Below are 142,535 nucleotides of genomic sequence, written 5' to 3' on the forward strand. Positions count from 1 at the left end.
CTCAGCTCAGAGCAGGCACAACCCAGATATCTCTTTCAATGCACATGGATCCTTGATACCCCATCTGCTGCGAAGGTGTGCTGATGCCAGTGAAGTTGTCAGGGTTAATATCGAAAGGACTTTTTTTTGCAAAAAACTCCATACTGTAGACAGGGTAGAAAGTTTTAGCCTCTTGTGGTCAAGGCTGGCTGATCCTGGTACCTGCATTCAGGGCTGCCTCAACAAGTGCAGGGCTGTTTAATTATTGACAAAGAAAAAAAGTCCTCTAACCAAGCCATGCTTCATTTTAGGAAGAAAAAACAACTCTACCCAGACTGACTGTGCTCAAAAGTTTTGCTTCTTTTTATTTTTAACAGCACTGCACATAAAGAAAATATAAGGCTCAGCCTGAATCATAGCAATGAGTGCTTAATATTCTTTTTGCATAACTCTAACAAATCAGTGCATAATTTAAAAATGTCACTGCACATCTGTGTTTGGTGTGTGGCGCTGCAAAGTGCGGCAGGAGAAGAGCAGAGATCCTGCAAGCTATTTACCTCTCTGATGAATAATTTCCCAGCACTTGCTGTAAAGCAGGGATGAACACTGAACTTCTGCACGGGCAGGACAGTGCCACTGCAGGAAGGCTCCAGGTCCTGCTGCAGCACTTGGCCTCTGAGAAAGCATTGCTTCCAGGAGCTGGTGAGGCTGCCCATAACCTCTGCTGCTTCTCCTGCAGATAACATCTGTGGGATCTTGCCTTTCTGCAGGTTTACAACAGTAAAAGCTAAGCTTTGCAGTGAAGTGTTCTCAGAATTAATCTTCTAATCCTTCTTTTGGTGGCAAAAGAGAAGCTCCAGGGTTTTTTCCAGCAAATCTACTGCATTTATTGCTTTAATGAGGAAGCATTGGGCCTGCTCCCTCCATACATCCCCAGATGACAATTCATAGCCCCTCAAGCAGCACTTGCAAAGATCATAATTGACTTTGGATGAGACCTGGCTTGCCTGAAAAGACAGGAGCAGAGGCAGCTTCACACCCACCGAATCACCCACAGTTGTTTTTGTGGGGAGTCCCTCTGGGGCTTCCCCAGCTGCTCCCATGAGCAACCTGACTGTTGCTGTTCCAGGCACTGAACAAACACTCAGAGGGTTGAACAGAAAGTCCCATCCTCTCATGGTGACGGGCCACCATGTTCCTTTCAAAATGTTAGCGGAGAGACGTTCTGGAGGAATGTGTACTGCTTGTGCTGTCCAGCTCTAGAGATAAATAGAGGACAAGTCTCCATGGCTGCCAGTCTGGCACCTTTTGTGGGTAACAAAATATGCTCAATGCTTTTCAAGCTTTTCTACAAATAATCAGAACTGTTTGTCACTATGTTGAAGGAATTAGGGGTTTTAGACACTGCTGGAATGATTAAATAGAGGCCTTTCTTTCAGAAGGGCATGAAATTTAGCTGAAAAGCAGGGTTTGTGAGTGTTCTGCTGGGCAGACAAAGTAGCCAGGACAAACCAGCAGGAACAAAGGCAGGATCTCCAAGGGAGTGGATTTCCCCAGGGCGTGTAGGACCACAAAGCCCAGTGACCTTGAGCATGGTGGCTGCTCCTAATGCTGCCCATGTCTCTGTGTGGGATGAAGGGGACAGAGAAGACACATTCCTGCGAGCCAGTCACCCTCTGGGACATGTAGGAGGGCTGTCACAACTTCCATGGCAACATGCAAGAAAGGAGAGGACTGAGGGCCAGCCTGGAAAGAGACAATTCTTGGAGGAAGGGGGAGAAGAGACATAATGGAGAAGGTGCTGCAGGAGCTGTTGTAGAATGGTCTGCGTAATGCTGAGGAAATAGATCTGTGAGTTCAGCACAAAAACAGTCACTGAAGTGGGCAACAGGATAGAGATATCCTGGGGACAAAGTGAGGAGTGAGGAGAGAGACTAAGGCAACGTCCTAAGGAAGTCTGATAGTAGGGAAAGCATGGAAAGAAGACAATGCAAGGACACTTAGAGAGGTAGGATGAAAACCAGGAGCACGAAAGGCTCTGGACCACCTCAGGAAGAGAGCTTTTCAATAAAGGAGGAATGATTCACATCAAAGGCAGGCAACAGACTGGGAAGGAGGCTTCAGAGTGTGCCAGGAATAACAACTGTGCCTCAGTTCATGTTGTGTTCCCTCTCCGCCTGCAGTACCGTACTCGTCGCATTTCATCTGCAAACTCTTCAGGGCAGGGACCTGGTCCTCCTCCCCATCTAGCAGTTCAAGAAATCATTCCCATTTGTACCAAGAATATTAACTGGATGAAAGGGCATGTGCTTTAACATGCAAGAGGTGATATATCCCTGATATATCTGCTGTTGATTTACTGACTGTACTGCCACCTCACAAGCTCAAATCCCTGCATCAGATCCCTGTCCTCCCTCACCTTTATCAAAATTAGGAGGCTGTATCAGACAAGAAAAGGATACATCATGGGAGAAAAGAGGCCATTGGTTTGGCTTCTACATTTTCATTTCCCAGGATCACTCCCATATTCAACCTCAAACACACATAAAATGCACTTGTAATTCTGCAGACCCTGGCTACCTCTCTTGCCTCACTTTTGCTCTCCTGCTGCCCCAGAAAGCCCCATTTCCATGATGACTGCTCGCCTCCAGCACCTGCCATGCACCTCAACTTGCAATGGCAACTTGCAACTCCCAATTCTTCCAGCCCCATCTATGTAGTAAGAGCTGTGTTCAACCCAGAGAGCCTTTAAATTTATTCTTACATGTTTATACTGTAGTTAGCAGAGATCCAGGAAGGAATTTAAGTGTCTCTTTGTGTGTCTCTAGCTCCAGTGGCACTCAAAGCATGTACATAAGGGCTTTGCTAAACGGGAGTGGGCCTTAATGCACACTTAATCACCTTGCAGCCTGGCCCCAAATGTTTGCCTATATTGCAGTGATCAAGCTCTGTCTCTTGATTTCCTGTCTGCAGTACAGGGATAAAGAGAACAGACGATGATGTGTGATGGAGACTCCACTGGTCTGACCTCGGGTTTGCTGAATAACTCATGACTGGCAAAAATATAGATTGATTTCAGTGGGATTTCATGAGGCATGGAGCTGGAAATACTTGATTTTTTTCTCCCTCCTCATTACATGGCAATGACTAGCCTAGCCATGGCTCCTCATCTTGCATTCAATATTTCCCATGTCTGATGGATGCCAAGTACTTCCTTTTGTTCCTAGTGTCCTGGTTTTTAACTTCCTTGGCTTGTTGGGCCTGTATATCTTCTAAAGCAGAAGTAACCCCTTCTGGAAATTTAGTAGCCACGGGGCTACCTTACAGGTGCATGGGCTGCCAAGCACTGCCCCTGGCTGCTGCAGAGGCCTTGTCTGCTCCCAGTTTCAAGTGACACTAATGACCACCAGTATGTGAAAAGTAATGTTTGGATTTAGACTGGGGCAAAGTCCCCGTAAACCAAAACTCCTTATCATTTTTTCTTCTCTTTTTAAGTGGACCTATTCTCTGCTCTCAGTAAATTCAAATTTTAATGGTACAGATTTTCTGCAATGGAGCACTGCCTTGATAACCATTTAATATGTAGACGAGGAAGCCATTAATAGCGAGCAACAAAGAGGAAGGACGATTACTACCTTTTAATCTTTCGTTTATTCTGTGGGTAGCTAATAATTACTTAGACATTATGGCCAGTTACTGTTACTTTTTCTATAATCTTTAAAAACAGTAAAGGAGACAACATATCTAACAGAAAGAAGTCATTTCTGAGGGTAAAGTCACAGAAATCCTAGACCAGATAGTAAAGGCTTTTAGGTACCTGCTGCTCAGTAAAACCAATGAAAAGTAGACACTATTCATGCCCTTCCTAATCTAGATCCTCATGAGTACACTACTTGCTGTTGAGTGGTATGATGGTAGAAACCTGAGATGAAATTAAAGCTTCCATCTACTCACAAGGGGCATAAAATGTTTCTGTCTTGTTGTTTTTATTTTTAATCCAGAACCGCAGGACAAGCCTTTTCTTCCCATTGCTGCAGTGTTAATCGAAGCCATATTTTCAGCTCTGATAACAGTAGGAAGAAAGAAAAGAAAAAAAAGAAGTGTGGCAAACCAGTTGCTACTTACTTGCTCGGTATCAAAACCCACGGAATCAACCATGGCACATCTGTACCTTCACTGCCATTTCAGGAAGCAATCCTCTCCTTCTGCCAGCCAGCAAGAGGGGCCACAACAGCAAACTGGTGTGTACAGTCAGAGCTGGACTGAAGGCGAGAGCTGGTTGCTGTGCCCCAGCAGCCCAGGCAGTTTCTGGCTCTGCTACAGACTGGGTGAGCACGAGTGAGCTGCTCACAGCAGCAGAGCCCAAAGTCTTTGCTGGCACAAATCACCTTCTTTACATTCTGCAAGGGGTTTGCTGTGGGTTTTCACTGCAGGTGGTGCCCAGTCCTCCTGTGGGCTCTGCAGGTTTAGCTTGAACAAGCTGGGCATGCAGGTCAGTCCAGAAGAGCTCAGACCTGCTGGTCTGCCAGGTAAGCTGCAAAATCTGCCCCTTATCCCTGGCTTTCAGCAAGGGAGAGAAAATGCAAGAGTAGTGATTGGCAGGAGGAAAACTGCTGCTGGGTGAGAGCTTTATGTCATTGTCTCTTTTAATTTCACCATCACTAGCTATGTCAGAGAGTTTAAATATGAGCAGTGGTGTTGCTCAGTATCGTCAAGGGCATGCAGAGCCCCAGCCCAGTATCTAAATGAAATCCTCTGAAAAATGACTAAACAGGATTAGCACGGCCTGAGTGCAGATACAACACACCTGCATGCTCATGAATCATCCTACACCCGTGTGCAGAGGTGCAGCGGCCCCCACCAGAGACAGCAGAACAAACTGGTGTTGGCAGAGCAGGATCGAGCCCTTCCTCCAGGCAGGGCATCATCCGCAGCCCCCTGCAAGGGCAAACACAGCCCTGGAAGGGTGCTCCCACCCCAGGCAGCTCCTTCCACACAACTGAGCAAGCTGGGGTGCGTGGCAGGGCTTGTGTGGGGCAGGGGGCTGACCCTCCATCCGCTCCCCCCTGCTGCAGCCACTTGGCTGGGGTTGGTTGCTGGGGGCTCCTGCGCCTCAAAGCAATCCCGCAGTGTGGATGAAATCCCTCTCCGTGACAACACCTGGAAGCCAAGGAGGAAAGGAGGGGAGCTCTCCCCACCTCATGGTCCTGCTGCAGGCAGCTGCCTGCGATGTGGCTGCCTCAAGCTGCAGGCAGAGATCTGGTGTCACAGGGAGCTGGTGTCAAAGGCAGAGCCGCTCGTACAGGAGCGGGGCCTCCTCGGGGGAGGGCCCCAAATTCTGCCATTTGTTTCCCTTTTCAATCTGACAGGGCAGAGACAGATTGTATTGAGCTGCTGAGCAACTCGTGAGGCCTCTCTACTCACCGAGGCTTTTCTGAGAACGTGGGTTGAGAGGTTTATTGGATCTGGGGATAATTTAGTATCCATTTCTCACAGCATGTCCATTCATATTAACCCTCCCTTGCAGTCTGTTTCCCTCCCTGCCACCCCTGCACAGTGGAGGGACGGGAGAGGAAGGAGTGCCCTGTCTTTGGCTGTTCACCTGCGGTGGGACACCAGTGTCCCCAGGATCACAGCGCTCATGGGGCATGGGCAGGAGTGTGGGGCTGGGTCACCTTATGGCACCACAGCTGCCTTTCATCAGAGTGGGAGGAAAGAGGCCCCAGTGAGATCTGTCAGCCCACAGCCCAAATGCCCCTCTGCTGCCTTGCACCAGATCCTCCCAGCAGAGATGAGGGGGCATCTCTAGAAGACACATTAACTGTAAGAGAGCCCATCCCTCCCAGACAGAACCTGTCCACTCCACCAGGAGGCACAGGAACATGCCTCTCCTGCCTGGCTTCTGAGGACAACCCACAAGCAGGAGACAGGCAGGTCCCTGGCAGAGCTGCTCCAAGCTCTGGGTGCACCAGGTTTTCCTGCAGGACAGCTTTCACAGCTGCACATCTGATGCTTTAGACAAGGGAACAAATTCTCCCCAGGGGTCACTTGAAGCAGCACCCTACTGCATCTGCCCACCTCAGGCTGGGACTAGAAGCCCAGCCCTTGGAATGTGATGAGGGTTCCCCACAGCTACCTGTGATCCAAAACTCATCTAGAGTTGTCACTTGGAGGGAACATCAAGGATGACAAGAAGAGCTTCTGCCACTACAGTAGCAAAAAAGGCAAAACAGAGAAATGTAGGCCCACTGCTGAACAGGGAAAGTGATTTAATGAAGGCTGAGGTACTCAGTGCCTTCTCTATCTCACTCTTCATCAATGATGTCTTTCAGGGCTCTGGGCACAGAGGAAAACTACTGGCAAGAAGAGTGGTGTTGACTCAAGGATTGCCTGAGAGATCTTGGTCTCTTCAAGTCCATGAGACTCAACAGTTGCATCCAAGAGTGCCACGAGAGCTGGCCCATGTCCTTGCACCGTCACTCTCTAACATTTTCCAGAGACTGGGGAGGTTCAGGGATTTCCCTGACAACTAAAGGCAAAGGTGCCCCCCCCCACCCCCATACCTACAGAAAGTCATCAAGAAAAGGGAGTTGGGAACTTCACTGGTCTGTGTGGCAGGAAAACTACAGACACCAGGCATAAATTGAAGCAAGAGAGATCAGATTAGATGCAAGGGGGAAAAAATTGCCATGAGGATGGTCTAGCAGTGGAGCAGGCAGCCCAGGAGGCTGTGCAGGCTCCATCCTGGGAGGCTTCAGCCTGGTCTGGTCTAAGGATGACCCTGCTCTGAGCCTCTCAGGGTCCTGCCTAGCCTGAATTATGCTGTGTTCCCATGCTGCGTTGAGTTGGATAGCAACAGTAGGAAATTAAAAATACAGAAATATAATCCTACTGTTGACACAAATAATCCCAAATCTCCAGACTGCTTTCGTGCTCTGTCTGTTCTAACTTACGCAGGAATCCAGACTAGCTCTGATCTGTCCTAAATACTCTTTTTGCCAGTCTGAAGTCTTGGGGCTGCTGCTACTGAGAAAAGAGTCAGAAGTATACAAAGCAAATGCAAAGGCTGGATGTTTCTGTGCGGAACCAGTCAGCATCACCTCCACTCCTTTTCCCAAATCTCTTTCTCTCCCTTCCCTATTTCATTGCTCCTACAGTAAATACCCAAACAAGAAAACAAGCCCCCAGGACTCATCTTACAGGCTCTGTGTCCCACATCTCCCTGTCCCTTCCACTCCCTAAACCTAGAGGGACTTCTGCCTGAGTCCCTCTCCTTGGGGGTAACATCAGTGCCCTGCAGCAACTGCAAGTTGAGCAGCCTAATGATGTTAAAGCTCCTTTCACCCTCCTTCCTAGCTGAGGCTAAGCACAGCTCAGCAAACCATCAGGAACAGGATCCTCATCATGAGCAGAGACATGGCCAGAGAGATGATTTTGAGGGAAGGCTACAGTAACCTCAAGCTTAGAAAAGATGCTTGAACTCCCCTTTTAAGTGGTCATGGAAGCTATTTTCATCTTCAGCTGCTGCAGATTTGTTCCTGGGATGGTGGCTGCACCGACTGGCTGACATAGACCTGAGAATCAATCAAAAGTAATTGAAACAGAAGAGGCTCAGCAATCAACCTATTAGGTTGCTGGAGCCAGAAAAATGCTGCTCTGAGGAGCCAGAGAAAGGGGAACCGACTTCCCTTCTGAAAACTTAATGTGAGGAAGAAGCTTCAGCTGCGCCGTCTTTTCTTACAATAAGAATAAAAATCTGTGGAATTCTCTTTCTGTGTATTTTTATCCCATTTAATGGGAAGGGGGAAAAGGAAAGAAACCATTAAACCCTTATCTGTAAAAAAAAATGCCATCTCGTTCTCTTTTCTTTTCCTCATTCCCCCCCCTCCGTATGCAATAAAATGATTCTTTGCTCTCAATTGTCATCTGCTGTGGCAGCGGCTGGAATGAGCTTTGTTTTTCTTCACCTCACTGCTCCTCACCGGAGGACTTCGCTGGCTGCAGCAACCTATTAAACTGGTTGCTGGCTGTCATGGTCCCTTCTGTCAGAGTGGGAGTTGCTGCCAGCGTCCAGTTATTTCCAAATGCCTGCATGAATCGGCTCCTGAAAAGCCAGACCTCAGAGCCGTCGACAAGAGCGTGAGCTGAAGTGTTAGGGGGTTGCCAACCTCCAGTAATTAACAGCATACACCCCTCCACCATCCCTCACCCAGATTTCACAACCTTCTGGCAGGTGCCCCAGGGGGATTTGCAGCAGTGAGCTTAAATATTTCATCTAAATCATTAGAGCAAAAAAGAAAAATTAAATGTGATCTTTTAAAAGGAGTAGGAAATCTTAACCACTTGCATTCCTGATAAGCCATATGCGAAGAGAAGATGTAGTGCCAAGGGTTCAGATTTGGAAAGGACTGCTGTGTATGCTGGTGAGCAATACCTCACCAGGCTTCTCAGGTGAAATCTGAGGGGCCACCCAGTCCTCCCTCCCACACAGGTATCGTTCTGAGGTGCATTACTTTGGCTACAGAGGGTGTACTGATTTGACCCTGATACCAGAGACTCTTGTTGACTCCGACTTCCGCGCAGCACATCCTTGGTTAGATGCAGTTATGAAACACAATAACCCCTGTTACTGTCTGGATGAGCCCTTCCCCCCCACACCAATCTCTAATTACTCCCAAGGGAATTAATACAAAGTTTCTCCTTTCCTCCTCACCTAGGCAATACAGCAGGTCAGGGAACCGGGCAGAGGTTTAATACCATGACTGAGGCCAGAATGGGAGCCAACCAGTTGACCAAGGGGATTTGGATTTGGTTCTGGGGTGATTGGAGCACTTGTTCTCACCAAGGAAAGGCTCAGTGCACCACATTGTACATGGTCCTGGCAGACCTCTACTCCAGGAACTTTTCCACAGCTGGGCAGGCTGTGGAGGGGGCACTTACAACAGTGAGGTTTAATCAGGGAAGTTCTACCTGGCAGGGGTTTTATAGAGTCGGCTGGAAATACATCCTGGGCTCTACAGAGCAGTGCTCCAAGTTTTATCCATACTTACTGTTTTCTGAGGGTACCACTAAAAATGTCTGGGCAAAGTGCAGGTTTGGAGACCTTAGCAATTCACACCTGCACCTAGACAGTGCCTGTGCCACAGTATAAACACTGTCCAGATTCACCATCAAGCACAATTTATGTGAGGGATGTGCTCTCCCTGTGGGCTTAAGCAATAACACTCCAAACACACCTTCAGAAAGACTATTGCTTTCATGAAAGGTTTTCATGAAATAGAGGGGTGAGGGAAGGGGGTATGAGAAATTAGAGGCTGAAATTGTGTCCTAACACTGCTAAGAGGAAAAAAATCAATTTTTTTCCCACTAACCCCCTATAGCAGAACTTGATCCTGTATTACCCTCTTCCCAGGGATCAAAGACGATGATGCCATGCAGGAGTAATGCTGGAGTAATACAGGAGCTTATAACTGCAGAAAAGCTGTGACCTAAAGCAAGCCTCCCCTGCAGATGCTGAGTCATCAGAAATGTGATGCCCTTCTGCCATCATCTAAGAAAAGCATCTGAAAGAGAAAGGGGTGATTAGACCAGGGTTTGGAGCTGGGACCATCCAAATTCTGATGCTGGTTCTGGTATGTCCCTCACATGAACGTGGGGAACAGTTAATAGGACTCAGATGTTCAGAGGTTCTTAACATCTGTCACTCAAAACCCTTCAAATGCACCATGGGTACTTAAATCCTCCAAAAAAAATTGTGTTTAACCTTCTGAAAACAGGCAGAAGAGGAATTAAGGTTAGTATTTGTAATGTGCTTTTCAGAAGAAAACAGACTGAGTATTACTTTTAGTTCTTCATTACTTCATGCAGTAGAAAGCAGGAAGATATAAAAAATGAACAGCAGGATAGGACTGATTATTAGTATTGGGAGTGTTGTTGGGTCATTTCTGGGGTTTTATGGGTATTTCTATCAAATAAATGGATGGATTATATGCAACATGAAGGAATAATTCCAAACAGGTGATGTTTGTTCCATAAAAGGGACACTCTCAAAGGACATGCAAAGTCCTCTAAACTTTCCAGGATTAGCACTGAGTGACCTAATATCTCCTCCCACCACTGGTGCCTAACACTTTAGAGAAATTTATGCACAGAATGTGACAACTTGTCATGAAATGCTCAACTTCATCTATCCCATTTTCCTGTAGAGTTCTCTGCATAATATATAAACAGAGGGGGGTGGGGGAAATCTCTCTGAAAGCTCCTGCCAACTCACATCTATTTCATTCTTTTCTTTTGAAAAGAAACCTATTCCAGATGGTTTATCATTAGAACTTTTTTTTAATCTCTGACGCTATGAAAAAACAGGGCGGAGGGAAAGGAATCTGTGTGGTCAGTTCTAGCACAGCCTGGGAGCTCTCCTGAAAATCTTTCACTCTGCACCTGGGCCTGTGGATGCCTGTCCACTGCAGGGACCAGTGGCCTGCCCCAGGTCACTAGAACCAGCCACTGGGTACTGCTGACGGCACAGGATTGGGGCCAGCCTGTGACTGGGCAATCTGTTTTCCTGTCCTCAAAGATCTCACTCTTCCCAGGGCTTGGGCACCCACTGTACCACATAAGCAAATATGCTCAGACCGGTGCCAGTAAGGTCATTCCTGCTGTGACCTGGGCAAGCTGTTCCATGTTTATATCACAGCTCCCATGGCACCCCACAAACAATACAGGGAACAGGAGCTGCAGTATCTCCCCCCGAGCTGCACACCCTCCTGGGTGTCAGGACTGCAGCTGGGCAGACAGCCAGCACGCTGAGGGATGTTTTAAGCAAGGCCTCTGAGACAAACCTCTGCTTTCAATAAAGTGCCACAGGATTTTTAATGCCCATGCAGAGCAGGCAGCTGTTACCCAAAGGACATTCTCCACCCTAAAATTACATGGAAATTATTTGCCTCTGAAGCTATGTTTAGCCTACAGAGATTCAAACATATAATTCTAGGATATCTCGTTATTTGATTAAAATGCTAATATAGCCACCTCACTGCTAATGCTGCCAACCAACCGGACTCCCTAGGGCAGCACTGTGTGTTTGCTTTTCGTGTCTCTCTCTAAGCCAGAGTCTCACCCTAAATCGGGGATCATGATCACTGCTCTAAGCCCAGGGGTTCAGCCTCCCCAGCACAGTGACTCAGAAGAGCAGCCAGCTGAAAGCTGGAGAGGATGCACAGAGATTTGGCCACTGCTTCATTCCAAGCAGTTTCCCTCTCCTGCTAGGAGCTGCCAGGCAGCAGCAGTGGTGGCAGGTTCCTGAGGAAGGTGCGCATGCTGAGGAGGCACCCTTCTACTGAGAAACTGATTTTTTTAGAGGAGCAGCTAAATAAGTGAATGGGTGCCATGAGCTTTTCCCCAGAATTTTTCCTAATTGCCTTTTGCTCACTGTCACTACAAGGACTGGGAATTGGGCCGTCAACATTTTCCCTCTGAAGAACATCTCCCATTTTATCCAAAATTACCTCTGTCCAACTTGATTTAGAATTTCTAGTTTGTCAAAGTTAATTATTTCCACTGAAATCCAGGTGCCAAGATGCTCAAGACCAATATTATGTGTGAAGGAACTCACTGCACATCATTTTAAGCTCCTGCTGCGAACAAACATCCCTTCATCCTACATCCTTTTCCCACCTCAGGGTCTCGGTAAAGCACTATGCCACAGCAGTACTACATGATTTTATGATAAATAGACCTAGGTCCTTCTCCTAATGATTCCTGGGGTTTGTCAAAGCTGCTGTTCACTTTGCTGAGAGGGCACAGAAAGGATGACCATCCTGATGGTGCCAGTCCTAATGATCCAGCCTGACTGCAGGGACTGAGCATGAGGCCAGGGGTGCTCTGCACTTCAGTGTCCATGTCTGTATAAGTTGCCTCATCGCTGGCTCCACAGGAGTCAGGAGAGAGTCTGAGGGGGCACTTTTTCAGAGGAACAAGGAGGGGAAGGATGAGTGTACATGCCTGATTAGTTACAGGCAATTAAACATGTCTAGCTTCCCCTTGCCTCTCATCCCTAACCTCCAGCCACTGGAACAGAAATCCAGAACAGCCATCTCTTGATGCATGATCCCTATATCCCTTTGCCTTTATAACATGGTGCCTGCACTCTTTCAGCCCCTGGGCATCAAAACGTTTGCACCCACTGCACACAGGCGAGTGAAATGTGTCAGGCTGTAAGGAAGGAGACCACCCCTTCCCTGCAGACCAATCCTGCCTCTGATCATAGGGCAACACCTTCTAACACAGCTCCTGGAGCTGCCATTGCTCATCTGGAACCGGAGCAGAGGCAGCTTTTGGAGATACAGGGTTGCAAGAAACTTCTGTCACCCTCTGTTTTGCAGGCCCTTGGGTTTCCCAGGCTTCACACTGATTTGACCCAGGGTGCTTTCCTTACAGAAACATCCCATCTCCATTTCTTTAAAACTGCTTTTGCTCCAGCACCTGTCCTCCCTGCCAATCTTCTTGACCAAGAGCAGCACAGTCTCAGGGATTTTCCCATAAAATCACTGCTGTCCTAGGTAGGGAAGGATCAGACTATTTGTCCCCTTCCTCCTGTCCTCCTCCAGGGACTGCCATGAGTCCCCTAGGACCCTATCATCCCCTCCCTCACAGGGTTTCTACTACTGTGGCTGAGTTCTCCAATGAAAGTCTCACCAGGGCTGGGTATCATCCTCACCCACGCTCCCCATCCTGCTTCTTCTGCCACTTCTGCCTCCAGGGAACACGCTCTAGACTGCTCCTGCCAGCAAGGAACACAGCCTCTTGCTGTTTAAGGAAAGAGGTGGGTGGGGAGAGAATCCCTCGAGCTAAGTGGAGAGGCACAATCTGCAGTCAGAACTCCAGAAGCTCTTCCTCCCCAATATATTCATCCCTGTCAGGCCTTCTTTTTAGAGATAGCTGGTGAGGCCAGTGTTTATTTCATTACAGCCTATACCTCTTCCAGATAGGGTACAGGTACATGGCTGGAAAATACAGAAGAAAAAAGTCCATAGGATGAGTCTTACTACAGCATGTAACTGTGTTTGAACATGATCATCACCAAAAAATCACTATGACTGAACAAATCTTGGCTTTAGGTGCAGGCAAGAGCAAATTAGGATCAATTTTAACCCCTGTGTTGCTAAGTCTTGTAATTTTACCAAAGACCTTGTGATACCCAATACTCTTTAAAGCCTGTGTTCCAAGATTTGGGTATACAAGAATGTCCCCTTGGTCTCTTTTCCAGATACACTTCTTTGTGTCTTCTTGTCTGTCTCATAGAGATTCCTGATTTTGTGAACCTTAAGGTTTCAAAAACTAGACAGACAACCTCTTCCTCACCAAGATTTTTTATGTCATGACGCAAGGAGAAACTGGACTTCTGATTTTATACTCGTTGGACTCAGCATTACTATAAGCACATTAATTCAAATACAGACAACAGGTAAACTACCAAATGCCTTTTGCTTTCTGGCTGACCCAAAATCCATGTCTAATGTTCTGCCAAAAAACACAGGAAGCACAGTTGTGTTCAGATGTGAGAAAGTATAAAACTGAAGGCAGACCTTACCGCACAAAAGAGTTAAGAAGCTGAAAGCATCCTTGCCTTCTTCTAAGGTCTCCCTTCATTCCCAGCACCTCACATGATGGCCCAGGTGTACCTCATGCAGCCCAAACCTTCTGTCCTGCTCTCCCTGCACATATTTTTCACAATATTCTGTAAGTTACTTTTACTCAGAAGAAAACTGAGTTTTACTCCAAGTAAAACTGTCAATCCAAAGAAACATCTCACTCTGTTTAACTGTGGGCATGGGGAACATTAGGAATTATTTCCATAAAAGGGTACTAGGTTGGTATTTGATACAGGGGTCGGAGTAGAGGACGTGGTCTAGATTTGACCAAGACAGAGTTTAAAAGTGGTCTGGATAAATGGAGTTTCACCGTAGAGTAGACAGGGTTAGAGGTCAGCCTTTGCAGAGAAAGAACAAAAGAGTACTGATCCAGCTAGGTAATTTCTGCAAAAAGCAGACTTATTTATCAAAAACTGAATTGATCTAGCTTGCACAACATTAAAGCCACAGAATAAATAATAAACAGCACCTCCATTTGTCACATAGTAAAAAGAACAAAAGTGCACAACTGGGAAAATGTAATTTGGAGAAAAGTCCAATACAGAAAAAAATAAGGCAGAGTTGCACTAGCAAAATAAAACCAGCCTGTGATTTATTAGCAACCATTGTGTGCTCTGTGACATATTTCTTTATTCAAATAAAGCCCTGTTCAGATTCCTCTGAGGTGACTTTTCAGCAACATTTAGCACATTGCAGGGCAGGGCCTGTGGGTCACGAGTTCAAGGAAGGACTTGTGTTCCTCTATCCTCCAGCCACCTGATCTGAGCTACAGACATGACTTTCCTCAGCTGTGGTGGTGCTGCTGGTGGGAGGGAATCATCTGCCCTGTGCATTAATGTCTCCTGTAAATATCTTAGGAACGAGACTGATAGAGCTGCACACTGAAGTAGCATTTCAGCTGTCCTAGGCTGGGGAGAAGCTACAGCTGACAACAAGAAATGGAAAGGAGGAAGAAAGAGAGAAAAATGTAATTTTGGAGGGCTTGGTATGAAAATTTTGCCTGCATTATTTGCACAGGCCAGACAGCAATAAAGCACAAACTTGTTGGAAGAGCTTAATCTCCTCTGGCTTCAAGCAATGCACGAAGGATCTGCTGCTACGTCTCCCAATGCCACTTTTCCCCCTCCTGTTTTATTATTAACCTCCTACATTTTCTCTGCCTTTAATGGTAAATTGCTTTCCAATCAGCATGGCGTGACGAGGCTAACCAGAGGCAGCCAGAGCCCGTGCAGGGCCGGGCCCAGCCAGGCAGCGACGCCTCCTGTGCACAGCACTGACACCTCCATGTTATTGTTCTTACCTCCCCTGACCCTTTGGGATCGGGGGCCCTGACCATAGTGCTCAAGCAGTGAAAAAACACAAATCCTGCTGGACTTGCAGCTGGGGGAGAAACAACCTCAAGAACTGGGAAAGGAGCTGTCAGCCTTCATTATTAATATCCAGCTGTTAATATTTAATGTCATAAAACCGCGTCTCCCTCCCCAGCCTAGTCATCAGACATGCAGGGGTCACAGCAGCCAAAATCCTTTAGACAGACAATTCAATGTCCCTGTGCTTTAGCTGCATGCCAGGACTGCTAAAGGTGTTCTAGATGTATTTGAGATGAAATGCTAGAAGCTTTAATAAAGACTGAGATTAAAAAAAAAGAAGAATAGGAAATGGAAAAAACAGTGGTCACGTTCCTCCTGCCTTCCCAGCCAGCCCTGCTCGCAGCATTGACCCCATCCACTAAGCCAAAGGGCACCTGCAGCTGGAAAAAAATAAACAGGGCTGGCCAAAGCAAGAGCAAGTGTTAGCACAGCACAGACATGGCCCACAGACGCAGCTGCAGCTGCAGGGCCAAACTGCTGCTCTAAGCTTGGTGTCCAGACACAGAGGGAAGGTTAGAACGTGATGCAGAGAGAGGGCCAAGATTTAAATCCTTCAGACTACTAAAGCTAGATGATACTGCACTAGGAAAAAGACCGTGTAGTCTGCCCCAGCCTGTGTTCCCAGGCACTGTGGCACACACTGAGGAGCAAAAGCACTCCAGGAAAGGCTGTTGAGTGTTTGATCTCACAGCAGATGAGACACAGAGAGGGCCTCTATCATGGGGGGCAGGCAAGGGACATTTTAGTGGTTATTTTCAGAGCCTTCACCCTCACAGCTTCACAGAAGGGTCAAACACCAACGTTGCTTGCAGGCAGTTTTCCTCTCAGCGGGTGCGAGCTTGTGTCACCTCTGCTGGCACAGAGCCACGGGTCCTGCTCCCTGCTGCAGATCCCGGGCTCTCCCTGCTAGCGACTCCGTTTGCGCTGCCAACGTTGCCACTAAAGCTGCCTCGCAGTATTAATTTTTAAAGACTCCTTCCTCCTCCCGGGCATAGATTCCGAGACAGCTCCAGAAGCCCACACATATATACCAGTGCAGCGTAGCAGCCAAATGCGTCAAACGAGATTTCAAGGGAGAATGAGGGAATAAAAAGCACAGCCAGAATGTTTTGGCATGCAGTGCAAAGAAAAGCGTGGCACCACATGCAACATCTGCTACCCTTTGGCCTTCCCTGCCTCTCCTGTTTCCACCTGTAAGCTCAAGATTGATTTCTTTCTTTTTTTTACAGAGCAGTGTAGTCAGAGGGGCTGGAGCACCCCAGGCAATGAAGAAACATAAGTAATGAGAATCCTCCGAATATGTTAGTCTGCATGACACGAAGACAGCTGAGACGGTCCTCAAAGAATTGGTCAGATCCAGCAGAGCTCATTAGCTCTGGCTTGGGGCTACTTCTGCCAGACCTGGGTTAGCACGAGCTCCCAGGTGTCCGCAAGCTGCGCTCTGGGCTCCAGGCCGCCCCATCAGCCCAGTGCTGGCCTTTGCTGGCACTGTGGCTCGATATAGCACAGCCCCTCAGCGAGGTGAAGTGCTGCAGAGCTCTGCAGAGCATGAAGCAGAGGTATCCAAGTGACTCTTGGGGAAACAACCTGGGCACAGCTGTGCCCGTACTGAGATGAAGCTATTTAACCTGTCTGGGTTTGAGCTGGCTTTATGCAGTACCTCTGTCATCCAGCCCAAATTTGTGGGTTTGTGGACACAATGCAGAGACGCCCCAATAGTCCTGCCTACAAAACTATGATGGGTTTGCAGGGATTAGTAGTACAGACTGAACCCTCTGGGGACACATGGGGTCTAGGTCCCTTTTGGTCTGGAAGCAGATAGCTGTGTCCTCACAGCACAGGGACAGAGTCCAGCTCAGGCTGTTATGCACAAGGGCATTTCCTACTTCCTACTTCTTATGGATAATCCACAAACCAATTAGACTGCCTACAGTGAGGTACTGACAGCAAGTGGATACTAAAACAGGGTGGTTATGACTGTGGTCAAGTGTGACAAGGACAAAGGCAAATCTCTCCTTCTGCCACGCTCTGACATGGTAAGGTAAAAGTGACTATTTACAGATAGCATCTCCCTGCCTGTGGATAACAGTAACTTCAGACAACTCTTGCAAACTAGGAACTAGTGAACTCCAGCAGTTAATTATAGTAAATATTTACGTAACAGCTGGGCCCTTCAAATTTAGAAGGAATAGTCAATGCAAGGACATGCCCTTTAACCATCCCATTTTATTACACAAATCACCAGGGAGCCCAGCACACTAAGATTTGCAAATGAAGTGTTTGATATTGGCTGAGACATTAAACTACTTACCTCGTGCTATAAAATGCATAGGTACAGTACATCATTCTTTTTGCAGAAATTTCAACCCCATTTACTTTAGTTAACTCTTCCTCGGCACTTAATATTTTGTGTGCTACAAAGAAACACAGTACGTAACCCTGAATAGACCTGGTGCCACCGCTCTAGCAGAGTCTGACTTAAAATAAAAATGTTTTCCCCTTTGCTGTTACTAAATTTGGCATCGCTTATGTAGATTCTATTGATGTGTCTAATCTACTTAACATCCTCAATGTTCTTCTATTAGCTGGTTGCTTGGGAATTTGCCTTACATGAAAGATTCTGCTTCTGTGTCCCATCCCCTGCTTTCCCCACACACACACTGGGTAATTAAACCAGGTTCTGTAAGTGGGGTAATATGTTATCATCCAAAATGACTTGGTACTCAGGAGCATTGTAGCAAATCCTGTAATAAGCAAAAGCTGTGCATGCTGGGAGAAGGTGCTGCATGGTTTCCAGCCAGAGCACAGTTTTAATAGGATCCTGGTCTGAATTTGGGAATCTGAGTCAGTCCCAAGCACCCTCGACTGGCAGGACTCAGATGTGCCTTGGGTAGGGTGTAATCTATACCAGGAGCAAGATGAGACACTGACAACTCTCAGGAGCCCCCAGCTGTGGCCAGTGGCTGGAGTAACTCCAGAAATACCTGGAGACAAAGCATGATGAGCTGATCATCTTTGGGAGCTCAGTGTGGAGGAAAGAGAAGAGGAATGAAACACAAAAATCCCAGAAGTCATTTCCTTCTCACTACAAAAAATTGCATTCCCAGATGCACAAATCAAATATGGGAAGGGGTTGACCATTGTTGCATTAGGCATAGTTTTAGGTGGTCCATAAAAGAGTTCTTCTTACTGAAATGTTATCCCAGATAGTATTTACTGCTCTATGACTTCCTTTCTAGAGGATTTTTGTGTTACCTTAGGGAGGAAAATGCTGAAAGGTATCATAAGTCAAGGTGCAAAAGTGTGCAGTGTAAAATTAGCTGAGAAGAGAGGATGAAGCAGCCCAAGAAACGGTCAGGTTTAGCCAAGGGACAGCAGCTGCAAAGTCAGGAACCCAAAGGACTTAATGGATGGGGGTTTTGCATGCATCAGAAACCTTCTGCCTGGCTGGCTGATTTATGTGACTGAGAAGGCTCAGATGAACCCTCCCTCCTGAGCTTGCTCATAACATTATAGGGTAGGCTAAGAGGGTTACTCAACGTTATTACTGCTGTTGCTGTTGTTTATTTATTAATGCATCTGTATCAGAGACCGTGGCTGATCCTGGGAGTCTCACTGTGCTACGTGCACGGGATGCAGAGCAAGAAGGAGCAGCCCTTGCCCAAGAGCACTCCAAGAGCTCCCTTTCCCCAGAACCGGAGCAAGCTCCCTAAGCTATCCCAGGGACACAGATCCCCCTTTTCACTGCCATGTTAGCCACTTATTATTTCCCAGCATAAATATGTTTTATAGAGAAATAAAGTCTGCAATTCTGAAAAGGGAGTGCTTTCACACACCTGCTTCTCATCTATAAAGCGTGCCGTGATTTGGCATCTCAGGTTAAAGTATGAAATTATGACACCAGAATTGACTTTAGAGTTTCTGATGCTTCCTTGGATGATTGCTTCTATAACTTATAGAGACAGGGGAGCGTTTGTATTCTACTGAACACATAAATTAATATCCATACATGAAAACGATGTGTAGACAGCAGGACAGGGGCAGGGATGAGTTTGCTACAGTGTATAACACCAAAGGAGGGCTTGTCAGCAGCAGTTTCTGTTGTATTTGGAGTGCTGTGGTAAGAGTCTGCAAGAATAATGAAGTAAAATAAAAGGGGTTTGTGCTTGACTTGTGAAAGCAGCTGAGAAATTTATGGTATTTTCCATCATCATACCATTTGGGGGGGGGTGGGGAGTCCTACTGAAAGTAAATATACATTTTTATTTTTGCTGGTGGATATAAACCAGATTTTCATATTTTCATGTGCTCCGTATATTTTACACCATGAGCAGGGCAGGTTATTTTGTGGCCTAAAGAACAGATGTAAAGGTATTGGAATCTGGTCTCATAATGCATAAGAGATAAGGTTCTCTTGCTCATGCTTGCTAAAAGCTTTATTTTAGTCTGTCGTGGCAGAGACAACATTATTTGATTTTGCTTCTTCCCTACATTTCTAACAGTAGCAATATTATATCTGTTGAAAAGAAATTGGAGCAAAATAATAAACAGAATACCCCAACCCCTGCACAACCCACAGCTCTCAAAGCCTGTTAAATTCATGGCAAAGTTTTAAAAGCAAAGGGGATGAAAATCGTAGCCCCACTGAAGTAAATGGAAAACTCTCAGTGAGGGACAGGAAATGGGAGCTGGAAACAGCAACCAGGATGTTTCTGTTTCTCTCACCTCTGACCCAAACCTTTTAAAAAATTAAAATAAAATGTTAGAGATGCAGCATCAAAGGGCTGGAGGCACAAAGGAAACATGGGCCTGCTCCTAGCTCCTAGCCCTAGCTCCTCCATCAGCTGTGTTGCTGATGAGCCGAGGCAGCAGGTAAGACATTCCCATCAGCACAGCACGGTGCCTGCTGGATGCGGTGCCATCAGGAGCAGCAGAGGGGCTGTGGGACACACACCAGTGGCTGGACCAGATGGAGGCTTTGGACTGCACTGCAACGTTCAAGTTTGTCCCCAGATCCGATGGCAAAGTCATGTGCCAGTTTGTTAGTCTGGAGAGCTCGAAGGGATCCTGGGAGAAACCCTTATCCCACATAAATCGTCTGGAGCTGATGGATGGCAGGAGCCTCAACCATAAAAATCGCAGCCAGAAACATGATAAATAGTTGCATCCTGTTAAAAATAGGCAGCAGAGCAGCAGGCACATGCATTGGCTGAGGAGGATTGCCAGTCAGTGACTGAACTGCCAAGGCATTTTGGCGTTCAGCTTCAGAACAGGCTTTCAGGCTATTCTTGCAAGCGAACAACCTCTGTAGTAACCTGGTTTTCAGTACACATCGAATTTCCTCTGGGTACCTCAGGAGCTGGCAGAAGAAAGCCCAGAAGAATGTTTTGGTTGACTCTGGTTTTTGTATATAGCAGGTACTGGAGCCAGCTTCTCTTGGCCAAAATCAAGTTTTTCCCTGGGGGCATCATTTAAATGTGTTTGCTTTACCACCAAATCCTTATTTTGTATAAAGTACTCAAGGGAAAATGTTGCCTCCCTGCCTCCTCCAGCAGTGTTCCTGCCTTTACTGTAACAGTAGCATATTTGCATGGCGCCTGCTGCATTGGAGGCTCAGACTCCCATAGTGCAGGTAATAAACAAATATTACTGTGAGTTTTCTGGAGCAGCTCTCTCACCCTCATAAGAACTTCCATAAAACAGTTGCTAGATTGCAGACGGAAAAGCAAGCCTTTCCAAAAATTTCTCTCAACACTTAAAACCAAAAGCTAAGTACGTCAGTCACATGTGGTTTGCTCTGTATGCAGAACCAATAAAACCTTGCAAATTTCAGTTGTAGACCTCAAAATGTCCTGTCTGTGACACTTGAAACTTTCTCTCACCATGAAATTTCCACAATAATGTCCCAAATCCTTCCCCAGCCCATAGTCTCCAGGCTGTTCTAGCTTCAGGTCTCATCCATGCTTCTTAAACACCCAAACCCAGTCTTCTTTTCATCTCTGCAGTGCCTTCCTCCTGCCCTGTGTGGTTTCTACCATGCTTCCATATGCCCTCACACCACTTTTGCAGCCTTTCAGCTTGCAAGAGACAGCACATGCTGTGACTCAACCAAAAATATGTAGATTTGGATGGGGGAGCTATCAGATGCCAGAGAACATGGGGTAGTATCTTCTCTCCAGCTTTTCTTTGGTGGAAGTACTGACTGGCGTCTTTCTTCCCCAAATACTGCCATTGCCCTGGCCCTCTGCCAAATTTGATTCCATGCTGACCAGTGGAGCTCAAAAGCTCATAGTTGGGGACTAGCAGATAAACAGTGTTTGTGTAACTTTTGTGTCCCTAGGAAACAAGGCTGAAAACAGAAATATGAACTATGTCCATGTTTACAGATATCTTTCTTGCTAATATTTCTGTTGAACTTGCCCCTGGGACTCTGAGCAACTCAATGATAAACACTGCCTAAACAGAGAGTAAGGCATGGTCTCTACTCCAATTAAAGAAGACAAAGTAAAGTATGAAAATCTATACCATTCAGCTATTGAAAAATGGCTCTTGTAAATAAGCAGTGAGGAATAAATCACACACAAACATGGCACACAAACACAGGGATAGTTTCAGGCTGGGATCATCCGTATCTGGTCAGCTGAAAACAAAGATATAAACAAACTTGTCCGATCTGAACCCAACTTGAAAAACACAGTATTGTGCATTCACAGTAGCTCAAATGTTAAATATAAAGCCTCATCTATCTCAACGGGAAATGCTAATGAAAGGAGTAAGACTTCAACCACATCTCTTGTAGGGCATCAACTTCCCAACTTCAGACTTGCAGCAGAAGCTTATCCTCCCTAGAGATTCACTACTCCACTGCCTTGCCATTAACCATCTGTCATATTTTACTCAATATCCATGGGTTCAGGACACTCATTGGCAGGGGGACACTTCTCTTAAAAATCCACTTGGCCCAGGCTTGAATCTCTATGGGTGCAGCCAATCCGCATGCCACTGTTTCACTTCACTTTTCCCTGGAGCAGTGACTGACACCTTGCTCAGCCACAGCTCAGGGAAATGCCACAGAATTAGCAATCATCTTAGCTCTAGTATCAGTCTATACAGTCCTGATCTTGATGGCCAGGAGAAACACCTAGATCTGTCCAAATTAGACAGGGTGAGGCTTTGAAAACAGGTTTCCCATCTCTTGAAAGATTGTTCTAACCAATGGATGGTGGGTGGAATTTGCCCACAAGCTCAGGAAGTAGCTAAGTGGGAAACATAGGCCTCTCAGCTTACCTAACTATAAGCCTGAATGCCTCAGCTGATTTGAACCTAACCTTAAAAATTCGGTACATACGTGAACTGAATCAGACCAGACTTTTTTCCATCAAGCCTCTGCAGAGCACTCAACCACCTTTCTTTTTCTTTGCTGCATCAGGAAGGAGTTATGCAATTTAAAACTGTGCAGATCAGAGTGTACAAAACAGGCTGAGCCCTTCCCACCAAGAGTCCTCTTGCCATCCCAGGAAGCTCTAACATGCATGATTGGCTCAGCGTCAAGCTCCTAAAAGAGCCCCTTGTTGGTTAACAACATTGGCAGGGCATGACTTGACAACTAGGAATCCTGGTTTGGAAAACACTACCATGCAAGTAGCTAGAAGTTAACTACACGCATTGCAATGAAAATGGACATTAAGGGATCCCCCTCATTGTTTAGTATGGTTTGGGGTTGGGGTTGGGGTTCTTTTTTTTTTTTTGAAAGGAAAGAGGTTTTGGGTGGGTGTAGAAGACTTGGCAGTGAAGCATCAGGACAGCCAGTCAAATAGACAAGCAGGACTTCCATTTTTACCTCTCTTGTCTTTAATCTGAGCTTTCCTGCAGCTAAATGTATGGGTAGGGATGTAGCGAGGGAAATCTGCACTTATTTATTTCTGGAAATTAGGATGAAGTCATTATGGCCTGCACAGTATGTTTGGTATTATGAAGTTGCAAAGTGAGCTACAGAAAAGGCATTTAGTGGGAAATATTGTCAGCTGGCAGTCTCGGGCACTTGAGTACCCCCCATAACATGCATAACGGAATCAATTTAAACCTAGTGAAAGGGACATTGTCTGATAAAGTAATTCCTCTTTGAACACAAGATGGCAGCCTTAAATAAATGCAACCCCGCACAGCTTTTAATCTTACACATCATTAAATTCCTAATTTACACATTATGTTTTCATGGGCCAACCCATAACTCATTAGTGTTGAACTCTTGAGTTGTAAAGACCAACACACTAGACAAATGTGGGCTTTTTTATCTGCTTTTCTTTGGGTGGCAGTTCTCTTTTAATTTACCACAGAGGCAGACTTCGAATTCAACATTAAGAGAGCTTTCTGATCTTGTGTGCTTTGTGCATCCTCTACCCCAAAGAAAAACTTCTCTGGTTACTGTTCTGTACCCACAGACTTTACTGATGGAGCATGGAATGTGGAATGGGGAATACCATTTTTTATCAGCTTATTCAGACACTGGAGTTCCTTGAAAGATGCCTCTTTCTGCGGGAGGATTTCAAACAGGCCTTGAAGTCAAAACCAAAACAGACTGCAAATAACATAAGGTTTGGAGCTGGTCTTCCTACTTTTCCACAAAACTTAACAAACCAAATCATGTTTTGATCTCTTGTCTTTCCATGCTCTTGTCTGGGTGTTGTCTGACAGAAGTCACAAACACCATCTGAGCAGGAGGGTCTCCATAGGGCTCCAGTACCATGACATAGAAATAATTCTACCAGAATGGATGGAAACAGCAAGAGACAGGCTATAATCACTTTCTCTGCCTTGGGAACTACAGGTCAAAGATGTCAACCGTAGAAAGAGTCTTTACAAACCTGGTGCCACTGCTTTAGCATTGCATGTAAGAACATAAATGGCTCTTGGAGCAGTTCAGGCCAAGGGCCCTTTCAAGCCAGCCCCTGGTCTCAGATTCCCTATGCAGGCAGGGGCAGTGGGAAGCATGGCTCACTGTGTGGGGTCAAGGAAGGCAGAGCAGCAAGGAAGGCTTCAGGCTCAGTTTGTTCTTCCTGGCTGGGCTGCAGTTTATCGTGGCCACAGAGCCACCAGTCTGCAAGAGCTGCTGCTTTGAGAAAGCCAAGCTCCAACAGCCCAAGGAAATTGTCCTGCTGGGAACTGGACTGAGGTTCACAGATGGATGGAAAGGCTGATCACGACAAGGAGAAGTTCAGGATCATCCTTTTCCACCAGAGCTGAACAAGTTTCTAGGGAAAGTCAGTGCTCCTCAGGGGAATAAGGAGCACTCCTAAGGAGAGAGGAGGAATATTCACACCTCAAGTGTAAACAGTTGCAGGATCTCATCCCTGTCCTACTCTAAGTCAAATGGAGGCTGTCCACAACACCAGCAGAAGAAATCTTGATGGAAGTCCCCATCTAGTCTCTTGCTACTCCTATCTCCAGCAGCTCACAACGACTGTACCACTGGGCACCTTAAAGATTCTTCAGCTATTCCAGAGAATGGCAGTGCTGATCCAAGTCATCTTCTTGGCACCCCCATGGAGCTAACTTCTTATTCTTATAGGATGATGTCTTCACCCCCACCCAGTCCCTTTTTCTATTTGTTTTATTATATAGGCATTCATTTTTCTCTAGTTTTCTTCATCCCTCCTTTCTCTTCCTTTTGGTGGATGGGAACATAAAATTTTGTTCATGGTGAGTTAATATCCATTTAAAGAGGGAAAGTCAGTAGAGAAAGACATAAAAACCAGTCAAAGTATCTTTCTACTGACACCACTTTCCAAGTGGAACCTTCTAGAGGGCTTGTGGATGGTGAGGGACAGTGTGTAGCAGTGGGGATGTTCCTGTGTGGCAAATAAAGGGACTTGGGCTCTTTCCTGAGACTAAACTACTTGGGGAAGGAGGTGGGCTTCTGATATCAGCTGAACATCAGCATCAGTAGGCTTTGCTTCAATTTCTGGCACAGATTTAGAGATATGATTTAAAGCCAAACTGGGCTTCTCTATGCCTTAGTTTACTCCTAGAGGAAATGAGTCTAGCATTTGGAGCATTTAAATGATTCCACTCCATGCTCCTGCAAACACATTGAGACTTGGAGACCCAAGTTGCATTCTGTCTTTTCTCCACATCTTCCCCATCAGAGATTGCTCTAGAGGTCTAGTGCAACCCCCAGCAACATCTGTACAGCCTCGTAAGGACATCGTTTTAAAACAATGCATTGCACAAGCATACCAGGAAAGGATGGATTCCTTTTGTGGTTAAAGCACAGCAGGAGGCCCTCGAAGATTTAGGTTCCTTTCTCAGCTCTGCCCAATAGTTTGAACAGATCATTCAATCTTTTCAAGCTCCCAGTTCCCCTTTATGAGAGGGGAACAGCTCTTGATGGGAATGCCTATGAGGATTAATGCACACAACATGAAAGAGGTGAGAGCTGTATTGCTAAGCTGCGTGACAGCGAGTACTCTCCTTGGCTTGCCAAGTCCCCTACACTCCTGCCAGAGATGGGACACAGCCTCCAGAGGTGGCAATTAGAGCACTGCCAAGTATTACAGTGATGCGTGGCACACAGCACGGCCACTCTTCCTTGGCAGGGCGCCTCTCCAAACAGGGCTGAGCCACACAGCAGCTCCCGGGGCAGGGCAGGGTCCCTGCGGGCGGCCCGACCCTGCCCACGCAGCTCCGGGTGGCTGCAGAGCCAGGGCGGGCGGCAGGCTCGCTGCCCGGCGTCCTGCTGCCACCTCTGCTGCCTGAGCACGGCCGTCCGACCTGCCTGCACCCTGCCTCTGCTGCCCACACCCTGCCTGGCCTGCCTGTGCCACGCTGCCCCACTGCCCATCCTGCCCAGGCTGCCCCACTGCCCATCCTGCCCAGGCTGCCCACGCCCTGCCCACACTGCCCTGCCCCCAGTTCCGTGCCTGTGGCACTGCTCGCCCTGGCAGTGCTGCTCCTCTGAGGCTCACACAGTCCCCCACGACCTTCTGCTCCCCACAGCCCCTACTTCTGCACAGCCCCTCTCCAGCCAGCCCCCACCATCACCTCCAGAGTCAGCACTTCCCAAGTGCCTGCCCTGCTGCTGACACCAATACACACAGTCAGGCACAACCCACCTGCCCATATGGCCCAGCAGCCAAACGCAATTTTCCCCTCATCCACAGCCCCTCGGCAACCTCCCATCTGCCCTCCTTCCTTTGCACAGAGGGCTCAGACAACCCTTCACATGAGGGCCAGCCTCTGCAAGCCTTGCCAGAATACAGACAAGACATGCCCTTCAGCTACACGCTGCCAGAGACAGCCCCTCACACCATGCAGAGGCTTCCCTCTGCTCCCTCTCTTTTGGCCTCCTGTGCATACCAGACTTCTCCACACCCTGCACAGACAGACCCCTTCGCTCCCGAATGCAACCACTGACACCTGAAGCGTGCACACACCTGTAGATGCAGAACTACAGAGGTACCAATCATTGATCTTTTACAGGCTGGAGACTGAGTGGAAAGGCAGCAAGGCAGTGTGATTAGACCATGAGTGGAGGGAGACCTTAAAGCCCAGGCACGAGCCAGTGTGCTGCCTTTTAGGAAATGCTGTTACCACATTTGCAACTGCATCCACCTCAGTCAGACGCCAGCTCCATTACCCACAACGTCACAAGGTCTTCATCTGTACTCACCACTTGCCTGTGCCCCACTGACATTTATCATCCAGGCAGTTCTCCAACACTGCTATAATGGACAAACCCTATGGCAGAAGCAAATGTTCTGAATCACAAATATCTCTGCACCGGTCTGGCTCTGCATGTGCAAACACACAAGTGCTGGCTCCAGGGCTGTGCTGCATCTCTCCCAAGCACTCCCCACCTCGCTCTATACCTGCACACTTTACAGACATGCTTCTACAAGCATCCCAAATACAACCCCTATGCTTCCACAGGAGCAGCTTCCCAAACTCTCAGTGCAATTCGAGCAACACAAATATATTCACACATGCCATATGGATTTTCATGTTATCCAAGTAACAGTGGTCTGCTGGCAAGGCAAGTTACATTGTGGTTGCCAAACCAAGGAACAGATCCCTTAGTTCATCATTAGAGGTAGATGGAGTCTGCTGGGAATGAGGACTGGGACTGCTTAGGGCTTTATTCAGCTTATTCATTTGTCCACTTATATTAAACAGATTATTTTTTTAAATTGTAATATTTATTTCTATTTTTGTGCCGCTGAGTCTGATGTTGTGTGAAAATAGATCATGGACTGACCCTTGCACCAAACAGAATATATCCTGAGAAGACACAACAACCTGTAAATAATAGAGATGATGGCATTAGGCAGAGCTGTTCTGTTGTCTCCCTCTGCCATACCCCATGATTTTACTTTCAAAATCTCTTCTCGTGTTTAACACTGCAGTGGGCTGCTTTATGCCTTCCTGCACTTTGGACACCAGGAAAAAAAACCAAACAACAGGTCTTTTCTCTCTGTCATACTGGTGACATAATCAGCTCTGCCTTGGTTTTCCCTGGCTTCCATCACCAGTTTCTGGACATAGGTAGTGCTTTTGGTGAGATTTCACCCCATTTTATGCCCTTTCCATTGTCACAAGGTTGGGTCACTTCCTTAAAAGTAACCTGCTGTGATCAAGGCTGCTTCCCTTGACCTGGTTTACGGCATTTTAAATGTTTTAGTGTTTTGACTGTTCCTCAGGTTGAACACAGGATGTTTGTTGCACTGGTAAGAGGTAAGTACTGTGAAACCTAGGGAGTGATATATGGATGGTTCATGCTTTCTTTTGGATTTAATTTTTCATCCTCTAGTGCTCTGTGGTGAAAAGAATGTTTGCTGCTTGCCTAGGGAGACACCTGACATTTAGACTTTATCTTCTGTAAAGGCTTGGGCCAAAATTCTCTTCTCTGACTTTGGGAATGGCAGTAAAGGGCACACAGTTGAAGTGAAGGGGGGGACAAAGAGGGATATGTGTCCTTCTGATACCAGGCCACAGTAAGGAACTGTGCAGCCCTCTGATAAAAGTCAGTTCCTCCAATATAAATGGGGTTTTCATCCCCAGGCACCTTGCAGATACTCCTCAGTCCCAGACTACTCGTGGGCCTGGGGGTGGAGGAGAAGAAAAGAAGGGCAACTTGGGCTACAATGTCCTGCTATAATGTCCTAACCAGGGGAGTGCTCAGATTCCGGGTTTGGAGCTTTTACAGCCCCTGCACACCCAGGTAGAATACAAAGGCTGAAAAAAAGGCAGAGAATCCTCACCTGGAATACCCTGTGCTCAAGCTCAAAGCAATGCAATGCACAGAGTTTCCTTTCTTTTTCTTCGTCTTCTTTTTTTTTTTTTTTCTGGATGAGTCCTAATTTTGCATTGTCCTAACCTGATTTGGCTGCCCCTGCCTCTGGCTTTATCTCATGTCCTAAGTCAGTAATGTTGATTTAACAGAGACAGATCTGACAGGAGCAGAAAGAGTAAGGAAAGGACACCTTTCTGGAGATAACCCTCCAGTGTAAAATGGATAGGTGTGTGAATCTTCCTATCTCTAGGGCATCAGGAGCCATGATCTCTCCCTCCAGAGCATTCACTTTCCCAGAGCTAAACACACTGGCTTTCAGAAACTCTCCCCTTAGGTGCTTACATCTGGTTTGCTGCCTGGGGTAGGAGACACCAAGAGATGCTGTGCTGGTCTTCCCATAGCTCTTCATTCCTGGCTTTCCCTACCCCAACCAGTCACAGCAGCAGAGGACAGTTCTGAAGGAGAGGGCAGTTCTGTGGGAATACAAATGGTTGAACATGGGTCAAAGATGCCAGGAGAGGTTTCTTCTGTGAATGAAAGGTTGGAAGTTTGTGTTCCCCACCTGCCAGTGCCCACACCTGCCCCTCCCAATCATTCAGATATCTGAGTTGAGGTGACTGATGGTCCATTAATAGCCAAAAAGGCCCCTTGGCACAATTGATAAAAAAGGTATGAACTTTCTGTAAATGGCACTGGTTTATAGCTGTTGGAATAAACGTTACTTAGATGGTTTCCCAGTTTTAAGGAAGGATTTTTTTTTCTCCCTTCATGTGCTCAGTGTGAGAAAGGATTGGTATGGTTGCAGGTTGCATTTTTGCTGGCCTTCCTGTGGATAAGTAGCATCTGCTTTGCAGAACTGTAGGTGAAGGTCTTCTGCATGATTGTATTACCAGGTCTGATGGGCTGTAAAAGATAGACTGCAGCAAGAAGGACTCAGTTATGCTCTGCCCATTTCTTTTTTTATCAGAAATTTCACTTGTGGGTTGTATCTGTCAGGTGGATTCCCCACAGTACAGAAAGGCTGGGGAGCTTTCCCTGCCACGCTTTGAAAGCAGGCCTGAACATCCTCGGTCTGGTAGAATTTAGAGTATGTTTAATTTCCATGTCACTGAAATAAAATAGTATTTGTTTTAGAGATTTTGTGAAATACTGTTGTTGTTTTCCCGGCTGACCTTTCGAGGCTCTGTATTGCCGTGGCAGCAGGTTGCTATGGGGATCACCTCACATGGGTGGGAGCATGAACCAGGACATAAAGATACACTGGGTGCTCCATGCTGCCCTGTTCAGTGGTGCTGTACAGCTCACAGAAATCTGGTGGGCTGATTCATTAACACATAGGAGATTGAGCTTCAACTTACACCCCTTTTTTCCTGTATTTTCCTTTATCGTTTGGTGAAAGTAACTTTTTTCTAAGTTAATTACTTATTTTCAATGGTGCCATAGGTTTTGTTTTCTATTAACAAATATAACTTGCAGCAAACCGAGGATCAGTCCTGGAGAGCTCAGGTTAAGCCAAGGGTTTAAGCTATACATATTTATGATGTAATTACTCTCTTCTTTTTTTTCCTTTATTTTTCGTGGTTTTGTATCACCTGTAAGGTAGAAGTGTGTCAGTGGTTAATTCCTCTTGGAGAAATCCAATACAAATTCAGCAATACTTTGCTGTTAGACAGATGGCTGGAAGGAAATGATTAATCTACTAACCTTGGATTTAGGAGATATGGATTTGAGTCTCTGCTTGCTGCAGATTTTCCATGTGACACTGAGGCGTAAATATCCTCAAATATGGCCACTAGCCTCTGTGCTTGACTTCACAGACTGCAAAATAGCATCACCCTGTCTCTCAGGGCAAGGTGAGAAGAATGAAGGCACATGGCCTCAGCCAGCTAATCCCAGCTTCTTTGCAAGGGAATCTGCTGGCCCACAGCAGCAGGGTAAGCAGAAGGTGACTGGGAATGAGTTTGGAAGAGAAAGTGATGGCAAAATGTTTTGTTACGGTTTTGGGGTGGTGCAGAGCTACTCTACAAACTGAGGCTGTGGGATGCTGCGGGGATGGGTTCCACACAGGTGCCTGGCAAAGGGAAGGCTATTTTCAGGGAACTAGACCATGATTTGTGACTTCTCATGCTGACATAGATTTTTCTATAGTTTCATGTCTCAAGCACACTTCTGTTTTGTATGGGCATAATTAGTGCCAGTGACTGTCTCCCAAGGGAGTGTCTGAACTGGAACTCTGCCATCCTGAAAATACAACATGAGGAGAAGGGTATCTAAGAAAACAGGTACATCCTCCTAATCCCCATTCTGCTTCCTCATATCCCATCTGCAACCCCTTTTATACAGTCCCAAGCATTTATTAGTTCCTCAGCTATTCTGACGGACAGACCCAATATTTGCCACCCTACATGTGACATGAGACACACCACAGGCTGGGCTATAAGCACCACATCCAATCTTCCAACACTTGTATACATGGACTGTCTCCCCTCCCCCTTCCAAAACAGATCTTCTCTCTGCCTTTTTGGTGAAAAATCCATCATCAAAAGTATTTATTTGTTTTAAGTGAATCCAGAAACCTAGTCTTCGAACTGCTGTCTTTTGCAATTTCTTGAGCCAACCCCACTTCTCTGCACCATTTATCATTGCTTTCTTTGTGCTCTGCCTGCTCTATCCCCAAGAAACATTCAAAGACATTGAGTACAGGCCTTAGAAGCACACATGCCTGTGCATGGCTGTCTCTACACATCCTGAGGCTGTATGGGTTGAGCTCTCCAGGATCTGGAGCTTGAGGGGGGAATGCATCCAGCAGATGCGTCACAGGCAGGGGCCAGGAGAAGTATTGCCAGAGCTGAGTGTAAAAATGATATGTTGGAGAGAAAAATCACAAACACTCCCCAGCAACTGTCATCAGGGTCCATCTCCAAGAAGGGCTTCACATCTGGGAAGAAACTGCCTGCAGGTAATTGGGTTTGCTAGAGTTGCCTCTCTAATTAATAAGTGATTTGACTTGGAGATTGGAAATAATAGTTGAAATGATGGCATAAGCACAGGGGCATTGGGGCTGCTGTTGCTGTACTATTCAGAAAGGACTTTCCTGCACAATCTAATGACACTGTATGGCAGTTTGAGGAATGTGAAGTTGTTTGCCCAGGAGACCAACAATGTGATAATATTGGCATATAACCTTCTAGTATTTGAGTAATTAGTTGCTTAGCTACTTTGGATAGGTCATTATTTTGCAAACTGGAAACATTTGCAAGTGGTGATATTTTCCTCGGTATGGTGAAAGAGCTAAACCTATTCTGGCAGTGTACAACTCCTAGAAATATGTATGCATAAATTGTTTCTAATGAGACCATCTGCCTTTTATAGCCCCTTTGGAACTAAATAGTACCCAAAGACCACTCTGTCTTTTAGATATCCATGGTCAGGAAGGCTGCTCCTGGCAATAACAATATGTAGTTTTTTGCAGCTAGAGAAGCTTTTTGATTCCTACATTTCAAGACGTGTTTGCATGTGCGCGCGTGCATGATACTGCTTATATTTGTTAAAGTTATTAGAAATCACTGTCCCAAATCTCTGAAGAGATAGCATCTGGTAACTCATCTGTTAAATTAGTATTTTCAAAGATAACAGAAAGTTCAATCTTTCACTTACAGGGCTGGGGGCAGCTTGGCAAGGATTCTTTGCCATATCAGGACCTTCCTGTATTTGCAAGGGAACAGCACTGTTTTAAAGGAACACCCTCAATTTGAAAATCACAGCCGAGTTGCTCAGACTCAGCATCTCACTTTGAGGCACTCACATTTTGACACTGGTGTAAAAGCAGTGTGACTTCCAGGGTGTTGTGTGCACACAGCTCCCACTGAATGTTGAGGACACAGAGGGGCTCAGCACCCCTCAGTCTCCAAGCAGCTGCCGTCCTGGTGCCCAAATCAGGCCTAGACAAAAAGTTTCTTCTATTACTCATGTTTATAACCTCATACCAATTACTACAAAAATAACATGTTAACCTGTAATTCAGCACTTGCCTCCTCCTTGCCTTCACTGGGCTGGAGCCGACTGACTGAGAATAGTGGAGTCAGGTGCTTTTCTTCATGTCAAGTTTTCAGTCATATCCCCTCTCAAGTCCTTCTATAGCAACACAGACCTTTAAAAAGCCTCCACTGACTGTTTGTTTGCTTGTTTGTTGCTTTACTCTGCAACCACTTGGACGTGTTGGCTTTAGTCTGAGGATTTGTAAAGTCATGCTCCATGTGGTTTCTCTTTAAATACTCCCTGCAGCTTCTGTCGGAGGAGACCTCAGGCATGTGCTGGGGGACAGCCTGTCTGGGAGGGACGCTCTGCATGGGCAGGGCAGTGCTCGGGGTCATGTCCCCTGGCAGCTGGTGAGGCCAGCTGGAGTCCTGACCTCTGGCTCCAGGCTGGCTGTGGCTGGGCACACTGGGTGTACTGGGCACACTGGGGAGTGAGCGGGGTTAGTGAAACACCTGGTGAAGGAGGAGGAGTGCTGCGCTTGCAAGGAGGGAGAGGAGGCCAGGCACGCCGGTCATGGGGCAGGGACACAGCATTCCCACTGCAGAGGTGCCTGGCTGTTGAATGGAAAGGTCACTCAGGGACTGATTGTCCTGAGGCAGCCTCACAAACCTCTCCTTCCTGAGGAGCCCCTTCCTCTCAGCGTACAGCTCCAGCCCCTTCAATGCCCTCAGGAGCCCAACGTGGGCACAGCCTTTCACCTTTTTTTGGATTAGCTCAGCTAAAAGCCATGGGTGCCCGTGGGACAGTGCACAGAAGGGTTTTCCAGGGTGTACCTGGTAGGTGACCAGCCCTGAGGCAGTCAGATGTTTCCATGATACTCTGTCTTGAATTAAATATTCTATGCCAGGTCACGTTAATTAACATTCCATCTGTCATAACACAGCAGGGTAGTGAGCTGAGGTGGGGGGAGGATAAACACTTTCCTATTCACTACCTGCTGTTAATTAGAAGATAAATTAAATAATAAATTTTTTTTAAAAGGCTGCACTCTTTTTAAGGGTTGGTGAATCAGTGCTTTGTGATAACTCAGCTCCTTCAGGTGACTCTAAGGTCTCAACTATAGCCAAGATTAATCCAGAACTTTAGCCAATGAGCTTAGTGCATATTCTTGTCTTAATTACAGCCTGACAGTAGCCATGCTACGTACAGCTCAGGACAAATGCACATTCAGGAGGCTCAGGGTTGGAGGTTTTTTCAGTCATCATCTCAGATGTCTCCCTTTGAAATCTCACTTGCCCTATTTCCTCTCAGAGGAAAGTTTTGCTGGGAAGTTTGATAAAACTCCTTTGGTGTTTTTAGAGCTGTAGCGCTTTGAAATGTATCTGAACTTTCCTTTAGAGAACTTTTTCTTTTTTTTCCCCTTTTTCTTTCTCAGCTCAAACACACTCCACAATTGCTTGGCCTTGTTGTGTACCTGTTTGAGGTAGGTTAACTAGCATAATAAAAATATCGATGAGTTAGCATCTTGTCCTATTTTTTTTTAATGCAGCAAAATCCCATTTTCTCTTCTCACATCAGGTGTGCAGGAGTCACCACAGAGTTTGTTATTTTATCTTACTTTATGGGTAGGTATTTGTACACACCATGGCAAGGAAGAATATAACACAGGAGAGCTCTGGTAATGTAGGTGGCTGTGTACCAGGTGTGTCTGCCACCACAGCCATGCCAGTTATGATCCTGCCTCATGCAGGCACACTCACATCAAGCTAACCAGGCACAGTTAGCTTGGGGGCTGTTGAAGCCACTTGCTTTGCTCATTGGCAGGGCTGGTTTTGTAGTTTTATCCAGCCAGCTTTGCTGCTACATCTGCATTCCACGTAGAAGCCTTTGCCAGTACCGAACAGTGGTATTCCCCCACCTACAAAACAGCCTGATGCAGACACCATGTGACTTAGCTCTAAGAGGACAGCTCTGGCAAAGAGCTTGGTCCCTGATAGTCTCTGTTGCTGAGATAATGGGCTTTCCAAGATATGGGACTTGGGGAGAGAGTTTGCTTGTCTTTTGAATATAATGGCTGGACTTGGGTTCGGTATTGTTTCCAGCGAAACACATTTTAAAGCAGAACTTCGTTTTTATCTTGACAGGTTTGTTTGTTTGCAAATACAGAGCCTCTATCATCAGGCCAGGTCCTCTGCAAATAAGTGTCTTAGTGTGGTTAAAAAAGGCCATCCATACATGAAAGTTACCACCTGGTTTGTAAACCACAGCTCAGGGGTGAGAGGGGGACTTCCCTTGCACTTTTGTCAGAGCTTCAAGAAGTCTTTCTCTGGACTGGGTCACAGCTCTGAGCTGTAGTAGTCGTTGTGTGTTTCAATAGAAATGAGCAAGAGCTCACACCTTATGCAAGGAGATCTAACAAGTAAGTCAACATGAGCAAATTGCTTCTGTTGCATAGAGAACATTGGTGAGGCCGACGTCACTGTTACGTATGCAAATTAAATCTTATGTGCATGAAAGGACGTTCAACCACAGGCAGGAAAAATAAAATCTTAAAAGAAAGTCCATGAGGTAGGCAGAGCAGGGCCCACAGAAGTGGATGGCCAGAGGTGGACAGCAGGTGAAGAGCAGGGAGGGACCTGTGGGAAGTCCAAGAGCCTGCTAGGTTTGGTCCCTTTCATTGTAATTGTAATTTGCTTGTGTGACAGAACCCCTGGAGAAGAAGGGAAGTGACAAGACAAATGGCTACATTCATTTCCATAGGTTTGGGCACTGAGGGATGGAATCCAAACTGGTGGAGTAGTTTCTGTCAAGTGGCATTTCAGTGGGTAGGAGTGCCAGGAGGAATTTTTACTCCTTACCAACTCCATGAGGCACATGAGGTAGACTCACCAGAAAATACTTACCAGGCTGTGACTGAAACCAGAAGTGAACAAACAGGGTGTTCCTTTAGCTGTTCTGCCTCAAGTACAACCCTTTGGACATAAAGAACACAGTTGGAAGCTGAAGCCATGAGGGAAAGTGTCTTCACCCCCACCTGTCAGTGCAGACAACCCTGGCAGATGGCTAGAAATAGCAAGCCCTCTGGTAAGACCTGGAGTTAAAAATCTTAATTTTTGTGTTGCAATGTTACAAAATGTTACAATGGTGTTAAAATGTGACCACAAGGATTGAGAGGAACCTCTCTGTGTTTCCCTCCTGCCTTTTCTTCCTGGTTTTCAGTTTCAACTCTATCTCTGTGGTGCTGCTCCAGCCCTTTCTGATTTTATTTTATCCTCTTTGGACAAAGACTCTTTTCTTTTAGGACTTGTCCCTGTTGCCTGAACTATTTTTACCAGTACCACCTCAGTCTCTTTCCCCTCTGACTCACTGCTGGGAATCCTCCCCTGGATCATTCTTCCTTTTCTCATCCCTGCAGCGTCACTCATCCTCTGCTAGAGGTCAGAGCGGGAATCATTTCTTGATTCCTGGCTATAAAAAAAGTGATATCTTGGAAATCCAGTGCCCAAGGGCAGATTGGTGACTGCCTCTTCCACAAGCAGAGCAAACAGGCTTCTGTGGCTCTCACAGGGTTTAGCCAAGGTGCCCATCACTTACGTGTGAGGTTCATACACTGAAAGGGGAAGTGTCCTTACTGTTTCTGCTTGGTCCCCCTGCATCGTCCTCTGGATGTTCAACATCTGCCAAAAAGGACTGGGCACTGGGTGGGTGCTTTTGACCCCTTTCTCACCCCTTGATCAGAGACCAGCCACCAGTTCCTCCCTGGAGATGGTCACCTTCAAAGGCGAAACTCCGTTTCTTGCTGCTGCCTCCCAACCTTGCTCCTGCAGAAAGTTGTTCTCCTTGTCCTGTTAATGAATTTTTAAAGGCAATAAATCTTCACTTCTTTTAATAATTCATTTTCATCTGACCAGATTCCAGGTGGGTGTTTAGGCTCTCACTTTCTCCTGGGACTTTGTGGATGGCAAGGAGCCTGTAAACCACATAATTTGGAAATGCGGGCACTCACACCCCTGCCCTGAGCCTCCCCGGCTGCCTGGGAACTGCTCGTTGGCTGCCTCGCCCTGGCTGCCCGTCAGCAGAGGCGTTCAGGGAAGCTGTGTCTTTAAGAGCCGCATCCCTTCCCGATGCCATGCCTTTGGGGTTGTGCTCTCCCTCCCCCAGACCTTAGATTCCCTCTCTGCAGGATGTCGGCTGTCCTCCTTGTCTCCTCCCTTCAGTGGGATGGCTTCCTCTGCTCTTGCTGTGATAAGAGTTTGTTTTCTTCTCCAGCATACCCTGGGCTAATACCACTCTCTGCATTTTTCTGCTTTGATACCTGCATTTATGTTCTGATTTCTTTCTCTCTCCTGGGGCCATACTGCTTTTCTTTTCTCACCTAAAGCAGCTCTGCAGTAAAGACAGATATAACTAATAGCACTGGGCTTCATCAATGAAGCAGAGTTCAATTTACCCTTTGCAGAGATCGTACAGGCAAGAAACATCAGGCTAAGATTTATGTGGAACTGTTTGTCTAAATGGGCTTCCTACTTCCTTATTTCCATGGAGCGAGGAAGCCGCCAGCATCTGCTCTGTGCCTGATACCACTTCCGATTCCACAAGTAGAAACTTTTCCCAAGAGACAGGAGCAAGTAGTTTCCCAAGTTGGTGGGGTTTTTGAATCAGGGGCTCTGTTTCCACCAGGGAGGTGGATAGGGGCAGGGTGTGCGTTTGCTCTGCAGCTCCTGGCTGCACAGAGCCTGTATGAGCAGTGGAAATCCTTTGCCTCAGGCAGCTCAAACACCACTTGCTCTCTGAAGGGAAGGGGAGACACACAGCTTGAAGTCAGTCTTCTCAGAGGGCATGAGGGCAGAGGAGCTCTTGTTTTGCTCAGGCACCATGCATTTCCCATCCTCTCCAGAGAGAAACCCCACTGTTGCTTCCATGGTTGCTGTTGTGCAGGGCTGATGTGAGAGGTGATGCTTCTCTTGCCCAAACTGTGGCAGTCTTGTCTCCTGAGGGACAAAGTGCAGCTACTCAAGTGCTTGTTCTCAAGCAGCATGTCCAGAGCAGGCTCCCTGCTGCTGGGCGCTCCAGGGGCTTGGTGCTGAAGGAAGACTCCACTGAGCCTCAGACCCACAGAGACTCTTTTACACCCAGTCTTCAACTAGAGAGAAACCCAGTTTTCAGCCTAAAGGTTACGTGGTTTATGGCTTTTGGAATGTGTTCTAAAGCTCTAATGTGTCACATGTGGCCCCCTGCATGGCTGTGCAAGCATCCCAGCATTTTACTGTGCAGATACTCCTGCCTTCAGATGGAAGGGGATGTTGAAACTAATGAAAAATAGTCTGATTTTATACTAGACCTGTAACAAAATAATTTGAGGGGAATGTGTTAACTTTTGTTTTATTTAACTTTGCCAACTTTCAAGTCAGCTCTCAAGCACCCAGAAGGTTTTAGAAAATGTTTAATCTAACTCAGACAATTTCCTGAACTCCCTAACTGGACCACCCCATTTTCTGAAACACTGCCAAAAGGCCTCAGTTACTCACAGGCTCCGGCGTGCTGCTCTTTCACAACTCCTTGCTGTCCTCTCACCCCACTCTCGAGCCGTTGTGTGTGCCTTAATATAGTCCAGAAAGAGGAACCTCCCAGACCTCGCTGTCAGTGCCTGATGGAGCAAACGCTGCCGGCAGGGCTGGGGTGCCTGGTGAACCACTGCCTCAGCTGCTTCCAAGCTGTGCATGGTGTGAGCATGGGCACCCAGCCTGCTTGCTTTAGTCTGCTGCTCCATATGTGCCCTGCCCACCCTCCCAGCTCCCTGCCTTTGGCATGAGCCTCTGAGCTCAGTGTCTGTCCCTAGAGAGCCAAGGGAGACTCCCTGTTGGCCCTACAGGACAGTGGTGAAGCCTTTCTTCACCCTAGCTCACATGCTGGGTCTGCTGTCCTGATGCCTCTGATCCTCCCTGCCTGTGCTTGGCAAAAAGCATCAGGGGCTGTTTCCCATGGTCCCAGGACAGGGACCTCTCTTCTCTCACCTCCCTCACCGCTGCACGCCGAGTCTTTACAGCTGTACACACAGGGGGCACATACAGCACACAAGGATGCCAGAGCCCTCAAAGATGCATCTTTCAGACCTTAAGAACTACTTCTTTTTCTAGCAGAGCCAGAGCACAGCACAGTTTTAACAAAGTTGCAGCCGACTGGGGTTTTGGTCGCTCCCTCACCGAGAGGTGCTTTGCTGTTTGGGGACTTACCATCACATGATAAAAGTTTCCTCCCCAAACTTAGTTTCCTGCTCTTCTCCTGTGTTTCCCTCTGTTGTCCACCCACGCTGCTGACTCCAAATAAGGGCAGTGAGCTCCCTAGAGCTCTCCACCACCTACTCATCACCCTGCTGTCCTTCCTCTGCTGCCTACTTGCCCTGTCCCCTCCTGGTCACAGAGGAAGTGGAATGACAAGAAAAACCGGCTCAGCTTTTCCAGGGATTTCTGGACGAATTTGTTCCCTGGACCTGGACCTGGACCTGAACCTGGACCTGGACCTGACTGACTCATCTTTAGGATTTTTACTGGAAGAGGTGTTAGGCACCCACAAATCCAAATGAAATAAAAAGATGGGGGGAAGAGGATAAAGACAGCAATAAGAAAAGTGATTAATGAAGCTGCTAGGGTCTGCAGCTTCTTGCTGGTTAAAACTGTCACAGACCTCACCAGAGCCATTCAAAGTGCTGGGGTCAGAGCTTGCCTTGCAGCACAGTCCTGCCATGGGATGCTCAGTCCCAGCATGTGCAGGAAGCTGGTGGCGCTCCCAGCTCCCCAGGGAGGGCTGGAAGAAGCAAAGAAACCTCCAGGGCACGGGGCTTTCCTCCCCTCTCCCATGGGAAGAAACTTTGCTGCAGGGAGGGGGCTCTGCCAGTAGGGAACAGTGATTTTGTGAAGGCAAAATATTGCCAAGAGCAAGAGCTTTCCTGGAGGCAGAACCATCTGGGAATGGTAGGGCTTGGTTCCACATACTCGGAATGGATGGCTTTCCTTGGGTCTTGTAGGTGACATGCAGCTCTTAGGAGGTTAAACCTCCTGCTTCCACTCACTGGAAGTCTCTGCTCTGATCAGGATGGCACACAGGGTTCCACAACTTCCAAGTCAAGGAGTTATTGCTCAGATATAATTTCCCTATCCTTCACAGAATTATTGCAGCAGGGAGAGGATTAACAGGTATGCAAATCACAGTGGAGGTCGGGGTAGAGCTATGCTAAAAAATTAATAAATGCCACGGTGGTATTGCTGTTCAAGCTCTCGGGTGCCTTTTTAGGAAAACTAATGTGTTTGCAGGGTGACTGCAAGCCCGATGGGAAGAGGGAGCCAAGAGCCAACCTCCTCCCTCCTGGCTCCTGCTCTAGGTCAGGTAATAGGATCTCCTGCACAGCTGGGGCTGGGAACAAGCAGCTAGCACCTCCTTTACGTGCACACACACACACACACAACCACAGACTGTGCACAACTGCAGCATGTCCCTCCTCAGATGCTCAGGACTGCTGCATGCTGAGGAGGGGAGGTGGCAAATGATGGCAGAAGCACAGCCAAAGCTGCCTGTTAAGCCAAGTGAGAGAGGGAAGGCACTCACCAGAGTGTCTGTCTCTGCTGGGACTGGCTGTGGTCCCTGACACGCTGGGCTGCCTTGAGACCTCATGTCATCCTGCAGCCACACGGCACAGCCTTCTCCTGCCGTCTGGCCATCATCTGGCAGTGGCCAACAGGGCCAGGCAGCAGCCAGGGTGAGCAGGCAGCTGAGTCCCTCCTTCACCCTGGGTCCCTCCTTCACCCTGGGTCCCTCCCCAGCCACTCTGTCCCAGCTCCCTGCCCAGGTCTGATTTAAACCAGCGGCAGCACATCTGCACCCCCACCTCAGCTACCCCAAGAGAGCACACAGAGTTTCAGGGGGTGGCTAATGGCAAGCCAGAGTGATTTGAGTAAGTCCCTTAGTGCCCAATCTCAATTTCTAAATAAGTCTGCTTTAAATTACATTGATTTATGATTCACATATTTTTATTTGATCAGTCAGTGGTGCTGCAAACCTTCAGGCACTTTAGGTGTTTCTAATCTCTCCATCCTGTTGGATGGAGGCACCGCTTGCAAAAGGCTTGTTTTTAACCCCTGAATCCACCAGCCACTCAGCCAGGATGGCCAGAAGCCTGTCTCCTGTCCTCTTACTGGGGCTCTTTTCCTGGTGTCCTGGTGTGATCATAGCATAGATTATCCAGCGTCTCTAGAGTCTCCTGCTGTCACACCAAGACACTCAACAAGAAATCGGGGTGAGGATATTTTGGACACTGGTTGTGACAGTCCACACCTCTGGGAGTTTACATTTTAACATTTGTACCAGGAAATCAGTTCTCTCAGTGTCACGGGGTTAGACAAATACCTGATAAAGAAATAAACCTGTCAAATAAATTTACTTTAGAAAGGACCAAGCCCTGCAGAAGTCTCTGTTGTGTATTTTAAAAACTGCCTCACGCCTTCACAAACAGACTGCCTGGGATACTGCATTCCTGTGCACTTGGGAGCTGCTGGCAGCCAAAGAGGGACTGTCCTTGGGGCTGTTTTGCTGTGATTCAGCACAAGCTGCTGAGCAGGTCCGCTCTGCCGATCCTCCTCCCCCACATCTTCATCCTCATCCTCCTCCTTTTCCCCCAGCACTGTCTGGGTGAGGGATGGGGCTGACTCACCTTGTTCTGCCTCCAAAGCAAAGGGCCCTACGGAGCACCAAGAGTTACTGCAGGTGAAGTGAAAGCAAACACTGAGCAGGAAAGGCTTTAATGTTGTTAGAAACTTGGTGGCGTGTTTGAAGCCCTGGCAAGTCAAACGTGGGCTGAGCGTGAGGCTGCGTTTTTGAGGTGATCTGCAGCTGGAGAAATGAGCCTGGGAAGGGCTTTCTGGATTCCCCCAGCCTGCACTGCCTGTGCCACATCTCCTGCTGTGCTCTCAAGACAGCCTGGGAGTGCCTGGGCGGCGGTGGTTCCTTCCCTCCTGACAGCTCTTGTTTACTATTAAATAACCTTGAAGACGGAGACGCTGCTTTGTGTCCACAGAGCCGTGCGCTGGTCTGAGCCGCTGCGTTCTCGGGAATAACACACTCTCCCTTCTCCAGCGTTTCCCAGCACACAGAGCGGCTGCTTCCCGCTACCCAGGGCCCCGACTCCCAGACTTACAAAGCACCTTTTTGCTGCAGCGTATTTGCATCTCTTTGTTGACTTTGCTAATCAAGCTCACTCCTGAGCCTTTGAAAACAGCGGTACTCAAAGGCACTCCGTCTCTTTGGGCATGGCAGCCATTTCAGGAGAGGTAACCCCTTGGGGACCAGCCAGGTTTGGTCACCAGGCTGTTAGGGGCTGTGTTGGGAGCACCAGCTGGTGGATGGGCAGAGCATCCAGGTTTCGGAGGCACAGGCTTACCCAACTTTCTGAGCCAAGGTAACGCCACACTGCCACCAAAAGGGCAACATTTCCCTGCCTGTGCCTGACCCCTCGCCCTGCTCCCAGACCCAGGCAGCACTGCCTCCTCCACTTGCAGGAGGATGGGTGATCTCCCACCCTTTACCATCCCTCCCTGTTCTCACCCACCCTGAGGGGCTTCTGCTGGTTTAGGGAGTGCAACCAGCCCATGTGGGGACGTTCCCAAGCACTGCCGTGTGCTGAGCTGGCCCTTCAGGGAGGTGCCTCAAATCCCCAGGTGCTCACAGCAGCCACTGGGTAGCACAGGTACGGTCCCTGGGCTGGGGAAGCTGACTTGTGCAGGGCAGCCAGGCAGCTACAAAGCCACCCTCGTGCCATGGAGCTAGGGGACAGAAGGATGAACTCACCCTGGAAACCCAACTCCATCCCTTGCTTAACTGCCCATGGGTTGGCCCAATTCAGAAAGAAGAATTACGCTTGTGTAGACTGGCAGGTCATGAAGATACTTAGAAGTGATATTTACCCTGAGATGTCGTAAAGTGGGGAGACAAGATACCCAGCTCCAAACTATTTGTTTCAGTTCCCTTGGTGCTTTATGCCATCAGTTCCAGCACCTCAGCAAGGGAGCCCAAGCCCAGCCCCACTGAGTGGTCAGACGCCAAATGCCCATTAGATTCCTGTGATGGTGGAGGAACTTCTCCTCAACAAGCACCCACAGACCACTGAGGTAACACGTGGCAGTGGCAGCCCAGGTCTCCCCACTCCCCATGCTGGGCTCTGTGGTTTGAGAGCAGCCAGGCCAGGCTGTCACAGAAGAGTCCCTTCGGCTCATGCTGGCTCCAGCACTGAATTTGCATACTGTATTTGCCAAGGGTTATTAGTGTTGATCAGCTGTTAAATAATCTGCCCTTTTCATTTCAGGAGGCCTGTCAGGACTTGTCTTCACAGAGGTTTTACTTAAACAGGAGTTTTATGGCACATTGGAAAGGGGTTTTCATTAGGTAGCCTTTTCCTTGAAATTTCGACAGTTACAAATACTAAACACTGTCTCTGACATCATGAGCATCTGACACGTGTTGCCTAACCCTCTACATCCTCAGTGAGTGGAAAAGCCTGCAGCCACAGAGCAGTGGAAATTGGGCTGCAGTCCCACTGGCACTCCTCATTGTGCCAAGGGAAGACCCAAGCCAGGAGATGAAGATGAAAGCAGATCCCACATCAGAAAATTTAATTATCCCCTGTTGGAGAAGGGCTCTGTGAGCTTGCTGTACACAGGTTTTAAAAACAGCCTCACTCTGCTCTGCACCTGCAGGGATACAGTCTTTGGGGTGACTTCTGGTTGTATTTCAGCATCCTTGGTTTTATCTGTGTCTCTTCAGGGCCATACACACTTTGCCATTAGCCAGAAACAGGAGCTCCGGAGCCTAGGGAGGCTGGGAGCACGGGCTGGTGGTTTAAAGGGGGGGGTTTGTGACTCACAAGGCAACTGCAGGATGGGGTAAGAACTGCATTTTGTGGTTAGGCAACACCGTCAGTGGACTCTGGAAAGTCAGGTCAGGAAAAAAACCTCACTTCAAGACTGAGGGGAACTGCAATAATCAGCTGGTTTCCTCACATGCAATTATTCCCACTACCCTACAAATTTTTAGAAGAGCCAGAAAGGAATGAAAAATATGGATGTGGTAGTAGGGATCTGAAGAGGGGGTTGCTGTGCATACTGGATCGTCTTGAATAGCCCAGTAGAAAAAACCTGTGCTACTTCATGGGCAAAGGACCTTGGCTGTTACCAGCAAGTGAACTAAAACACCTGAGGACAGCCCTGCTCTCCACACCTCCCGTTCCTCTCACCTGCAGATTTTGGGTGCCTGTTGAACTCCAAGGGCTTTTCACCACGGTTCCTTCAGCACAGGGGAAGAAACCCACGGTGCCAGGGGAGTTTGCTGCCCACTGCCCACCCACCATGCTGGGGGCAGAGTTCTGCCCTCCTCCTGGCCAGGACTGAGCCAAAGCTGGTGTCTCTGCCTGCTGGCAGAGAAAAGGGGGAGCAGGGAGGTCCCTGCAGAGCCAAGATGACCACATTTTCCTCAGCCATGCCCAGTAAGACAAGAGGGTGACAGTGGGTACCACAGCAAGCCCAGTCTTCACTTTCTCTCCCACCACTCCTCTGGGGAGAAGAAACAAAAGCAACTGTGAAAACCAACCAATTTGACTGTAACGAGCCATAAAACATGGGATCAGCTCTCCACCTCTGGCTCACCTTGCCGGCACAGTGACTTGGCTGTGCCTTGCTGGTACTGCCTGTGTTACGGTCATCAGGCAACAAAGCCAGCATTTAGAATTGATTAATTGATTTGTACATTAAATAGGTATTTGTGCTCAATTATTGGCAGGTTTGTTAATGGATTACTATTTAAACAATTGTGATATTTTAAATTACACGTTATTTTATAGATGCACATTTACTTAAAAAAAGAGCGCCCCTTGCATCTATTAACATATTAAAAAGAAAATAAAACATTCAGGCTGTTATAATGCACAATGTGGCATTACTCTGGGCGCTTCCTAAGCTAGGGAAATCTTATTTGTTTAATAATAAGTTAGCCATGAATATGCAAATCTGCATCAGTGCAGTACCTCACTGCTGTCACTATTAATGAGTTGCAAATTAATGTGACAACAAAAGGAAAATCTATTTAGTGACAGATTTGTGGTTCATACCTGGCTCAAGAGAGCAACCGTCTACAGTCACGTCAGTCTGCTGGAGGAAAATGTGCACATGGCGTGGACAGGGTTTTCTTCAAGACTGGCAAAACAGAAACAAGCAATGGCTCTCTTCACCCCAAGGGCAGAAAGCACTGCTGCTCCTCAGGATCCATCACTTAACTTGCAGGAAAATACTCTCTTCACTATGCAAGCAGGGGAACCCATGCAAACCACTTTAATGGGTGAAACGCAGAACTAGCAAGACTGATGCAGATGGGCATCATGGTGGGGTGCTTAGAGCTTCATCTTCTTCAGATCTCTTTGGAGATTTTTGTCCTTGACATCACTCCAAGTGAAACTTGTTGGATGCCTGTTACCTTCTCCTGCTCCTCCTTCTAGCAGAAATGCAACAGTGAATGAGCACACTGAGAAAAGATCTGTGTCTTCACAATTAATGGCATTCAATTCTCCCACCTTGTGTGGTGGTGCCAAGCTCTCTCCTACCACCACTGGTCTCGTACTGAAATGAAAATATGTTCTGCAAACAATTTGAAGCAGACAAAATGCTATTTTTCCAGTTACCTTGGATCTGTGCAAGTTTAAAGGAATAATGTGTGCCTTTTCCCTGTGCAACCTGATGATGCTGAGTGTTTACCAGCAGCCCCACAGAGCCTGGGAATGGCAGCTGCCTGCACTTACCACCCCAATCATTAATGCTCAAATGATGGGTCTCATCTATAGTTTCATTATTTAGCACAGAAATTAAGGGAGGAGTCAGCTTCAAACTCTTTTGATTCATGGAGTGAGCTTGGCCCCTGGGAGCAGTTTTTAAAATAATTTCCATTCTGCTTCTGCTAACTAAAATCATAGAATCATTAAGGTTGGAAAAGACCTCCAAGATCATCAAGTCCAAAGGTTAACCCAGCCCTGACAAGCCCACAACTAAGCCATGTGCCTAAGCACCACATCTACTCTTCCTCTGACCCTTGCTTGCCACTCACTGCATCAGTGTCCTTGGCACAAGACTCCAGCTCAGCCACCACAGCAAAGCAGAAGAAATGAGAGGAGTGGCTGGAGGGAGAAATGACCCGAACGGGAAACTCCCAGGGCTGACTCCACACTGCAGAACTCCTGGGTAAGGCAGGAAGGAGAAAGAGGGGTTCAGTGTTTTGGTCCTCAGCAGCATCGCTTATCTCAGGGGAATCCTCTCAGCACTGCCGGTGCTGTGACTTCCCCTTAGCCTCCCCACCAGGCAGCCAGCCTGGAACTGGGTATTCCCTGGGATTTCCCAGCCAGCAACAAGTAAAAATTTCACAAAGGAACCTCTTGTAAGCGAGGCTCATCTGCCGGCTTTAGCTGGAAATCGGGTTTTTCCCTATTGCACCAGTAGTTGTCCAACACCTCCACAGGGCAACAGAGAGTCCCAGCCAAGCAAATCCAAGTGATAAGCAGGGGAAATTCAGGGAAACACCTTGGCTTTGTCCCCAACAGCATCAACACCATGCTCTCACCTTGCAGAAGGCAAGAAACAGGCTCAGCAGGGTTTTACCATCCCCAAAGGCTGCGTTTCCATTTCCTTGGTTTTTTATTAACCTGGAGCAAAGCCAGCAGTGTGAAGCAAGCATCTTTGGCCCACGGAGGATGCACAGGAAAGTGCTTTAAAGGAGAGCAGTGTGAGATCAGAAACTGAACCGCTGAACACAGCCCCCACGCTGGCTGGAGCTCACCCAGTTCCAGCCCTGCAGGATCCAGACAGTCCCAGCGCCGGCCAGTGTTTCACTGCCCTGCCCACACTCAGACTGTCACGAAGTTCACTCCCTGCTGGCACGCTGCCATCTCTGCTCTTCCAAGGTAACTCTCCCCTCAGCTTGACTCCTGCAAAGCTACACCTGCATCCAGCCTCTCTCAAACCACCCAGCACAGGGGCAGCCAAGCCAGCCTCGTGTCCCCTCCTGCTCCACAGAACCCTCTGCGTTCCCTCAAGCACCCTCACACAGCCAAGTCCCTTTAAAGAAGTACATCCCAGAGTATGAAACGGCTACGTTATGCCAAGGGACGGCGCTGGGATCAGGTGTTCCCTGCCATGGCCCTATTTTTAGAGCACAGACACCCAGGGCAGGCACACACACTCGCATTACAGCAGCATAAGGCTGTTACTGTATGTGAGCACCAGGCAGGAGCCAGCGTGGAGAAGGCCCAACTGTACCCGGTGGAGGCAGGGGAAAGCTGACTAAGCAGAGATGCTCGGGGAGCACGTGCTCAGGATTCTTTGAGGAGGAGCTGGCCAGAAGAGGAAGCCGTGTCAATCTTTTGTTTGCCCGAGGGGCTCGGCGAGAACTGAGGTGTCTGCCACACACCCCGGGAAGTGGCACAAAGCTGATTTATACCCAGCTTAAGCCATCCAAGCATTACACAGCTGATCAGATAAAGATGTCTGTAACAACTGCTTTTAATGTTCTCCCTTGCCTTAAATTTTCTGGCCCACCTCTTTTTGCTGGGAAAACCAGGGGATGAAAGCAGCTGGCACTATAGAGGTGTCTGTGTTTCAGTTCCTCGCAAAGCTGGAGACTGTTTTAAAAGGAAATCCAGCATGCACATAAAAGCTGTGCAGGAGAGACCATCATCCTCCTTACCCAAAATCTGGAAAAAAGATGTCGGCAGATGTATTAGGACTAAAAACTCCCTGTCCTGGGCAGAAATGGGACTTCAGCTTCCAGCAGCAGGCAGCTTTTGGACCCTTCTCTCACCTCTTGGCTCAGCTACAAAACCACCTTACCCACAGGAACAGCCCCGCTGTAAAGCTACACAGTAAAAACGTTTGGCAGGAGACTCACCAGCAAGGCACTGCGAGAGGCAGCAGCTCTGAGTCTTCCCCTCCAGGGCACCTTCAAAAATGAGACATCATTCCCCCTTACCTTCAGCCTTCAGGACAATGGAGAAACTTCTTCCCAGATTCTTCTCCCAGACTGACCAGGTGCTCTGCTCAAGACCCTCTGGGTGGGGTCCTGGCCCTCATCAGAAGAGCAGTGTGATTTAAACACCTCAGAAGCAATTGACTATCATAGGACATACTACTCTTAATAACAGCCCCAAATTAAAACTCAGGACTTTGAGTTCACAGCAAGAACTTCCTTCCACAAGGGGAAGGCAGAGAGGGTCTGCCCAAGCCCAGAGAGCCCAGCCTCTTAGGTGCAAGCTCCCAAGCTATGCAAAAGTGACATTCTGGTCACTGTCCCTTTAGATCCCCCCAAAATGTGCTCATAGCTTTAATGCTCCACATTAAAACTAAAGCATTTCCCCTGCTACTGTTTTCCTCCACTCTGCAGGCTTCATTGAAAAGAGAATTAGCCAATGGAAGTTATAAGGATGTCAAAGGAGGGAAAATGATAGAACCTCTTCACAATTCTTTAGCAAAAAGGTGCAGAAGGTATTGTGAACACCATTTTTAAACCTCTGTCCCACCAAAAAGCCTGCCTGATGTTTTCTTGCAACACTGAATTTAGAAAGCAAATACAGATTGTATTGGCCCCGATTTCATCAGCTGCTTTGCCTGCACCTCTACCAGCCCTGCCCCACTTCAGAAACTACTCCCTCCTTTCATAAACACTAATGAGATGAAGCTCATGTCACAACCAGGCATGGAGTTAATGGGAGCCACTTTAGCCTCTTCATTTCTCAACAGTTTTATTGCCTTTAAGAAAATTTTTGTAAAATATAAATACAAAGGCAGAAGATTTACTTACAAAGTTAAAACACAGATCTCAAACATGAACACACAATTCAGAAAATTTAGTTTATGTACAGTTTCAAGCAACTTCAACATATGTTAGTTTTTCAATATTTTACAAGGTACAGAAAAAATAGTTCAAAGTCTTCTTTAAATAAAGAGCATAAAATGTTTAAACATATATAAACAATCCGGTTTGATGTGTGAAAACTAAATTTCACAGCTTTTAAATTAGGATAAAAAAGTTCTTACAATTAGTTGATGCGTATGGATATGGTTTAATTTATATTACAAACTATTGAATTATATTCAATAGTGCTTACCTGGCCAAAGCAGGTAATTCTGTAAACAAAAAAAATGAAAATAATATCACCAAGTGCCTTACCGAATTTTATCTCCCAAACAAGCCACACGACTTTGATCACATCACCTAGAAAAAGTATGTTCTGTGTAATCAGTGCTTTGTATGAAACAAAGTCAATGTGTGTGGGTGTGTTCTTTAAAAAAAAAATGTGTTCCGAGTAATAACAAACTTATCCCAAAGCCTGTGTGCATTTAAAGAAACATTATATAACAATTTTGTAAAAACTGATTGAATTTAAAAAAAAATTCTTCCAAAATCCATCCAACTGGAATTCAGATCTCTTATATAAAGGAAAGATATTTTCATATTTAATAGTGTCCTTTCTTTACAGAAACAATTTCATTTGAACACATATACATAAAGAAGTAACTGTATAGAGCACTGTACATTAAATGGCCTGAAGGTTCACCAGAGGATGTCGAAGGGAGGGTCCTCGTGCGGATGCAACCAGTGAAGCTCGGAGCCGAGCAGAGTCTTGAGCTCGCTTGTGAACTCTACCAAGTCCAACAGCTCTTTGCTCTCTGGGTTAAAGGCTTCAAGGTCCGTAGCACAAGAGAACAACTGGCTGAGGGAAGTCTGTTTGTAAAACTCTGCCTCCGTGATGGTGACGACTTCCAGGTTGGGGAAGTTGCAGCGGAAGATGCGAGATGACATTTTTAGCCTCTTCACCACGTCCGAGAGCAGAAGCCAGTTCCGTGGTCTGCAGAAGCAAAGGAGAAGAAAGAGGCTCCAATAACTGACATTAAGTCACAGGATTCTTGACTCTTCCCCACACTGCTCTGTGTAAAACCCTCCCTGATCCCACAAACGACCCCTCTGAAATCAAGGCTGCTGCCCGGGGGTCAAATGTAACAGATGAGCAGGTGTGTATGTATTTATTCAGAGTACTGCTGCCTGCAGCTTTGAGGAAGGAGGGATCCAGGCACACAGGGGCACTGGAACCTATAAAACGTGGGCTCCTCAGTGCCCACGTGGGCCAGTAGCCACCCCAACTCATACAGCTGAAGGTTAGCCCAGCTGAGCCCAACTTTCAATCTGCAAATTAGTAGATTACTTATAACCACAAAATTCAGCACCTCTGACTTCTAGAGATGCCAATATTAAATAGAAGTCAACAGTGAGTTGGTTTTTTGTCAGATAAACAACACAGTTTTTAAATTCAATCTTTGTAGTTGTCTACTTCAGGGAACTTAAGTTATATCCATCACACAAGTAACAAAATCATGCTAAAACCCACACTCCTGCATGATCAATATTTAAAACTAGCTGTCAACAAAATCAGTGCAAATGGTGAACAACAGATGTATACGAAACTAATTTATATCTTAAATATAATAGATAATACAACTTTCCAGGTCTTTGCTTATTATTAAATATCACAGAATCTTCCCAAAGAAGCTTATTTGTTTATTCCAATTCAGAGCTTTAAACCAGTTTTGCAACAAAGTCTATAAAAGCAGTAATGGTGTCCTTTTTTCATCCACAAAAGCATGTCCCCTCAGCAGCAGAACAGGAAAGCCCACAAAATACAATTAACACCTTACAAACATGATATCCAAATTTAAGTGCTAGAAGCACTTCTATTTTGGGAAGTTATAAACAAGATGCCTGTCTGGGATGAGGAAAGGGATTCGTGTTCAAATGTCACTTGTCCTGCTTTGGAATATGGCAGCAAAAACTCAGCCCTGACAAACCAGACCCTCTCACCTCCTATTAGTTTATTTCCAAAAAACCCCAGCAGCTAAAATATTGATCTCTCATTTATGTTAAAAATGTATGTCTTGTGCTTTTCCCCACCATCACAAACTGCCACCAACCCCAAGCAGGACATCCCACATGTTTTTACCCCAAAACCTGTATTTGTTCTTACCCCTGAGAGAGACACACTTGAATGTTGTAACACGGTAAGGGAGGCTCATCCAAAAATTCAAATTCAAACACATCACTGAAGCCATCTTCATCTTCATCACCTGGGCCAGGAGGATTTGCCAAGACATCAAATCCAGATTCATCTTTTGGATCTAAATAAAATTGAATAAAGGTGCTAAGTCAGCAATGAAAAGACTGTTGCAGGTCTTGCTTTTTTCTCAGTAACGTGATCTGTAAACAAAATCAGTTTGCTTCCTTCCTAGCTTCCTCCACCACAACAACAGAACAGCCCCCTCCACCCCCACGTGCCCCATGTTTTTAAAGTCTCTGCATACAAAGAAATAAAGGGCAACATTTGCTCACCGCACACAGAGCTGCCATAGAAATCCCAGTACAAACCAGGGTCATCAACACTTCGACCTTGCAGGTCAGTTAAATACTCTGGAGAGGAAAAAACAACAACAAAAACATACTGATGAGAACAAAAAGCTGGCAAGTTTAGCAGACCGTGCGTCACAGAGCCTCAATATGCGTCCTCCATACCTTCCATCAAAAAATCCCTCACCATATTCCTGGCACACATGCTACAAACAACAGCATATACACGCCATTCCCCCACATCAAATAATGACACACCACATCAAAGGTCTAACAGGGACAGATCCAAGCTTCAGCTTCAGAAACTGAGAGCAGCATCTCATTTTTGTGAAGATCTCATTTTTTTGGCCTTCACATTTTACACCGGACACCAACTTGAGGGTGAAACTGCGGCCCCCAAATAAACTGATGAACAAGGTTTTTCCACACAGATATGTTCAGAAGGTGTAGTTCTCTTCTACAGATATAATTTGGGAGATTTACAAGCTGAATTGGTGAAAAGATACTGGGATTCAGGATGCTAGGAAGTCAAAGATGCTGGACTTTGTATCAGACTGGAGTCCTGATACACTTTTGTGCCTTCCATACTGCACCCTTTAAACAGGTAAAACAGGTGAATACTTAAACTCATGGACTGTGAATGCTCATAGGTAAGTTATTAGGGAATGCAAGTGTCTTCATCCAAAACTAAGAGGAAAAAAACCCCTAAAACCATGTCACAGCATGGACATGTTTAAAGACAAGAGCCTTTAATGTAGTTTTACAGTATTTCAGATATAAAACACGGCAGAACTGGCAAAACCAAAAATAGTCCAAGATAAAAAGCAAGACCATGGGAAAACATGAGTATGTTTAACAAACAGCTATTTGAATTGGCAAGGTTCTTGTTTTCACATTTCAAGCAGAAAACTGAAGGCACCGAAACAGCCCGCTGACCTCCTACCCACCTATCAAATCTGACAGTGGAATAATCCTTATGACTTATTAAGAGTTTCAATTAGAAGGAGCCCCCAAGCATGGCTGTGCTTCCCACCTGCAGCCTCTGGGTTTTTGCAGGCACAGAGGGAGCTACTGCAGCCCACCCCACGGCTCCTTGGCATGAAGTCATCCCTGCCAGGAGGGAGGGACTTTTTGGGACAGGGCACAAGCCCCCATCTGCCAGGACCAGAAAGCCCTATGCAATGTGGGCACAGACCTGTGAGGAAGGTCTCCATGAGTTCACTGTGGGTCATTTTCACAATGGTCCTCCCAGAGTAGGTTGCAAGTGTTGGATCAGCACCATAAGACAGTAACAGGCGGACAATTTCCAAGTGGTCGTTTTCGACCGCATCGTGGATTGGTCTGGTGTGAAGCAAAAGAAAAATCACGGTGTTACATTTTGACTCAACAGTATTATGCAAATGTTTTTGACAAGAAACTTCTGACTGTAGATCAAAGTTATTTATAGAAAGTAACACTATTAATACAGCTGCCAATCATCTTATTGTCGGTTTTACTTGCACATCATCCCCTCCCCTCTTGTCTTCAGTCAGATTGCTCAGGGCAGGTATTTCTGTTACGTCTACTCCTTGCTGTACACATTTTCGAAGGACAGTAAAATAATTACACCGCTGTAACAGAAAGCAGGAGTTTGTGTGAAGCCTCACAAACATCATTTTGCTGCAAGTCACTCTACCGTTCCAAATCTCTGCCAATTTAACAGCGTGTTGTGGAGAAAGGCTCATTCAGCCTGCCTCTGGGCAAGCACGGAAATCAGTTACCCAAAGCTTCTAAATTACGTACACAGAAATAAGTTAGGAAAATTTGCTAGGAATTAAACTTCCACGCAGAACATCCTCTTTAAACAATACTTGTGAATATATTTGCAGCACAATTCAACCCTTCTAATCAGAGAATAGAAAAACATGTTATTTTAAAGTGTAGTCCACCCAGAAATTAACGCATTTTATGCGGCATGAGCAATCTATACAAGCTCAGACATAGATTTTGTGAGCCTTCAGAAGGATTATTCATTAATACACAGCCCTGCAATTCCAGGTTTAGAATTCCTTATCACTAATTATAAATCGCATTAACTTTTTGCCTTTAAAATTGATTATACGTAACGGGGAGTTGTCTGGAAGTAGAACGTATTACCCTTCAGACTAATGAAGATGTGTTAAAATCCCATCTTTTCCTTAGACAGCAAGAGCAGGGAACTAAAAGCAGAGTCCAGTGTGTGGACAGGGATCATGGCAGTCCAACTCAGCTCAACACTCCTCCTTTGGGCTGTCAATACTGCTACCCCCCAACAAGGCTTTCAAGCTCTCAGGAAGCTTGTATTTAAAGGCAAGGAAGGACTTTAACCGGGATCACACACTGCCTTCCTGGAAAGCTTTCACAATGACGTTAAAAGGGGAAGTCATCTGGAAGCACAGCCAAGCAAACCTCTCCGCTCCATCTCCCCATCTGCCAAGAGACGCTCTGCTGACAACCGGGGCTTCAACTCTCTCCTGCCAAGAGGTCACATCCCACCACTCCTGCCTCACATGGCAATGTCCCCTCTATGTCACCACTGCTTTGGCGTGACCTGGCATCCACGTGAGCTCAGGACAGAGGAGGGGAGGATCCAAGCAGTCAGAAGAGAACAGCATACCACTGTCTTCCCATCTATCACACAGCACTGCTGGAAGGAAGGGGAGGAGGGGGACTCTGCTAAGTCTCTAAAAGATGTTCCAGATATATTTACTCCAAGTACTTTCCAGTAGGCTGTGTGTGACTTAGGGTGACTAACACAGGCTACACGTGAAGGGTTCTTGCTTGCCCCCATCTTGCTGGAAAGCTGCATGTCATACTGGTTTTGACATGTGAACAAGAGACTGACATGAGGAGGTGTACTTGGGGACTTGCTGGCTTGTTCCCTATGGAAAGAGGGCTTATCCCATGCTGCCTGCCTCCTATATACCCCATGCCACCAACAGAGTGAAGAAGCAGGTGATCCTCGAGCTGCTGAGCACAGTCCTCAATCCAGCTTGTGCCAGCCCTCAGACCCTTGGCAGCAGAGAGCACAACACGTGGACGCCTTCAAATCCCAACGTATCACTCTTCGGAAAGCCACCTTCACATTTTAAGACCAGAGAGGTCCATGAGGATCACTTGCAAAGGGTCAGGATTTCCCTTTCTCAGTTTCTGAGGGAATGTCTCTAACATAACACTGAAACTGATGCCTTTGACACAGACAGTGCTGGAGGAGCCAGCATTCCCGGGATGCCCTGCAAGTCTCACCTTCCCACCTCCACCTACTGACTCAGTGCTTCCCCACAGGGGAAGCATGACATCCAGGATCTGGTCAGTGCTGTATCACAGTGTCACATCCCAGGTGACACCAAGCAGGAGGCAACAAACAACAGAGGTGCCGACACAGAGGATGCAGAAGTATCGGGTGTTCCTTGCTGTCAGCAAGCATCTGAGGCCTGAGCTGCTGGGTCACGGCACTCTGAGCAGCTACAGCAGCAAAGGTCAGCCTTGCTGCAAAACCTCCTGTCCTCCACTGGGCACGAAGCATCCCTGGCTGAAAGTCTGGCAACAGGCACTGGGAACAGATGAGAGTTATGGCTGTTGCCAAGTGCTGGGAATGCTCTTTCTCCCCCACTCCCTTGCTTTACTGGAGTCTTTAATTTTGAACTCTTTTTAAATTTTATTTCAGAATTACGATTTTCTGGTTCTGGGAGGGGGTTGAGGAGTGTTGTGGGATTACTGGTTTGTGGGTTTTCTTGTTTGCATTTGGGTTTTATTTTAAACTGACTTACCTAAGTGGCTTTTGAAGCAGTAATGAATTCAAGATGATCCCTTAACTTATTAAAAACAGCATCTAAATCACCGCCCAGTGTTTCAATTGATTTAACGACACTCAGACGAGTTTATTAAAGGGTGCCTGGGCATTCCCCAGGAAGGAAAAATTGCAGCACATGGGCTGTAACCTTGTGATGGAACCTCCTTCTCCCTTTTTACAGGTCACCAAGCCCAACGCCGTGCTGCAGACAGAGGCAGCAGGGAAGGCAGACCCAGATTCGTCATCTAAGAGTACACAGGGAGGCTGCCCGGGCATGAGAGGGGAATTTATAGAGGCATGGGGAAGGAAAGGCGTGTAAAGCAGTGCGGAAGACGGAAGAACAATAAATAGAAGGAAGGAAAGAAAACACTGGTGGAGGGGGGGGGGGGAAGGACATTCCCCATAGATAAGTTAAGGGAGAAAAGGCCAAAACAGAGCACTGACAGACTCTTTTACTGGCTAGAACAGCTTCTTGGCAAGCTCAAGAGCGGGACCATGCAAAGGCACAGCTATTCGTTTGCTTCTCCCAGCAGGGCCAGCAGAGGAGGGAGTATTCTTCTGTCTTGGCAGAGTTTAACCATCCTCTTTGTAGGATGCAAAAGCAACTACTGGAATAGGCAACTTTTTCAGAAGTGGGGGAAAAAAAGATCCCTGGGAGTCCTCTCCTGGGCTGCTTTGCCCATACAATCTCTTCTGCCCTGAGCTTCGTGGAAATAAACACTCTCTATCCCTAACGGTATAGTTAACGTAGCACAGCTCGTTTCTAAAACAAACCCTTCAAAAGGCCCCAGAAGGATCTGGGGACATTCAAGAGCTGCAATATCCTACGAAAGACACACATCTCAACCCTCTCTTGTGTACTGTCGAATTCTTCCTACTATTTTTACCACCACTAGAGTTAGGAAAACATTTCACTGGGGGTTTATCATTCCACCACCAAAATTATAAACTATTTAGACCAGTCAGGGTTTGCTCTCAGCCTTCCAGGCACCACCAGAATTCTCCTCACTGCAGTAAGAGGTCCTGTAACTAGCCGAGCAATGCCATATTTTGGCGCTGTGTTTTTGTTTCCACCCGCTCCGTTACGCAAGGCTGCCCCACGGAAGAGGCACGGCACGAGTTGCAGGAGGGCAGCTACGCAGGCTGACTCTTCTTTAACGCAATTAGCTGCTGGAAGGTATGGCTCTGCCAAGACCAGCTGAAAGGACACAGGAAGAGAGCCATCTTGGCATGGTCCTCGCAGGGAAAAAAATAAAAAAGGCTGAGCTCATCAGCTGCCAGCGGGAAGGATACAGCAAAACCGGCTGCGGAGAGAGAATCCAGCGAGCGAACTCTGAAGCAACGTGAAGCCCTCACTAATAGGCAGGGGACGCCTGTATTTCTGGCATGTGGCTTTGTTTCTATAGTGGCACGGGTTCAGCTAGGGCATGCTGCAGAGGTAAGAGGAGAGGAACAGCGAGATGAGGCCAAACAGACGCGGCAAACAGCCTTGCTCATGTCAGTTCGAACACCCCTTGTCGAGCTACTGCACTTTCTGGGGTCCTGTCAGGGAAGGGAAGCTCTCACCTCTTAAGCACGGTCTATTATTATTTATAGGTAAGACGATTAAGAGCCCTCAGTGACTGCAGCACCTCGGAGACAGGTCTTAAAGATCTCCGGGTTCTACAATAATCTTTGATTAGGCACTAATTGAGCAGCAGAGTGCTTGTGTATTCAGGGTCTGCAGGCACTGCATGCGGTCTATCAGCACAGAGTTTAAGGGGAAAAACATCCAAGACCTACCACATTTAGCCTGGCCAGATGTGCTGTGAATAGGGCAGAGAGGGACATCCTGTGCCGAGCTGCGGTGAAGAGAAGGGCTGCACCATTCCCAAATGCTGTCACCTCCTTGCCCCTACACCAGTCTGGCGCTTTGTTTGATTCTGACTTCACCGAGATTCCTGATACTATCAGGAACCAGAGGCTGAACGCGTGCCTCATCCCAAAATACCCACATGCAAAGCCAGCACCCTGATCAGAGGACCCCGCAGCACTTCAGACAGGACTGAGAGATGCACAGAACTTCCCTGCATCCTTCACACTCACGTGGACATCCTGTACAGACCAAAGCCATATCCTCACCAGCCACAACTTTTCAGAGTGTCCTCCAAAAAAGCTGATGGCAGAGGCAGCAAATAAGAGCGCCCAAAGCTTCAGGTGACGCCTCACTGCCACAGCTGCACTAACAGCACACGCAGTTGCATCACAGTTACATCACCCCTGTGCGCTGCTTGACACTAACTGAACAGAACTACACACACCCACTGTCACTGTCTGCAGCTTGAGAGCTTCCACAGCACGACCAAAAGTACCTCTGGATAGGTGAGGTGGCAGAGGGGAACACAAAAAGCATATTAAGTGTCATTTAAAGAGCAGGGGAGGAGGACAAGTCTTTATGGTGCGTTATTTTGGGTTTTGTTTTGGGGTTTTTTTGTTGTTCTGTTTAAGACTTTATTGTATTTCTAAGCGTTGAACATGTTCAGGAATTTAATTTTAAAACCAACACAGCTGAGGAAGACTGACACATCTTTCCTCCTAAAAGTTAAAGGAGAAAAACTTTCAAGAGAGAAATGGGACTTGTCTTATGAATGTCCTGTTTTACTATACAGAGACAGAGAAGTCTGGTTACGCCAAAAGGCAGTGCATTACACAGACCCAAAGTTCCTTACAGAAGCTTCTGCTCTCTCTCCTGCCCAACTCAGACCATCTTTCCTCTGTATATTAGTTGTGTTTTGAATTCTTGCTGTCTGTTGGGCAGCTTTCCAAATGAAAAGTAAGTCTGCCCTCAGAAAAGAGAGGCTACAGCACGCTGAGTTCTGACATTATCATCTATGATCAGATCATCATTATGTTCATTTCTAAAATCCATTTTCCCCAAAACAACTTTTCAGGGTACATTGGCCAAGTTTCTTTCTTGAAAATCAGCTCCGTCTGTGACTAGAAATCAAAGGTGGACTCTGAACTGGCGGGTGATTAAGACCGATCAGACGCTTCCCGGGGATAATTTTCTATATAGGTTATTCCAGCAAGTGAGACAAAAATAATTTAGGATTCTTTTTACGGCAACTCGCTGCTGTTGGCACAGGTCACATATTAAAGCTGAAGGCAGCAGAAAATGCGAGGCTGTTTGGCAGCCTGGAGAGCTCAGAACTCTTACAAAGAAGTGGGCGACAGAGGAGGAATCTGACAATCCAGTCAGGGTTTTAATGTTTCTCCAAAAAGCTTTCCTTTGGGCTGTAATGAGCTGGTGATGGGCCGGTAACAATGGACCATCATGAACTTTTAATGGACCATCCTAACCAGCTCCCTTTTTGTTTTCATGACTCCTCCCTTCCCAAGTTAATAAATAAAGAGCTTAAAAACAAAAGAAGCAGGCTCTTAGTTACGCTAATTTTACCTCCCTGGCTATTTGGATGGTGATAGGGAAGGCGATAAACCATTTAAGATAACAAGCTGCAGGAGATTGGCAGAATACAAAGCGACCTGTCCCCAAAATGCATAGACTGAATAACGCTCTGCATATGCTCAGGACAAGTTACCCCAAGGTCAGCCTCGCAGAGGTGGTCAAAGAGGTGCTTTAGGAGATACACAAGAAGCTTAAAAACAGATCCGGAGCAGCATTTTTTTTCTCCACAAAGCAAAAAAAAGAAAAGCTCGCTATCTATTCTGACAGCACAGGAACTAAGCACCCCTACTAATCTGTGAAGGAAACTGAAAAAAAAAAAAAAAAGGCTAATTCGGGATTAAAAAAAGAAAAGAGAAAAAGTAAATCCAAAATATCAAAGGAGCAGATAGTTTAACAGTTCAGCAAACAACATTTTTATACAGCATATACAGGGCTCGCACACCCGATCGCCACAAAAGCCTGAAGTGCTCTCAAAAGTAACCCTGCTAACAAGGCAAACTCCACTCTTTTGGCACAACTCAAAGGACCTGGAGGGCACATGAGCAGGACTGCAGCTCAAGTATCACTCCTTCCTGCCCTGCAGCTGGCAATTCCACTGACTAACAAAAAACAACCAAAGCACAACTTATTAAAATTCCCAGAAGAAGAAAGAAATTACCCTGAACCCGAGTCACAACAGAAGCGTGTCCCCACTGCTTTATTAACCGGAGAGCAGAGGAGGTCACCGAGTCCTGCACGCCCCTGCCCAAGGAGCAGCAGTAAGGCAGCGCTACCTGCTTTGAGCGTCAGAGGGTGGGATGGGGGGACAAGGGGAGGATAAAGGAGAGGCACAGAGGGAAGGGAGGTAGTGATGACCCGCGGGTGGGCCAGGGGTGCTGCTAACCTGGTTCCATCCTGAGCACTGCAGTTCACGTCCGCGCCGTACTCGAGGAGGTGCCGCACGATGCTCAGCCAGCCTCTGGCACAGGCCTCGTGCAGGGCACAGTAACCCGCGTTGTCACGATGATTCACATCACACGCCTTGTTTTCCAAACAATACAGAACCACTTCCTGGAAACAGGAGGGAAGACAGATGAACATCGAGTTATTTCTTGCTGTGTAAATGGCGTAGATTTCTCTGCTCGAAGGAAAGGGGGGGGGAAGGGGACAAAAACACAAAACCCGCATGATATGCTAAGTTACCCTCTACGACATGGGCCAGTCAAAAGGAAAATAAAAGGGAGCTGTTGACAGTCCTGTCTGTTCAGGAGACAGCAGAGACCACGACTTTCCCGGGCAGACTAATTTGGGCAAAGTGACATCGAGAGCTCCATGACCCACAGAACCCTGTAACCCTCAACATCAGGAACTGTCACAGAGGGAGAATGTGAAAATTTCAGACAACACTCATGATGTTCCACTTCTGAAGACTTCCACACATAAAGCTAGAGGGAAGGTTGTTACTCTTACATCTGCATTTTTAGCAGAAAATTCTGCGAGTGTAACAGCAGCACAGCCGACATCAGTTTGATTTTAAAAAGTGCATGACCCGAAACATTTAAGACACACAAAGGATGGTTTGCTATCAGCAAACAAAAACCAGCCCGGCTCTATCGAGATCAGGGAAATCCCATTTTCACCCACCCCGGTTTTCTGCATGCAGAACTAAAGCCAGGCGCCAGGTTCCAATAACGAGCCCGGCGCCGCAGGAAGCCATGTGAATTTAACACAATTCATCTTGCAGTCAAATACACCACGCTCCAGAGCCTGGGCCAGACTCAGCTCTGCACTGCCATGCAGCCTTGGAACAATGACTGCTCCATCACTCAACCAAAAATTTAGGATGGTGCGAGTCTTCCTCGACTTGTGTCGGATGCAAAAGAAAGCAAAAAAAAAAAAAACCAAAACACATTTCTAAGAGATGTTGAATGCATAAAATAGCCCCCACGTTCCCAGATTAGTGGTAAACCATTCATTTTGCATTTGAGTGACATCCTTGCAAAGCCAGATACGGCACGGAGGAGGGCGAGTGCTTGTTTTGCCAAAACAAGAGAATAAAACGGGAATTGTCGGGCGCAATGCATTTGTTCTTCCCGTTTCAAAATAAACCGGAAAGCCCGCAATAATCTGTGCTCTGGGCACACCTGACTCGAGAGCCGGTATCCAGGATACAGCATGAAGCTGCTCTTTTAGCAGGCCCTCACTAACCAGGCTAGAGCTGGGAGCTAATGAGCTGCCTGTCCCAGGCTCCAGAGCACCCCCTCCACCTGCCACGAGGGATGCACCCACCTACCCCTGATGCACCCCCCCGGTTTAACCCGGGACCCCCACAGTCCCACCTCTCACCAGACAGGGGCTCTGAATGCTCCTACTAATCAGCCCAAAGGCCAGAAATCCGTCCAGAACGGATGCTCTTTACCCTGCACATGCTCGAGCCCATAAGAAAGGGCTGTGCAAATTATACTCCGGAGGTATGAATTTTCCTTCAAAACCAGACCACCCTGCCAGGCAAATTAGCAGATGGATATAGGTAGCAGAAGCAGCTGCTGTATTCAGCTCCACTTTTAGCATGCAGTCACCATTTAAAATAGATTTTGCAACTCAAAATAAAAGATGTTTCATCTATTTTTGTAGAAAGGAAAGGCTCATCCTAGGGTGGAATACCTACTACTGGACAAAAAAGCTAATTTTATCGGGCAATTCTGTGTTAAGAGGCTATAAGAAGAATGTCATTAACCACAAAATGTAACCATAAAGACCATAAAACTCTACATTGTTAATTAATTAAATGCCTCATTAACTTTTTTAACATGATTTATTCAATTTACAAAAAAATTAGCCATCACTGCCGAATACAGGAACATGTGGTGCCACAAACACACTTTTGGTTTCACAAGCATTTCTCACTAAGGTTCGGGGAAGGTTGCGAGAGTTGCCACAGGGCACTTTAATGTCTGTTCAGGTGCTCTATTTAAACCAGCAATCTGAAAATCACTCGCAGTTAATCCAAAGAGTCAAGCCAGAACATAACTGGACACTTCCACCTCTTGCTGCTTGCAGTTTCTTAGCCAAACTGCAAACAGCAACGCCAAAATGTGCACATATGCATGATCCATCCTCATATGCAAGGAGCTGCCCTTCTTAGGTACTCCTTTACCAGGGGAAGAGGTCTGCATCCCCCATGCTCCAAGAAGCACTATTCCCCCCCACACCCAACCTGGAAATGCCCTTGGGTGAGGCATTATATGCTGAGCATTAACAGTTCCCCCAGCATCACAACAAACCCCAGAAGCGTTGCCCATTGCTGGGCAGGATGCAGGAATGCTAGGGGAGCTGTGTAAGGGCAGGATGATGCTCTGGAGCTCCTGCTCCTGTGGCAGTGACACTGGGAACTCCCTGTGCCTGGATAAGCCCTGCCTTCACGTGTGTTTAAACACCCTACCACACACTCCACTAATTTCACTGCCTTCCCAGGAAGGATTTAATACCAAACTGATGAGAGAACTTTCCAAGTCTACTGTCCACTGGTTTCACCCCAGCCAGCAGCCAAGGCCCAGGCAGCCACTCATTCACTCCCCCACCAGCAGGACCAGGGAGAGAATCAGAGAATCACAAGGGCCAAAGGTGGAAAACTTGTGGGCTGAGATAAAGACATTTTAATAGGGAAAGCAAAAGCCTTGCAGACAAGCAAAGCAAAACAAGCAATTCATTCACTGCTTCCCATGGCTGGGCAGGTGTTTGGCCACCTCCAGGAGAGCAGGGCTCCCTCACGTCTATCAGTGACTTGGGCAGACAAACACCATCACTCCAAACGTCCCCTCTTTCCTCCCCCAACTCTATACACTGATCCAGGATGTCACATGGTCTGGAATATCCCTTTGGCCAGTTTGGGTCACCCATCCTGGCTGTGTCTCCTCCCAACCTCCCATGCACACCATGTGTACATGCCACACCAGTGTGGCAGTAGGACAAGCAGGAAAGGCCTTGGCTCTGTGTAAGCCCTGCTCAGCAATAACAAAAACATCCCTATATTATCATCACTGTCTTCAGCACAAATCCAAAACACTGCCCCATACCAGCCACTGGGAAGAAAATTAATCCTACCCCAGCCAAAACCAGCACATCCAGACACACACCAAAAAGCAACACGAGGCACAAAGACAGCCAGTGTTTCCTCTCATGTCAAATTCATTACACAAGCTTTTTGTAATTTTTTTTTCCCAAAAAGACTCTACGCTCCCTGTAATTCCCACTTCACAAAAAGTAAATTACAGTTTTAAGACTACCATTATCTCAAGTCATTTGTTTTAAACGGGGGAAACAGAATGGATTCAAGAGTGTCCATACCCTGGGATGGGTTGGTAACATCCTGCTGAAGCATGGCCCGGTGCAGAAACCTAGGAAGGAAAAGGCAAAGCTTCCCACCAGCCTCATCAGGGATTTCCAGGGCCGAAGACCATTTGCTGCACTGTCTTTAAGTAGCCTTGGTGGCTGCAGCCCTGCAATTTACCTGACCAGACACAAGCCATGCTTGTCCTTCGGCATTTCACACTCGCGTCAGCTTCACACACCGAATCATATCTGCTTGTGTCCTGCTTGTGTCCTGCTTCCTACGATGCAAATCTGCACTGTGGGACTGAGAGAAGGACAGAAGCTCATGGCCTCGCAGCATTTGGGCTCCCCACGGGTCCCGGAGTGATGCACACAGCTTGCCAGCACCTCTGCGTGCTGAAGGGTTTGGAGTGGGATCTCTGCACAGCCTCAGGGCATCCCTGCTGCAAAGGCAGGCAGGCTGCCAAGGGCAGGCACGAGCTCATCCGGTCTCAGGGCAATACAGCATTCCTGCCAGGGCTCAGTGGTGCCCTGCGGTGCCAGCCACTTCCAGCTCCGAGTCCTGAATCAGCACTCGGCTCCCTCTGGGAGCTCTGGCCCTGATGATGCAAACTCGTCTGCCCCTCCTGCCACCCTGCTGGTGAAGGGCCACCAGGCTGCCCTCAGGCTGCCATCACAGCAGCCAAGGGAAGCCCCCATGTGCCCCCAGAGGTTGCTGCCCTGCTAACAGGGGTGGAAGAAAACTGACCTGTGTACTTGCCACAGGTCACTGACCAGCATATTACCTCAACTCATGCAGGTTTTTCTTTTTTTTTTCTAATAGAGGAATTACTGACTTCTTGGACATTCTCTCTCTTTCTGCAGACAGAAGAAATTCAGCTTTCTACTAACTGCAGTAGTCTCGTCGCTAGCAAGAAAAACCCCTCACAGCTATGGAGCTTCCATGGATGATTAAACTATCACAGCTCACCATGGGCCAAACAGCTCCAACAGGGTGGCACAGCCACCCCCACTCTGAACCTTGAAAGACATGGACAACATCAGATTCTGGCAGCAGTTTGGGTGCATGGACTGGGCTCTTTCCCTGCCCCACGCTCCTCCAGCAACAGAACTGATGCTGCACAGTCAACACCACCCAAACAATCAAATCAAATGGGCTGAATATTTAAGCCTATTAAAAGCATGGTGTGCGCTTGAACTTTTGTGTGAATTCAAGTCAGAAAATCAAAATCCTCAACCAGCTGATACTGGAAAGGCATGGTGGCACACAATGTTACCTACACCTTGGTGATCCTGGGTATCCCCACCTTCCTGCAACCAGGCAATGCAGCAGAGAGCTCCTGCTATCAAAGCAAATGGAGAGCCCTGGGTCCCTGCTTGAACAAGATGTCAGCCCATCATTAAGTTCAGGAGCTGCTCCCATTGAGCAGAGGTGGAAGGCACAGAAAGCCAAGTGCCCAACAGCCTCACCCTGACAGACCCCATGCAGGAAGAAAATACGCACCAATAGTTTGGAGCACATCCTACAACACATTTTGATTTTGAACCCACAGAAAATAAAACCATTTAAACTATGGAGAATCCCATAGCAATGTTGTAACAACCACTTCTCCCAGCTAGAGCTGAAGTGCCCTAAGTTAGAAGAAGCTTTTGTCTAGGGTAAACGAGACCTTTCCAATAAACCCTGCCTTCCAGAGCTGGACAAGGCCTTGCTCCACAGAAAGCTCTCTCCAGCTATACAAAGGGCATTTCAAGGTTTCAGCAAATCCCCAAGGCTGGGCAGGCCCCACCTGGACCTGGGCTGATGCCACCTTCCCACGTGGGGCTCAAGCCCAGCTCCATGGTCCAAGCAGCCCTCTCACCAGCACAGCAAACCCAGCAGCCATGCCAAGGGCAGCAGTCACTCTCTGCAATGAAACACCTCTGCACCAGATCTGAAATCGAGCAACAATGGTGCTCATACCTACATGCCCATATTTCCCCAATAAAAGCGTGCTTCAAAACGGCAGAGCTAAGGGATTCATCGGTTTCTGATTTTTGTAGCAACAGGGGGTCCCTTTCATTAGACAACATTGTTCCAGCTATACCAAGCAGCTCCAGACGCTGAGTATAAAGCATGCAGAGTGCTCCTATGATGCGTCTGATCATGCAAGAGGACACTCCAAGCGCTACATCCTGTGTCACATACCAGATACTCCTTGGAGAGAACAAAAAATAAAACCCTTCTCCTAAACTACACGCTCTTCACGAACAATAAAAGCAGAAAACATACAGCTCATTAAAGATCACCATAAAGATTACTTGGGGGGGGAAAAAAAATAAATAAAAGACATTTGTTCTGTTTGCAGATGGTTTATATTTAAAGGGAAGTGAGGGTTACCAATAAAACTTCACCCTCTGCTCATTCCCACGGGATGCTGCTCACCCTGCATCCCTGCCAGCTGACCCAGCAGCGGTGGGGTGTCATTCCCACAGCAACCTGCCTCCAAACCCCACACGCCCGGGAAGGGAAAGCAGCAGGGCAAAGGGGGCTACAAGTTTCAACGACCCAACGGAAAGCAGCTACTTCACAGAATTTCCATCTACAAAACCAGGAAAAGGATTTTAACTTTTGAAATATTAAGAAAACCCATCCTCCCGCAGGGCGCCGAGCGAGCCTTACCTCATAGCCCAGGCGTGCCGCCCGCTGCAGCAGCGTCTCCCCCGCGTTCTTGTTGACGATCAGGCGCCGCGCTTCGGGCGGCATCGGCCGGCTCGGGGTGGTCTCCTGCGGGGGGCTGGCGATGGGCAGCTGCGCGGGCGGCGGGGCGGGGAGCAGCGAGGGCGTCTGCGGCAGGCGCTCGTACGGCTTCTGCTCGTACGGCTTGGCCGGCGAGGAGTCGCAGTCTGAAGTCGGCTCCGGTCGCTTCCTGACTTTCCTCGTCACCGTTACCTGCCAAAACCATTATGGTGGGGGGTTCTTAATCTCTGTTTGCACGGTACAGTGATGGGACTGTGTTTTGGCAGCAAAGAATTACGCCTTTCTACTCGTATTTTATTTTTTAAGAAAGACCTGCTACAGCTTTTAAACACAAGATGCTTCACCCCTGCAACAACTAAGGTTAAGAAAAGCAAACACAAAATGTGCAAAGCATCCACAGACGAATCTGAACGCAATGCCCGCTACCCTGCATGCACGACAGCGCGTTGGTTTTAAGCAAGCTGGCTCTGCCTTCTCAGAGGCCAGTGGACAATTAAGTCTAAATAAAGATACCTTATCTTCAGCATTTTCGATATCTGTGGTGTCATCCCCTGTCAGAGATGACCTCCTTCTCCTCTCCTGCAGTGCCAAGTGTTTTGTTTTACACTGACGTTTCCCTGATGGCTTCTCACACTCGCTGTATTTCGGCAGCAGAGATGCATGTTGGAAATCCTCCTCTTCGTCTGTGTACAGCCCATCTGTCTTCCGGCTTTCTTTAATTTTCTGCTGTTTGGCAGCCAACCTCGAGGCTGGAGTACAGCTTGGCTGAGCCTGCCTTTTGCTGTTTGCATTGGTGGATGAAAGGCTCTTCATGTGCGGAGACACCGGGAATACGGGCAAGCCTAAATGGGAAGGAAAGGCATTACACATCGCATGGTGCGTTAAAAGGAAAATGCATTGCTAGCACTTAACACAAGCTCCTTGACTGCTTAAGAGATCTACAATTACATTTTCAAATCATTAATATTTTAAGCGTTCCACATCCAAACTGTAAATAGCATCTCGCCCGTTGATGCTACGCTAACAGTTATCGGGCTCTAATAAAAATCCCTGAATGAAATGCCCCGCGCAGGTGCCGGGCAGCGCCAGGGCCGTAGGGATGCATGCCAGGCCAGCTTGGCAGTGCCACAGCCCGGCCACCACGGGCGGAGTGGAACCGCTGCAGCACCCCCCCACTGGGGGAAAAACTCGCCTCCTTACCTGGGACTGGACTGCCTGATCTGAAAGGGAACCAACTCCTCCAGCAGCCTGGGCCCAGCCCGGGTTGTCTCAGTGGGGTTTAAGGGCAGACACAAAGATGGCAAGGGAAGAGAGAACAGGAAGAGAGGTGGGAGCATGGATCAGATTTTAATGGGACAGCACAGGTGAGAACACTGAGCTTAGCCCCAGGATGGCCATAAGACAGGGAACATCTCCTCGGCAGCATTCTGACTTCAAAAACAATCCAAGAGAAGAAAGACTACTCAAGGAGCCATCCTTGAGGAGCCCTGTGCAAGCTCTCTATCAGAAAGCACAGGGATTTTGCAAGAAAAGCAATCAGATGGTTTTTCCCCCCAGAACTCCATCCAGAAGTGAATCTCTCTGGGACATTGGGACAGTAAGGCCAATGCTCTGCTGCCTGTGGCAGGATACTGGTAGGGCTGGGTTTTCTCTGGGGGTTAGCTCCAGCAAGCTGGATCCCACAATCTGGGCCACATGCAAAAAGCATGGTTAGTTTTGGGGTTTTTTTCAGAGTGCAAGCAGGCTTACAACAAAACGACAACAGGAAAGTTGACTTTTTATAGTCTGAATTTCCCTTGGGAAGAGAATTGAGGTGACCTCAGAACCAACTCCTCTGCAGAAAAATTAAAGGTTGCTGGAAAGGAAGGGACACTTCAGCCAAACAGTACCACACCACCAAGGGAAGGTTGTGGAAAAAACCCTGAGAACTTGGAAGAGGCTCCCTAGCTCCAAGAAGTCTCTTAAGTGATGCTACTTTCAGAACACAAGAGATGGCAGGAGCAAATAAGCAGGTGCTCAGAGGAGAGACGCCCTTACTTAAAGAGATTTGGTCTGGAACTAGTCAGTAGAAAAGAAAATAAAATCTAGAATCCTCCTGGTGGGCAGTTTCACACTTTAGTCTTCCTTTAAATAGATCTGTGAAAGCAACTCACAGAAGGCTTTCTAGATTAAGGATGAAAACAAGAAATCCCTCAGTTCTTTTGAGCCACTTTCTAGAAAAAGATGCATACCACGGCTTGCCAAGCAGATGTCAGGGAATTTATGGGACACATGATGTGCAGATTGTTCAGCAAAAATCATGTAAGTTTTTCAGGCTTTGCAACACTGAAGGAAGGCACCTAGTCATAGGCTGAGCCTATGGATGCAAGGCTGCCTTTCCAACTCTGTAGACAGCACAAATTAAGGAGTGTTTAATTCTCATGTTCCCAACTAACCTAATTGAGTAACGTGAAAAGCACAATTCCAATGCAGAAGCACCATCATTACCTACTTAATCACTTACTAAAAAAAAAAAAAAAACATGGAAAAGATGCAATGCAGCAGTGAGGAGCTCTGGTGAGTGCAAAAAGAACCAACTGCTGCATGCAGAAAAACTACAATAGAATGAAAAACTCACAGGTCTGGCGAAGGACAGGAATACTGAAAGGATGGAGGGAAAAAAAAAAAAAACACAGGAAGCTTATCTCAAAGAACTGCAGACTTGCCCATGCAGAGATGCCGAGGCATTGAAAGCAGAAGTTTAATCACCACAAAACCTGTGTACCCCTGCCTGCAAACTCGTCATCAATTCTGCTTCACTTTGACCCTCCACAGTGGTGACAGCAGGCACCAGGCTAAACATGCACTGGAGCTAGGAGATGGAGAGTAGCTATGCTATGCCCAGGAGCTTCAGGATCAGTAACACTGCAAGAGGCCAGCACTACACAGAAAAAGCGAAGCATCAGCCTGGGAAATGCAAGACAACACGGGCAGAAAAGCAGCAAGTGGTTAATCCTGAAATCCCACCCCGTCTTTCTAACCACGTGAAGGCAGAAGAAAAACAAGAGTGAGGACGAATATACCTAAATATCCACGGAAAAAAAGAAAACCCAAACCAAAACCCCCAAAAAACTCAGGCCTCTGACTGATGTGGGTTGTGGCAAGTCTGACTCAGAGCAGGACCTGTCTCCCTTCCCGCAGGAACGGGCTGCTGAGAGGTCCGCGCGGAAAAGCAGCTGCTGCCGCGTCACCTGAATGCTCGCTTGTTCAGCTCCCACCCCAGCAGCTGCCTCCTCCTGCCTGCCAAGCCCGGGGCCAGCACGCTGCCTGCAGCCCCAGGCAGCTCCGAGGGGCTGGCACAGGCTTCCCGGTGGGAGAGATCCTCCTGGCTCCTCTCCTCAGGGCTTTTGTTTCCGCGCTGTTCGAGCTTTCTCCTCGCACCGGGTGAGCGGCTGTGGCTGCCCAGGGGAGCATCAGCAGAGCTGGCACTGCACTGCCAGCAGCACAGGGTTATTGCCCAGCTGGGACCCCCACAGAGACCGTAGCTTCTGCCTTGGTCATGGGGCTGGGCAAGCAGTGTGATGCCCTGAGGCTGCAGTATCCCCATGTTCATGGACCTGCTGCACCCCGGAGACCCAGCACGGCAACGTCACTTTGCAACAGGATCACAGAACCACAAAATGGTTTGGGTTGGAAGGGAGATTGTCCCTTAAAGATCATCCAGGTCTAACCCCCCTGCCATGGGCAGGGACACCTTCCACTAGACCAGGCTGCTCAGAGCCCCATCCAACCTGGCCCTAAACACTTCCAGAGATGAGAGATGAGGCAGCCAGTTTCCCTGTGCAGCCTGTTCCAGTGCCTCACCACTCTCGCAGTCACGAATTCCTTCCTAATAACCTAATCTAAACCTACTCTCTGTCAGCTTAAATCCGTTAGCACTTGTCCTATCACTATATGCCCTTGTCAAAAGTCCCTCTCCAGCTCTCTTACAGCCCTCTTTAGGTACTGGAAGGTGCTCTATGGTCTCCCCAGAGCCTTCTCTTCTCCAGGCTGAACAATCCCAACCCTGTCGGCCTGTGTTCATAGCAGAGGTGATCCAGCCCCCTGATTATCTTCGTGTCTTCCTCTGGACTTGCTCCAGAGCAGGTCCACATCCTTCCCACGCTGGGGACCCAAAAACTGGACACAGCACTGCAGGTGGGGTCTCACAGGAGCAGTGCAGAGAGACAGAATCACCTGCCATGACCTGCTGCCCACACTGCTTTGGATAAATACAACTGGAGTGGCAAGCCCAGAAGTCAGAAACATCCACATTCCCAGAGATTTGCAGGCAGGGGTGGCAAATCATCCTGATAATGTTAGACTAAGGCTTCAGAGGCACAGAGGCAACCCTCATGTCCTGTTACAGCCTGTTCCTCGGGACACAACCAGCTGCCCAGCAGCAGAGACTACCACAACTGCAGGCAGTGCTTGAGCACAGAGAACAGCTGTTCCCAGCCCCAAATTTAAAAAAAAAAAAAAAAAAGCTGCAAGTGATGGTGTATATTCTCACATTGACAGTCTCTGCTTGCTTAAGAAAAGTTTGAGGACTGGTCCTGAGCAAGACAGACAAGCTGGAAGTCTCCATCCCCATGAGACTGTCATGCAGAGGATGCTCTGTCACACCAATGTCCTCATCCCAGTCAACTAAGGAGATTAAAAAGTTTACATTTCAACAGGGCTAGAGAAGTACCAGCAAAATTATCTGGATGATATCCAGTGTCTTTGAACAATGAATAGCGAGGTGCAATTTAGTCAAGTTTATGGTTTTATAGCAGCTTCCGAACCTAAGAGTTTTTTCATAGCCATAGGGCAGCAACTGAACCTAAATGCCTTTGGGAATGGTGCATAAACTGGGAGCCACCTCTTTTTCTTTCCCAAGGCCATGAGTCTATCACTGCCACAGGAGGCATTGCAGGGGAAAGTGAGAGCATCCTTACACAGTACAGCTTCTTGTCAGTGACCCTCTAATCTCTACAAGGTATCTCTCTCTGAAAGTACAAAGGTGAGGGGCAGGGGTGTTTGAGCCGACACCATGCCCGCCAAGGCAGCACGTAAAGCAAGGAAGTAAGACTCAAGGCTCCTTTTAAACCAAGTTTTGATCTCCTGCTCCACAAATCCTTTTGGAGAACCTTCCCCATCAATAAGCATCAAAGTTTGGGGGTTTCTGCCTCAGACAGTCCTACCAAGGAGAAGGACAGATGAGGAGCTTTAGGACTGAAGGGAAGCTGATATTTTTGCCGGTGACTGTTTCACAGACACTACCAAGGAAAGTCCTCACTGGCACAGGATGATCTGGACTCGGTCCTCTCCATGGCACGGGACAAGAGGATCCACTCTCCTCATGCTTCTCTCTTTAAAGGGGATCTCAGCTAAACTACAGGTTAGGCCAGCTGGAATGTGAACATCTCCCAGTCGATGAAGCTCCCAGGTTTGTAAAGGAGGAAGGAGCCCAAATGCCATACATGGAGCTCTCACTCCCAGAAATAGTCTTTACTCAAAAAAAAACCAGAGGGCTTGGAAAGGTAAGAACAGAAGAGAAAGAAAAGAAAAGGACCCTGTGGACTGTGTGATTCCATTCCCCATCAGCTCTTCAGCCAAGCTACAGCAGCAAAATGTTGCAGGGAAGGAGAAAAGCGTCAGAGAAGAAAATGTGCCCAGGGGCTGAGAACAGTGAGGACAGGAGAGTGACCTGTCCATCCCAATGAAAATCTGGCAGATTTTTTTTGGCAGAGATCCACAGGTTCTCCCCCAGGGTAGGTAATTGACAGAAATGGGAGGGAGGATGGGGAAAGGAGGAAGTGGCGTGAGGGGGAAAGAAGAAACCAGAAACAAGTCAAGGAAATGCCTGATACGCTTCGAGGAAGCAATCCCTTAGGAGAGAGCTGCTGGAAGATCTCTGTCAAGGGGCCGGGAAGTAGGGTGACAGGGGTTTACAGGACATGCTCAGGACGAACCAGCAAAGCATCCTTCTCAGGAGGAGGCTGAGCTTTGCTCTTGAGCATATGTCCTGGGAAAGGCAGGGAAAGCTAGCAGAGCTGAGGGTGCTGGAGGTGTTGGGTTCCCGAGATCAAGAGCTGCTATAGCTGTGCTGACTCTGTTTCAGAAGCTCACAGCCCCTCAAGTCCTATGTGTGGTTAAACACCCTTACACCAACTAGCAGCCTGTTTGCTCCCTGTCTCACCCAAAAGCATGCCCACGTTTTATGACCCCCACCCCGCTCTCCTCTAGAGCCATAAACTTCATCTTCACATCATCTATGAAAATATTTAAAGCCAAAACACACACACACAAACACATAGTTACACACACATACACAAACACATTTTCTTGTCTGACAAATATCAGCTACAGTGCCATTCTTAAAGAGGTTTCAGTCCTTATACAAATGGACATCTACAGAAATATATATAATTTAAAAAAAAAAAGAAAGAAAAAAAGCTCTCGACAATTCCTTAACATCGGTGGCAGCATGCGTCACTGTAAATGCTAAAGCCAGCTGGTTTCCCTAGTAGTCTCTGCATACCTTGTTCATTGTCACTTGTTTTGAGGGACTCTTCAGACCAACTTCTATTGCTTTTGGCCTCTGACCTTTTCTTGGTGTGCCTTTCTTCTGTGAAGTCTTTGACCTTTGCAGTGGCCTCTGGCTGAACAGCCTCAGCTAAATCTTTCCTGCTTTGCCGGCCCAACTTGCCGGACGGGGATCTCTCTGGTGACACCTGCTGCTCCCATAGTTCCCTAAGATGCTGCAGGTGACGCTGCTTTTTGGGATGGAGCCCTGTTAATTCAATGCACACCTTCAGGTTGGTCACCTCATTACAATTGGGCTCTTCTAAGTGGTTAGAGGAATTGTTTGTCATTTCCCTCTCAGGCCAGTCATCTAATGGAAAAATAACTAAAAATTAATCAAAAAGCCCCCTCAACTTAAAACAAAAGCTACATTTCACTTTCGGGGCATATAGTCTCAGCTTTAGCACCACACTATGCATTTTAAAGGTTCGCTCATTAAGGGTTACATGCACTACAGTAACTTGCACTGCTGTGGCTACAGTGTCCAATGACTAGTGCTTTATCCTTACATACCAAGTTTTTTTATATATACATATATATATACACATATATATACATACATATATATACATATATATAATTTAAAGTGAAATGACAGTGCTCACATTAGTAACTAGCAAGTTCAAAAATGGAAACACATTAAGCCAAAGCGACGTTCCCTTCACAAGACATTCCTTGAGAGAGACCAAAGCAAAATGCTGTCTTACCTTTGGAGTTCTTCTTCTTTTTTGCTTTTGATATAACTTCATCCTGCAGTTCATCCACAAAGCTTTCATTTTGGCTGCCATCATTTTGCACTCTCTCACCAGAGTGTTTACGTTTCCTGTCCAGACGTGGACATGAATGTTGGCCAATATCTTCTGTTGGCTGGTCTTCTGCCTTTTCATATACAGAATGCCTCTCTAAATAACATTTCTCATTTGAGAGATCTTTTTCCTCTGGAGTTTCCAGAAAGTGACCTCGGTTGTTTTCAGTACTAGTAAAGTTACCTAAAAATAAAAAAAAAAACAAACACCACAAGACCTAATAAATACAACACAATTCACTGTGAGAAGGCTTTGCTCTCTGATCTCTTCAATGTCATCTCCATCATGACTTACGGCTCATGAGGCATGCAAATAAACACAAAACTGTACTTGGGAACAAGTCTCCTCTGGCCAGCAGTTTTCTCAACAGTTAAACACAAAACCCCCAAAAGCACACTACTTTGTGTTGTTTTTACATTAATTTAAGAAGCACAACATTCACAATGCTTGTATCCATAGAAACATCACAATATGCTTTTTAAAATAAAGAAACATCTTTAGATACTGAAAGCACAAACCCTTTTCAAAAAGCAACCTCACCTCCCTAAACTGTGGCAAGTAACAATCCAGTTCAAAAACACCTTCTGATGACAACCAAGTATTAGTCCTCCCTTAATTCCTAATCTTTCACTAACTTCTCCCATCGAATTGCAGAGTCTGACTTAAAAGCATTCATCCCTTCTTCGGGAGATATAAATGGGATACAGAACACGCACACACGGACACAGAAATGCCACTAAGAATAGCTGTGATATTTTGCAAAAAAGCACTACTTGAATCCAAGGTTATAAAAAGGCTTCCTCACTTCAAGTAACCAACCAGTCACTGTACCTCACATGATCTCTGTCACCTCCTTTTAAAACAGACCTCACTTTTTTTTCAAGGAGTATTTCCAGCAATAGCAAGAGGGTGAGCTCTGAAAAGCTTACTAGAAACTAGTCTGACAAATTAGCCACAAAAACACCCATGCCACCTCGCCTGCACTAACTCCAGCTTCCCTCCAATACTGTTTGCCCAAATTCAGAGACAGCCTATGCAATTTTAAATGGATGCTTGATTTAAAATTACACTTAATCACCATCTTGAAAAATGTTTTCTTGGGTTCAACCAAACTAGCAAAGGCAAGGTTAGGCAGAGATGCAGTGCAGACTGCAACACAAATAATCAGCTCCCATTTACAATTCTCACAAACAAGTTGGGTTTCCCACATGTTTTAGCCCTCCTGGTCAACCAATACTCCACACCTCTGCCACTGTTTGGCAAACTCTATGTTCCATCCTACTTTCCCACGGCTCTCTGCCCCTTTTCCTTTTCCTCCTTCTTGCCCTTCCTCCTTCTCCCACTTCCCTTCCTGCAAACACATCTGCTGGTTTCCTACCTGGACTCCTGACAGCTCTGTTGCCCTTCCCTCCCACGGATCCTCTCTCTCTTTCACTCAGTCTCTTGCCCTGTCCAGCCTGGCCTTCAGCTTCTGCTCTTCCCCCTCCTCAGGGCTGACACTGTTCCCCTCTCCCATCTCCCCTCCTGTCCCCTCCAAGACCCACCACTGGCAGCATCTGGATGCAGCCCAACTCTATCTCACCTTATCTTGACTGCACCATCCTACAGCTCTGCCAACCCCTCCTGGTTTCTCGACCTTCCCTGAAATAGCTGTTGTCAGCAATGGAAGGCTGGGGGCGGTGGGAAGGGGAAACTTCCCTGGTGAGATTTCTCTTCACCACAACCTGGAAATGGCTCCAAGTAGCACCAAGGGCTCTGGAGATGTTTGTGGGCACCAGAAGACACCCCAGCATAATTTTTACGCTGCTTGGGAAGCTGCCTGCAGGGCTGCTTATAAAACAGCACAAGATATGGGCCAAGAAAAATCAAAACAAAAGCTGATTTTCTGCAGGCGAGCGGGACGCTTGGGCTGCTCCGCTGTTTGGCGATGCTCCTCTCCACAAGGCCGTCTGGCCAACACATGCTCCCTCCCAGACTTTAAAATGCACTTTGTCACACTTCTTCCAGCCAACAACGCTGAAATGTTCCAGAGAACAGGTATCTCAGCTTACTATGACGTGCCTCTAAATCGCAGCGTCCCCCCAGATCAGAATGGATCTGGCAGCACCCTGTGCTCACACATCTGGCATGAGGACACCGCCCCACAGCTGTACCCTATAACCACACCAAAAGCACCAGCAGTCCTGTTTCACACAGCATAAAAGCAGCTGGACCAGTCACGTTTTAAGTATCACTATAGAAATAAATGCGTCTATCAGATTTCATTTTACATTTTTAATGCAATCTGCTATTTTCCTCCTTTCATAAGGAAACATTATACTTCTGTGGTCAGTTTCCCTGAAGAGATCAGGTAAGGGCACTCTCAGCCACGCTCCTGCTGTCTTAGAGCCTTCTCATCTCCAGCAGCACGAACAGCTACAGGCCACGGTTCATGCTGAGAGTCGCTACACTGGGATAGCTTTCCTGCTCCTAACACTGTCTGGCCTGAGAAAAGACAGGCACATCCTGACCAATTCCCAGAGAAGCTCTTGCAGGGTCAGAGGAAGTAGCAGGGTGTAGGGAGGTGGCGGGGGGGCGGGGGGGGTGATGGTCTTAATCTTTATGGCTTGCAGGAAACAGCAAGCTAATTCCAGCCTGCCACCACCGAAAGCGACCTGCTGCAGAGATTAATTCCTTCTCTATCTGCAAGAGGACTTGGCACGGGGATGCCGAGCGCCGCTCGCTCAGACTGTGCTGAAAAATAAAGAGGGAAGAGACCTTGCTAACAGCTTGTCACTGTCAGCGTTCCTCCGGGGCTCCACATGCTGGGAAGAACAGCACACACCTAACTGCGGTTCATCCAAAAAGCCCTCGCTGCCAGCAGCTCCGTGACACCTTGGCCTCCGCTCGAGAGGGACCCTCAGGGGACCAGAGCTGCATCTCCGCAGCTGCCGAGCCAGAAATCCCTCTCAAGGACCGCCCGCTGCACACGCGGCTCTGAAATCCGTCCTGCTCGCTGCAGCTAAGACCATTAGGGAAGCGGCATCTCCGCGCACTAATCCCGGTTGTGTAACCACCCTGCATCGACGCGGGAGCGCAGCCCCGGCGCAGCCAGGGCGCCGCGCGGGACGCGTCCTCGCCTCTCTGCTCCGGCGCTCCCGCCTCTCCCACAGCTGGGCTTTCAGTGTGAAAGAACAAAGGTCAGTCGCTGCTGGGGACACGGCACAGCCCACAGGCTGTCAGGCTCTCCTCGCAGCCTGCACGGACACGTCGCAAGCCCAGAGGCTTTTCCCCCTGGCACAGCTGCAGCTGCCTCACGGAACGCAGGCTCTATTAATATTTTACCACCGGATTCCGCTCCGTCCTCAAACTGTTTTGCAAGCAACCGGGATCAGACGCCATGTCTCCCCAAATTAAGATATAAATGTCAACAAGAAGCACAGCAACATAAGCATAACATGCGTGCCCAACAAGGATGAGGAGAATTTATCTGCTTTTGTTCCCACCACCCCCCTTCCGTGCCGTGTATCTACAACATCCTTTTCTCTGCCTGAAGAAGAAAACAACAACAAAATACTTGGGAGTTTTTATATCATCATTATTCAAACAGTGGCGAGGTAGCCAGAAACACAGGATAAATGCTGAGTTCTCATAGCAACACACCTCTATGAGTAAGGAGATTAAACTCTTAAATGTGTTCCTTCCTCAAGCCTCCAGTATTTGCCAGTCTCACACCAGCTGTGACAACCAACACCAACAATTCAAACCATTTCTCACTGTCCTACCAATCTAGAAACAAGGAAGAATTAAGAAAATGCTTCTTCGCATCTGGTTTCTGTCTGAAGGACGGGCTTAGACACGGGCTACAATCTCAGGGCTTTCTGTCTTCGTGCACGGGCTGCAATCTCACAAGAAAGTTACACGCACACACAAACACACTACCCAAAAAAACCTTTCTTTCATTTTTCCATCTTCCTGTTGCCGTCAACTGCTTGAGACCAGGCCCTCCCATGCGATGCAAACAAGGAAACACATCTTAGTGTTTCAGCTGCAGATTCTTTTGTTCAAATAACATGGCAGCTAAAAACTGCCTTTCCTCTTCCCTGGAGCAACCTCTCATTGCGCTCACTTATGCAAGGCACCTTTTACTCATCCAAGAACGGTAATGACTATCCAAATGCTAAAACCCAGTATTCAGCACGGAGATCACAACAACAGTAAGAAATTCCGTAAGACATCCTCAGAATTCAATTCTGAGTATCCCATGGGGCAGAGGGAACCCAGCTGATTTCACTTTTCCCTCCATGTACCTCTGCTTGGGAGCTTTCTGCATTTTGTTTCATTCTGCCCAAGCCTACCACACTGCACAAACAAGCAACCACCACTCTTTTTCCCTTTTTCTTTTTGCACTATGTCCTGTGGCAGGAAGGTAATAACTGACCAGGGCAAAGGACATGTTTACTGCCTCCATCTTTCATTTGTTCCAGTGTACACACAGCTCAGCAAGAAAAAAGAAAAGCAGGGGATCACCATGCAAAGAGACACCAGCACCTCGCTACAACGCTAAGATCAACTGTGCAATGTGTTTTGGCACATCACACCATTTACCTTCACACCTACAAACTGCTTTAACTTCTTCCTCATAACCTCATGCCTTAAGAGCAGGCTTTTAATATATCGGGGTAATAATTGTGCTCAGCTAAGGTTTAAACAGGCAGTGTCTTCCATCCTAAACAACTAAATAAACAGGTAAAGTCATGTTCCCCAACCAAGAAATTCACAGCTTGTAGAATTTATTCAATCTTTCACACTCAAGCATGATTTTCAAAACCTCTGGAAGAGCTTTGTTACGAACCAACATGCGATCATCACATGCCCGTATTGATGCGTGTGTCCATGCCAATAGCTTAAATCACTTGATCTCTGAACAATCCTATGACTCATGACATATGCATCCCATAATTTATCATGTTTGTGCTATGAAAATGCACTGGAGCAGCATTGCCTCAGCAACATTTACAAGTCACCTTGGCAACAAAGCAGCTTTGCGGCTGCTCTCAGATGCCCGGTCTCAGATGCCCAGCAAAACCTAAACGAGATGGGAGAGAACTGAAGCACTTCTACTTTACTGCTCGGCTTTAATTGCTCATTAATTAGCTAACATGGCTACCTGCCTTAAATTGGGCCTTTAAAAAAAAAAAAAGGCAAAACAAAAACCTAAACAAAACAAAAGCCCACCTCTTTTACCCTTCTCCAGAAAGCTCGATGAAGCTTAAGGAGACTCCCAGTACAACAAAGCCATGAACTGCCAAGTCAGAAGAAAACTTAAGGAACCAGATATTATGCCTTCATCTGCTTCCAAAAAAGTCTATACACGTGCAGTACAGCTAGGAAAATCAGCAAGTCCTAGGACAAGCTAAAAAAAAGAGCAGTTTCCATCCCATCAGATGCCTCTGTAAGCATCACCTGCCTGTGCTATTTAGCCCTTTGTTGCACTGGTAGGTTTAGAGGAGCCAAGGGGGCAGGCAGCTGCCAGGGCCCCGATCAGCTCTGGTGCTCCATGCCAAGCACGGCTGCCACCGTGCCGAGGCGGCAGCGGGGGAGCCCTGGGAGTTGGCTCCATGCCACAATCACAGTTTTGGATGCAGTTTCCTTCCTCCCCGCCGACATCAGGCAGGTGAAGTGCTGGCGGTGGGGGCAGAACAGCTCACCGGTTTCACTCCTAAATTCCCTCCTCACACAGGTAAAGGCATGGCTGTTTCAGCTAGCGCCAGACAAACATGAAACAGGGGGAAACAACTTTTCAAGCAGCAAGATCGCTTGCAGGAGGCAGAAGGGAAACAGACGAGGCTGCAAACCATCAGCTCGTTCCTGTTCAGGAGCTTTAAAGCCAAAAGCACCAACAGCGTGGTCAGAAATTGAAGGCAAAGAGAAGGCAAAAGATAAGCAGCCCTGGCTCTCACCGAAGGGGAAGACAAGGCAGAGCTCATCACCCCTTTGCCAGTCGCTCAGTGAGAGATGCATTAAGGCTGCCGGTGGCTTAAGCCCCAACAGAGAGCCCAAGCCACCACAGTAGAGGCATTCAAGAGGTGTGAAACTCGGCTTCCTGATTTATCAGCTGCTATCCCAAGGGGCAGGAGGTGGACCACCTCGATAAAAAACTTTTACTGAGACCTGAATCTGTACTGGTAAGTACTTGCTGCTGCCCAGAAGGGCAAAAAAAGGAGCTCCCTCAGCAGAACACACCCGTGCTTTTAGGAGTTTAGACATTTGGCCAAAGTCTGAAATAGCCTGTTAAGTCAGAGCTAATTAGCAGAGGAAAGGAATGAACTGAACATACTTTCCCTGCTTCCAACAGTTATTTAACAGTCTCAAACACATTTTAGCCAGAAGATTCAAGTGTCAGAGATCTCACTAAATGGTGAGTTTACAGACAAACCGTATCATCAGCCTTTTGCAAGGATGGGGGGAGGGGTTTCAGCATACAATTATGCTCTAACACTCATCCTCTCCACAGCCCCCTGCCATCCCTCCACAAGCAGCCCCATGCCCCTGAGCAAGCCTGCCTTCCCTCCCTCTGTTAATCCCCTGGGCCCCTCCCTCAGCTCCACAGCCCATCATCCTCCTCTTTGCTGAGCCCTCTCTGCAGCCAGAATAAGCTGCGGGACTGCTGCTGCCGCTGCTCTTCTAGCTTTCCAGCACAACCAAGGTGGAATTTAACAGAGGACATCACCAGGGCATCCCAAGTCCTCTGAGGAGCAAGGAAGGCTGCAATGGGGACAGCAAGGGCGGCAGCCTGCCCAGCTCTCAGCTTTTACACGGGGACTGCAAAGGCAGCTGTGCCTTCCTCCCTGCAGCTACCTCAACAGAGCCTGGAAAAGGAAAAGGCTGCCCAGCTTCCAGAGCCTCAGCCTGCCTCTCCCCACCCTGGTACCCTCTCCACTTCCACAATTAAAACTTTCCCTTGCTGTTTTGCCAGGCCGATTTTTGTTGAGGCTGTTATTTCAGCAATAGCAATACCAAAGTAACTTGATTTAGGTGAGTAACTGAGCAAGTACGATTGACCAGCGTGCTCTCTGCCAAAAGCATTAACCAAAGACCAGAACAATAATTCAAAGTTATTAAATTGCCTGAACGAAATTTTCTACTAGCCCTACCCATGAATCTCCACCTACAGAAGAGCACACTTAACCACTGAGTTACACAGTGCACAAACACACACACAAGGAGCAGCCTGCAGTGCGTTTCCTCTTGTTTTGCAATGCTTTCAGCACAGTTTTTTTTTCTGAGTTGTTCAAAACAAAGTAGCAACAGAAGGAACTGATCCATTCCTTAAATACATAGGTAAAACAAAAAAAACCTGTGGAAACTGACAGAAGCCATATGCTTACCAAGAGCACAAACAAAAAAGAAGTGATCTTTTCTTGCATACAGTAAAAAAATCCCCTAATACCATTTGTTTATTTTAAAGTTCATCTTAGTTTTAAGATGTTGCATTTTCCATAGTCCTCTGACACCCTGCCACAGCCTAGAGGGAACTGACAGCCCCACAGGGAATTTCACAGACTCTGCCTGCAAGAACCTGTGCCTCACATACCTCCCCAGCCACTGCAGCAGAAGTCACCCTGGCAAAGTGGCTTCTTATCATTTGGAGTCGTTACTGGCAGCTTTTATGGATATGCCAGCCTGGCAGATCACATCCTTCCCCACTTCCCATCACTCTTCTGTCCTCCATCCCTGCTTTGCCTGAAGACTGCAATACTGGCATATCTCAGTGCTACTGCAACTTCAGGAAGCTGACCTCCTCCTTGCTTTCCTCTCTTCCCCCATCTCCCTTCCGTATTTAAAATATAACCTTGGACTTTTGCGTTCACTGGCTGATGCAGCACCCCATCAGTCAAAAGGTGGATCTCTCTAAGGCAGGAACTCAGTGACAGGCAGTTAACTTATCTCCTGAAAAGCAGGTACAATGGCAACCAGAAACTTGCAAACCCCAAAACAAGCACAGAGGGCACCAGCCATGGCAACTCAGCACCTGCAGAGGATGAGGTCAGTGACTTTCACCAGCAACACGGTGAGAACACGAAGATTTGCTTGCTTTGCTGCAAGCTGCCATGGCACAGAGACACATACACGCTTCAGAAAGCCATCTAAATTCGCTTACATCTGTCATTGTCATTTTGGTCAGCAATGGCATCTTCCAGAGCAACAGACTTTGGCTTCTTTTCACTGTTTCCTTTCAAGTTTTCCCAGTCTGCCTGGCTGAATCTGCAGACCTCTGAGTCTTTGGTAGCTGTTTGGCCTTCTCTCTCTTTCATCTCCAACTCTGAGAAGCGCATCATTGCACGCTAGAAAGAGAATTGATATGAAAAAAAGTCTTGCAATAAAAACTACTTCATTTACCTTACCTTATATGAAAGCATTTCCAAAGAAAAAATTGACTCAAAACCAAGGTTTCAGATAGATAGTTAAGGGTAGGAGTTTAACACACCTGACTTGTAAAACAGTGTTCTAGCATCTTATAAGCAAATAGCCACACAATTCTTTCATATATAAGTATATATATATAAAAGATTATATATAAATGTGTATTATATATAAAACAAAAACATTCCATTTTGGAGGTAAAAAGAGACAAAAACAAAAAGAAATAAAGTAAAATAAAATAAAAACAACAACACAAAACCATACAATGAATAAAAAACGACCATGGCCCACAAACTTCCCTTTGTGTATTTGGAAATGAAATTTAACTCAAAGGTTTATGTAAGAGTCTAGTAATAAAAATTTGAAGAACTGACCTCACAGTAAGCAGCAGGTAGACATAAAATACTGTCCTCTTGTAATCCTTCCATCTATGTAATTAAAATGGGCACTCAATGGATCATTTAGATAATTTCATCCATTTTTATAAGCATAAACCAATTCTTTTCTTAACAATGCAAAACAATTTGGCTTAACTCATCCCTTCATTATAAGTAAAACACCCTAAGAATATTCCTACACAGCATCTGTCTATCATCCCTTAGCATCAACCTCAATACCTCTCCTACTCTTCCCTACGCGCTCGCTTGGCACCAACGTTGCCTGAGACCCGCTAATGCATGGCTGCGACTCCTTGCCATCCAACAGCACATTTGGCATGCTAATCACAACTTCTGGGTACGCTGTGCTAGCTGGCACTACAGGCCAGCCGAGAAATTACAGCCAGCGCCAAGGTAACATGCATGCCTGTCCGACTCCCCTCGAAACTGCACAAACATTGCATTGACGTGCATTAACATTTGTATCAGATCTTAGTAAAAGCCCTTTAAAGCTCACTAGCCCATACATACCTATAAGCCACACGTACTATTCTTTACATCGCCTCACTCTCACTAACAAACTTACTTTGCTATTTAAAACCATTTCCGGCGAGTACAACCCAACAAAAAGAATTTCTGGTCTCCCCACTTGTGTTGCTTCTCTCAACTTTAAAAACTCAACTGTGACTTGCAACAGAGAAATAACGACAAAAAGCGCGGCGGTCGTTGGACCGCGCGGACTCACCTGCAACGCCCGCTGCTCCCGGCTGAGCTGGCTGGAGTCAGCGTAGAGTTCAGTCGTCACACACTTGAATCGGTCACCTACATAACCGGCAGAGTTTGCGATCCTCTTGGCCAACTTCGACGGCTTGGGTTTCAGTATTTTGCCATCGGCAGACTCCGCGTCGTCGGCTCCATCTTTGGTATAGGTCTGGTTGGCATCAATGCTCGGCGGCGCAGTTCCCATGCAGAACGGCTTTGCGTCCTCCTGCACCTTGCCAAAAGCCAGAGCTGGAGTATCGCTCTCGTGCACGCTTTCCAAGAAAACAGGCGAAGGCTGGACCGCCACTCTCTCTTTAGGCTGGCTCACAGATAAATCTTCTTTCCTTAAGCCGAACACTGATGAACTCTGGGCTTGCTTGAAATTATAGGTTTCGTGAACATCATTATTTCTTCCAAACTCCTCTCTCATTACAATAAAATCTCTGTGCTGCGACGCCTGCTCTACCTTGTGCTTTGTAGGGTCATTAGTCTGATTACTGCCTTCTGTAGCAAAGCTGGCTTTCGCTGTGTTTGCTTCACTCTTAGCCTCTTGCTCGTCTCGCAGAAGATCCGGGAAGAGGTGTTTGTCGCTTTTTGCAGAGTTTTTGCTATGGCCAGAGCTCTGGTGCAATTTCACGCTCTTGTCACTGGGCATTTCGAAATGCATCTTCCCACCACTCTCCAGGAGCTCTGGCAACCGGCCCCGCAGAGCAGGGTCCTCATAGCGGACTCTCTCGTGAGACCGTGACCTCCGTTCTGTCTTCTCCTCCTTGTTGATCTCCAAAGCAGAATGCTGCAACAGCATGGGGTGCACCATCCCCACTCCCAGTGCATCCTGGTAGGTCATGAACTCCCCCCTTCCAGCTGGCAGGCTGTAAGGGAGGCCAGGTTTGGGAGCCAGGTGGGTGGGGTAGAGGCTGCCATTGGGCAGCAAGACAGGGTGTGGGTAGACATGTCCTTTCCCATGGAGGGTGAGAGGGCTGATGGCAATCCCCTCCGGCACTGGGTATGGGAGGTAACTCCTGGGGTAGGGCAGAGGTGGGGAGCGAAACGCCTCGTTGGGTGGCAGGAAGATGGGGCTGGAGGCCAGGGCAGTCTCAGTCGCCTTGAAGTTGGCTTCCTGACCACAGGATTTGGCCACCTTAGTGCTGTGTTTCGCAGGAGTGGCGACGGGCTGCCCGACGTGCTGTATAACCGAGGCGGTGCTCTCCGCAGAGCTCCGGGCCGTCTTGGCGCAATCCACGTTGGCATTGGGAGCTGGTGACGCTGATGCTGGCCGCCCCCCCGCTGACACCGCCCCCGAAACGCTGCCGACCACTGCCTCCGTGCCACCCATCCTGGGGCAGGAGGAACTCCGCGGCTGTGGCATAACCCAGTCCAGTGCCTTGTTTTTCAGTTGGACATTTTTCCCAGCCTCCTCACTGGGGCTGGGACCAGGAACGATCCAGGAGGATGGTGCCGTGCTGATAATTTCAGGCCTGTAGATGGGGCAGCTGTTCCCGGGAGAAATGGTTTCTTTCTGAACGATGTCACTGCCTGGCAAGTGCGTCCCCCCTCCTGCCCTTCCATGCACCAGCACCGTTGGCATAATTTTCTTACCATGGTCTGACTTGCCAGCAGTTTCTGCATCAACCACTTTTGCCGACAAGTCCAGCGGTTTGTCGGTGACGTCTTTGGTCGGGGTCTGCTTTTCCAGGAGTGGGGGAGACCTGCTGTCTTTCCGGTCATGGCCAGCCTTCCGTGTATGGGGGGCAGATGGCAGGGGTGCCTCCCCAGCATCACTGCCTTTGGGAAGCTTCCCGTTGGAGAGGCGAGCAGGTGGAAATTCACTGCCGATGTTCACATAGGGCTTTGGGAGCGTAACAGCAGAGGAGGGAGAGGTGGTGATCCTGGGGAAATGTTTGTGGAAATCGGCATAGGCATCCCCGACCTGGGTGGGCAGGGGGAGGCGAGGGGATGGCCGGGGCGAGTGCGGCAGCAGGAGTGCGGGATCTGCAGGCAAGTTGGCAGGGGCTGGCTTGGCGGTGGGGACCCGGGGCTGCTTGCTGCTCTGGATGTGGGGGTAGGCATGCGTGTCGACAGGGTTGCCTGGGCTCACCCCCATCTTCCACGATAAGCTCTTATCTGGACAGTGCACCAAAGGTGGGATTGCTGGTGAAGCTGAAGCAGTCGAGAGCCTCATGGGTGATGCCAGCGACGAAGGGATGTGAGGGGCAACGTAGTGGGAGGGAGGCAGGTATAAAAAACGTTCACCGTTTGTACATACGGGCGAGTAAGCCAGGTGCTGCGGTAAGCTGTAGGTGGACTGCTGAGGTAGCAATGCCTTGTACATGTTCAACGAATACTTATTTGGTGAGTCAAGGAAAGGGTATATGGTGGGCGTTGCGCCCTCCATGTAGGGGTTTACCCAGGGGAGCCTTAGGTAACTAGCACCATTGACACCAAGGGGACTCTGCCTGTCACCTGCAGCTCGGTCCAAACCCAGTGTCTCCCCTGTTGGGACAGAGTTTTTTTGTATTCCAGGTGGCGCTTTGTATATAGCGCTGAAGCCGTTCGGGGCTTTTCCAGAGACAGCTGCGCTTTCCACCGCTTCGGGGGGATTAGACTTAAACTGTATCTCTGGATTTCTTTCAGGAGTATATCCCAGGCTGGCTATCGAACCCGTAGCATCCCGTGATTTTTCCGAGCCAAGTCCGCACAAGCTGGAATAGACAATGCTGCTGGGGACTCTGAGTCCTTCCCGCATGAGTCCAGACCTGTCCATACTCAGAGCTGCAAGACTGTCAATGCGATGTGCTGTAGTCGCATCCACCTTTACAGAACAAGAAGCATGTTACTTTCACATCTCACTAACATGACTACCATTGAGGCTACAGATAGATCAGCATTTTGGAAGAGAAACAGTAACAATGCAAACATGCTGTTTTGGTGAAAACGTACAGAGGCTGATTACACTGGAAAATGGGAGAACAGGAACCTACGGAGCAATATGTATAACACCACAAACATCAACACCAATCTCCCCAAATCCAAAATTCAAACAGCCAGGAACAAAGGCGTGAGGACCCAAGCAGCCGGAGTGGCCCAGAGACGATGCTCAGTGGCACCGCTCCTGTGCAACCACTGGCTCTTCAGCCCCAGCCTTGCCAGAGCAAGAGGATGTGGGTTGTGGCATAGAGACCAGAAAGAGAAGGATGAAGGGCCTCTCCTCCTCATCCTCATCCTCCTCCTCCAGGACCTCTCCCTCAACTGCAGCTCTGCTCTGGGGCTTGCCACCGCCACACGATCCATGGGGCAAGACATCTGAGGATGCAGCATGAAGAAAGGTCTGCCATCGAATTTCTTTCCCACCTGCTGCTCCCCATGTAGTTTCAAAGAACGGAAAAGCCTCACCAACTTTGCTGGAACATTGATGTTCTTAATGCTTATGTGAACTATTTTTGTTACACATGCTGGTATTCCGCATGGCATTATTCGGAACAGCAAAATTAAGAATCTGACATCATACAACAACACACATCACAAAGCATCAAGAGATTAACGAGATAAATAAACAAAGCCCCAACTTCACTGTTTCACAGAAACAACGTGCATGTGCCCAAGCCCACTAGGGCTGCAACAGGAAGGTGTTTTAATCATTTCTCCAAATGGATCGCGTAACAACAGCCAAGGGCAGGAGTCGCGGTGGGGAGGACAGGCACGGATTCATCTGCAGCACGAAGCTTTTAACTTCTTACCACACTGTGATTCAGGTGATTTTCCTCCCTCAACTCCAGTCTGCTTTTCGGTGCATCACCATCATTAACGGGAATTTTCCTATTGAAAAACAGAAGCTTACTATTTGAAAACATCCTGTGCATCTTGGATCAGTATGGTATCATATCACCTCCGTATTTTGATTCCCCAAGAGAAGTCCCATGAGATAACATATTTATCCTTCTCCGTACCCATACATGGCGACTACTTTGAAAAGCAAGAACCGTTTGAAAATAAGCATAAAGGGGTTTGACGAGAACACACCAAGCACATCTCAGAGCAGCCTCCTCCAAAGCAAGCAGTTTTTGTCAAGGTCTTCTCTTTTGCTCCTTGCCCTTTCCTTTTTCCAGGGTGAGAATACCCCATTTTAAACACACTCTGTTCATATACCATCCATAAACACTGCTGAGGATAAAATCAAAACACACACGCTAATATCATACGAACATCAGCTCTTCCATGCTAAAGAGAGAGCTGCACATCTGTGCCATACCAGTGTTGCAGCACTGGGACTTGTTATCACAGAAATCACCAATAAAGAATATACCTTAGTGCCGAATTCCAAATCCCAGGGATAAAAATCGCTGACATGCAGCAGAAGGAAAGTTTCAGCATTACCCAAAAGAACTCCTTTCAATGAAAGTGCTTAAAGGCACATCAGCACCATAAAGCAGAAATGCGATTTTAATCCATTTGTTTTTAAAAGATGCACCTTCCCTGCAAGTAGCATATACAGTTATTATCCCTAAACAACTGGGAGGAAAGTGGGGAGAGGGGGTGAGAAAGCTCGATGAGAAAGTGAGATGCTTGGTTGTTTTCTTTCAGCTTATGTTTGCAAATAGTATTCCCTGCAAAGACCAAAAACTTCCACCAGCTTTTTGGAGGCTTTTCACACAACAGTGAGAACAGGGAATGAGAAGACAGAAAAGCACTAAAACCACACAAAACTGGCACAGAGAACTGGAGGCATATCTGCAGCTTCTGTCCAGCATCATTTTGCTTCTTAAAATGCTGGGATTTAAGGTAAGGGGACACCTGCCAGTGCCTGTGTCACCCCATTGAAGACTGTAATTTTGATCATCAATTGAATTATATTCAGCAGGAAAAAAGGTGGGGAGGAGGAGAAATTCACTTGTGGAAGACAGGCACTACTGATCCTATCTCACATGACAAGCTGTTGGTCCAAAGGAAGGGAACACCAAGTTGCAGGCACAAGCCCCTCTGCTGCAGAGTCACGACAAGAACATGTGCACTATTTGGTTTAATTCCCCTTCACAAATGCAAAACAATAAGTTAAGTGTAAAAGCACATTCGAAGGCTGCTTTGGGGGCATCCCTACTTCACTGACCCAGGTTGCCTGTTCAGTAGTAAATCAGCATCTGCTCTACTGCTCTCAGGCACATCTTGACTCTCTCCCTTTGCCCTCCCTCCAAGCTGGGCTGATCTCGATGCAAGGTGGCAGCTTTCTGCTCCAGTGTTAGGGAAGCGAGCAAACTCCAAGACCTCGCTCTGCAGAATTACAGTGCGGTTTAACCTGCCAGAAGCTTAAATATTTACCTGTCTTCATTAATTCCACACATGCGGACCCTTTCATTGCTCATCCAGCTATGAACGTTGCCATACAGGGGAGTTGCAGAAAGCATGACGTCTTCTTAAAAATCAACGCTTTTCTTCACGGTTTTATATTCTATTAAAAAAAAAAAAAAGAAGGAAAAAGAAAAAAGGAAGAAAAAAAAAAAGTTGAGCAGATTTGTCTAGGAGGAAGTGCAAACATCACAGCGGAGCAGCCAGCCTCCCTCTGGGTGATTAATAATGAATGCAGGATTGGTGCGGGGAGTGAGCTGCTTACGTTAACCGCTAAGGGAGATACCCGGCAATAAAGGAGCAAATTGAGGGCATTTATAGGTCAGAGGAGATGGATCTTTTCCCCAGCGCACATCCAGAAAATTAAGAATCATTCCAGACTATCGACAAATAAAAGTTTCTCCACAGCATTTCATTTCCACAAGAAATGACTCAGCTGGCCAAGTACACACCAGCCCCCAAATCTTCATCTCACATAGACTGAACCAAGGAGGGAGACCCCATGAGCCTGGGGGAACATTCAAACAACCCACAGGCGCTCACAGAAGTCCTGCACTAGGAACACACAGGAGCAGGAGAGCATGGCAAGAACAACCACATACCGCGTGTTATTAGCTACGCTGATTGCTGATAAGGCTTTTACACGAGGACTTAAAACTGAAGAGACACTGCTACAGAAGGCATCTAAATAAAAACCTCCCTTTTAGCGTCTGCACATGACTAACTTGGAGAAAGGGGTTAAAAATAGTAAGTGGGTTGGCGAGCTCCCCACCCCTTGATTTGATTAAGCACGGAGCCCTGGTGGCTTCTGCATCGGAGCTGCTGCTGCTGCTGCTGCTGCTGCTGCTGCTGCTGCTACTGCTGCTGCTGCTACTGCTGCTGCTGCTGCGAGTGCTTTCAGTAATTCAATGATGCCTGCTCACTCCAGGGAAAGAAATCATTAGCGGGCTCACTGGAGAAGTATTAGCAGTCCAAGAGGATCGGCGCCATGTGCAGCCGGAGAGGCAGGTGAAAGGTAACCACATTTTCACGTCCAGCGGCAGAGAGGGAAAGACTTTTCCTCCCCTCTACCTTGCCTAACGCCACCTCCGCTCGCATTAAATTCTAGTTTGCTGCATGAGCGAAGTGTCAGGACAAGCTGCGTTTTATTAACAGGATTATCGCGGCGCATGATTTATTCCAGTGCAAGATTTTAATTGCTCTTCGGAGGTTGAGTCGTTTCTTTTGACTGAGCTTCAGCCTGCATCCTGCTGCTAAATGCTGGGTTAATAAGTAGGGGGAGCCTTTAATGCACAGGATATCCCTCAGCTCTTCCTCTCTCACAAAAATAGAAGCCTTTAAGCAGGAGGCATGATACTCCTTTTACACACACACACAAGCCAGTAACGGGCGATTGACCACTGGGAGTTTAATGCCTAACGTCTCCCAAAGCATCCATGCTTCCCCAGCAAACTCATTTCCTTTGTCAGGCTACAAAATATGCAAATGATCACTTTGGCATTTAATGGGGAAGAAGCCCAGATTGGGCCTTTAACACAATACTTCACACACGTTCAGAGAGGTTTAAGAACTGAAACGGCAGGAAAGCCTTGTTCCCCAACACTTTTTTCTCCCCTCAGAGAGGCCTTTTGTGCAAAACTCCACGTCTGGAACAAATGTATATTAATGAAACGGCATGTTGACCCTCCTTTCTCCACAACGGTTAGCTTTTCCTAATGAAGTCCGCACAAATCGCCGCGAGGAAACAAAAATCCGCGGAGGTTAGTTACCGCGCTATCATTCAAAAGGAGTTATTTCACTGGAAAGACGTTTTCTGGACAGATTTACTGGTTTCCAGATGCGCCGCTCGTAATGTTTTCAATAGAGGCAGCAGCAGCATGGAGAGAGTGATTTAGGGTTTTACGTAAGGTTAGTAGCCACCCCGTGTGCTGCCTCATCTGTAGGGGACAGACATCGGCTCGCAGAAGGGCCTCGACAGCGCACGGCCCCGCTCCCTGTGCCCCGCTTTCCTTTGGGGCCATGGCTCCTCAAGAGGGGCTGCCTGTGCCCGCCCGGTTTCCTCGGTGGAAATGTATCATTAAGATAAGGCGAGGTGCCTGAACTAGAGCCCATCAATCCCCTGACACGTGTAGATAGCGAAATGCTGAAGTTGCGTGGGGGGAGCGAGAGCTTCCCCAGTCAAAGCAGTAATCAGGAGGCCCCATGTCCCACAGCCACCACCACCCGAGCAAAGGCAAAGCCCGCCCGAATGCAGGGAGGTGGTGGGACGTCCCGGGGCCACTGGGCAGGTCAGAGCCCGCGCCCCCGACGGCTGCCAGCCCCCGCCCCAAAGCCACCCCTTGTCGCTGCGCGCCCCGGGTCCGCGCGTGTGTGCGGTTATAATCATCGCCGCCCTGATGAACTTCTTGTGAACTGTTTAGAAGTGGAGGTCTGCTGAACGAGCAGCGGCGCCACTGCCAGCCATAATTTCATTGCAACAAGCAGCAGACTTTTAACTCTTCGCACACCCTGTCCCTCCCCCTCCTCTCTCTCTCCCCACAAACAGCTGCCTGTCGGGGATGCCGGCTCGCAGGAGACTCCAGAGGCTCGGCCAAACGCCGGCAGTGCCACAAGCGCTGTGCGCTGCGGGGACGGGAGGGACAGTGGCGGGGGCGTGGGGGGCACTGCACCTATTTATACCCAGCTTCCGCGGGGGTGGGCGCAGCCGGTCCCGTTATGCAACCCCGACGGCGGGCTGAGCGCCCCAGCGCACGGAGGAAACCGAGGACACGTCTCTCCCTCCCTCCTCCTGTCACCCACCGGGCCACCGTCAGCGCGCCCCAGGGCGCCGCAGCCCCCCCGGCCGCCCCCGCTGCGCTGCGCGGCGGGGCGCGGAGCGGGGCTCGGCAGCCGGAGCGCGCACGGCATTTCCTCCGGGAGGTGTCTGGCCGATAAAGCCATTTGCGGCTAAATATAGACGGTGATGCACGGAGGAGGGAGGGAGGGAGGAAGAGAGGGAGGGAGGCGCGGGGAGGGGGGGGGGGAGAGAGTGAGACGCGCAACGCACACGCGGTTCCGCAGCGATGCCGCCGTGTGAAACCAGTTGTGAAAAGCGCCTGCAAGCACTAACCTGCCTCCCGGCGTGGTGCCGAGCGGGGCCTCGGCGTGCCGAGCCGAGCCGCGCCGGGAACACCCACTCACCTCCCGCGCTGCCCGCGCCCCGCCGGCCCCGCGCCGCAGAGGCAGGCACAGGCACACACCGCACTGCTCGGGCAGCTGATTAAAAAGGGAAACGTTTGGGTCTCCCTCGCAACGTCAACAGACTTTTGGCAGCCATTGACGCCAGCAGCAGCAAAGTTTTGTTAACACGCTCCTGGCGTGGAAACGAGAAAAACCCGATGCCCGCGGGGAGGGGGAGAAAGGAGGAGGAGGAAGACTCCACTTCTCCGTGCCTCCGGGGGAAAGAAGTGGGGATGGCATCGCCAACCGGGACAGGGCAGCCTCCTCTTCCCCCCTCCCCCTCCACCCCCATGACCCCGGGGTGCCCGGCGGCGTGTTTGCGAGGTGAAAGTCGCAGCGAGGGGCGGGGGGGGGAGGTGGGTTGGAGGAAGCCCGGCGGGGCCGGTGGCTGCAGCGAGCCAGGAAGCGGGTCGGGAGGAGAATTGCAGCGGCGCACGAGTTCCCTTTTGGCGCCTTTACTCTTTTCCACCTCCGAGCTCCGCCTGGCAGCCCGCCAGTTTCCACTGCACAAGCCACGGAGCCGGCAGCAGCAGCGCAGCGGCAGCCGGCGGGGAGGGCTACGCGGGGTATAAAAAAAACCTCTGCGAGAGCCGATGGCACCAACAGAGCGCCGGGAGCTTCGGCAAACAACCCGGCCTTTCGGATATTAAAAGCGATGCGATAAATTACCGGCCTCTGATCCCTCCCCCACATCTCACACACCCACACCCTCACTCCCCCCCCCCCCCGCCCCGTCGACACCCGGTTCCAGGCCACTGGAAGGATCATTTCTAGATTTGTGAAAATCCCTAAGAAAGAAGTGAAAAGCAGTCGGGGACTCGTAGCGATCTACTTCGATTAACCCTCAGCCCCGTTCATCTGGAGCTTGATTTAAAGGGCAGCGCTCACACGGTATTTATAAGCTTAAATACGGGCTGATGCTTATGAATGTGTTTAGGTACCTCGTTTATCTTGTACCTCCGACTTACATATTTACGACTTACGAAACAACGATCTGTGCCACGGCTAGAAAGGAGACTTCAGAGACACCGTATTGCTGCACCGTTTACAATGCGCCGTATAAAGCTCTGGCAGCAGCCAGCGATCTAATATTAGACAAGTGTTTAAAGAACAGGGTTGGCTGCGCTTTTTATATATATATATGTGTGTGCGTATATATATATATATATATAAAAAAAATAAGATATACTGTGGGTTATTTTTTGCAATCTCCACACGACATCACCGCTAGTGACACGTTTTGTAAACCAGAGGAGGAAGCTGCAGACTAAGTAGCCGCCGCACGGATCCGCGGATTAGAGAAGAAGTTTGACCTTTACCCGGGACGTGTGGCATTTCATTTAACCATAAAGCTAAGCACAATGCGCCAGCGAGATCGCTAAACCGATTTAAAATACATATTGAGTCATGCACGACAGTAGTGCATCTCGGTTTAGGCAGCGTGCAGGCAGCACAAGGGGGTCGGCGACTATTTTAAGGCTTTTGCCGCAGCCACCCCCTCATCGTTCCCGTGTCCCCCCGTGTTCCCCCCTCCCGTGGCTCCCACACCGTCACGTGTCGAACAGCGACCGGGACTTTCTGCCGTGTAAACACGGCGCGGAGGAGCCGACCGGGGGCACCCGGGGCCGCCGAGGCAGCGCCAACGCCCGCAGCAGCGCCAGCGGGGCATCCTCCCCTGCCCGGGCACCGCCACGCCGGGCTGCCCGCCGCTCTGCGCCCGGCTCCGGCCCCACGGAGACACCCCCGGTGCAGCGGGGCTCTGGCGGGGGCGGCCCCTCCGGCACAGGAGACCCGAGGGAGCGGCGGCCCCCGCGCCCCCCCGCGCCGCCTGTCAAGCCTTGGACCCTGCACAGACAGGCGCTGCGCCGTAGCGGCAGCGGCGCGTTCCCCTTCCCATATGCTGCGAGGCGAATCATTGCATCGCTCTCAGCTGCCGGCGGCAGCCAAAAAGGGGGAGGAAAAAAAAGTTTTCAATTAATGATAAGCCTAGGAACTGGGGAAGGGGGCGGGGGAGGAGGCCAATGAGGGAAAGTTAAAATGGCTGGCGATCCTTCAAATAATCCTGGCTGCCTCTCCCTAGAGCCCGCACGGCACCGCCTGCCTCGCAGCCTCGGGGGAAGACCCAGACCCCCAGGCACACGCTCCTCGGGGTCAAGGCTGCCTCAGGGGGCCAAGGATGCCTCCGCACACCGCGATGCCCATACCTGAAGGCTACGGGACATTCACATGGCGGGGGGACTCACATTCCCTTCCTCCCTCTCCCTCCGGTTAAACCACATCGTGGGGGTGCGACAGAGAGGCTGCAAAGGCTCCCACACACACAGCGGGGGGGGGAGCTGAGGTGGCTGGTACCCAACTTTGAGGCATCACCGCATGAAGGATTTCCCAGAGATTCGCGGGAAACACCGACCTCGTCCGCCGCACTGGCAGCCCCGCACCACCGCTACGGCGCCCGCCCCCGGGGCCCCCTCTCCCCCCCTCGGCGCGGGCGATGCCTCTGTCCCCCAGGCGCTCGCCGCGGTGGCGGGCGGGCGGGATACGCGCTCCGGGGGGGCCGGGGGATTCCTGCCGCCGCTCCGGCCGTGCCGGGAAACAAGGCTACTGGAGGAGGCGGTGGCGGAGGAGGGAGCCACAAACGGGCTCAGCCGCAGGAACCCGCGGGCTCCCGCGCAGACGGGGCCCCCCGGAGAGAGCCCGGGCTCCGTCCCGTCGCCCATCCGCCGTGGCATCTCCCTAGCCAGGCCGTCCGCGCCATTTTAAACACACACAGACACGCGCGCGCGCACGGGAGCGAGGTTTCCGCTGCCGCTGCCAGAGACAACAGGCAGCGACCGAGCCCGCGCTGCGCAGGCGGAGCAGCGGCAGCAGTGGGAGAGGGACACACACACGCAAGCACACACACCCACGCACCGCGGGCCAGGCAGAAATGTGCATTTCAGGTAATTTAAGGCCGCATTCCCGGCGCGGGGAAGGAAAAGCGCAGGCCTGCGCCCCCCCCCCCGCCCCCCCCACCCCATTAACCCGCCGCGCACTCGGCATCCCGGGAGCCCTTCATTGTTGCCTTTATTCCATATGGCTTTTGCTTCCCTAGAGGGGAATAGAAAGAAAAAAAAAAAAGGGGGGGGGGAAGAAAGGGAAAAAAACAGAAAAATACCACCAAGCCAACCCCTTCCCCCCGCTCGTCCCCCATTGTTCGTCCGCGGGAAGCTGGGAGAGCGCAGCGCCACGGGCTCGTCATTAGCCGGGCTCCAGCGAGTCCTCCCCTGCCCCCAATAGCTCGGGAAACTTATGAGGCAGGGTGGGGGAGAACCCCCCACTGAATACAGAAGTCCCAGCGCTCATGCCAGAGTTGGGCGAAGGCCTGCGCTCACTTCCGCAACGTTATCCTTGCAGAAATACCGGAGCACGGCCCCCGTTTCCTTCCCCCAGCCCCCGCCGCACCCCAGGGGGGTGGAGTGATTAATAGGACGTACGCCCTTGGTTTCCCTCCGGCCACCCCGCACACCGCTCCCCGGCGCGGAGCCGCCGCGGCACGCTGGGCGGGGGCGGCCCCCCCACGCATCCGTCGGGGACGTTGGGAGATATTGATCACGGACGACTTCATTTTGCATAACTACGGCTGACAGGGCCTGTGGTTCCCTCATTTACGGAGCAACAGCTTCGCGGGGCTGAAGGGTAGGGAGCGGCTCCATCCGCTCCCCCAACACCCCCTCCCTCCCTCCCCCAGCGCCAGCCTCGCAGCCCCGCCGGGGGACGGCGGCTCCGCGCCTCATGCAGCAAATGGCCGCGCACAACAGGCAAATATTAAACTTAGGTGCCTCCGTCTCTCGTTTTACCTAGCGCAGCCGGCCTGGAAGCCTCTCGCTCCCCGCAGGGCTTTGTCTGCACAGCCACGCGAGGGCCAGGGCCGGGGCACGGGGACCTTCGGCGACCGCATGCAAGAAAAAGTGCTTGGCAAGTTGGGGGGGTTTGTTCCGTTTTTTTTGTTTGTTTTTGTTTTTAAATTCCCTCCTCCTCCTCCCAACAACAAACAAATAAACAGCTCGGTTTCTACTGAACAATGCATAAAAATTAGCCTCGCCCCAAAGTTTATGTCGGGTTTATGGCGCTAACATTTCTCCTTAATGGGAAACGCTTTCCCGAGCACTTCTGGAAAGCGCTGGCGAGCCCTCAGTTACGAAAGCTGCATTACGAGCACCTCGACTAAACGTCTCCGCAACGTGTCCCGACCTCGCATCCACCACCTTTCTCCAGACCTTTAGAGGAAACGCCTGTCCAGGGTGGGCAGAGCCAGCGCCAAACACCGCCCGACTCAGTGTGCGGAGAACACTGGGGGCAAAAAAAAAAGGAAACCCAACAACACTCGAAAAAATATGAAAATAAAAAAGGAAAAAAAAAAGAGGAAGAAAAAGGACATTAAAAGGACATAAAGTTGCCGGTAGCAGCGGTGCCCCGGCGGAGAGGAGGCAGCGTGGAGGCCGCCACCGGCCCTGCCTTCCCATCCCGGCCCTCCGCACCGAAACAAAGCAGCGAATCAACTGCGATGCAGATGGGCGGCTATGAATTTTTTGCTGCTGCTTAGAGCTTTAATTACTCGTTCTTGATCCGTGGGACTACGACACGACACCGCCAAGGTTAAAATGCCCTGAACAGCTCTGAGCAGATGTGAACGAGTTGGCAGACGCGCAAATGAGGTCTGCCTCTAAGCATGATAACAAGTGACTAATACATTGCATATCGCTGAAAGAAAATTATTTTTCTCTAATTTGCATTAGCTTTTTTTTTTTTTTAACGCCGCCGACATTCCCTCCTCAGAGGCAGCAGCATAATCCTGAAAATACTGCTCCGTGACTTTAAAAGATTTGGAAGGAGGCAGCAATTGCCAGTGTTTTGGCTATGCAAGTGTTTTGGCTATGCAGGCTTGTTTATCTTTCCGCCTTTGCTCCAAGGCGAAACTAGTTTCGCAAGCAGTATTCTTGCAGAAAAATGGCACATGTCATATAAAATACCAGTTTATAGGAATTGATGCTAAAATTGTTGAATGACTACTGTTGTAGTTCTGCCACTAATAGCACAGTGTAATCCATAAAGGACTAAGGGGACAGTCAAGGCCAAAAGAGAAAAAAACGTAATAGATTGACTGGAGAGAAATAGATAAAGACAACCCATCGACCAAAACTACTAAAAGGGGGGTGAGGGAGGAATAAACATCTCCCCTTACCTGCTTTCCACCCCAGAGCCACCTCGTCAAAAAGACAGTAGTATGTGGAGGTCACTTACTATATGACACACAGAGGTTCTTGTAGGTAGTGAAATTATGTCAGGTACAAATATAGGCCAGAACCCAGTTCTCCAAGTTCCCTCGACTTTCCGGAGGCTCTTCTGAAAGGGCCAGATCACTCTTGGTATTGGAGCAAACTTCAAGAACAGACAGCATTTTATATCCTACGCTCAGAAGGCAAACCGAGGGACTTAGATGCAAAGGCTTTGAGCAGAAAATAGCCACTCGGGAAATCTATGCACAAGGAGGTTTTCACTGAAGACCTACTCCAGAGGTCCCTGCACGTCCAGGTTATCGGGGGTCATACGCTGCCATCTCAAGCGATAACAACTTCTCTGCCAACACGTGTTTGTGAGGGAAACGCGCTGCCAGCCACCGCACCGTGCCGTGCCCCAGGCCAGCCGAGGCTCGGAGCCGGGCTGCCCTCTCCAGCCGCGGGGCTGCCGGGACGCCTCGCCCGCCGCGCCCGCAAAGTCACCGGGGCTGGCGCAAACCTGCCGTCGGGAGGGATTTCCCAGCGCCGGGGCCGGGCACGGAGCCGGCCGCTCCTCCAGCTGCCTCGCTGCGCTTGTAAATCAAGCGGAGGCGGAAAGAGGGGCCGGGGGGGAGGGGGAGGAACGCTTCTCCCGGGCCAGCGGCGTTTGCTTAAGCGTCGCGGCGGGCGGCAGGGAAGCGCGGCTGGGCGCCCCGCCGCCGCCGCTCGGGATGCCGCCGGGCCCCGGGGCGCCCCGCCGGGCCCCGCAGCGCCGGGCGGTGCCTCCGGGAGCGGCGGGGCGGCCCCGGGGCCACTCCGGCCGCAGCGAGAGCTTTTGTGTGCGAGTGCCGGCGAGGCGCGGGCTTTTCGCGCTCCAACAGCTGTCACATTATTTGCACTGGCTGTAAACAGCCTTCGCCTTTCTCCCCCCCCCCCCAACCCCCGCCTCCCTTGCCACAGAGTTAAATCCAGACTAACAATCCCCAGTTAGAGATCAAACCAACAACAGCAGCATTGTGTCTGCCTTCATTGCTTTACCATCAACTACTGCAGCTGGTTTACTCAAAACAAGGAACACCCTCTACCCACCTCCCCCGCCCCGGGGCCAGAAACGTGCTTGTTCCCGGAGGTTGGCCAGGCGGAGCCGCGCTGCCCCGGGGGGTTCTGCGGGCCGGCCCGGGGCTGAGGGGTGCTGCTCCGCCAACCCGATGCCGGCGGGGTGCGAGCGCCGCGGGGCTCTCCCCCACAGCACAGAGGGGTTTCCAGTCAGCACTCACGCCCGACGAAACGCCTGCACAATCACAAGTTGAGCTCCGCTCTCGGTCTGGCTTTTGGGAAAGGCGAGGGGGAACCCCGCTGTAGCGGGGAAAGCCGCGCCTGCAGCTGCGCAGCGCCCCGCGCCACACGGCGAGCTCGCCCCCGCGGCGCGGCGCGCCCCCGAGCAGCCCTTCCCCGGGAAAGCCGGGCTTCCCCCGATTCCTGCCCGGCCGCCTTGCACCGGGCCGCCGCCGGCAGCGTCCGACCTGCTGTCGCAGCGAACCTCCCGCCGAGGGGCCCCTCCGCCAGCCCTGCCCGCGGCGGTGATCCCGCAACCCGCGGCGGCCCCGGCCCCTCCGCTCAGCCGGGCGACAGAAACACGCTCCCACCTTCTCCTTTCCATCGTAAGGAGAAAGAAAAACTGAGAAAAGAAAAATGCCAATAACCGAAAGCACGACTCCAGCTTCGTTCATGATACAACCACCTGGCAGCAAAGGAGTGCGCTGCACGCTCTCAGAGGGCGTTTTTTTGGGCACAGCTGGAATTTGAGCGTAAATCCTCGTACCTCCTTCCCTGCCCTTACTTATTTTTACATCAGCAGCAAAGTTGGAGGAGACGTGGAATTTACTTTACAGAAGCATGGGGAAAATAAATCTGTTCGAGGAAACCTTTCCTTGCCCAGTCTGACTCCTGGCATTACCCAAACTGTGTATCTCTTAAGAGAAAACCAAGACACGGCAACTTTCTCTGAAATTTGTGTCCCGCACAAACTCTTTACGAGGCCACAGGAGCTGGAATAACACTCTCTATGTACCTATATGCACTTTGGGAGCCGGCACCAGTAAGGAAAAACAGCTGATTTTATTGGAAGCATGTCTCCATCTTGGCCTAACTCCTGCCAAAGGGCAGCACTACCCAGGCAGGTAAGGTGCTTCACGCTCATGTGATAAGTCTCCAATCGACTTCCGAATCAGACTCCCCGCCCAAAGATACCAGTACATATTCGCAGGTCAGTATCATTGACTATTCATTGCCTATACGTAGCTAGAAATCTGCTGGCCTGGTAAAAACCACTGCTAACAGAACAATGTCAGCAAAGGCTGCAACAGAGTCTTGTGAGAGACAGGCGATTCGTGCCTACTGAGGCTCTTTCAGCACAAAGGCTTTTAGAGGAAGAAGAGAGAGAAGGGGGGAAAAAAGGAGGGAGGGCTCTCGTGTTTCAGGGCTGCTGTCCCCTGGGAACCAAGAACCAAGTGTAGCTTCAATCAAATGCTGACTTCTCCTCTGGGAGCTCAGTAGGAAACCTGATCTCACTAGCTCATGCCTGCCTCCATGCATATAGGCTGGGTTTTCTTTCATACCAGCAATTTGTATAAAGAGGGGAGCCAATATAGTTTATTGCAAACGAGATCTCGCAGTAATGGATCTAGAGAGATATTTCTGTAGCTAAAATAAGACAACCTTCAGCCACCTGCTCAGGGCAGGCCGCGCCACAGCCGCCTCCAGCTCTGCACACAGGGCTCCGCTGTGGGTGCCCCTGGCACTGCACGGCACAGCCTCCCACGCATCTCCCCGAGCTCTGCATCCTCCCCAGCTGGCAGCAGCCACCCTGGGTTGGAGTTTTGTGCAATGCCAGGTTACACTTCCATTAAAACGTTTACCCTGGGAGATCACTTCCTGCTTGCAAGTACTGTTCCGGCTTCCCCTGCTGCTCCCAACTTTAGCCAGAGGTATTCTCTCCTCACCCAGCGAGGCGTGGAGACCCCGGGAAGCATCCACCCCTGCCCACTGGTCCTGGGCCGCCCTGGCACGGCAAAGCATAGCACAGCACAGCACAGGAGGTCTGCAGCGGAAGGCAGGCCAGTCCTTCAGGCAGAGCTCCGCATAACTTCACACCGGGCTGCTTAATTCTGCACCGGGCTTTGCTAATCCACTTTGTGCTTGACTACTGAAACGGGAGGAAAGGAAAACACTGCACGGGGAGCACAACCAGGCCAGAGCAAGGTGAACCTGGGGGACTGCAGCCTGTGGGAAGGGCTTTCCCCAACACCCAGCTCAGCCTCCCACTGCTGTGGGCAAGCTGGAGAAGCTTAAAGCACAACCCAGCACACCGGGGCGTGGGAGCAAAGGGGATTGCCCGAGGATCAGAGATCCCGGTAGGATCTCTCCATAGCCGGGAGCTTTCACATGGAGAAAGTTTGGCTCAGGGAGGGAATTTACGCTTAGAAAGAGGAGCTCAGCCCACCCCTTCTTGTGCCATTAGCAAGTTCTTTGTGAATTTCAAGGAGAGCTGAGAATACACCCCCCCAGCTTTGATTTCACTTCTCTGTCCCTACCTGTCACCATACACAAATGCCTTACTCAAACCACGACTAAACAAGCCCCGCAAAGCTCTCTCAGCCCTCCAGGAGACTCCCAGATGCAATGCCACCCCACCCCTGGGGAACACAGAGGAAACACAGCGGTGGGTGAGGGACAGGCAGCCCCATGGCACCTGTCCACACAGGCAGAAGGACACCCATAGGGCTGCCCCAAGCATGGAGTCTGCTCTCTGTGCAAGTACAGGCATACTTCTCTGCTATCAACTATGCCAAGTGCCATGTACTCCAATACTCCCAGTGAAGGTGGAATTCTGACTTTTATAACTGAGGGTACAGGCCCAAACGTTTTGTAATATACTTGAAAGGCATACGAGGTCCCCAGGTGAGGTACTGGGGTATGACCATGAGCTACTCCAGCTGAAAACGAAAAGCAAACCACGCTCTGAGAAAGAATGAGCTGGCTGGCAGACTGCAACCCACTGTGGGCTGTCTAGAGGTGCATGGGGAAAGACCCCACCACAGCACTGAGCTGGTGCAGCTCCTGGATATGGGAGATTGCTCCTGGATATGGGAGATTGCTCCTGGATATGGGAGATTGCTCCAAGGGCAGCAGAAGCCACAGGAAAGAGAGCACCAAGGCTGGGAGCACTCTCGCCCTCCTGGCCGAGGAGAAGGCACAGGAAGCACAATGAGGCTTTCCCGATGCAGGCTCGGCCGTGGAGCACAGCCCCAAGCCTCCCCTTTCCCCTGTGCTCTACTGAACACACTCAGCTCTTTATACGAGCTGTTCCCAGTGTGGCTGGTGGATTCTGTGCTTTCCACTTTAATTGTCTTATCCAAATAAAGCTTTGTTTTCCTTAGCACGACAATCCCAACATTCAGACAGAGATTTTCATTGGACAGAGGAGATATTTTATTCTCTGATTGTTTAGGGAGTCAGGGCTTACACGGAACAGCCCCGGCTTGTGTGCCTCCACTCACAATGGGTGCTTTGCAGCCCCTTGTCCCATCGTGTAGATTCATTTTACGGAGCGATAGGGATGAGAATCATGTTTCTCTCAATTTCATAGCTTTCCAAGTCTACTCTAGACTTTAACAAGTCTTTTAGTTTGCACCTAGACAATAAATTTAGTTTAATTTAGCTTCCGGTCTTTAATTTTAGCAGGTCTTCTTTTTGCATGCAAATCAATATGGCAATTACCATCTAAAAGCTCGCCCAGCCCTAGGTCAATGTAAATTGATCATTGTCCGCCTTCTACAAAATAACACCGGGAGTCTGTGGTGCATAATGAGATTATACTGGAAACTGTCTTTCAGATCACAAATTATATTTCATGCTGTCAGGATCTTTTCCAAGCGGACTTCCTTGCATGTCTAATCACACAGCACCAAATCTGTCAGCTCATGAGGTAGGTTTGGGGTGCAAAGAGTGAAGGAGGAGTCCCAAATAATTCAGACAACAGTTTTGGAACACAAGCGGGCAGGTACGGAGGCATGCTCTTACTCGCTAACTTTTCCAGCAGTGGAAGAGAGGAGGGGAAAAACATCTCCACTCAGCCAAGAACTGCTGTCCAGCAAACAAGGAAAAATGAATTCCCTGCTGGAAAGCAGCAGAACTTTCCTAAAGCCACATTTGCAAGGAGTTCTTGGCCTCCTCCTTTCTGTCCCCACCTCATCTGCTCGGCCATTCAAAGGAGCGCTGGCTGCCTGCTCCGCAGAAACCCGACGAAGGATGCACTCTCCTGGCAGAGACCTCCCTGCCCGCCGCAGCCCGGGGACCTGAACAGGTCAGGTCGGAGGGAAAGGTCGCTCCGGAGCAGCGGCTGCTGTAAGCCGGTTCCCTGAAAGGCCAGAGGATTAACGGGATCTGCTCACGGCCAGGGGAACTCCCCCTGCCTGCAGCCCGGGCCTCCGCGTTCCCTCCGGCACGCACACGCGAGGCAGCCAGCGAGCGCTGCTAGGCGTAGTTAAAAAGGGTAAGCCCGGCTCTCCGTGCCTCTACTCAGGTTCTCGCAAAACCAAGAAAGAGGGGAGGAGGCCTGCTCTGGCCATCAATTATTTCTAAAGCAACACCAGCCTAAGGAGGAAGTACTAAACTCGGCTTCATGCTGCTCTAAGCCCACACTAAAATGTGATGTATTGCAGTGTTCGGGGGAAAGACGGCACATCGCACATCACCTGTGCAACCCAACTATGCTGCAGGGTCCCAGCAAGAGCACAGACCTCTGTCGAGACATGCAGAAACTGGAGATCACTTGTCCTCCACATTAAGCACCGATTTACTCCAAGCCATATTTAGTCTGAGAGCAACGTGGCTGCTTAGCTACGACCTGAACTGCAGCCGGCCTTCTGCCTGTCTTTGCAGGGGCCACTCATCGGTCAAAGTTGAGAGACCTTGTAAACGACAGCCACAGATTGCCAAAACTACTTTGGTATGTGCAGCACTCAGTATTTTGGGCTGTGGTAACCTGGGTCCATTTTCTCTGCAAACGGAGACATGAAAACGTAACAACTTTGTGCAGTCTCACAGCTGCACAGATCCAGAAAGTTTCCTCATGGACGGTACAGGAGCCCCTGCAGTTCAGTGACTGTTAGGGGACCTTGGCTTCCTCATCAGTCTTCAAAAAAGTGAATTATCATGGGGTGGAGGAAGAGGAGGGAAGAGGGATGACAATTTTGAACTGCCTGAGAAGCTGCAGCTCTTGGCACATTGGTAAAGGCAGATAGAGTGTGTGACACGGAGCCTGGATTGTCCACCAACACAGGAATAAAGCCAAGGCACCAGTATTGTTTCAAGACCCAGTCCATATTTGGGCATTCAGCTCACACATCCAAGTATTGCTTTAAATATTAGAGACATTTGCCAATGTGGTTCATAATGCACTCAAATGGGAGAAGTCATTTCTGTTCGCTCTCAGATTAGTGGCTTGGTCTTGATGGTGGGGGTTTTTTTTGGGGGGGGGGGAGAAGAGAGGGAAACCCTGCTGAGTCTGTTTGCACTGGTCTCTATTAGATATGCAACAAATCTGCCATTTCCGGCGTTGCTTCTATCTAATTAGAGATGTATTTAGATGTGACGTGTAAATAAGCGCTGAGCTGCCTGCTGCCCTGGCTGCGTGGACTGCTCGGGAGCATTTCCAATAAGGCTATAGCGCCCGGAACCAGGGCTCAGACAAAGAGGGATGGGAATGGTCTGCGCTGCAGGCGAATCCAACAAAACCAGCTTTTATCTATCGCTCTAAAGCCTTAACTGCTTTTAATCTGTACCGCCCAGGCTTGCACGCCAGGATCGCATCTCATCCACCGAGGACGTCTCAAGCACAAAAGGAAGCGCACACGAACGGAGGAGCTGCCAACAAACCCCGGCCCACCCGAGCTGCAACACAGACCCCGCTCTCCTGCTGCCCTTGCCTTCCACGAGGTGTGTTTGCTACCGTGGGCTTCCAAACATCCCGAGGCAGGTACGCCCGGCTCCTGCCTGCACGGACACGAGCCGAGGGCTGCCCCACGCTGTGAGCATACATGCGGCCCCGTGGGGAGAAGGGCGCCGAGTTGCCGGGGGAGAAGTTGACGGAACCTGAAGGCGGCCATGGAAACTCGCTCCCCCCGCGGGCCCGGGAACCTTCATCTCGGGATTTCCACTGCGGCCCGCGGGAAGAAGGGGGACATGGCAGGGCCACGAGGGGCGGGGAGCCCCGGGGATGCCGCCGAGCCCGAGGGCGCCCTGTGGCTGCCCGACCCCGGCTCCAAGCGCTCCTCGGAGTTTCCAGAGAGGAAACTCCTGGGAACGAAATCATCTGGCACTCGTCTCGTGAACTCTCTTCCTGTTGTGGGAAACATCTCTTATAAAGCCATTAGATGGACGGGGCAGCGCCCGGGCCCGGAGGCGCGGTACCGTCCCCCCCGCTCCGACATCATCCCTGCAATCGCTGCTGTGCTACCACATCGTTCCAGGCCGGGATAGCCAGCCCCGATCCCCTCTGGCGTGAAGGGTTAACAACCATCACCACAAAAAAAAAAAAAAAAAAGGCAAGAAAGAAAGGAAGGAAGAAAAGAGGGGGGGGGAAGAAAAAATATCGCGGTGACCTTTTCCTCTCCGTCTCCCCCACTCTCCCTTTCAGACTCTGGTTCCTGAGCTCGCAGGGAGCCTGAGCGGCTGTCTAGACCGATCTATCACAGACGGACAAACAATACCAGGAGAAGCCCCTGCCCGGTCCCTCAGCCTCCGCCACTCACCTTAGAAATGGCGAAGAACAGAAAAGTGACCGCGATACAATCCTCCCCGGTATATTTATAGCCTTCCACACAGCCCACCTTCATGCCTGACAAATGAGATTTTGTCTGCTCTCTCAACGTACGCTCCAATAAACACACACACTTTTTTTTTTTTTTTTGGTGTCTTGTTTGTTTTTTGTAACATTCCCGGCTCGTCCCTCCGATCTCAGGGCGGGCAAGGGCCCACCACGCCCGTGCGTGACGGCAGGTTTGATAGCGGGGGCGGGAGGGACTGGGGGAGCAATAGGAGTCCCGGTCACTCGTCCATATACAACCTCCCAAGCTAGAAGCTTCAATGTCCGTATTCATCACGCCCCTTCGCACCCAGCCCCCCTCACCTGAAGTGCTCCCTGGTCCGTGCCAGCCCTCCAGGTTGCGTATTAAAGAGGTATACGGGGCGAGGAGCCGGAGGTCCAACGCTGCAAAAGGCTGGGGAATAACTAATGAGCTGTGCAGCCCATTGATCCGGTGCATACTTCCTAATTAACTCTGAGTCACCTATTTGTGACAGCAATTCAAAGAACTGCACCAGGGATAAACTGCAACCCCGGCGCGCGAAGGCAACCCGGCGGGGGGGGCGGGGAGAGAAGAGGCGGCGGGCGGGTGGGGGGGAGCTGGGGGAGGAATTTGCTACTAATCCTCCTAAAAGCAATTAGGGTGAGCGCTGCGCTGGCTACCTCTCGGGAAGAAAAAAAAGAAAGGGGGAAAAAAAAACCACCCAGCGGCTCCAACAGCAGAACCGAAAGGAAATGAATCGGTGTGTCGCAAGGGCGACAGCACCGGGCTCCAGACAGACAGGCAAGCCCCAGCATCTCGGGGACGAAAGTCGGCGAGAGCGGCGGCCGGAGGAAGCGGAACGCCGGGCTCGGCGGGCAGCGGCGCGCACGGAGCCGCGGCAGGAGCGCGGGCGGCGGTGACCCGGGAGCGGCGGAGCCACTGGCGGGGGGCGCGGGCGCTGCCCGGGGGACCCAGACCCCGCACCGCCCGCCTGCTCTCGCCCCCAGCTTTGTTCCCAAGCGGCTCTGGCGGGGCATTGCTCTTCCCGGCCGCCCCCCGCGGTAGGGCCACGGGGAGGGGGCGGGGAAAAAAAAAGTTAATAGAAACCTTTGGAAAATCCGGGCTTGGCTACGTGGTGCGGGTTGGGCTCCCCCCCCACCCGGGCTCCCCCCCCCCCGCCCCCCCCGCTTTTTAATGCAAACACGAATACAAAAGCTGCGGGCTCTAAAGAGCAGATGAAAGCAATGAACGGAGTTTCTGGAAAAGATTCATTAGTGGGAATTAATGCTGCGAGGAGCTCCGAGGCGATACCATTAAAGTCAGTCCCCACACTTTGTCAGTTTTACACTGCTCACTATGGTCGGGGCTTTTTTTTTTTCTTGTCGGGGTAGATGGGGGAGGTGCTCTTCGCCCTCCCCTCGCCCCCTCTGCGATCACCAAACCCGGGATCCGACAGACATCGCGGAAACGAGAGGGAGGGAGGGAGGAAGGAGGGGAAAAAAAAAAAAACCCAACATACACACATCGAGAAAGAAAGAGGAACGTGAACGCTCCGCAGCCCTCGCCCCCGGACTCGCTCCGCGAACATCAAATGCATGCCTCATATGCTGCGCAGAGCCGCCCCACTTGGCCCTGGCTTCACAAAGCAGCCTCCGCTGCCTCCCCGCCTGGCCGTCCCCCTCCGGCCGGCCCTTTGATGGCAAGCCCCGAGCCTCCCTCCGGCTCGCTCACCCAACTCCAAACTACATTTTCGGGCTGACAAAACTTCCGTGTCACGCCGGACCTCACGCCAGCACAGCTCCGCGCACGGGAAAGCCCCGGGCCGCCCTGTCCCACGTGCGCCGCGGCGCCCGCCCCGCCGGGGCGGAGGGACAGGGGGGAGCAGCGCCTCAGGTTCTCCTGGCGGGGACAAGGCAGCCAGCAGCGGGCTCTCCCGGCGGGAAGAAGGCAGCCGGCAACGGGATTTCCCCGCCGCTCACCTGCCCGCCGCCGCCGGACTGCGCGCTGCTGTCGGCGGGGAGCGCGGAGCCCGGCCCGGGAGCTCTCCCCGCTCCGCGAGCCGGCAGCGCCGCTCCTTGCTCGCCCCGTCCCACGGGAGCCCCCGTAATGCCGCTGCTCCGGAGCCTTCCCAATCACAAAGTGCGAGACGACGGGAACACCGCCACCACTCCCCACACGGGCGCACCGGAGCCGACAACGCGACCGGGTGCTTCCCCCCGCCTCCACTGCCCCAAACAGGCATCTTCACAAGCAACTGCCTCCAAACTTCCCCTCCGACACCGCAGCCCCGGAGGCGCTCCGCTAGACCCTCCTGCCCCCGCCGCCGCCCGCCCGCCACTCCCGCCCGAGCCCCGCTGCCCCGCGCCGTAACTTTCTGCCGCGCCGCCGCTCTGCCTTCCCCGCGGCCGGCCGAGGGGAGCCCCGCGACCGCCCCGTCACCGCGGCACTCGGCGGCGGCGGCGCTTCCGCACGGGAGCTGTTCGCGGAGCGGAACACTGACCTTCCTGCCGCGCCGCGGGGCTGTGGCGTGCGCGGTCCGAGACGCGGGTCCCCACACCGTCGCCTGGCCCTGCTGCTCTCCCTGGAAGGGCAGCCCCGTCGGGGGTGGGAGGAAGAGGCGAGAAAAGTTTCACGATCCCTCTCCCCCTCTCCGTGGGTGCGTGTGTCGCGGCTTGCCCCAGCGCGGGCGGGTCGGGGAAGGGGCGCGGAAAGACCAGGGAGCTGCGGGGCGCGGGGGGCAGGAGCGTGGCCACCCTCTGCGCCGACGGGGCAGGTGCCCGCGGGAAAGGCTTTGCTCCTCGGCTCGGCTGGGATCAGCAGCGGGAGTGGGAGCGGCAGCCCGCGATGCTCATTCCGGCTGCCGGCTCTGGTTTGGCAGCGCCATGTTGCTGGCTTGCTCCGGGCGAAGTTCCTGCGCTGGCGAGCGCGGCACTCCCCACATCTCGCCCGCGCCGCCGTCTCCCGTGCCCTGGCCGCCGCGGCTTTGTGTGTGTGTGGCTGGGGATTTAATTCTCCTCCTCCTCCTCTTCTCCTCCTCTCTCTCTCTCTCTTTTTCTTCCTCTCCCCCCCCCCTCCCCTCTTTAGTCCGCCGGGAAAGCCGCTCTTCCTCACCTTGCCGCTGGGAGACCGGGCTCCGTCTGCTGCACGCTGCGCTCCCCTCGCATCCCCCCTCCCTCTCTCCCTCCTCCTCCTCCTCCTCCTCCAGCCGTCGCCTCCCCTCCCTTCCCCTCCCCCCGGGCAGGCGCTGCACCGAGGGAGCCGCCGCCAGCAGCAGCAGCGGCAGCAGCGCCGCCACCGCTTTTTCCCTCAGCAAGTTTCCCCCTCCCCTGGCTGCGTTTCCCTGCTCAGGCAGGGCTCGCCCGGCCGCTCGCCCGCTCCCCCCCTTGCCCTGACTAATTGATTTGCCCCCCCTCGCCGCGCCGCCAGCCCCTCGCCCGGCTGGCACAGGTCGATGCCAAGCTGCGGCGCCCCGGGGGGGGACTCCGCGCTCCCCGGCCGGCAGGAGGGGAAAGCCGCCCCCCCCGCCCCGCCGATACTCCCCTCTCTCGCTACCCAGAAGGCCAGTGGAGAACCGCAATTACCATAAAGCTCCGTTCACTCCGCTCCGCCAAGCTGTCAAAACCCCGGCGGCGGCGGCGCTGCCAGACATCGCTGCGAGCCTCCGCGGCGGGTCGCGCCGCGCTGCCACCCTCCGCCACCCCGCTCGCCCCCGGCCCCTCCGCCGGGCGCCCCCGGCTCCCCCGCCCCGCTCCCCCCGTGCTCCCCGCGGCGCCCGGGATACCCCCCTGGCGATGCAGCCCGCGCCCCCAGTCACACCCGCCGGCTCCGGGTTCCCCCCGTCGCGCAAAGGCATCCCCGCTCCCTCAGGACCTGCCGAGGGCTCGCAGCCGTCGTAACCCTCCGCAGGGGTCACACTACACGCGGACCCTTTCGGCCGCAGCCTCCTACACTCGGGGAGGGGGGTGGGGTGTGTCGCCCCTCGACCCCGGGGCCCCTCTCTGGTCCCACCCGCCGCCCCCAACTTCGCGTGGTCCGCGGCTCGGCCGCGCTGATTTCCGCGCTTCCTCCCGGTCCGCTTCTCCGAGCTCTGAATCGGGATGGGAAAAAAAGCCACTCGTTTGTCAACGTCTGCATTGCGGGGGGCGGGGGGGCCGAGGGGGACCTTATTAAAGCGCGTTTTCGCCTGATCCGGCTTTGGCAGCCCTTAACGCGCTTTTTACCCGGCGTGAGCAGTGTGGCAACCCGGGGTGGGGTGAACGACTGAAGCGCCGTTTCCCTCGCTGGCATTTCCACGGCTGCTTTAAGATTTCTGCCCGGATCGTGGAGCCCTTTAATCTCCGGGTTGGTAGTTATCGGCTGCATCTATTTACTTTGGCAAGGCAACTTTTAGCTCAGCGAGCTCGACTCGTAAATTTTACGTTCTTAACGCCCATCCCCGTTGATACTCCCAGGTTTGGTCCTGCAGAGCCCGCGGCGTGGAAGCTCCCGGGGCGGCCCCGGCCTCAGGGGCAGGCGGGCTCACGGCCCACTGCTCCCCCGCACCTCCCGGCGCCTTCCCGGGGAAGCGGGAGTTCTGCCACCTCAGCGCCGCTGGCGCCGCATCGAGCCCTTCTCGCCGCCGCTCCGTGTGGGAGCGACTGCCAGCCAAACGCCAGGCGATTAACGCGGACAGTTTGCCCCGGGGGGGATTTTTAATCGCCTCGTTCAGGACCCTGCGCGAAAAGGCTGTGGAGACGCTACGAGCTGCAAAATCTTCCCTCACTGAGGGCGCCGGAGCAGCAAGCAGGGCGATGGGAATTCAACGCCAGAGCACGACGCCCGGGGCTGCCTGCCTGCTCTGCGCCGCCGCTGCTTATCTCTGAAGATGGGAAAATAAGAGTTCCCCAAAGTTGTCCCTACTAAAGCTCCCCCCCTCCCCCCCGCCCCAAATCTAGAAGCCTGTAATCGAAAAGCTACACTACGTCTGGGGGAAAAAAAAAGTGGGGGTCGCCCAATGCTCGGGAAAAGGACACAGAGTCCAGAGAAAAGCACACACACATCCCACACATACACACATGCACCCGGGTCACGGCCAGAGGGTTGGCATTTCATGAAACTGCCATCACAGGCTTTGGAGTTTCACTACGTCTCTTAAAAAACTCGCCTGTCTCAAAGCAGAAGTGAAATATCCACCATCTGAAACCCGAAACGGCAGCCGCACCGCTTCAGCTTCCTCGCAGGGGAGCCCCGGGAGCCGCCGAGTACGGGGAACGGGCTGCGGTCCCACCGTGCTGGCCGACGGGGAGCACGGCCTGGGTAGCGGCCGGGTTTGATCTCGGCGCGGCGGGCCACGCATCTGAAAAGGCTCCCACACGTTTTTTTAATCTCCAATAACAAGCAGAAGGACACCTGGCCTATTACGCTGTAAAGCTATTTTTTATAAAGATGTTTTAGGGCTAGACATTAAAAGTTATTAGACTGAACACACGTGAGTTACAGGCACACAGCTGGAGGGGAGGCCTCTGTTGGATTTTTTTTTTCCCCCTTTCCTAGGAAAACCTCATTAAAATTGCTTCTTTCGATATGAAAGCAGAACTAGCGAGCTTCCTGGCGAGGTGGCCGCAGCCGCGGGTTCCCGGCTTCATTGATCTGGGCTTTGTCTCTTTCCACAGGTCTGGATCTGCGGTGCCAGCGGCCCGCACTTGCATCACAAAAGTCGCCCGCTTCCCTTCCCCCGGGCTGCGAAGTCCGGATCACAAGTGTGTGTCTAGAGCGTGGGGCTGAGTGCTTGGGGCAGGGGTGGTTGTTTTTTTGTTTTTCACTAACGACTTAAAGTTATCTCGGGGTAAACTTGCTCCGCTTTTATTTTTAACCGTAAACTTTCTTTGTGAACGCAGCTTCCTTCGTGGCGGGGAGGAACAGACCCGCGCTTGTTCGCCTCTGTGCCTTTTTTGTTCCCTGGGTCCCCGAGCTTTGCAGCGGGAGGCTGGCGACTCCCGGCGAAGACATTGGGGCTTCAGTTCGCTCCTCCCGCGGCCTGCCCCGGCCGGCTGCGCGCCCCGCCGCCTTCCCCAGCGCGGGTCCGGCGGGCACCGCCGAGCTAACCCCGGAAAATTCAAAGCATGCTCTTGCCTTGCGGATTACCGGGCGGCCTCCCCCCCTCCCACACGCCCCGGAGGGAGCTGACCCCCGGGTCAGGCCGCTGCACACTGCTCTCTCCCCGGGAGGGGAGGGGAGGGCTCCGCGCTGTCGCTGCTGTTGCGGCCGCCGAGGAGCCGGGCGAGGATGCGCTCGCAAAAACGGCTGTTCCGATAATGCTAAGTACTTAACCTCCTCGTAAAGACAAATCCATTGTTAATGGCAGAATAGGCTTCTCGCAGGAGGCTTCCAAGTGGGATGGCTTTATGCCGGCTCTCATTTACCTCCAGCGCCGCCTCTAATTGGAAGCTTCCCCGCGCCCCCGACCCACGCACCTCAGAAAGTTGGGGGTTAAACCGCAGGAGTGGCGAGGCTGGGCCCTGGCCGCCATCCACGGCCTGCTCCCCTGATCACCAAACGGCAACCAGAGCACACAGGTCCTTCGGGCACGGGAAATGAGACAGAGGGGAGATGGGTGTTGCGAAGGTAAAATGAATTAATGCGAGCGAGGTGCTCAGACAGCCTGGTGATGAGTGCTAGGGAAAGCCTATAAATAACAGATCACTGTCCTAAGCTCTGAATTGCCCTGCTTGAGTGTGTCTTAAATCAGACCTTTATCATTGGTTATTGTAAGGCTATTTTTAATGGAAGTGTAGAAATCTGAATAACAAAACAAGACAAGCCTCAATTGGCGTTATACAGGGTCTGCAGCGCTTTCAGACCTGACACGGCGTCAGCATATTGTTACACCGCCATGCAAACTCCCCGTGCAATCAAAGGGGTTTTGCATAGCAGAAGTACTACAATTTTATTTCGTAGTTCAGGGCTACTCTGTTGACAGGAGATCCATAATTTTCTCTCCCTCTCCCCAGAAGAGTCCGAAATGCGCTCGGTTCACGGACTAAGCGCCGCTATCTTTCTTACAAAGGCGAATGACAAATCGCTCTGGTTGCGTTTGCTTCGCTCCGCACCCCTTCCCCGCTCCACGGAACAGCAGAGATGCCCGCGGCCCTCCGGCCCCCGCTCGCCGCCCGGACCGGACAGCCCGCGAGGGACAGGCAGACAAACACTCGCACTGTCGGCCTGCCCCCGCCGGGGAGCTCGGCCTGCCTGCCGCGCCCGGGAGAAGCGCTCTCCGGGCCCGAACAGAGCTCGGAGTGGAGGGCGCAGCGCCGACCCACCGGGGCTCGATGCACGGCCCGGGCCCGGTCTGGGGAAGGAGGGCGGCAGCCCAGCTGTAAGAGGAGGGCAGGCTGGCTGCGAGCTGCCCCCTCCACCTCTCCCACTTGCATACCACGGCCATTTTGTCTGCTTGCAGCGCGCCCGTGTGTGTGTGTGTGTGTCCCCCGCCCCCGCCCTGTCCCCTCGGGCTGCTGCGGGCGCTGCCCCGGGCGCAGGGGCCGGGCCGTGCCGGCGGTGGGGCCGGCGGGGCAGGCCGAGGTGAAAGGCGGGCAGCCCCGGCGGCTCCTGCGAGCGGAGAGATGCAGCCGCTAGGCAAGGCCCTGCAGGGGAGGGGGCGTGCGCCGCACAAGTCTGGAGAGGAGTAAAAATAGCGCCGGCGAGGTTGTCGCTCTCCTCGCCTCCCCCCAGCCCAGCGGGGGGCAGCGGTGGGGCTCGGCGGGAGGGCGGCGTGGAGGGCTCAGGGGGCGAACAGGAGCGGGAGCCAGACAAAACCCCGGCCCGGCGGAAAGCGACGGGGGCGAGGTTGAGCCTTCGCCTTTGAAGGCGATGCGCGGGAGCTGGAGGCTACAACCCCTTTTCCCGGTGGGGTCCCTGAGCCCCGGGGGGCGCGGACTGCGGCCCGTCCCCGTCCCTCGGCGGCCTGGGGAGGAGCAGCAGCGAGCGGTGGCTTGGCGGAGGAACAGAAGCCACCGTGCTCCCGAGTTTAAACATAATACGGCGGCCGGGGGAACCGCCATGGTTTGAAGGTGTGTTTGTGCAGACTACAGCTTGTATGTTAATAATTGGATACAGTCGATGAATCACCTCCGTCCTCCTTCTGGTTTTGTTTTTGTGTTGTGTTTTGTTTCGAAGGGGGTGGGGAGAGAAAGCGAGGAGACGGTGGCTCGGCGCTGAATACCAATTCCGAGCCCGGGTTCATAAACACTGGGGTTATTCAGTCCGCCCCAGAGGTGACAGCGAAGGCCTCCGCCGCCCTCCGCGCCCGCGCCCCGCGGCGCGGCCCCCGGGCTCGCCGGCGTGCCGAGCGGGATTTGCGCCCCGGCTGGAAGCCCGGCAGCGGCGGGTGGCTCGTCGGGGTGCATACATATGAAATGAGAGCCTGCAACATCAAAGCAGCAGCAGAGCGAGGGCAGGGAGGGGCTCTCGGTGCGTACACGTGTGTACCTTTCCAGAGAAAAGCCCCTAATTTTTCAAATCGGACCGACCCCCCCCAGCCCCTTCACTCGTATGGCAGACACGCGGAGAGATTCTTTAGTCCTGTACTTGACACTTCACAGTGTTTTTAGCAATTAAGGCGAGAGGGGGGTGGGTATAAAGATAAGCCACTTTTTCGCCCTGCAAGTGTGAAAGATAAGATAACAGTAAGCTGGGGCAAAACGTCTGCTTACAACCTCCCCCCAGCGATTCTGATCGGTCACCTCTTATCGCAGAAAATGTTCATTTCGAAAGCAGCTTCAAAAATCCAAGGGAAAATAAAAGTATTTTCCGTTCAGAAGTGCCATTTAAAACCCCGTCCTCACTTCATCTCTCTACATCGTCGTTCCCCCGCGTCCCCCCCCCACCCCTCCCCGCCATCACGGCACCCAAACAAGGGCAGCAGCCGCTTCATAGAGCGCCTCTCGGAAGCCAAATCACGCAGGTAATCAGAGGACCGAAACCTGTCAGGCGCCGAGATTAGCGGCTCCCCGCCGCTCCCCGCCGCTCCCCGGCCGTGCCCGCTCGCCGTCCCCGTCGCAGGCGGGGGACCCGGCCCCTCGCTGGCCGTAGAGAGGGCAGAGACCTGCGGTAGGGAAAGCCCCACGCCGGCCCCACAAGCCGCGGCGGGTGAAGCAAAGCGAGAGCCAGGCTGCCTTTCCCAGTTCGTTTCGCTGCAGCACCCCCGACGGCGACACTCCCCCAGCCCGGCCTGTCCCCAGCCAAGCTGCAGGATCCGCTGTGGGCGGCGGTGCTCGGCGTCGAGTCGGTTCTGATTCTGAGCCGCTCAGCCGCCCCCGCTCCCCGCTGCCCGGCAGGCACAGGCGGAGGCCGTGTGCGGGCAGGGCGCCCGGTGCACACGGCGGTGGCCCTGCCCTCTGCGGCACCGGGCAAGGCCCCGCCGCGCCCGCCCCGAGGCCCGCGGGCAGGATGCGGGCGCTGTTCCGGCCCGGCACGGCGCGCCTGCCACGGCCACGGCCGGGGTTCCGCGCTGCTTCCCAGTCCCCCGGGGCCTCCCCCTGGGCCCGGAGTTTCCCCCTCCCGTCCTTGAGCCGTCGGCACCTGCGATAAAACGAGATACCGAGTAGAAAAGGCTTCCCGACACCTTCCCGAGGGCAAGGCGCGGCAGCTCCGTGTCCTCGCTGCCCTGGGAAACCTCCACACGGGCCTCCACGCGAGGCAGCGGAGTGTGTGTGGCGTGGGGGTGTGCACGTCCCCTTGTCCCCCGGCAAAGACACATCGAGGGCACCACACAGGAAACGTGATAGCAGCGACCCTGCGCTGCCCCAACGTGCTCAGGGCCGGAGCGGAGCCGGGGTGGCTCGGCGGGGAGCCAAGACGGTGGGGGGGCTTCCCTGGCTCGCCGCACCCCCGTCTCCTCCTGCCGCCCTTCTCAGAAACCCGTCGGTGCCGTGCTCTCGAAGTGAGTGGGTCAGCAGCTGATGACAAGGGGAAAAAAGAAGAGAGCGAGCGAGAGAGCGAAAAAAAAAACTCCCTCCCAAACCCTAGCCTGGCGCGATTACTCATCCCCAGAGTTCCCCTAAGTCAGAGAAACTTGGCGAAGTCCCAAGGCCGAGCCGTTAACACGGTCTGAGGCTCCCCGGGCACCTTCCGCCGCTGGGCCGGGGCCGAGGGGGCCGGGGCTGAGGGGGCCGGGGGCCAAGGCCATCGGGGAATGCACGTCCCCATCCTCGGCGCTGTTCGCGCTCGAGTTATTGTGGAGCGTTTTATCTTCACAGTCACATCGGCAGCTAACGAAGCTCGGCGGCTGCAGCCCACACGACTTTGGTTCTCTGCATTTATCCTTCAATAAAAGCCGATTCCTTTATTAGAAACAGGAGACGTGTCTCCTACCGCCCCTATCAAATCCCAACTGGCAAGGCGCAGCCGACACCTCCCCCTCAGCCCCCCCTGCCCGAGAGGGGCAGGCCGCACCACCCCATGGCCTACGTCCCCCTCCCGCCGGACCCCCCACCGCGAGCATCCCGCACTCCCCCGCTTCAGCCCCCCCACGAACAGGGGCAGCCCTCATCCCCTTCCACCGGGGCGGCCAACGCCCCCTCCCCGTGATCCCTCCCGGGCAGGAGCAGCCGAGGCCAGCCGGCCCCTCCCGCCCCAAACAGCCCGCGCTGGCACGGGCAGCCGCCACCCCTCCCCTGCCAAATCAATCGCCCCCACCAGGCGCACCCACACGACTTTCGTTCCCCTGCATTTATCGTTCAATAAAAGTCGTTTCCTTTATTAGAAACAGAGGAGACGCTTCTCCCACCGCCCTCACCTCATGCCCCCTCCGCGGGCGCAGCCGGCGGCCCCCCTACCACGTCGCCCCCCGCCGAGCGCGGACCGCCCCACCCCCCCTCGCTCCCACCACCGCCGCCCCCTAAAAATAACAATAACAGTAATAACAATAATAACAGCCGTCGTCCCCAGCAGTCAGCACCCCCTCCACCGAGCTCAGCCCCCCCCTCCCCTTCCCTCTCAAATCCCCTATCGCTAGGCTCAGCCAACCGCGCCCCCCCCCCGCCCGCCTTTCCCCAGGCGCAGCCAACGACCCATCAAATCCCCTGGCCAGGCATGGCTCGGCCCCCGCCCGCCTCGCAGCCCCCCCGGGCACCGAGCAGGTCTGCGCGGCGGATGCTTGTGTGCGACTCCGATCGGAGCTGCCGCTCCATCGCTACCGGGCGGGGAACGTTTCCCCGGGCGCCGCCGGGAGAGCCGGCGCTCGGAGGATGCCAGCCCGCTTTGCCGTGCCGTGCCCCGCCGTGCTGTGCCGTGCCCCTCCTCCGCGGCGCGGAGCGCCCGGCGGAGATCTCCCCGCTGAGGAGGGGCCGGGAGGGAGCGCACTCTGTATCGCATTAAATTAATCGCTCGGCTCCGGAGGAGGCAGGTGATTCTGCCAAACACAATGAGGGGTTTGAGCGCTGCGGAATAAAGCGCTGTTCATGGGGCCGTGGGCGGCGGTGCCCGGCTCCACCGCGGGATCGCCGGCTCCCGGGCGATCTCGCCGCTGCTCCCCGCCGCCGGCCCCAGTGTGGGGAGCTCCAGCTCGGCGCACCCCACCCTCACCCTCGGGATGGATAAAGGGAGGGCGCGGAGGGGAAACGAGCAGCCGCCCTGGCAGCGGGGGAGCAGCAGCCCCTGGGGACGGGAGACGGGGGGTACGGGGGTTTGTAGCTAGCTTTCCACACCCTCCCCCCGCTGTGCGTCCCCTCGGGGGCGGCCCTTTGAGACTGAAGGGAGGGGGGGCCAGGCAGAATCAGCCTCCCGAGAGGAAGCAGGGGCCGAGTGACGGGGACCGAGCAGCTCGCCGTACAGGGCGCCGGAGAGCGCGGGGCCCCTGGGCGGCCTCCGGGCGGACGGTGCCGGGCGGGCGGCGCTGCCAGGGTTCAGGCGGTGGCAGGCGTTGTTTTCCTCGGAGAGCGGAGGAGGAGGAGGAAATCTCCGGGTTTTTAATGAGGGGGTGCAGAAGGGCTGAGCGCTGGGATTACACGGCGCGGAGACAGAGCTGCGGGCTAGTGTGTGCGCGCAGGGCTGGTAGTCTCCGCCCGTCTGCCTGCTAATCGCACGTTTTCCGCTGTTAAAAAGAAACCGAGACACTGTGGCCGAGCCCAGCGCTGTCTCTGTGACTGTGACATGAAAAGATGGCGCTCTCTCCCCTCCCCCAGCCTCCCTCTCGGTTTACACTTCCTCCCCAACAGCTTTTGCCTTCCAGTTTTTTAAAGCCCTCTTTGCTCCTTCCTTCCCCCCCTCTCCCCCGGCCGGATACCACCAGCTTCCCAGCCGGTCGGTGGGTCTCTCTGTTGCGACCAATTTTTTTTCCTTTTTTCTTTACCTCGCTATTTTCGCCTCTCCCTTTTCTCGGAAACCTCGATCTCTTTATGTCTCGCTCTTTTGTGAACTTCAGCGGCAGTTTGCAGGAGGCGGGGGGGAGGGGGGGAGGGAAAAGCGGGGAGGGGGCTACCCCGTCGCTTCTGCCCCCCCATCCATGTCCTCCCTCTCCCCAGGGGCAGCGGGGGCAAGAAAGTGAGCCGGATCTAGGTGTGTGCGTGTCGGGGCGGGCAGCTGGGAGGCTCAGGGAGGTGCCTGCCCGCGCCGGCGACCTGGTCGCGCTGCGGTTGCCCTGGTCGCCACAGGAGCGCTCGCCGTGGGGGCGAGCCGCGCTGAAGCGATGCAGCGGGAGGCATCTCCGTCGGAGGAGTTTACCTGTCTAGAAACCTGCGCGCACCAAGGTGGTCCCGGCTCCCGGAGAGGGTCCACGGAACTGGCCGCGGCCCCGCTCCGAGGCAGGAGGGCTACTCCGCCGCCTTCCACATCACTTCTTGCGTTCATCAGCAGACCACTCCTAAGTGCTAAGGGGTTTTTTTCTTTTTTTTTTTCCCTAAGCCTGCAAATTAAATTCAGCGCCGCTCTCCTATTTTAGTGTCTGTTATGTTAATTGCACTTAGCGCTGGGGCGCTGCTCGCCAGAGATGTATGAAGGCCTCGGAGATTAACCGCAGGCTCTTTCTCGGACTTTTCTGAGGCAGCAGCAAGTTCCATGGGGCTAATAGGGAGTCTTCAAAATCCTATGTGCTCTCGGGGCGTGCCGCTGCTGGCCGGCACCTCTAAACTCGAGGCCAGCGACTCTCGGCTGGCAGGTCAGGCTGCCAGCAGCTCCCTGTGCGCCCGCAGATCTATTTGCGTAAGGATTTGCATTGCGGGACGACAGGTATTTTTCCTTCCCGTGGATGGTAAAAATGCAAAATTAGCGTGACTGTTTCTAGGCAGAGAAGCCACGACTACGTGATCTCGCTGAACCTGTCGGTTGTGCTCTCTGGAGCAGCAGGGAAACCGGACACCTTTATCAGTGACCCCCGGAGCCGTTCTCCCGGGAGTTTGCTGTATTTATCGCCATCTAACCCTGGGCAACCCGCAAGTGCCGTGTCACGGCCCTCTGCCCTGCCCGGGGATGTCCGTGTGGCCGGCTGTGCCCCGCGGTGGTACCCAGCCACTCCGGGAAGGAGCAGGCATGTGTGGCCTTTCCAGGCATGTCCCTTCTCCGGCATCTACTTCATCTATTCGTTATCAGGGGACAGCGTGTGGAGTGACTGAGCCTAATAAGTTGTCCACTTGTTCATTTCAGGAGCATTGATTTCTGGTTCCAAGGCACTCTGTTCTAGCTCTGGCTACAGCTGCGGGGCATTTCGCAGCTGGTCTTTCGCCTAGACAAATATCAGCGAGAATGTGAGCGTTATTAGCCACATAAATAAATCATTAACGTGCACACAAATGTTATTTTAGCATAACTTCCAGGGAGAAAATATCCCGGCGGGGCAAGGCGGCGAGGCGTGCTACGCTGGACCGGCCTCGTCGCGGGCTGCCCGGCAGCGGCGGGCGGGGGTCGGCGCCCCCCCGACACGGAGAGGCACGGCTCTCCGGCTCCCGATTGAACATTAACAGGGCCGGCCGGCGTGGCACGGCCGCAGGGCCTTGCTTCGCAGACCTTTGTCTGCTCTCCCGAGGCCGGGCGAGGACGCTGGGCGCTTTACTCCCCAAACGCGACGGCACTAATGAGATTACCGCCCGGCTGGGGCTGGGAAGCGCCGAGGCGGCGGGCAGAGCCCGGCCCGGCCCGGCCGGGCCGCTGCGCCTCGTTAGCGCGGAGCCCAAGGCTGGAACGATATTTGCTTTTGGCCTCCCGCGAAGGGCCGGCGGCTCCCCCCGTGCCCCGGCGGCGGCGAGCGGGGAGCGGCAGCCGCCGCCGCCCGGGCCGCGCTCGCCCTGCCCCGCGGAATCCCGCGGGTGCCAGTAAAGCCCTGCCTGGGAGCCCTGCCAAGGCGGTCTCGCTTTGATATTCCGCGCCACGGCCGCTCCTCCGCTTGCTCCTAATCACGCAAATGCGAGCTTGCCCCGGCACTCTCCATAATAAACACTGAGCGCGTTTCGCTGGGCTCCCAAAGTAAATAGTGTATCGGAGAAGCGGGGCTGCGCTGGGAAGCTGAAATCTTCCACTTTTTCGCACTTAGCAACAGACTGAGGCGTCGTGCGCGCCCTCCCCGAGCCAGGCTCGGTGTGATTTACTTTCTGGTTGCAATGCAGATATTCACTTGTCAGTTCAAGGGCAGGACAGAAACTGTGCAAGCAGAGTCTTGTGAACGGAAATCTCCCATTTACGAGGTTCTGCTCCAGCACCAAAAGCCACCCTCCAGCACCTTTGTTCTGCATGCAGCTGCTTTTACACACACACACCCCCTCCGCCCTCCACCCAGCCACATCACCATCCAAGCCTTCTTCCCGCGTCTCACTCCTCAGATGGATTCTCAGTCTTTTCCCGACTGACCCTGGGGGAGGCGGCGGGGGGGAGCAAGGGGGAGGGAGCCCGGGAGAGGTTGATGATGAATGACAAGGCAAATGATAAGAGCCGAAGCGACAGCAAAAGCAAACAGAAGTGGTCTCTCGCAGGGTCCAGAGCCGTCCGCGGGCACGGGAGTTGTGCCTGTGCCATGAAGGCAGGGTTGGCCTCCGCAGGCCGCCCGGCTTCTCCGGGGCGAGATAAACACATTTCGGTCACGTGGTGAGCCTATACGGTGCCATGCTCCTATTTGCCTTCCCCGCTCGCTTTTCGCTTTTCATAATAACATGCCGTCCGCCAGCCAGCTCCGAGGCTAACCTCACCTCCCTGGAGCCCGGCCAGCCCGCCCGGGCCCAGCCGTGCAGGGAGAAGCCGCGACTCCCGTGGGGAGGTTGCACCCCGGCCTGGGGCTGGCAGCAGCCCAAGCCAGAGCTGGGGAAGCGTCCGGCTGCATCCCGGTTTGGGGCTGGAACGGGAGCTGGCTGCACGGGGGCGGGAGCAGGGGCCAGGACTGGCCACATCCCCAGGACAGGACAGGGCTCAGGAAGAGCGCGGTGTCCCCGCAGGGTGGAGTTTCGCCCGGGGACCGCAGGTGCGGGGCGTGTGCGGGTGGTGCCGGCTTCAGGGCGGGGGGAACCCGCGCATCTCCGTCAGGATCGTCCGGGCGTAGAATAGGCTCCGAAGAGAGGAGGGGGGAACGGGGCACCCGCGGCGAGACGCCAGCTTTGCCGTTTTAAAATGGCTGAAAAGGGTGTCCCCGGGCATCCCCTTCCCGGTAGCAGTAGCGGCGAACCCCGTCGCCCCGAGCACCGCGGGCGCCGGCGGCAGCCCCGGTTGGTTACGGGAACAATGAGCCACCGCGGGCGCGCCCGGTGCCTCCCCGCTGCCGGGGCCGGCCGGGGGCAGCGCCGCGGGGCCGGGGGTGCAGGCGGCGGGGGAGGCGTTCGGGGGGAGCGGGAGGCTGGAGCCGGCCAAGTGCCCCCCCCGCCCGGCGGAACGAGCGTGCCGTTTAATCCCTTTATCCCCGCTCGCTGGTGGCAGTGCGAGCCGCCGGGCCGGGAGCCACCCGCCAGCCGCCGGGGAGGCAGCGTGCTGGCTCGGCGCCGCAGATGTCGCGGGGTGGGAGCAGGGAGCCGACCCCCAGCGGCACCACCTCCACAATGGCAGCAGCCCCCGGGGACCCGGGCACCGCTTGGCCGCGCACCGGGGCGTTCGCACCCCTTCGGAGCCCCCGAGGGTTTCCTGCCGTCGGGCACCGCAGCCGTGCCCCAGCACCCACCCTGCTCGGGGCCCGGCCACCTCCGTATCTCGTGCCCGGGGCAGGCCTCTCTTCTCTCCCCGCGGGAGCACGGTCTGCAACCTCCCCTCTCCCCGGAGCCCCTGGGTGAGCGAGGAGCAGCCCCCGGTGAGGTGCCCAGGTTGCAGCCCGTGTTCCGAAATCCGGCAATTATGCAAATGCCCGGGATGCTCTCCCCTTTGATCTGAACTTCCTCGGAGTGATCCCTTCTCATTACAGGGCATGAAAATGCCTCTCGGACGTGTAAAGTGAGCTACAGAGCTCCTTTCATTCCCTTTTGTTACCCGCACCGGGCTCGTCTCTCCAGCCCCGCATTCCCCAAGCGCCGGGAAAGGGGACGGAAAGGGGCTCCCGGGGGAGGCGGCGGGACGTGGGAGCAGCCCGGGCCGCCGGTTGTCATGGCGAGGCCAAGCGTCTTCCCAAGTTATGTGCGACTAATGGGTTTGTGCCCCGCTCGGCTCCGGGTTCACCTTTCCCCCCGCTGCTCGGCTCCCCGCCGACCTCCCCGCCCGCGCCCCGGGAGGCAGCGGCGGCGGCCCCCGCCCCGGCCGAGCCGCGGAGCCTCGTCCCTCTGACTCACCGCCTGCGTACCAAACGCCGCGGGGTTAGGGGCGCGGGCGGAGGGAGGCGGCTGAGGACTCCCATCGACGGGAGCGCAGTCCTCGAGCGACTTTAAACTCCATCTTCTGCTGCGCTCCTTACCACCTCTTGTTTCAGTTTTGATGACTGAGGCTAACGAGGCACTGAATGTATCAGAGGTTTAGAATGTCTACACAACCGTGGGTATGATTTTCAAGACTCCCAAGAGCCATGGCTGGGATTTTCTGTTATCTTATTTTCTCTCTTCTCTCTCTTTTTTTTTTTTTTTCTTTTTCCTTTAAAGGGATATTAAGGAAGTTTATGCTGTCTTGAAAACTACTCCTCTGTAAGAAAAACATTCTGACCATTTGCTGGAGGCCATTTTATGAAACCTCAAAGAGGTTAATAGCTTACATAATTTCAGGAATACCAGGTCTCTCCTTAATATCTTCTCATTCTCTGCCATTTACTCAGACAAACCAGGAGCTCTGTAGGCCAAGCACTCCCGTGACAGACAATGGATTCCTACCTATCTGAGGGGCCTGCACCAGAAGACGGATGGACTTCCCTGCTCTGCTCATGCACGGTGCTGAGAGAAAGCCTGCAATGTATCTCTGAGACTAAGGGATGCACATGGAAGAGGACACGGTGTAAGGAGCCCACCCTAAGTATGGAGGTTGCATTTTTCATTTTGCTGGAATTTGCTATTTCATCTAGAGAAGCACTGGTAGATGTGGCATGAATGAAATTGTGCTGCTGCAAAACAAAGCTGAGCGAACGGGAGAAGGAGAATTATTTGAACTGTTTCTAAAATGCTGTCGTGTTTGTTAATAGCTGCTTAACTCTGGTGTCTAACAAGCTCTTGGAAAATAAGTTTATTAATAAAAAAAAGAAAAAGGCAATGCCCCTGCTTGCGTAACAATTAAATGATGACAGCTTATAATGCATTCCTTTGAGACCTCCAGTAATATCAGGGCTCAGGGGACTTGAAATACCTAATTCATAGATTTTTTAAACCAAGAACGGACTGTTATGATCAGCTGGTCTGACCTGCCACATATCATGGGCCAGTGAATTTCAGCCAGACATTCTTGTATCAGACCCATAAATTCTGCCTGAGCTTTTAACCTGGCATCCAACCTTGCTCTGAAGACTTTTAAGTAACAGGAAAAACCACTGCTTGCCTCAGTTGTTCCAGTGGTTATGTCCCCTCACTGTTTTTTTAAAAGCACCTATTTCTGCTCAGAATTCATAGAGCCTCATTTTCCAACATAGGATCTCATTATGCCTTTGTCTGCCATATTAAAGAGATCTTGACTATCAGAAATCTCCCCATAGAGACACTTAGGGCACTTAAAGACTATGATCAAACCAAGTCATAGCTTCCTCTTGGATAAATTAATAGATGGGATTTCTTTAGTCTTTAGCAATAAGATGTAATTCCCAGGCTTTGAATCACTCTTCTAGCTCTTTTCTGATCCCATATTAATTTGCCAATGCACTTTTAGCATGCAAACACCACAACAGAGCTGGACACAATGTTGCAGCAACAACCTCATTCATGCCGGAAGCACTAATGTCATCATTAAGTTTACTTGTTTAAAACCCTATGCAGGTAACTTTTGTAGATAGCCTTAGCAATACTGACTTTATTAAAACTCCATTTAGAAAGTCACCTCTCTCCATGCAGACTCGTGTTCTTCATCAAAATCACAGTGCTGAGCATCGCTTGACCAAAATCCAGAACTAGCTTAGTTTTTCTAGCTGGGGCTTTTTCAGTGCTCCACTGGCCCTACCCTTTTTTTCTTCTGTCTTTAAGGAACAACTGCTTCATATTCTCACGGTGGCACTATCCCTGGATGTACCGCAACAGAGAAGCATAGACAGAGCTTCACTACACCGTTCCCTCTTCTCCCTGTTCCTCTCTTGCTGCACCAAAGCCCTCATTAAGTTGCTCCAAGACTCAGAGTAGTTCAATCCTTTCAGTACCCCAGTGGTGGGGCTTGGTTTTGAGACACTCCTCCCCAGAGAGCTCACAGAGAGATTCCATGAGGGCTTTTTCAACCACGTGAAAGGGTCTGCTTTCACACCTCAGCCCATTGCCCATCCACCTTCCCGTGAACCTCTGCTCCAAAAGACAGACATTAAGCATGGTAGGGCTGTGAGTGATGTTGCACTGTGTGCTGCAAGCCTGGACTCCGTTCCGCATGAGAGGTGGCCTGAGTTGAAGCCAAAATGCCCTGGATTATTTGGGTAAGACAGGCTCCCAAAAGCCTCAACAGTAGCTGGGACTGCATTGTGCTGGGCTTTGTACAGCAAGGATGAAACAATCTGACCCAACAATCTCTTTTCATTAAAAGAGAAATATCCTCAAAAGCAGAAAATCACATAGGTCAGACTCATTCTAGGAAATGGCTGAGCCTCAGCTCATACATGATCTTTGTGCTTCCTAGCAGGAGTCACACCTGAACAACACTCATCTACTTATTTTCCTCCCAAATTATAGGTCTTTTTTCATGGTCCCAGTTAGAGATTCATGTTGGTCATGGTCTTGCATCAGACCAAAGCTGCTTTTCCTACCAAAGACAATCAGACTGGCACACGGCATCTTCTAACTTGCTTGGTTTCCCAGGCTGTCCCTGCTGAGATCTGTGCCCTGACAGAGGTCATGGCACATGCTGGAGACTGGTGAGCATAGTGGGCCTTCACTGTGGTCACCTCCCAGTGGGAAAGTAGCTATGGCCTGCCTGGGAAAGCTGGTCCCCATATAGGAATGATTCTCCATTTGCACAGAGCTGCTTAAGGGACTTGCATGCTGCTTATTCTGCCACTGCCTCTGGGGATGTGGTGACAGAGCATAAAGCCTGTGTAACTACACTTTTTGTGCTAAGATGAACTTAGTATGTGATGAACTTAATGTGATGGAGCTCACATTACATTAGAGGACCTTGAAGCTGCTACTGCAACGCCTGACAAGGCCCAGCCTGCATAAACCAAGGCTAAAACAGGGACAGCACAGGGTCAAGGGTTACGTTTCTTTTCCGCTTATGCCCCATCTCACGTTCTGCGCCATGTGGTTGCACCATAACTGCCCCTTTAAGCATAAATTCTCCATGATCTTAAATTATTTTTCCCATGATACACAGCACAGCCTTCATGTCCTACTAGTAGCAGCCCTCCCTTCGTTTATACTTTCCATGTGCCCTCGTTTTACTATGAGTCAGACACACTTGCCCTCTCTTCCTATGACTTACACTTTCCTACCTCAGAGGACACATATATCAGAAGACACATCTGATGGCCCGGTTTATGGATATCCTCTCATACAATGGGCATTACTCCTTTCCAAAACCACTGCTAGATAGCCATTGGGTTCAAATCAAATTCTCCATTAGATCCGAGCATGAAAAAGCGAGTACAGAGAAGTCACCTTTGTTATAACAAAACACCCTTGAGTTGCACTTAATTCTAGTAAGCAGCACATTATCTTTTGTACAGCACTTGCTGTACGAAAATGCAATTTATAATTTTAAAAAGCAATAATCATTCAAACCACCAGACCTGCAGCTTTGAGGCACCGCATACTGCGGGATGGGATTGCTTCTCTTCTGTCTAATTTACCTGCAAGCACACGTCGCCCAGCCACTCGTGACAACCTGCACTTGCTTCTTTCCAGGCTAATGCCGCCAACAGCATTTGGGTCTGAACAACTCTTTTGGGGTCTGCTCCCCTCCAACCCTCTAAGGGGTTTGTCAGTGGTTTTCATAGAGAGCAGAACGAGGCTCTATGTGGAAAACCAATATTGACATTTCCTTGTTTAAATATCATACATCAGAGGGGGGTCACGGGAGCCAAGGCCACCAGAAAGGGTTCCCCCACAAGCTATTATTTCCTTTTAAAAGGACCAGGGACCCAACAGTCTCAGCTGGGTCTCACACCTGCACGTCTGCCCTTCTCTGTGAGCTGGCTGGCTGACTGCTGCCAGTGCCACTTAGCAAATACAGATGTTCAGGTCTTTTTCTTTCACCGTGGGCTTCACTCATCCCTTTGAGGAGGTCTGGTACTAAATGAATGCATCGTTTAAGCCCTGCCTTCAAGGCCATGTAAAATGCACACCCCATCCACGCTCACCTCACTCTTTGCTTGCAAAAATCTACAGCACTTTCCTATCAAATTTGAAACAAATGGCATTCAAACTTATTTTAAAAATTAATTGAACCAATACATCAACAACTTTCATGTTTTCAGAGCGTGCACGGCCCTCGCCTGGGAAATTAGAACTGCAGGAGAGTAATTTTGCATTTAAATCAATGGAGCTCTCTCTCCTGACAAGGTTGCCTTCACACCAAGCCAAGCAGCTCTACCAGGCTTCCAAAGAAGGGAGCCCATTAGATGTCCTGCACCTATGGCACACCTGATCTCCCTGCCAGGAGAGTTTCCTGGGAAGCTGTGGAAGTGTAACCCTCACATCAGCACCATATAGGGCAATGTTCTTGGGGGGTATTTCTAGACCCTACCCCCTCGTTCCTTTCCCTTCTCATTCATCCAAGCAACACCTCACCTTCTGTGCCTTGTTCCATGTGTTTTCCCCCTGTTCCCCTTGTGGGAGTGTGTCACACTGACAGTGAGCAGGCTCTCAAGGTGATATCAGATGCTGAGCTAGGAAAAAGTGTGTTTGGGGACCGCTCAGAAAAAGGAGCAGAGAAAGTGACAGAAGACATGCCCTTTCCCAGGGAGGGAACGGCTGCAGGATTTATCTTTTTATCTAAACCCCTGAACAGATTTGCTGCCAAAAGAAAGATAATCCACATTATGTGGAAACACAATTACATTCACATGAACACACACACACAAACACACACTGTTCCCTTCTAAGCACAGGACACAGACTTTGGGAGCGGTGGCCTTGGTGAGATATAGCACAGGAGCCCATAAATCCAGGAGCTCACCTGCCTCCCTGTACCACCAGCATAGCACTCATGGTCATCTGCCTCTGTAGACTTTACAGTTTTTCTTTCATTTTTGGGGCAGCCAGTAGCAATCTGTTTTCAGAGTGCCCAGCACTCTAAAGCTGCTGGCACATGACACAACATTTGTGAACCTGGAAAGATAAAATAGCACTGAAATTTAGAATATGTCAATCCCCCTATTTATCTCTGTGTGTCCTGAGCCTTACCCTATTCCAAAACTTCTCCTTACTGTTTTATATTCTGATGATAGGAACAGTACATTAGATGATGCAAAGCAGAGTCTACCCCAAAGAAACAAGACAGGCAGCATAAACAGAGTTTCTAAGAATATGAAGGCATCATTTAGGTGGTCATGTAGTGGTCTTTAAGAATTCTCAGTGACAGGACTTTTGAAATCGTTTTTCCCCTTCTCAGAAGTGTTCTGAGGGTGGTGAGATGTTAGGAAGCAGTGAAAAGGAGAGACAGGACTTGACAAACTGTAACTGGGAGAACATCAAAGGTGTAAGCCTGGCTGCAGGAAGGCCCGCAGGCTGGTAGGGACTGGTGCCTGCAGCCTGCTACTTCTTGCAGAATTAAGACAGGCAGCAAAGGGCTGGGGTTAGAAGAGGGGCCTGGGGTGCATCTGTGTTCCAATCAGAAGATGCTCTCATACCTTTTGGTGTCCCAGCCAACTGCTCCAAGCCACTGGGGTTTGCCCATTCTGCTTTAGTAATGTTCTCCACTGCGTTTTTTCTGAGGTTTAGCCATCACCATGTAACACCACTTCCAAGGAGATTTTAAAATGCCTTTGGGGCAGCAAGGGGAGAGCAGTGGGAAGGCTATCTGTACCACCTTGGTCTGAGACACTGGGACTTAGATCCATCCAGGCATTAATTCAGTGAAAGCCAGACAGGATCAGGCTGAACCTGGCATAATGCTCTGTTGGAAGCAAATCCACATAGTTTCAAGTACACACAAACTATTTTCTATGGGACCTTGGAGTGCTTTACAAGAGCACTCAAGGGACCAGGTGACTTTTAGCATGGTGAATTTCAGCTGCATAACCGAGGCTTAACACTATGACCACGGCCCTCCCTGAGGTAGGGATGACTGCAAAAGCCAAGCCAACAAGTTGGAAAGGATTGTTTTCCTTTTTCATTGCTACTGTCTGGTTTTCCAGCTTCTTGTTAATGCATACTGCTTGAAAACTGATGTATCATCACGACACAAGCCTGTGTGTTCCTATCCTTTCTGAAATGCTGGGTGTACCTACTTAGAGTGCGGCTCCGTGCAGAACCTACAGGGAGGTGGGAAGACCCTGGGGCCACTTTTGCCTACTGCTGTTCAGGTTGCTCAGAAGTTTCAGTCCTGCCTTCAGACAGTGAACAACAAGGCTCAGGGCTAGGAACAGTGGTGGTATTATATCCCTGTGTAATATCTCTTCCCTCACAAGGCAGGGACCAATCAACAACACCCAAACCCCATCAGGCCCCTGGGAAATGAGTTGTAGTATTGGTTTGCCACAAACCTTACCCCAAATACAGAAGAAGGACCTTGTCTCAAGCAAACCTGAAAGAGTTGTATTGACACACACATATCTGCTGTTGTCTCATTCTTGCACTCTTCTTTCAGGCGCTTCCTTGCCATGGGAGGGGGTATTCCCAAGCCCTCATTCACATGTGCCTACAGGACTGCTACCCAACCACAGTTTATATTCAGTTTTCCCCAGACAAGAGTTACTCTGACATCCCACACACACACACACACACACACACGCAGAGGGATCTTTCTGAATGCCATGTGCATCATCTTTGCTCTCCTACTCCCAGGCAGACCAGGGCTCAGCCTGCCCAGGCATGTGCCACACCACACCTCGTCCCCATGGTCTGCCTAGAGTCCATCCCCACTTCCTGCACCTTCCACTGCGCCCACACCAGCCGCGTCTGGAGGACCAGAGCAATTGCTCTGGTGCAAGAAGGGCACGTGAATCATTTATCTCCTAGGCAGCCGGCTCTGCAGCAGGAGTGGCACAGTGCTCTTGCTCCTGCCTCTTAAGCGGCACTCAGAGGTAGAGGCAGGTTATAGAGTTTTGCTTCTCTCAGACTTTTGGGCTCAGCAGCAGTACCTTGTGCTTGTCAGGCCGCACTGTTTGCAGGGCTGCACAGGCAGCTGGCTTGCTGCTGTGCCCCTTCGCTTCCTCTGCCGTCCCTGATGCGTTAAAACTTCCTCCAAAGGCCAAGGGGGTGGAGGGGAGCAGAGGGAGAAGGCAGAGCTCTATGGGACACCGGGGATGGGAATTGCTCCAGGGTGCTGGTGACAAGGATGAAGGCAGCTGGTCGGCTCTGCAAGAGTAAGGCAGTCGGGAGCAGGGGGGCGCGGGCTGGAAGGTGTCACTTGCATGACCTGGGGCTGGGGCCATTACCGGGTCGGGGGGCAAACCACCCTGGCTGGCTCCCGTCGGGCTCCCGGGGGGCAGGGGTACAGCCCAGACACTGCTCCCAGCCCCCCGCCCTGCTGCACATCCTCCACGGGGACCCGGGCACGTCTTACCGGGACGGCTCTCGGTCCCGCAGTCCTCCGGGCTAGCTTAGCCCCGGCGGACACCCGGAGAAGCCCCGTCCCGCTGCTGCCGCCCCCGGCCTCAGCCCCGGCGGCACAGCCCGGTCCGGCCCTGCTTGCCTCGCCCAGGGCTACGAGATGGTGCTGGCCTCGGGCAGTGCTTTCCGGGCTGAGGAACGTGGCCTATATCAGCCCGAGCCAAAACCCCGGCCGTGCACGTCACCCCTGTCCTGGGAAGAGCCTGCGATGCCCTGGCTTCCTGGGGGTAGCAGGGAACTCCAGAAAATACCAAGTGCGTGCTTGGACTGCATCAAAGGTATTTATTTTGATTGTCCCTTGGCTATAACTTTCATCGTTCGCCTTTGTTTTATAGCTGCTCAAGTTTACTTGCAGAATTAAGACAGATTGGGGGGGGGGGGGGGGGAGGGGGAGGAAGGGGGTAGGAAGCCTTTGTTCTCCGGAGTGTGCTTGTCTTACTTTTGCATCATGTGGCCCGAGCGGCACACACACACATCCCCCCCGCCCCGACCGTATTTACTCTATCTCGAGTGAGTCCTTTGAAGGAGAGGGCAGAGTCGTCGTTAACCCCCTGCGTGCCTGCTGGGCCCTCCGCCGGCAGAGCCCGCCTGTGGCGGGGACGCAGCCGGTCCTGAATCCCAGAGCCACGGGTGTCGCTTTGACGGACGGCATCAGTCGTGTGTTTGTACCCCCCCCAAAAGCCCACAGCGGCCATCCCGTGGCGGTCTCCGCTCCAGCAGCACGCACGGGGAGCCAGCGGCGGTGGGCCTCTCGGAGAGAGCCCGGGGATACCCCCTTGATCACTTGCAGACCGGGCTGCTTACACGAGGTTGGAGATGCCTACAAACTCGAAACAGCTGCTGGGCTTTGCTCTGGCCTGCCTGCTAAAATACGGCGATCTCCTTTTAATCTGTTTCATATTCACAAATTAAGCACTTAGCCTAGGTAATAAATCATGAGGCAGTTTACGAGGCTAGCAGGAGACAAACAAGTGGAAAGGGAAAACAATCGCCTAAAAGTAGATTCCGTATAACTGAAAATATAACTCGGAAATGTAACAAATGTAACTCGGAAAACCTAGCCCGGGCTCCCCGGGGCGGCGGCAGCACCCGCGGTCCCGGCAGAGCCCCGGCACTGGCGGGGGGGCCACACCGGGACCGGCCGAGCCCGCACTTGTCGGCGCAGCAGGGCTTCGGTCGCACCCCGAGCTCCCGCCTTTGTCTCCCCGGGTACCGGCCGCCCGCACCGGCTCCACCTGGGAGAGACTCCCGCGACAGCCGGCCTGGAAATAATGACTCGAGCTGGCGATAACCTCGCCTTGCACACACGCACACCGGCTCGGCTCCGGCTGGGGCAGGGGGCGAGGAAAGTGATGATGGAAAAAAATAAAGTGCGGGCTCGCCTCACGCCAAGCCGCTTGCAGGCGCCCGCGAATGATGTGGCACTCCCCGGTGTCCCCGGGGACGGCAGCCCCGAGCGGTGCCGGGGGCTCCGGAGCGCACGCGCCCGGCCACTGGGCACAGGGGCGGGGAGCAGCTCGAAAGTAGCGCCGTGGCTACCAGAGTTGTCCCCTGCTCCTCTTTCCGGGACGGGCGGCGGAGGGGGGCACCGCGGCTGGCGAGGGACACACGCCCCCCCAGCTCCCCATGGGGCACTGTCACGCTCACCACCCATGGGCGTCGCGGGCAGGACGGGGCTCCGGAGGGCAGGTCCCAGCCTCAGCGCCTCGGTTCCTGCGGCGGTAAAGGGGAACCGAGAGGCGAGCGAGCCTGCAGAAGTGCCGGCCGGGCGCTGGCAGCGGGGGGGCCGGGGCGCTGCTGCCCGCGGCGGCAACCCGGGACTCCCCGGCACTTTGCCCAGAGGCTCTTCCCGGGAGAGCCGCCAGCCGCTCCGGGGCATGAAGCCGAAGGCCCCAAGACAAAAGATCCGACGCTAAGGCCCCTCCTGGCAAAGTCGCAGCGTGCCGAAAGTATTTCACCAGAGAGTTTTCCCCCTCCCCCGGCGGAGCTCCGCGCCGGGCCGGGGGCGCCGAGCCGTGCCAAGCCGTGGCAGCGGGGCCGCAGCCGCTTGCGGGAGGGGGAGCGGGCAGGGGAGGGCGGCAGGGCTGCTGTGTGGGGGACGGTCGGGAACATCCCCCGGGAGAGGTGAGGGGGGAGTGGAGCAGTGATTTAAAGGAACTCCCGCGAAAGGGAGCGACACAGACCTGCGGCCGTCCACCGAATCCAATCTGCCGAGCTGTGGGTGCGAAGAGGCGCTGTCAGGGGCTATTTATCTCTCGCCGGAGCGGCGGCTCCGGTCCCCGCATCGCCCGCCGGTAACAATGGCAGCGGCCGGCGGCTTTCCACGCGCTTGGGCGGCGGAATGGATGGCGGAAGATGCCGCCGCGCTCCGCTCACACGGGCTCGTTCATGCATCCCTCTTGGCCAGAGCCTCTCGCTACTGCCGCTCCGCCGAGAGCTCTGGCCCGCTCCCCCCCCGCCTCCGCTCCTCCACCCACCCCCCACAGCCCGCCCTTCCCCAATTTTCCATTTTCAGGACTTTGGCACGGAGCCAGACATGTCAGGAGGGGATGAAACTTGACACAGAGATCTCAACCCAGAGCGATTTCCTCCTTCCCCCCCCTCCCCACCTCCCCCGCCCCCGTCCCCAGCCCCTAAGTTAACTTGAAGATAGTTTGGCCATATTTCAGTTTGAAAAGAAGGGGAAATTGCAGGTCACTGGTGCATGGTCGGGCCGGGTGCATTTTTTTAATTTAAAACGGTAGACATCGAGGCCTGAAAAGCATCTGCAGCCCGTGCACTTTAACTGCTCCTCCCGGCCGCGGCGCGGTTAACCCCTGTGTGCCTCGGCCGCCTGCCCAGCTCCGCCGGCGTCCCCTGCCCGGAGGGACTTCGGACCCGTTCGGGCAGCGAGCCCAGCGCGGAGCTGCGGAGGGCGGCCGGGGCGGCGGAGCCGAGCGCTGCACCAGCCTTCCCCCCACCCCCTTCGCCAGCAAACGTCGGGGCTGGGTCGTACCCGCCGGCAGGATGAGGCCCCCGGCGCGGAAGGGTGGCCAAGCGACAAGGAGCTCGCTGAGGGGGGTCCCCCCGCCGCTCCCCGCTCCCTCCGCCTACGTCTCCGCCCTCGGGCGGACGAGGCAGCGCTCCCCGCGGGGCAGCGCCGGGGACCCGGGCAACGGGAGCGATGCTCGGCTGCTCCTTTCGCCCTCAGCCGGCCCCCTTCGGTCCGGGACACACCGGAGAACTTCCCTCGCCCCTGGCCAGCTGGGCATGCTGATAAGGGGAGGGGGGGTGGAGGGTGGGGAGGGGGACGGAGTCGGAATAAGGCAGGGAAAACTCCCGAGATGAAGAGAGCAGGGAACAGAGCCCGAGCTAACTCCGGGGAGGATGCCTCAGCACTTTCTCTATTATGCATTTCCAGCACAAGGAAAGCTAATTCCTCCGCTGAGGGCCTCAATCAGGCATTTATTTGACACTCATGATGCATGAACGGCTAAACACTAGTCTAAGCAGAGGATCAGCCGCTAGTTTATAGCTCGCGAGGTTTTTTTTGATGCAGGTGAATTATGTTGATCTCTGAATGCCTCGTATTCCTGGTGGCGGCCACGGGGCGGGGGGTGGGCGGGGGGGGGGAAGAAGGGAAGGAGAGAAAAAGAAAACAAGAAGAGGGGGAGTGTGGGGGAGATGAACTTCTTCAAGCTCTTGTACCGCACAGCCGGGAAACACTTTGGCCGGGAGTTTTGGCTGTCACCCCTCCTCACGGCCCTCTCCTGACCCACAGTCTTCCCCTGCTGTTCCCGCTTGCCCCTCCACTCAGCATGCTGGCCCGACTGAGCCCCTCAGACATTATGGCCGGGCCCGGCCGAGCCGGGCCGCTCTGCGGGGCCTCTCCACGCCGCGGCGGGGAAACGCTCCCCCGGGGAACGGAGAAGTAGCGTGGAGTGGGGAGAGTCACGGAGACAACATGGAGGGGGGAGAAGAGGAGAAGAAGGAGGAGGAGGAGGAGGAGGAGGGGAGAAACCATATGGAGCAGGAGGGAGGGAGGCGACACGGAGCGAGCGAGCCGGGAGAGCAGGGGAAGCAGTGGGAAGCCGGGTGGCCGCCCCGGCCCGGGGCGCTGGGGCAGGCGGGGGCGGCCCTCGAGGGGCCTGTGGAGGCTGGGGGGCTCGGCGGAGCGTCGGCCAGGCCCTGCTGCCCTCCCTCCCTCTCTCCCTCAGGGCTGCACTTTCTCTCCATCTCCCCCGCACTCTCCCGGGCACTGCCCTTTATTCCTCTCGCCTTCCCCCCGGAGAATTTATTTTTAATTTTTTTCCCTCCTGCCGGCCTCTTTCCAACTGTTGTTCCAGGACCGAAAAAAAATAACAATTAAGTAGGAGTCATGTCTTGTGACTTGCACAATCTCTTCTAACGCCTGAGTTCAATTTTACACAACATTTAATACAAATATTAAAAATCAATAAATCAAGGGGGTTGTTAATGAAATGTTACAGTGAGTGTGTGTCACCAGATAGGATTTCGGTGGGAAACATGTCTGATTTAGCAAAAGCTGAATGCAGTTGTATTATTTATCCTTCTGCTAAAAACAAAAGATAAAGGTGTTCATTAAATCATATCAAATCGAATTAAACTCTATTGGCGGGTCCCTCCAGCAGAACAGAAGTATGAAAAGCAGGGAATGGAAAATGAATCTCAATGCATCTCTTGACAACGGAACAGGAATCGGAACGCATTAAAAATAAATCAGAGCGCTGCTGTAGGTCACAACAGAAGGATTCGACTGTAGTGGAATAATGGGACGAGAGACAGAAAGGCAGAGACTACCCTGCAGGTACACCCTGGCACTAGAAGGGGAAGCCAGATTTTTTAAACGATGGGTCACACCAGGTCTGTAAGAAAGTCTTTGCCCCATTCTGGCTGCTTCTTCATGGCCCCTTCCCTGGCTGTCGGGACTGCAGTGCTCCCCAGCTTCTCGGCATGCTGCCAACTCAGCATTTTGCAGGCTGGTGGCTTTGCCTGCCGCCCCCCCGGGCTCTTTGCACCTCTCCCTTTTCTCCGCCCTGGCCGGTCCCCGCTCTCCCTGGCTCTACTCTGCCGTGCTTTAGCCGGCCTACCGCACTATTCAGCTATTCCCCGTGACCCGTCTCAGCCCTTGCAGGAGTCCTTGGGAGCCGACTGCAGAGCGATCTGCCAAAAAGCTGGCAGCTGTCCGGGGGGTGAGGAGCGGGAGCGCCGCTGACAGCGGCCGCCGCCCTGCCCGGAGCCCGTCCCGGTCGCAGCCCCCGTTGTCTCCAGCTGCGGGGAATGGCGTGGGTTGACGGGACCGGGGGGGGGATTCTCCCCTCTGCCGCGATGTGTCCGAGAGATGATGGTGGCGGTATAGCTGCACTGGAAGCCCAGGCCGCGGCTCCGTGGAAACTCGAGGGGCCCGGCTCACTCCCGTGCTTCGTCCCGGTGTACCGGGGCCCCAGCTCGGGCCATGCTCCGGTGGGAACCATGGCAGCAGCGAGAAGTCCTCTCCTGCCACAGCTGCGCCGGGAAAGAAAGGTCTGTGACCGCCGGGGCGACTGTTGCCGGCCTCTTCTCGAGCTCTCGTCCAGCTTCCCTAGGCTTGGACTTCACTCCCGGCTCTCCTGACACAGGCTCCTTTCGTCCTCCTCTGCTGAGAGCATGCAGAGTCCCTTCCTCACCCCGGGAGCGTTGGTGCTTTTCTGGCCTTGTTAGCAACTGGATGCTAAAGTGATGTCCCCTCTGAGACGCCCATGAGCAGAGGGGCTGCACAAACCCTGCTCAGGCGGGGGCCGCCTCTCCTCCCGTGTGGGCCTGCGGCGGCCGACGCTGCAGAGACGCTTGTGAAGGGCGATCGGAGGAGCGGACCCCCCCCCCCCCCCCCGCCCTTTCCGGGCTGGTTCCTCGAGCAAGACGTAAAGGCCGGGGGCCATTGCCACTGGGGAGGCTGCGGGATCAGCTCTGCCCTGCCGACTGCACATCCGGGAGTGAGCGAGGCGGCTGCGGGAGGCAGCGGGGAGGCTGATGCGCGGCAGCCGAGAGTGCTCGGCACCGAGCCCGGAACGCGCCGCGAGAGCGGGAGCGCGGCGCCCCCGCGGTGCGGCCAGCGGGGCCGACACGGCCGAGCCCCGGCGGCGGAGCGGGAACCCCCGGGCATGGCTGCAAACCCTCCGGCAGACGCCGTCTTGCCGCTTCGCGATCGGGAGGCTCCGCTCCCGCTCCCTCCACCTCTCCCTTCCTGCCTCCCCGGGGCCGGCCGTGCCGCACAGCAGCGCTTAGGCGTGCAGCACCGCCGGAACGCGATAAACAAGGGTGGCCATCTGCCCTCCGCCCGCTGCCAGCCCGCCGGCACCGCGCCCGGCAGCGCAGGGGGGGTGCTTGCCCCGGCCCTGCTCCTGTCCCGGGGCCGCGGGAAGCCGGCGCGCCCCCGAGGAGAGGTGAGGGGTCAGGGGGCCGGAGATGCTCTCCGCGGCCGCTCCGTACGCGGCTGCACGTTCGCCCCGCGGACCGTGCCGCGGGCTCATCTCGCCGGGAGCGCAACTTCTGCTCCGTCCTGAAGTTGCAGCTCCTCTGTTTGTTTATTTCCCCGGCCGCGGTGGCCGGCTGCCAAGCACGCCGACCTTGCCTATTAAAAACCCATTTTTCTTGCCCTGTGCGGAGCAGCAGTTTGCTCGCCGCGCTCTGTTGTTCCGCTAAAATAAAGGGCTGCAAAGTCTGTTCGGGGGTGCCGAGGGAGGCTGGTAGTGGGGGTGGCAGTGGAGCTCTGCCCGCTTCGTGCGTCCCGCCCGGGGCCGCCGCGGTCTCCGGGGCGCCTCCCGGCGCAGCCCGCGCCGGCCGCCGCCGTACGCCGGGATCGCGGCGGGGCGGGGTGACCGCCCCGGCTCCCCGGCCAAGCCATTTCCTGCCCTCCGGAGCCGCGGCCCCTCGCCGGCAGCCAAGCAGTAGCTGGGTCTGGCTGGGGGACGGCGGGCATCGGGGCCGGGCGGAGAGGTTGGAAAAATCAACACGCGGCAGCGGTGGCGGAGGGCAGCGGCTGATCCCATTAGCCTCGTCAAGCCGGAGCGGCTGAGCCGGAACAGCGGGGTCACCGCTGCCAGGGGCGCCCCGGGACGCCGGCCGGAGTGGCGGGAGGGCGATGCTCGGTTCCTCCCCTCGTTGCCCCGGTGTCCCTCGGGGTCCCCACGCCCTTACCGGCCGAGACAGCCGAGGAGGGCCGCGGAGGGGTCGTTGCTGCGTACTCAGCTCCGGGGGCAGGAGCCCGACGGCTTAGTGCCGCTGGGCGCAGGGGGCCTTTTCGCCTCGCCGCTTTGTTCGGCGGCGGCGCTGCCCGCCGGAACGCGCTCCGGCCGCCCCGACCCGGCCGAGCCCCGGCTCGCAGCTCCCTCACCCTTGGCACTACCCCTGTTCTCCGAGCCTCCTCCAATACCCGAGGGTGGCCTCTCTCCCCTTCTCCTCTAGGACGATCTAGAAGTCGTCCGAAGCAAGTTGCTTTTAGAGCAGATACAACAATAAAGTATATTGAAATAAGTCTGCGGTTGGTGAGTTTCCAGCGATACTTAATGGCACTCGCGGTAAACAGTCCCTCTCTGTGCGAGCGGGGAAAATCATCCAGACACAAGCACATTCCACCCTCTTTAGGGCTCCCTGGCTGTTATTATAGTTATTGCATTACTCTGGTGTAAGCCTTTTGTAACTAAGCTTCTATAAAGCCCCGCTTACAAGCACCCTGATTAGAATTTTCCTTGCCAGTAACCAAAGGCCACCCGCTTTCCAGTGCTATACAGAGGGAGCCGTCAACAGCCACCCCTCTGAATGTACGCTTTGTTCCTGGCAACAAGGAAACGAGTGGGCTTCTATTGGGGAGAATGCAACCCTTCTTTTAAATATCACACAGCGAGAGCTGGTGGGGCACTGGGCTTCGGAGAGGCTGCGATGGAGGGAGAGAGACACGGCGGGGTCACGGGAGCGCGGAGTGGCCGAGCCCTAATGCTACCCACGAAGCGGCTGCCACTCAGCCGACGGCCGGAGGATCATCTGGCTGATCCCGGCTCAGGGGCGGGCGGGGACGGAGCCGGGGCCTGGAGGGAGAAGAAAAGGAGGACGCCGGATAATGGTTTCCAAGCAGCACACACCGTTCCGGCATCCTGTCTTCCAGCTCCCCAAGCACGGGGACAGCAGCGGTTCGCGGGCCCGGGGTGGACCCCAGTGCAGGGAACGGTGGTGACCTTCCCAGGAGCCCACCCAGCACACCCAGCATCCCCACTCCACCCGTCCCGCTGCCCCTCCAGGGATGCTTGATGCCCTGGGAAAGTAAACGCCGAGCGGGTGTAGACATCGCCATTTCTGCACACACGGCGTAGCTGCCGGGCACCCCCATCTCCAGGGAAGAGGAATCCCCCGGTGGTGAGGAAGGAGCCCGGCTCCCCCGGGGCGCTTCCTGCGTGCAGCTGCGGCCCGGCAGCCGCGCCGGCAGCGAGCAGGAGGCGAGCGGGCAGCCGGCCTCGTCTGGAGGGTTCCGCAGCCAGCCCGGCTATTGTGAGCGCCCATCTCGCCGGGTGTAAGTAATTACTGAGGTATGTCCAACATATATGCTAGGGACATTACTAAGGAGGTGAGAGCTTGGCGCTCAGAGGGCAGAAATGCTGGGCTTTCGCTTTCATTCAGGATGTGTGTAACACAGAGTCTTTTCTCAGCTCGTCTGATTTTTAACTTCCTCTAAACCTCTCTCTCTCTCTTTTATTTCCTTTGCTCAGAGAGCAGCAATGAGAGACCGAGAGGAAACACGCTGCTGCTGTGCAAAATGCGGACCATGTGTGGGAACTATTTACTCAGAGTGCAACTGCAGGCACCAGGCGAGGGGCTGGCAGAATCGGGGGGCGGTGGAGAGAGAGAGGCTACGTCTCTCTCGCGCTTTCCCCCCTCTTGTCTTCCCTAAAGCCAAACCACGTCGCTCTGTGTGTAACAGTGCGTTTTACTGACTTCTCTCTGGGCTTGTGTAGGGGTTGGGGGTTTTTTTTCCAGTCCAAGGCTTTCATGATCTGCTTTTGTGCCTCACCCACCTCAAGCCTCAAGCAAAGGGTTAATCTTTGGAGCCCTGCAAGGAGCAAGAGTTTAAAAAAAAAAAAAAAGAAAGAAAAAGGCGGGGAGAAAGGAGTGAGAGCGTGAAGAAGCGGGCAGAGAGGGCTGCACGGTCCCTTGATCGTCCTTTTGACGGCTGCAGAATAATAAAAATAATTAATAATAATCCCTAGCCTTTCTTTTCTATTTGGCTGTACCAGGAAGTGCCTCTGGCCTTGAAAGTCCCTATTACCTCTCTTTCCCCAGCCCCCGTCCTTTCCTTGGGAAGTGAGAAGAAAAAGGTCTGCAGCTGACAAATATTATCCATCCTTTTCATCGATCGGAGCATATACAGATGTGATAGCTTGATGTACGCTGCAAACCGGCTGATCCATCGCTTTCTCCCTTTCTGGCTGGCTCTGGTTCGGCCCCCTCCTCCTCCTCCTCCTCCCCCTTTGTTCTTCCCCCCCCCCCCCCCCCCGCCTTTCCCTCTCTTTAAATAGATTTCAAGGCGCTGCCTGTTGGAGAGCAGCTCTCCAGAGAGAGCGAGCTATTGCTTTCCTGCCGATAGCCTCCCCCTTCTCCGGTTTCCAAACAGAAAACAATCCCCGGCCCGAGGAACCTGTGCTGGGCCTGGCGGAAGGAGTTAAACTAGCAGCGAAGAGCGAGATAAGGAGGCAGCTCGCTGCACCATCGCTTTCGAGTCCTGTGTTAAAAAAAAAAAAAAAAAAAAGAAGAAGAAGAAAGAAAAGAAAATTAAAATAAAGAAAGAAAAATGAAATTAAAATAAATAATAAACAAATAAAAATACAGTTTGTGGCTCCCTGTCCTGCACCATCACGAGGAGAAGTGACAGTAGTTTGTCCCCGGGCAGCGCCCGACCTGGCCCCGGCGGAGGTGCCCCGAGCCTCAGGCTGGCCGGCACGGCGCGGCTCGGAGCGGGCGGGCGGCTGGGAGGCGGCTGGCGGCGCGGAGCGAAAGGGTTAAGCCTCCTCTCCACCGCCCTCCTCTCTCGCCAGAGAATAAGCGTTCGCACGAAGCGTTTCTGGGGAGGCAGGCTGCGAGCAGGCCTTTCGCAGCGGATCCATGGCTACCTCGGTGCTTGCCACCGAAACGCTGACCCTCCCCTGGTGCCTTGTGCGGTCAGTGCGGGCTGCTACCAGACACTTGCAATCAGTTTTTCGAAAGGTTAGCCAAGGTCCCCGGTCCTCGCAGACGGGAGGCATTACGAAACCGCCTTTGTATCTGCAGGAACTTACATAAAAAATAGGCGAGGAGGAGGCGAGGGAGAGAGAGAAGCTCTCTCCAGGCGGGGACCGAGTCCGGGCGGTGGGCTGGGGGCTCTCCCCGGGCGGGTGTGGGTACCCTCACGTACATCTCTCTCCGCCAGGGCACTGCGCCGCCCGGCAGGCAGCTCGCCCGCGGAAGAGTCGGGGTAGCCCTCGTCGCCAGCCCCCCCAATCCTGCCCAGTGCTCGCCCAGTGCCGGGGAGAGCCAGGCGGCGGCGGGGCTGCCGCGGCGAAAATGGAGTGGGAGGAGGGAAAAGTGCTATCCGGAGAGCTGTTGTGACAGATGCTAAGCTTTGCCCTACGCGTTCTGGTGAGAGAAGGAGTTAAAAGCAAGCTGCTTTTTCGATCGAGCTGCTTCCCCGAGCGTCGGAAGGAGCGGCTTGCTAGAAAGCCGTCCATCAGCAACCAGTCCAACCTGCCCGTGATAATATGCGATCAACACCAAATCACCCCCGCTAGGCACGATCCATCATCGCTACGATGCAATGGGCCCTTGTATGGATGTGTCTACACGGGGGGCGGGCGGGGAGAGAAGGGGAGGGAGCGGAAAAGAGAGAGGGAGAGCGTGTGTGGATGTGTGTGCAAGGGGGGGACCGCATCATTCACCGGAATGGGAATCGCCGCCTCCCCCGGTTCTCGGCGAACGGAGCTGCCCGAGCCAGCGGAGCCGAAAGTTGCTGGGCCGGGGCTGAGCGGGGAGCCTGGCACTCGGCCCCGCCGCCGCCTCCGACTGACATCAGCCTCCCCTCCCCCTCCTCGCTCCTCCTGGGCAAGCTTGACTGGCGTAAAATTAATAATTAATAGGGTGAAATTGATTAAAGGGCTGGGCGCGCGATGGGGGCGCTCCGAGAGCCCTTCCCCTCCCCGGTCGCTCCGCATCCGCCTCCCCGCCGGCAGCGGCCCGGGAGCGGGGACTGGCCGCCGCCGGCGAGCCAGGGGAGCTCCGGGGCAGCTCAACCCGAGCAGGAAGGAAAAGGGCGGCGGGGACCGGGGAGGAGGAGGAAGGCGGCGGTTGCAGCAGCCAAGCCCGCTGGGCAGCTGGCTGTAACCGAGATCGGCCGCACGGGCAGCGGCGGCGGCAGGCGGGGGCTGGCCCCGGGGCTGGCTCGGCTCAGCGCAGCTGGGTGTGTGTGTGCGTGAGTGTGTGTGTACAAAGCCGGGTCCCGGGAGGGCGGTGCTCGGCAGCACAAGGCCAACCCCCCCGCTCCCCCCCCCGTTTCTCCCCTACCGTGATCAGTCTCTGCCACGGAGGGAGTGGGGAACCGCAGGGGACGCGGCCGGGCCAACGCACGCCTCAGCCTCCAGCCCCGCGGAGGTGGGAAAGGGTTAAACGTTGGAGGGAGACGGGGAGGAGGACGGGGGATGGGGAGCGAGGGAAGGGGCGCCGCCGAGCACAGCGCTAAGCGCAGGGAAACCACAGCGCACCTGGGCTCGGCTCGGGAGCCGGAACGAGCCGCCGCCTCCTCCTCCCTCTTTCCCTCCCTCCCGCCCTTCCTCCAGCTCGGTGCCTGCCTGGCCCATATCGCGGCTCTATCTCTGCAGCAGCGGGAGCTCAGCTCCTCTGTTTCTATCAGCTGCTCCCTCTAACCCCAGTGACCCAGATAAGAGCGGCGGCCTCCCCCCACACCCCCGCCCGCAAGCGCGCCGGGGGCCCCGGTCCTGCTTCTCACAGGCCCTCCCTGCCCGCCGCGCTGCCTCCCTGCGGGGCCGCGGGGCCGCCCCCGGCCAGCCGCCTCAGCCCCAGCGGGTTCCTCCAGGCCCCGCGGCTCCGGCCCCGACCTCCGCGGGAGGCAGCAAACCTGGCCCCGCGCCCGCCCCCTCGCTGGGCTCTTTCCCCCCGGGCTGGGGCGGCGCTGCTCCCCGGTGCCCCTCTCGGACAGCTTGGGGTTATTGTTTGCCTGCGCTGCGTCAGCCTGCCGTCAAAATAATAATTAAAAGCAAAACAAACACCCCGATCCGGTCTTTCCTGGACACGCGGGTCGGAGCCACCGCAGCCCAAGTGTTGTTATTCCCGGGCTGGAAATAGTCCTGGCTCCGCCCTGGACAATCGGCTGTCAGAGGCCTCTTCTCTCCCCTCCCTGGAGGCCCTTCCCTGCGCTGCTTTATTTACTTTTGAAGTGTCTGGATTGATGGAGAACTGCGAACGGCACTTTCTTCTTCCCCCGGCTCCCTCCTGCACCAGGGCTCCGCCGGAGCCTCTTACCGCACCCGGCGCTCCGCGCCAGCATGACCCAAGATAACCCGGCCCCGGGGAGGCCGGGGCGATCGGGGGAGGGCGCTTAACCAAACCAAACCAAACCAAACAGATCGATCCGTCCCCAGCCGGGGCCGCAGGAGCCCAGGGCGGGAGTGGGGGTTATCGGGGCGCCCCTCGCAGCGGTCCCCGGACGGGCGGGGGGAGCCGCCGTCCCGGACTAGCCTGTCCACCCAGCACTCCCGCCGGGCAGGGAGGGCGGAAGGGAGATCGTGGCAGGGCCCGTAACGACACAAGGGATAAACACCAAAGTTATCACCAGCCGTGACCAAAATAAATGCCTGTGATAAAAAAGCACTGACAGGATGATCCATTACGCGGGTGTCACTGCCTACAACGAGGTTCAATCAGATACGCCGGTTGCCGTGGACAACGGGGGAAGCGGCGGTACCGGGCTGACGACTTTTCTGGAGAGGCGGGTGGTGGTTGCCATCAGGGAGGTGACACGGCGCGATCTGCATGAGGGTGGCCCGGCATCGCGGGAAGGGACAGACCGCATCTCCCGCGGCCGCCGCTCGCCTCGCGGCCCCTCTGCTCGTCCGGGAGGCAGCCCCGAACCGCCGGCACATCCTTGGGGAGAGGAACGTCTTCCCTTACAGGCGGCCCCGCGGATGTGCGCACAGCCTCCCAACTGGGATTGCGATCGGGTGCCTCCCCGGTTCGTGCCCCCCTCGCCCCCGCTGTTGCGGGGCCGGGAGCGCGGCACGGCACGGCTGCCTGTTCCCCAGGCGCCCCACGTTCCTCCGCAGCCCGGGGATGGAAATCAATGAACGTTTGTTCCGTGCGGCGCGACCGTCTTGCGAGCGGTGCCCTGCTATTAGTGGGGAAAGGGGGAGAGAAGAAAGGCTCTCTGCGGACTCCTCCGCACGTCCTCGCCTCCGGCGGGGCTGTTCGCAGGTGCCGGAGCGGGGGCAACGGGGGCCGGGCTGTCAGCGCCGCCGGGAAGAGCCGTACCCCGGGGCGTCGGGCTAATCGCATGGCAAGGCCAGCTCGGCGGTACGCCGCGGCCCCGGGCGGTGCGATTAATGAAGGCTCAGAGGCAGTGGGGATGGGCTAAGGGCTGGTCCCCCTTATGCCACATTCCTCTGGATCGGGCCGGGCCGGAACTTGCCCCACACTGGGGAGGGGGCGGCAAGAACAAGGTCCTCCGAGCCTGGGGGACACCAGCCCTTCTTCCCCGGCCGTCCGCAGGAGCGAGCAGCCTTTGGGAATGGCCGTGCCCGAGCTGGGGCATGGCAGCAAACAAGGGACGATGCCTCTCCACGCCCGCGGGAGGAGCGATGCCAGGGCCGTCCCCGCCGGTACCGCGGTGCGTGACACGCCAGCCCCGTGTCTCCTCGGGGTGAGAAACTTCCTGGCTGCTAGCGACGGGTGGCTGCGCCGCAGCAACGCATCTTTCGGTCCCGAGATTCCCCCCCCCGAGCGTAAACGCATTCCCCCCGCCGCCGCCGCCCCCTTCCCGTCACGATTTAATGCTTTTCATGTTCTTCGGCAACTGCGTTTCCGCAGAGAAACCCCGGCGCGCTCCCAGCTCGGCTGCTCAGCTGTATTGTGGCGAGCTCAGGCACAGCCGGAGTGAATCCATTACGCCTCGATCCTACAATACAGGTTTATGCGGATACCCTCTGATTTACATTTAAAACAGTGCACGGGCATTGTCTGCTAGCCTGAAAAGAAAACACAGCCCCGTAACTTCAAATGACCTTCAAAGCAATGCAATTAACTCTCGTAATTATCAGTACACGCCTTTTAGAAAAAGACACAGGTGCTCGCCTCGGTGCTGTTCCACCTGGTTAAGCAGCCTCGTCCTACCAGAGAATGCCCCCTTCTCCCCCTCCCCCGCTTTGGAGTCCCCAAATCTGGGACTCGCTCCGCCGTTCCTACATGTCGAAACCTCCCTTCACCCTCCCCTTCCCCCGCCCGCCGCCTGGGCTGAGGGACAGCTTGCTCAGCGCGGCGAGGCTTTGTCACACCGCCACACACACACCACCACCACCACGTCGCTGGCTGGTGCCGGCGGCGGGCGGCGTGTTCGCTTTCCCGGCTCCCACAAAGCG

At 52.1% G+C, this 142,535-nt stretch overlaps 1 protein-coding gene across 2 annotated transcripts; it reads right to left on the minus strand.

The window, feature by feature from the left end:
• Positions 1–48,241: 48,241 nt before the first annotated feature.
• Positions 48,242–106,235, minus strand: BCOR (BCL6 corepressor). Of its 2 annotated transcripts, XM_082279279.1 has the most exons (15): positions 106,149–106,235; positions 87,298–87,427; positions 85,722–85,800; positions 81,968–84,796; positions 81,220–81,273; positions 80,583–80,766; positions 72,341–72,622; positions 71,590–71,943; positions 65,559–65,887; positions 64,968–65,237; positions 58,878–59,044; positions 51,934–52,079; positions 50,724–50,801; positions 50,362–50,512; positions 48,242–49,191 (listed from the first exon to the last, which is right to left on the minus strand). In XM_082279279.1, the coding sequence occupies exons 2-15, from the start codon at positions 87,381–87,383 to the stop codon at positions 48,897–48,899; spliced, it is 5,304 nt and encodes a 1,767-aa protein (XP_082135405.1). In that variant the 5' UTR covers positions 87,384–87,427; positions 106,149–106,235; the 3' UTR covers positions 48,242–48,896. The 2 variants fall into 2 exon arrangements, with proteins under 2 accessions (XP_082135405.1, XP_082135404.1); XM_082279278.1 differs by lacking the exons at positions 71,590–71,943; positions 81,220–81,273.
• Positions 106,236–142,535: the final 36,300 nt, after the last annotated feature.

Source organism: Coloeus monedula (genome assembly GCF_965178545.1).
Source record: "Coloeus monedula genome assembly, chromosome: 3".
Classification (NCBI taxonomy): Eukaryota; Metazoa; Chordata; class Aves; order Passeriformes; family Corvidae; genus Coloeus; species Coloeus monedula.

Bases quoted from the DNA above. Each gene is read 5' to 3' on its own strand.
- BCOR (XM_082279279.1), bottom strand. From the start codon at position 87,383: ATGCTTTCTGCAACTCCCCTGTATGGCAACGTTCATAGCTGGATGAGC. The intron at 84,797-85,721 runs GTAAGAAGTTAA...TGTTCTGTAAAG, and splicing joins ATCACCTGAATCACAGTGTG to GTGGATGCGACTACAGCACA. The intron at 50,513-50,723 runs GTGAGCAAATGT...AATTTTATTTAG, and splicing joins CTATGGCAGCTCTGTGTGCG to ATCCAAAAGATGAATCTGGA.